Source organism: Phalangium opilio, unplaced genomic scaffold (genome assembly GCF_054372755.1).
Source record: "Phalangium opilio isolate 3A_F unplaced genomic scaffold, DU_Popi_V2 ptg000009l_1, whole genome shotgun sequence".
Taxonomy (NCBI): domain Eukaryota; kingdom Metazoa; phylum Arthropoda; class Arachnida; order Opiliones; family Phalangiidae; genus Phalangium; species Phalangium opilio.
In genome coordinates, this window is record NW_028324146.1 from 3,293,344 (window position 1) to 3,435,139 (window position 141,796).

Genomic DNA, 141,796 nt, shown 5'->3' on the forward strand with positions numbered 1-141,796 from the left:
GACATGGCGAGCTCATATCCGGCGCCACCAGCACGTCGATGAGAAGCGCTACCAGTGCCAGGAATGCCAAAAATGTTTCGGCAAAAAATCAACTCTGACGAACCACGCTAGGACTTCTTCTGGATTTTACACTTACATGGAATTGTTTGAGTGTATTTTGTATTTAGCAATGATGATAGAAATTTTTGATCGCGTTGAAATTTTGAAAGCAGATCTACAAAAATCTAATCTATGTGTTATTGAATCTTATGGGAAGATAGAAGCTGTTGCCGACGTTTTGAAATGTACTCGAGATTCAAAATTCGAAGAAATTTGGCGGAAGAGCAACTGGCTGAAATGAACGAGCTCCACAATTCCCACGTCAGCGAAAAATTCCTAAACGCATCGACCAATGTAGGAGCGAAAATCTTATATTCAAAAACCCTCAAGATTTTTCCGAAAATCTTACTTTGAAGTGTACGACCAAGTACTCGTGTCATTAAAAAGTCGATTCGACAACGATTCCGCTCACTTCTTTAAATCGTTGGAACGATTCACCTTGGGACAACTCACAGATATTCAAAATATTACAAACTTTTATAAGGATGAATTTGACGAAGAAAGACTGCTCAGTGATAGAGACATGTTTTTGCAACTTTTCAAAAGGCAAAATGAGGAGACCAAAAATACCAGAGTTTGTACGCTTTGTTGGGATTCCTGGATCATCTTGTTCGAATGAACAAAGTTTTTCAGTCTCACGCAGACTAAAGACTTACCTAAGATCGACAATGAGTCAAGTTCGTCTGAACAACATCGCGATATTGCACGTTTATAACAATCTTACTGATGAACTTGATTTGGAAAAATTGTTAAATAGGTTCACTTCCAAAAATGAAAACCGCACTGCAGTTTTTGCATTGCGCGAATAGAATTAAAATTTTTAACAAAATTATAAAAGATCTTTTTCTCAATTACTTCACATACTACTAATTATTATTATTATTTTTATATTGTATATTATGTAAGATAACACATTTTCAGAAATCAGTAGTACACAAAGTACCTACCCGGGATTAACACGATCCGCCGGACCTGAAAGACTTGCGCCTTTGAAAAGACATTAATTTATGCCAGATGTGCCCATTCTAATAAAACCGAAATTAATATTTCAAGTAATCTTGATACACTTAACAAATTTTATATGTAAAAATTAATAAATGTCTTTTTGTCTAAAAATTATTTTATTTTTTCAATATACACACATTAGTTTTAAACAAGTGTTTTTTGTCTAGCGCGGAGAGCGAACGTGTCTGGACACGTATTATTTTGTAAGGACCCCATTTGCTTAGTCGGGGGTGTTGTTAAGGAACCTAGACGAATGGGCTTCATTCTAATAAAACCGACATGATGTAACCTTGACACACTTAAAGAAATTTAGTTCTAGCTTGAGTTACCATCAGGCCTCATTCATGGAATTGTTGAATAGACGGGAACATAAGTCTAGACACGTATTATTTTTGATTCGTCTTGGGGTGCAATTGAGGGGCCGCGACTAATCCAACCAATCGCGTTACTAGGTCAAGTTTGAGTTTATTTTTTAGGGAGGGGTCGGTTCTAGTTCTAGTGTGAGTTTAGTTTTCTGGAGGGGGTGTGGGTCGGTTATAGTTTGAGTTTAGGTTTTAGGGAGGGGGTGGGGGTCGGTTATAGTTTGAGTTGCCATCTGGCCTCTTTCAGGGGGCAATTGTTCAATAGACGAACGGGTCTTGGCGAAGAATTTAAACCTTTGGTAGGGGGGGTTGTTATATTGTTATATGCTTTGTTCGAGTTCTATAAGCAGTTTGGAAAACCGTTGGACGTCATAACCCAGTATGAACGTCGAAGCGAAAAGACGTGTAAGTTTCTATCACTGGAAAGCGCCGTATACAAACCCTAGAGATCTAGCTAGCGACGGATTTTTTAATTTATATACATTTGGTAACGATACCGTCGAGTGTTATTTTTGTCACGGTATATTAAAAGATTGGAAACCTCGGGATGCTGTTCACGAAGAACACAAGCGTCATTTCCCTAGTAGTCAATTCAACTGTTGACTCCCAACAAATAACGTGCCAATCGAAGACAAAGGTCACGACGTTCCACCCCACGCCAGATCTGATTATATAGAGTTTCGTGTTCCAAAGACTGTAATTCAAAAGGCGGTTTTGGATACCTTCATCAATGAAATATTCAAGGATCCCAAGAACCGTGATATGCTGAATACAGCATGAATTCGGAAAAAGCCTGTTTAAAAACTTTCCAATCGTGGACGTCACCGAACTAGTACAAGGCGGGTTTTATTTAGTACGAGCCGAAGAGACACTTAGATGCTTTTTCTGTCACGGTACGCTTCAAGTATGGACAACCTCGGAATTGGTAAACGAAAAACAGACTGCCCATTCATTCTCGGACAACAGACGCTCAATGTACCTAACGAATCTTCAGTATACGTTACTTCGGAAAACTCGGACTATAACTTCCTTATCAAGAAAACGACTCGAGACGAAGCTTTGCATAAAAGACTTACAATGGTGAAAAAAAGTTTATTTTTGTCTTTTAACCGTAATATATATATAATACCCTACGAGGATCGTTTTAACTTTGTTATATCGATAAATTGCATTTTAACGAACGAGTTTTGACAACCAACACACGAAGTCTCCGCTATTTAATTTATTTCCCTTGTGAGGAGATACGCCAACGTTTGTTGGGCTTCAAAGTCCTCCGTCAATTTAGGTGGGAAAAATATGAATGTATAGTTGGAATTAAATATTTTAAATAATTCCATTCGTCAGGGGTCATCATTATCCCGGTTATATTACACGATTTTTTTTTCTGACGCGTTATAGCAACATTATGTTCAACACCCACGTTTAAAACAGTTAACCACGCTCCATCGTTATTATGGTCCAACAGTGGGTATATTAATTGAGCGGGTGTCAAAAGTAAATTGTTATGACCTCTAAATGATTTAGAAAGTCTGATATTTTCTTTCGCTTCATAAAATTTCGCGATGTGTGCGTCGGTCAAAACTACACCATCATGTGTTGGTAGCCATCTTCCGATTTCGGACGAATAACGGAAAGAGCGTATGTTTAAGAACATATTTCCATTGTTGTTTTGTCTGGAAATAGTAGCGTATTTGACCAAAGTTCCATCTTTCTTTCTATATGTTGATCCTAATGGTGCTTTAAACAATATGTCAAAGCCACTTTTATTGTCATGAAACACGCGATCGGCTACGTCTATGTTGTAAAAATCGGCGCTGTAATTGGACGTCAAATCATTAACACTATAAAAAGCTATATAAATATAACAGATTATTCGGTAAAATGAAAAAAACATCCAATTACCAAATTAGAGGCTCTTGAGCCCTTTTGGGTGATGTTAACGCGTTGAATAATTGTAGAAGACTGAAAGCTTTTAATATCAGCCTTCACTTTTATGTCCTCCAGAGTTATACTGGACTAGTTCTATACGATTTCACTTCCTAATGTCTAGTTTCACGATTTCACTTCCTAATGTCTAGTTTCTTTTTTCTTAAATTATTTTTAAAACTCGGACCTAGCTTCGAATTCATAGTAGAAATAAGCTGTTTAAATCTCGCAACATCGTATAAGAAATAGTTTATTCTATTCTCACGCTCAATATTATAAATCACGGGTATATTGTCGAAACGAACTTTTTTCATTATCAATAAACGTTGAAATATGATGAGGGGGTGGGTCTCGGGATTAATCGTTGAGGGTGAGTTAATAATGTATATTATTTCCTCGGGTTTTCAATGTATATCGGAATTTTTACGATCGGTCATACGTGATCTATCGTGGAAAACACCGATTATGTGTATATACTATATTAAAATATCTCATTTGACCACGTACGATAGTAGTTCAAAGTGAGATTATTAACTAGTGATTTCACGTCGTAAAATAGTTATCTTTCCCCATCATGACTAAAATACCTCGGTAAGGATTAAGTAAGCGTATTAAGCGAGTTAGATTTTTTCCAAATTAAATTATGCTATTTCCGCAACTTTTCTAAAGCGCAATCAAATAATTCATAAAAAAATCGGATTTAACTTTGAATCTGTAGTGGAAATAAGTTCCTTAAATTTTTACACATCGTGTTAGAAATATTTCTATTTTCACGTTCAATATTATTGTCGAAACGTTTTCTCGCTTTATTAAACACCAAAATGTGTCGGATTAATAGTTGTGGGTGAGTTAATAATGGATAGTTACCGCTTTCCACCGTGACTAAAATACCTCGATAAGGATTAAGTAAACGTCTCATGTTGTAGGTGGGTTTTGAATTATTTCAGATTTTGTATATTATATACTAAACTATTTCCCCCATTCTTGCTATAAAGTATAAAAAGCATCGGTCCTTCCTTTAAGAACCATCATTCTCTAATAAGATTCGAAACTTAAAAGACCAATAAGCAAAAAATGGCGGGCAGTCTGCAAGTTGAAAATGAAACCAAGGCAATAGTGAGATACACGGCCACCCTAGGCCCAATATCGGGGAGAGCAGATCCAGGAAATTTCACGATCCGAGATTTGGAGGTAGGAACTGATCAATAACATTCATTTATATTATAAATTTAAAATCGTGACTAAGTTTCTTTTGTCTTAGTTGTTGGTGCGGTCCATTCATATCGGATTTGTTGTTAAATTCGATCTGAAACCGGAAATTTCCTCCGTCGACGTTTCCCTATCCTACCACCCGAACATGGATCGATTGCGAAGTAAAATAGGAGGAGGGGTAAGCTTCATCCATGTATGTTTTATCTCTCTCCGTCATTTAATTAGATGGTTAGACCTATTTCATGTTTCCTCTATTTCTTCATTAGGTGAGGAAACTCGAGACATTCATCTTGTTACATGAGCGAGCTAGAGCCCTCCTGTTTCGAGACTTTTTCGAGGTCAAGGAAGTCAGCCAAGAGAATAAAAAAACTTTTTACTGAATTATGAAAAATGTAGTTTCCGAAATAAATTTTTTATTAAATTCCATGTTAAACCTTTCTTTACAACATGTGCCCCTATTTTTACATCATATAAAATACACCAACCCTAATACACAGGACACTTCCCATTTTTTCGGTTCTAAAATAATGTATGTAATGTATTTAATTTTAAGTGGTTCGTAGAGACACTTTATGATTTAAGATTTAAATTTACTTAAATAAATATGAATTATGAAAAGGAAATCGCAACATGATAGTCCTGATAATATTTGAATGCGTAATATATATCATTTTCCTGTTGAGCCGAAACCATTCACACCTCTATCAGTCATTTCGAGAGACTTGAACGAAGAAAATTAGGTTATGCTCTGATTTTTAAATCGTTTTCGAAAATACATAGTTTAACACTTTTACCTCACGTACTACCAAAACGGGAGACACAATAACTTCACAAATTAGTTGAGCAATACGATCTCCCTTCTTACGATGATTAAACAAGATAACCCCAACATTACCGGTATAATCCCGATCTATAACTCCGCCTCTGACAGCAATTTGCTTTTTTAACGCCAAGCCTGAGCGTTCAGCTTAAAAATCGTATAAAACTTTAAAAATTATGCTCTTTTTTAGGAAGATAGCGTGACAACATACCAATACGAGCGTAGCAATTAATAGGAGCACGTATTTGAAGATCTGTTTCTATCAAAATAGTTGATTGAGGAGGAATTTCATAATTTCGAGGAGAATACAAATCGAGTCCGGCTGAATTAGCAGACCCTCTAGTTGGAATAATTGCGTTTTGGGAAAGCTTAACAACTTCTAGAGTGTTCATGTCGACGTTTGTAGCGCAAATAAAAATTTTCTCACGTGCGATTTTTCTTTCCGATACTTAAATTATTTTGAGAAACCGAACGTGACCCGACATAAAATACCTAGCTCATCCTTTTTTACGACAAAAGAGCGTCCCCCGATCGTTACGTCATACAACCCCCCCATAGGGGTGTCAGTTAATGGGTACCCTACGGGGTGCTTCCATAGGGTTCCAATGGAGTTCCAGCGGGGGTGGGTTCCATAGGGTTCTACTCATAACATGGGGTTCCCGTAGGGCGCTGGTACCCCATGGGGTTCCTCATAGGGTTTCACTCATAACATGGGGTTCCTTCCTATAGGGCTCGGGTACAACATGGGGTTCGCCATAGGGTTCCACTCATAACATGGGGTTCCCATAGGGCTCCGGTACCCCGTGGGGTTCCCATAGGGTTCCACTCATAACATGGGGTTCCCGTAGGGCTCTGGTACCCATGGGGTTCCCCATAGGGTTCCCCCGTAACATGGGGTTCCCATAGGGTTCCGGGGTGGAACCCTATGGGGTTTAACATGGGGAGACAAGTGGAACCCTATGGAGTTTAACAAAGGGGCGCGGTGTCCCAGACCCCCCTTTTTTTCACTACTAATATGGACTCGGGCATCATGTTACACTCCTTTTAAAATGTCTGAACTCTTTCCAAAAGTAGGAAATTGAAGTCAGTCAAGTTACTGACGAATCTCTCGCTTTTTCTAATCATTGCATAACTAACTGACCTCGTACCAGCCGTTGTCCACCTGTACAAAGTTCACATAATGTCTCTCGGCCAACGATTCGCCTTTGTGAATAATTACTCCTTTACTTTTAAAAAGCATCTTGTTTTCAAAGTGACATTTTTTCTTCGAAACTTTATCTTGGTTTTTTAGTGGAAGATTGAAAAATGTTGCTTTCAACAATATTTTCCGAATTTTGTTCAACTAGACATTTGGGGCATTTGGTAACGTTTCGCGACCTTGACAAAAAGTCTTTAGCGTGTTCGAGTAATCCGTTTGCATACGGAGGATAAATTGTAAGACTTAACAAATTCTCTTAACTCGGGCACTTATAAGAGTAATCCGTTTGCATATGGACGATAAATTGAAAGATTTAACCAATTCTCATAACTTGGGCTATTAGAAAAGCATGTTACTTTATCATTGTTAGCAAAACCTTTCAATATACAAAATCTGATGGCTTTTTCATTTTTTCTTCGGTATTTCTTGCGCCATTTCATCACATCTCTTATCCTCGCCTTTGTTTCGACTGTTATTTCCAAAAGAGGCAGATACGGCCTATAGTTTTTGCAAAACCTGTTATACTCCAAATGCCTCGTCCACCCGCCGTAATTTAAGTTGGATCGTAGTCCGGCTAAGGGCGTCACTCTCGATAAAGCAACGTACGCGGTACGCCATGCCCGTTAAAAATAAATTCGGACTCAAATCCATAATGGCGCATTTTAAACTCATGCCTTGGCTTTTGTGTAACTTAACAGCGTACGCCAGAGTGACGGGGAACTGGGAGCGCTTAACGTAAATGTTTTCCATGAGCAAATATTTTATGCTAAATTTCTCGTCGTTGTTACTCAGTTCATGATCGACTCCAAGAAAAATACTAGTGTAGTTTCGCATTTCGTCCTTCTTGAATCCAGTTTCGAAGCCCATCGTACCATTTACAACGCCCCTTTCAAAACTGTTATTTTTTCTGACCATAGTGCACCAGCCAACGGAAAGAACTGACCTGCTCTTCAAAACCGCCCATTTTGGATGGTTCATTGAGCCTTTATTAATTTTTTTGTCATAGTCAGCGAGTTTATCCTGACAAGGAGTGCTTCAACTTTCTCGATGCATTTCATAGTTGAATTTTTCACACATGGCTAATTTAGGCATCAAACAAATTAGGTGAAACCTTTTATTGCACAGCTTAATGAAAAGCTCCATAGCCACATCGGTGTATTTTCCTAAAGCAACCAATCTACTGTCCAAGGTTGCAACATCAGTGTCGGAAATATTTTCAATTCTAACTCTGCTTAGAATGTCGACATAACTTTTATCGTTGGCTTGTATAAATTTTTGTGTAAGTTAATTGTATTTAAGAAACTTCCAATTATCATTTCCTCCGATGCAATTGGAAAAATTGTCCCAAAGAAAGGATAGAAACAACGCTACCAAATGGTTGGTTCATTTCCCAAAATGCGTTCAGCCTCTAGTGAACGTTGAGTTAGTAGCACTGATTAAACCAAAGAAATTTCATCAATTAGCTTTAAATTTCCCAAACTTTCTTTCATAATGCTCATATTAACAGAGAACTCAGGGAATGGCATTTGGCGATACGAGCATGATCTACCGACAACATTCATTTCATAAACATTTAACACCACCAAACCCGTTGTTGAGGAAATGGCGACGCTAGCACCATTTTGAAAACGTCGGCTTACAGTGTTGGCGAATGTCAACAAGAAAAGATTTGCCAGCGCCACCCGTTACCGACAAAAAAGGGCATTATGTTTGCGAATTTTTCTAGCTCTTGGGAGAAGTGATCCATGTGATCATAAACCCTCCTTTGGACCGAGTTTAGTAACGGCACATTGTCAACAATAGCTTCGAAATTCATTTTAATGGCAGCTTCACGTCAGCCATGGTATTTTCAGTTTCGATAACCAAGCAAAAGTTTCAAATCCCCAAGACGCTAAAAGCAAATTAAGATTTCGAATTCCCCAGATGCTCGCCGAAACCAAGCAAAGGTGTCAAATCCCCCAGGTGCTTGCCGAAACCAAGCAAAGGTTTCAAATCCCCCAGATGCTTGCCGAAACCAAGCAAAGGTTTCAAATCCCCAGATACTGGCCGAAACCAAGCAAAGGTTTCAAATCCCCCAGATGCTGGCCGTAACCAAGCAAATTAAGGTTTCAAATTCCCCTAGATGCTGCCCAAAACCAAGCAAAGGTTTCAAATCCCCCAGATGCTGGCCGAAACCAAGCAAAGGTTTCAAATCCCCCAGATGCTGACCGAAACCAAGCAAAGGTTTCAAATCCCCCAGATGCTGACCGAAACCAAGCAAAGGTTTGAAATCCCCCAGATGCTGACCGAAACCAAGCAAAGGTTTCAAATCCCCCAGATGCTGGCCGAAAAAAGCAAAGGTTTCAAATCCCCCAGATGCTTGTCGAAACCGAGCAAAGGTTTCAAATCCCCCAGATGCTTGTCGAAACCAAGCAAAGGTATCAAATCCCCCAGATGCTTGCCGAAACCAAGCAAAGGTATCAAATCCCCCAGATGCTTGCCGAAACCAAGCAAAGGTTTCAAATCCCCAGATGCTGGCCGAAACCAAGCAAAGGTTTCAAATCCCCCAGATGCTGGCCGAAACCAAGCAAAGGTTTCAAATCCCCCGGATGCTTGTCGAAACCAAGCAAATTAAGGTTTCAAATCCCCCAGATGCTTGCCGAAACCAAGCAAAGGTTTCAAATCCCCAGATGCTGGCCGAAACTTAGCAAAGGTTTCAAATCCCCCAGATGCTGGCCGAAACCAAGCAAAGGTTTCAAATCCCCCAGATGCTGGCCGAAACCAAGCAAAGGTTTCAAATCCCCCAGATGCTGGCCGAAACCAAGCAAAGGTTTCAAATCCCCCAGATGCTGGCCGAAACCAAGCAAAGGTTTCAAATCCCCCAGATGCTTGTCGTAACCAAGCAAATTAAGGTTTCAAATCCCCCAGATGCTTGTCGTAACCAAGCAAATTAAGGTTTCAAATCCCCCAGATGCTTGTCGAAACCAAGCAAAGGTTTCAAATCCCCCAGATGCTGGCCGAAACCAAGCAAAGGTTTCAAATCCCCCAGATGCTGACCGAAACCAAGCAAAGGTTTCAAATCCCCCAGATGCTGGCCGAAACCAAGCAAAGGTTTCAAATCCCCCAGATGCTGACCGAAACCAAGCAAAGGTTTCAAATCCCCCAGATGCTTGTCGAAACCAAGCAAATTAAGGTTTCAAATCCCCCAGATGCTTGTCGAAACCAAGCAAATTAAGGTTTCAAATCCCCAGATGCTGGCCGAAACCAAGCAAAGGTTTCAAATCCCACAGATGCTTGCCGAAACCAAGCAAAGATTTCAAATCCCCCAGATGCTTGCCGAAACCAAGCAAAGATTTCAAATCCCCCAGATGCTTGCCGAAACCAAGCAAAGATTTCAAATCCCCCAGATGCTTGCCGAAACCAAGCAAATTAAGGTTTCAAATCCCCCAGATGCTTGTCGAAACCAAGCAAAGATTTCAAATCCCCAAAAGATGCTTGTCGAAACCAAGCAAAGGTTTCAATTTCCCAGATGCATTTCGAAACAAGAGAAAGGTTTCAAGTTATATTTAGCATACAACAGTGCGTTATGGCTTATATGCGACACACCCCAACATGGGACGTCATAGAAAAATTTTAAAAATATTTAAAATTATATAGCCGGGTTCTACTTGATTTCGAAAGATCGAAGGTTTCCTTTAACAATCTATTTGAACTTAAACAGGATTCCGTACCGTCACTAAAATTGTTCCGAGAGCGCATTAAGGCTTCTCAGAGAAGTCCGCACTTCTCTCGGAACTTCATACGCTAGATTTTATTCAATTTAAATAACTGAACATCACGTAAAGTCTTCCCTAATTTCTACTGTAAAGGGACGCGTCCTCACTTTGGAAAGATCTATCGGTAATGGCGGCGTGTCGGCGTCGTCGGCGACTTGAGAAAACGTGAGAGCTGAGAGGGAACCTTTCTTCTCTGAGAGATGTTTCCAACATGCAGGGGCTTTATAAAAGGGATAAGACACTCAACCTAGAAAGTGCATTAGACTTCAATAGACTAAGCACCACTCTTGTGCCTTTCAAAAATATATGTGCTTTTCTAAATGATTCAATGAAAGAAATGGTAGTGTCTTTTATTCGCATTAAAGTCTAAATAATGACTTTAGTTATTTTTCTTATATTACTCTCTCCTTCAAGCCTGGAGCACCACTAAACCTCAATAATAATGCACAGCCATCCTTGAGCCGACTATACCAAAAAAAAAAAAAGGTGGGGGGAGGGGTAGTCGGTTTGTCTGCTAGTACCCGTAAGACACGCCTTTTATAGCGATTTCCACTGACTGCTCGCGGAGCGCTCCCATGGAGCCATATAAATGGGAGAAGTAGCTCTCGGCTTCGTTAAAGACTGTTTTTGCTAAATCAGGGTCTCCTATATTTATTGCTCCATGGGAGCGCTCCGAGAGCAGTCAGTGGAATTCGCTATTAAACCTTTCAATGTTAGGATACCTCAAATAATGGTGAGGAGTGAGGACTAGCCTAGGCGTAATTAAAATTTGGTAACCAGGAGCATTGGCGTTTGAATTCACGTAAGAATGTTTGTAGGAGTTTTACGTTATTGCAAATAGGGTCAGTATGCATAACTGTGGACACTTTTTGCATAACCTTGAATAACTTCCGTTGCTTATATGTTAGACTCAAAATTAAAAAAGCAATGGAGAGAAGCATTCTTAAGACACATTCTCACAAGTTTTCAACTTTTTAAATGGAATACATTTTTCACAAAGTAGAGTTCCCCGAAGGCCGAATTCGTGCTCAACTTTGGACACTTCTATGTAACTTTGGACGCCCCCTTCCTAACTTTGGACACCCCTTCCTAACTTTGGACAGCGAAAAAAGGGTGACTTGGGGACGCATTAGGCGAATCACAATTTCAAAAGTAAAAATATAGGCTTAGGCCGACCTAGACGTATGCCTAAAATATATAAAAAATCAGAAATTTCTTTAAAACAAACTTTATTAAATATTATTATTAACATAAGTTAATTAACTTATGTTATTAATGATCCGAATCGAACCGAAACGCGGGGTCGGCGCGGAGAGAATCGCGCCGTCTGCTCTAGCCTTTAATTTTGGCGCGCTGTTTGCCGCGTAACAATTTTAACAAACTGAGGACGTGTCCCTTATTGTTTTAAACTCTAAAAAAGGCTAATATCGCGAGTTAATTAGTGTTAACAAACGGAGAAATCGGCCAGCATGAAAGTGTCCAAAGTTAGAAATTTGCCCAGGTGTTTTTAAAGCTGAATATTTCGTCGAATTTCCCGCGTAAGACAGTGTATAAAATACGGATTATGAAGCCAAAAAGTTGCTCTTTCGAATGGTTTCTAGTTTGTTCAGGTATGATTTCTCTAATTTTCGTCAAACCTTATTTCCCGGGACCAAAGGGTTGACCCCCGTCAAATTTGGCCGTAATTTAAATGGACGAGTTTGGGGAGTGGGCTAATTTGGCTCGTAACGTAGTCGGATGTTATTCTACGACTTTGAAGTATTTTTTTCTAAATTCCTCACATTCTAAGCTTTAAAATAAGCTATTTCATTATCAATTTGATGCATCCAGTAATTAAATATGATTTTTATAATAAAAGTGTCTAAAGTTGCAGCTGTCCAAAGTTAGGCACGCTGACCCTATAATAAGATAAATTATCCCTAGCTGCACTGTAAGAAAATATGAACTAAAGAATTGAAGGTATTGCTCGATCAGACTATAGTGGTCATGACTATTGGTTCAATAGAGAACCTAATGTTATTCATTTAATGTGTATTTAATTTTCGGCTCATTCTGAACCATTAATAATTCTCCATAAGAGGACACGTCCCAAATAGGGACCTGGCAGTACTACGTCATGCAACGTCAGGCTACCTTCCATTAGTGCTAAAAAACATACCAGGAGGAGGGGCTTATATAGCTTTCATTCTGTTAAAAAAACCCAACCAACACTGGTTTCTGACTAATTAGACAAGGGGGAGCTTAAAAAATGGTGAAATAATTTCAAACCCACCGCCAGGTGGTCTACAACCTTGAAAATTTCAAAGTTTTTCAGAATAGAGTGATGGTTTGGTTAGTTAGGTAAAGTAAAATCGTACCCCCAATTTTAATCATCTTTAACCCTAACAATGATAATGGAGTAGATGCCAATGTTGCAGATTGGTGTCTATGTGGTATAGATGAAGACTTGTGCATGGTGGTGTTGTTAGAAGACAATCAGTACAGATTGGTGTCTAAGTGGGATAGTCAATAACTAATGTATGGATGATGAATTAGGGGATGAAGGTGAAAGGGTTGTTGATGATTGATGCTTAAGTGAGATAGATAACCAGGGTTCGTACGGAATCTGGATAAGTCAGGGATATGGAAAATAGGGGGAAAATTCTGGGATTTAAAAAAAATTCCTAAAAAAATGAGGGATATGTCAGGGATTTCGTTTGGTATATCAAACCATGCTTCGAGTCATGCTATACAGGGTGTTTGTGAAAGGTCCATCAATAATGAAAGGGCGTATTTATTGGGCCATTTTGAGTCGAAAATGTTCTATGACATTTTTCCGTCCGGGCCACTGTTTTCAAGTTATGATTGGAGTAATTTACGGATGACCCCTTAAATTTAATTTAGAAATTGAAAGACAGCGCTAATTTAATGAAGGGGTCATCCCTAAAATATTCAAATCATAACTCGAAAACCGTGGCTCGGACGGCTAAATGTCATAGAACATTTTCGACTCAAAATGGCCCAATAAATACGCCCTTTCATTATTGATGGACTTTTCACAAACACCCTGTATATGAGCCAGGTGTGTAAAGTGGGCTCTGGTAAAAAACTTAAAATGGTCAGGGATAACCTGGAAAAGTCAGGGATTTTGAATGTAAAAATATCGTACATAATGTTTGTGAACTGCGAACGTAATCCTGTAATTGGGAATTAACACGTTTTCTCCGATTTGGCAACAGCGAACGCGGTGACAGACACAAGAACACACACACAGAAAGACAGGCACGTCTAATATAATACAGAGAGGTAAAAAACTGGTGGAATTACTTTAAAGGGACTCCAAAGAAGGCACCAGCGATTGGATAGAGCTAGGCTTATTTATACTATGGACTTACACATGTAATAAACTTATGCGTGGACATGAAAGGCGTGTTTCAATCTGTGCTATTATACTGAAAAGGTTTCAGAGCGGGTAATCTATTTAATAATTTATCCACTCTAAAAATTGAAACCTTTTTTGAGTGGCGTGGTTTATTTTGAAACCTACCTTTTCGGGAATTAGCATTCAATCTCGCGAAAAACAAGAACTAGGTGTCCAGTACCACACCCTGTGGAGTCTGTGCTGTCATGTTTTATGTGACATATTTCTAATAATTTTAACCACTCGCCATTGCCTTCTTTTAGTCCCTTTTTAATGGACTTGTGACAGTCACTTCACGCATCACTTAAGTTTAAAACTGGAATTTCACTTTTGCCACGTGTTTATAAAGTTGTTAAACACTTTATTTTTCAATTTATGTGCACTTACCAAAACCATAACAAAACACTCGAAAATTACATGGAAAAGCTATTGTCACTTGCTGACTCTAAGACCCGAAGCAACAGTGTAGCAGATATGCCTTCCTCCTCTCTTAGCTTAAACTTCAGTGCAGTGTTGTTATAGTCTGTCAAACGAAAGAAGAGCCCTGAGAAATTTGTCCAAATTGGTGTCGCCACCATCGACCCCATAGTACTTTATCAACTTGTTTTGTTTTGTCAATAGTCGTCTGTAATATAGTCTGTTATAAGCAGATGGGCTTAATCGCAATAGAACCAATACATTTTACAATATATATATTAATATTATCATTAATTACCTTATTTTAATTTATTTTTACGTTAATTTCCACTAAAATCGCCTATTTCAGATTAGTCGTGTCGCAAAATGACGTCCGCTAAGAAAACTTTTAAGAAAATCATTCTGGATAAAGTCTTTAAATGCAAACACTGCAGTTTTGCTACAAAATGGAAACAAACTTTTAAAACTCACTCTTACCAACATTCGAAAACACTGAAATTCAAATGTGATGAGTGCGATTTTGCGTGCATTTTTCCCCAGTCGTTTAAAACGCACAAACTAAAACATTTGGGCGAAAGGCCGTACGAATGCGCTAAGTGCGGGAACAGATTCTTCACCGATGGCGCGTTGGACAGCCACATTAAAGTGCGTCACGAGAAAAAGAGATTCAAATGCAACAAATGCGAATACGTCGCCGCGACGTCATTCTTATTAAAACATCACAGTTCAATTCATACAGGCGAGAAGCCGCATATTTGTAAAACTTGCAATGCAAGTTTCCGACAAAAAGGACATCTAAACGTGCACTTACAAACTCACAAAGGCAAACTTGACTACGAGTGTGAAAATTGTCATATGACATTTGCCACGCGAAGTACACTGTACCACCACAAAAAAACCCATCTTGCGGATAAACCATTTAAGTGTGACATCTGCCAAAAGGGATTCTTACAGAGTAACAAGTTAAAGTACCACTTATTGACTCATGAGGGGAAGGGAAGGTTCAAGTGCAAACATTGCACTTTCCAGACAAATTATGATAACGCTATTAAATATCATAAGTTAGTTCACACTGGCAAACTTCCGTACAAATGCGAGCATTGCGAATTTGCTTGCCGAGACAAGGGTAATTTGAAGAAACACGTCGTGACTCACAGTGACGAGAAACCTTTTAAGTGCGATTTTTGCGAGTTTGCGTCGAAATGGAAGGAGTCTTTAAAATCTCACCTTTCTAAACTCCATTCTGACGAATCTAATAAAACTAATAGCAAAACTGAACGAAAGATAGTGGATCGATCTAGAGCGAAAAGAAAACGGGTCGTTTCCAATATTGACGAGTTGAAATCAATTCGAAAAATTGCGAAAACAGACAAAAAGAGCGATAAACGTACTTCAAAGAATAGTTCTTTGATTTTATCCGGTAAAAATGTACCAAGTCAGCGCAATTCGGAGTCCGATCCTGACGAACCCGCAAGTGCAAATTTAACCGATGGAAGAGTTACGCGAGGTAACCCCAAATATGACGACAAACCAGGACATTCTGAATCAGATCCAGACGAACCTAATGATACTTTAGAAAACACGCCATATGGTTCCTCAAAAGTTGATGGTTTTGTTAGGAAATCAAAAGAACAAATAACGAAGTCGACTATCTCAACCAAAAGAAACGTGTTAAAATCGGTCCAAATGACTTTATCCAGCATGTGGAGTTTCAAGTGCAAGTTTAATTGCGGCTATCTTACCAGAAAATCTGATGAATTGAAGGAACACGAAAACAAATGTCCTCAAAATTGCAGCCAAAATTCATGTAAAGATGACTCCAGTATGGAAAGGAGCAGAGTTAAAGTAGAAAACGAAATTAGCAGTATTAATTTGAATAACTCAATGGATGACTTCAGCAATAATGGTTCAGAATTATCTGACGCGGTTGACCACAATCGTAATTTTGTATGTGCTAGAAAGTGTTCGATTATTATAAAGAGACTTGAAGAATTGGGAAACTACCATGGGTGCCATTATATCAGATTGAAAGAACCACCTTACCTATACGAAGTTTTTAAAGTTAATTTGAATCCTGTCATTTAATATTTTATGGTTTGTTATTACGGGAATGAAAACATAAAACTACCTCATATATAAAAAGAAAATTAAAATAAACATATAACTTGCCATTAAGTAGTTTTGGTGAAAAGGTCAATAAACTTCAACGTAAATGCATAGTGAAACATTTCGGAAACTATATCGAGTACCATAAAAAGAAACTTGAAAAGTTCAAGTTTCACATCCAAACAAATATATACAGCCTTTCTTCAAGCTTATGAAGTGTTCATGGTACGTATGCTACCCTAATTCACACGTCACTTTTGTCCTATCGCTCGCAACATTTATCATATCTCATGCTTCATGGCGCTCGATGTATTCTGTGAAGCGTTTAATTTATCGACGAAATTCGCTTCTGTTTTGATTTTTAATATCGTTTGAGTATATTTTTATGCATGTTTTTCGCAGAGAAATTGTATTTGTTGGCACACACATTACGACCAAAGGTTTATTGTGCACCCAAGCTTTTTAGATCACAAAGAGTCCGCCAGATGCAACGCTATGCAGAAAGGTCGGTGAAAGTCACTTTTTTAACTTCTCCATCTCTTCACATTCAATTTATGAATTAAATTCGCTGAAGTGTGTACATATTGAGTTTTAAACATAGCCCAGGTCGTCAACTAAAACGTCTGCGTTTTTATTGGTGATCACATCGAAGTTTATGAACAATTTCTTTCCTTCGATGGTTAAATAACAAATTATTTTCATATCGTGAATTTTATCTCGGTATTCTATATATAACATTTTAATTTCATATTTTAAATAAAAAGCATTGTACCGGCGTAAGCGAATTTATTTACCTTTATCTATTCTTATTTTAGATTTTTAACCTTTGCAAGCACCTAATGTTTATATCTTTTAGAAGAAATGAAGCCCTTTTAGACTTTTATGCAGCTGTTAAATCATGTTGTACTATTTCGAAATAAAATTTTATTTTTGAAAAAATTTTGCTGGTAATTTTGTTGTGTTGCCATCGGAAGTTCATGCCCTTCGGTAAAACAAAGAATTTTTGAATAAATTATGCTAAATATTTTGTTATTTTGTTGCAAAATAATGGTTCTACCCACATATGGTACGACTTTCCTCGGTAAAAACTAAAAAGGCAACTTAGTAATAATTGCGCATTTGCTCTCTACTCCCAGATTTAAATTAAATTCCTAATTCCCAAATTTCTTTCCCCACGAAAATTCACTGGATTTTTTACAATACAATCAGTGCTTATAGCAAGTTTCAACTTCAGTTCGAAGAAATGCCACTAGATGCTCCCAAAGCTGAGAGGTGGAGTTGATTGGCTCACTAAACTTAGCAAAGGCTAGTTTTAGCTCCGCCCCATTTACGAGTTCAGGAAAATTATTGTGTTGAAGATAAGCCAGCATGTTTGGGTAGCCACAGGAGCCAACATTTGTCTTATAGCAAAGCGCGGGTCCAGTGGGTCCCCTACAAGGCGACTTTCCCCCCTGTACTCCAGTTTTGGCTTGGCAAAGGCTAGTGGGCGGGATTTATAAGTGCACTTATCAATCCCGCCCATAAATGTCTCCTGCCTTCGCCAAGCCAAAACTGGAGTTCGTAAGGAAAGTCAACTTGTAGGGGATCCGATGGCGCTTCCCCTATATAGAAGACATTTTATAAAAGCCCCATATTATTCTCTATAACTTAATATTTAATCCTATGAAACGGAATTAAATATTCTAGATGTTAGATACCACTCGAGAAACAACCCAATAATTTGAAACTAAGGCATATTTAATTAGAGTCACCGAACTTTCTAAAAAATATAGATTTTTGGCATTATCCATATTGGGAGCTGGGACCAGTCGGCTTGCTTGGACGGGAGCAAGCTGTCCGGTCGGTGGAGCACAGGGTGAGAAATAAGGATTTTTTTGAAACTGGACATTGGGCCAGCGACGCCTTTGCCCTGGAATAAATAAACTGGTCCATGACCACTGACCAGGGCGCGTCGTCTGCTAAACTGAAGAAGTGGATAATTACAATATATTGGCTAATGTCTGGACTCTGGAAACCCTTCAATTTTCTTAGTGGTCCAGTGGTCCACTGACCCCCTTTCGATTTAATTTTTAAACTGGTCATTTGCCCTGGGCCACCGCCTTATTTCCCACGCTGGTGGAGCAGCTTGCGACGCCGATCGAGTGATCGAGTGGGCTATGCACTGTCTGAGAAGTGAGAATCCTGTCACAACTCACACAAGAGTTTTTTGACAGCGAATAGCCGAATAGAATACTTTTAATTTGGAAGTTGCGTATATATTATTTAACTCCATGAATAGAAGTGAATTTTAGAAGTACGAATTCTTCAGGAAGCTACTGAATTAACTTGTTACTATAAATACAAAGTTCTATTCATCTTGATATTTCAATGTATACGTAATGAAGTTCTAAGCCTTAGCCACCCTGGGTTTCTGAATTTCAACCAGAAACCAGAATCACTGGCCACATAGCAACTTGGCCTCAAATATTACCGCTGTTTAAACCTTCACCTTGGCTCTGAATTTCAGCAGCTTGAAAATGGCCGATCGGCGTGCGGAGTTGGAGAGGAAAAAGGCAAAACTTGCCCAGATAAGAGAAGAAAAAGAACGGAAGAAACGAGAACTAGAAGCCAAAAAGGTGCGTACATAGACTAATGGCACCCCATGTTATTTCCCCATAGAGCTTAATACAGTCGAAGGCAGAGGACTGCCATTACCCTATAGAAATAAAACGTGATGTTTAATTGTTCTTTAGTTAGTTGAAGATTCTTCTGGTGGAAGTAGTTTCAAAATTAAAACTGAAAAAATTGATCCAGATGACCTACTTATGTCAGTTGGCATTCACACATTATCAGGTATGTTGTGACTGTCTTTATAGTGAAAAAAGGGTGATACAAGGTAGAGGGACTAGCAGGGTTCATACAAACCGGGAAAACCTGGAAAAATCAGGGAAATAAATAGTTGACAAAAACTTCATGGAAAATTCAGGGAAATTTAGAATTTTTAGTAAAATTCAGGGAAATCAGGGAAATTTGCGTCAAACAGGGGCCTAGTAATTAAGCAAAATGTTAGCGAATATTCCCTCCATAGGATTAACATTATACCCAACCTTGGAGGCTCATAACTCTGGTTATACTAGAGATACGGGGATGTCCTTTGAGTATGTTATAGTCCTCTTTATCCCCCATCTAACCATACTAAAAACGTACGGCTACGACAAACGGGGGCGGAGTAATTAAGCAAAACGTAAACAAACACACCCTCCATAGGATTAACATTACACTATACTTTGGAGGCTCATAACTCTGGTTCTACTAGAGATACAAGGATGTCCTTTGATTATGTTATAGTCATATTTGTCCCCCCCTCCCACCCTCCTTCGTTAACATTTGCTCCAAAAACCTGGAAATCTCAGGGAAGTATATGGGGAAAATCATGGAAATCTCAGGGAAATTTGTTTCCCAAAAGTTGTATGAACCCTGATTCTAGGCAATACAAAAATACATCACACAATCTTCCACTTATGCTTGAAAACAAAATAAAATTAATTAACGTGTTTGCAATTTGATTCACGTTTTAAGGTCCTCCTAGTTTAAATCAGTCGAATAGCACTCCTCCACCGGATACAAGTTTATCGCCTGATACCAGTTTAATTGCCAATGCAGCAGCCTTGTCTAAAGCTTTGAAGTAAGTAGTTAAGTTAAGCCTATTTTTTTAACTAAAAATGTTTTGCCTAAAATATTTTAATGCTAGAAATGGCTTTCCCCTTTAAAGGGAGGGTGAAGTAGAAAATAAAGTGATTTTTTATCGATTTTTCTACTAATTATAAGACCAGTCTGCATAGTCAAACATTCAGCAAATACCAGTTCCGAATGATTTTAAAATTCAAATTAGGTTCAGATTTTAAGGATAATTTTAAAGAAGCCCCTCCGGCCAATCGCGTAACGTCCTGCCTTTTTATTAACAAAATTCTCGTGGCACGTTCCATGTTGAATGAAATTTATCACGAGATTTGATAAAATTTGAGCGCGATGTGATAATCGTGGCGCGAGACATGGAGCGTGCCACGATAATTTTGTTAACAAAAAGGCAGGGCGTTACGCTATTGGTCGGAGGGGCTTCTTTAAAATTATCCTTTAAATCGGAACCTAATTTGAATTTTAAAATCATTCGGAACTGGTATTTCCTGAATGTTTGACTGTGCAGACTGGTCTTATAATTAGTAGAAGAATCGATAAAAAGTCACTTGATTTTTTACTTCACCCTCCCTTTAATTACAATTAATTTAATTTAATTTAATATAATTAATTTTTTTTAGGAAAGTGAAGTTGAGCGTTGTGAATGTTCACCAAACCAATATTCCACCAAAGGAAAATGTGACTTACAATAAACAAACTCAAACAACGGGAGCTAATGCCGACAGAGAAGGTAAATGTGTTCATTCCCTTTGACAGGCAAACATCCTTGTGCCACGATTGTACATTTACGTCAACTGTTTCAAAGATAACAGTCGGTTTATGTGATATTTCTATATTACTTGTCAAATAGACCAAACCATAAATTTGAGCAATTCTGCAAGTGCTTTGATCACAGAGCGTTTATAAAAAACTCCTTAAATATGTTTCTAACAGGAACAAATCAGGAGTGAAATTTAAAATTGTCAGGTAAATCAGGGAATTTCGTAGATTGGTCAGATGTGATCTAATATATTAACAGGGTTCATACTAACCTGGAAATTGGTTTAGAGGAAAAAGATCAGGGAAATATCAGGGAAAATTTAAATTACTTCGAAAATTCAGGGAAATTGGTTTAGAGGAAAAAGATCAGGGAAATATCAGGGAAAATTTAAATTACTTCGAAAATTCAGGGAAATTGGTTTAGAGGAAAAAGATCAGGGAAATATCAGGGAAAATAAAACTACTTCGAAAATTCAGGGAAATTACATAAAGTGAAACAAACACACTTCAAGGGACCCATAATCTAACAAGAAAATAGATATTATTTGTGTCAGTGGAGAGAAATATATTTCTTTGGCGTGTGGAATTTCGTATGTTGGTCCCTCTAAAGCATCATTCGTCTGTTATAACCTAGCAAAGAGTGGTAAACATATGCTGATGTAGGCATAGTCTGGTAACCCTTTTGAAATTATACCACTCGTCCAATGTATAAATACACCTGGAAATATCAGGGAAATTGACTTTGGAAATTTTGTATGAACCCTGATTTATTAGTTCACTGTAATAGTCATTTTTAAACATAACATTCTGACTTTTAGACAAATAAAAGGTGAGAAATTGGTTAGTGAAAATGACTTTAGACAGGGTTTGTACAGAACCTGGATAAGTCTGGGATTTGGAAAATGGGGGAATAAGTCAGGGATTTAAGGTTTCTTTCCTAAAAAGTCAGGGATTTCGTTTCCTATATAAAAGCATGCTTCGGGCAATGCTCAATATGGGCCAGGTGTAATTATGAAGTGGACTCTGGTCAGGGATAAGCTGGAAACGTCAGGGATTTTCAGTATAAAAATTTCGTCCAGACCCTCTTAGACAATGTAGAACTCTTGAGATGAAATATCAAGGGCTACTATGTAATTTCAAACCCATTTTGGCGGTGAGGGAGGAGCTACACTGCCTATTAAAGGATTTAATGTTTATAGTTTGGTCTTTTGAAAGTAATTCTGGAAAATACACTAATGAACCTAGTTAAGTAGAAATAAGAATTTGTAATGGGTTGTTTGAAGTATTACATTGTTACCAGAATATAATTCAAGATGGCTCTAAGGTCGCGCCATCTACAGCGTGATATCAGAAGCTAATAACCATTCCCTTTGATTTGTTTAGGCCTTTTGTTTTGTAATGGGCGAAAAACTATGCTGAATATACAATAGAAAAAACCTTTTAATTTAAATGTTATTTCTATTAAAAATTTTTATTCAAGTTAGGCTTCCTAAAATGCGGGAAAATGACAAATTAATAATATTAAAAATTGGCCAGTGATTGGTCTAGATTTTTCTAACATTTGAGTGTTTTTTAGAGAAGTGGAGAAAGGTTTATAGAAAATAGTACCATTGATAAAGAATGCGCGTGAGGAAATTAGTTTTCACTCTACCGGATAGGCAACTCCCTATCTCGGGCGACAGCTTATTCTGTATATACTCTGTTATCGCTTCGGTTGTCAGCACGCTCAAAGCTGTTTCTCTATGGAACGTAGCTTTGTACGTGCTGTCAAGAGACAAAAAACTTCAGGATCTTCAGGATTTAAAATATCAGCGAGTTTTTTAGCTCGAGTGCACGGACCTCTAGGCTTTAGTTTTAAATACGTGCTGTAGGCAATTTCACACGTATTTGAAATTAAGGCCTAGAGGTCCGTGCATGCACTCGAGCTAAAAAACTGGCGGATGTTTTAAATCCTGAAGATCCTGAAGTTTTTCGTCTCTTGACAGCACGTATAAAGCTACGGTACATAGAAACCTAGCTTTGCGCGAGCTGACAACCGATGTTGTAACAGAGTATATACGGAATAAGCTGTCGCCCGAGATAGGGAGTGGCCTATCCTGTAGAGTGAAAACAAATTTCCTCACGCGCATTCTTTATCCATGGTTTCAATGAGGTAACCAAACAAGAATAGTATAATAAGCATAGACCACCTAAGGCCAAAAAATCTATTGTTTAAAACGACGTAGCTTAAACCACCTGTGATTGGGCGAGAGGTCGACTTGAATCGTCTGCTACGTTAATAAGTTGGCAACCACGTATAACAGTGGGAAACTGAGGCCTTTTGTTATAATAATGTATACTTTTGAAAATACCCTCAATTAGTAAAGCAAACTGAACCAAAGTCATTATGTTCAAACGTTGAATATATTTTTTTGAGTTATATTTTCGAAATGCATTGTTAACTGCGGTAATAATTAATATAAAATACTAAATCCTATGGAAAGGTTATTAGCTTCTGGCTTCTGAAGAAGTAGTATAATATTTGTCTGGCACCACTGTAGTTCCTTGAATTATTGTGTTGTTTATAAGTTTGCAAAGAATTTTAAGTGAAGGTAAGAACAAGTGTTGAAATTTCTTAAGTCCATACGCAACTTTAAATTTTATTGGTTGAAAGTGTCAACAGTAGGCGACATCTTAATGATCCGTGTTTTCAATTGTTTTTCTACGTTTTGCGATTTGAAGGAAAAGTTCAGGTAACATAACATTACACCTTAAAATAACGGCCTTTTTCTAAATATAAAAGCAAAAATATTAAAAAAATAAGTTATATCTTACTACAAAATAATTAGTATTTGCGAAACCGGTATCGTTACCGTTTTAAGTTCGTAAATTATCCGAAAGAGGGCGCCCATTACCTTAAGCAAGTAGTCCACTTAGCCTTGTGAAACCGTATCGTTAACGTAACGTCGCGTATCCAAATACGAACAGAACGCCATCTGATAACGTTTCTTAAACGACGCTTTCGGACTTAGGTAATGGGCGGCCTCTTTCGGATGATTTACGAACTTTAAACGGTAACGATACAGTTTCGCAAGGCTAAGTGGACTACTTGCTTAAGTCCGAAAGCAGAGTTTAAGAAACGTTATCAGATGGCGTTCTGTTCGTATTTGGATATGTGACGTTACGTTAACGATACGGTTTTACAAGGCTTAATGGACTACTTGCTTTAGTCTTAAAATCGAGGAGTTCTGCGCCGACCGCCATTGCTCTAGTGGCGTCTGCTAAATCGAATCTCTTACCCCTACGAGATTGGTTTAATTATCACAGGCTGAGAGAGGTAAGAGGTTCTGGCTAGCAGACGCCACTAAACCGATGGCGGATGGCGCAGTAGTCCTCGTTTTTAAGACTAATTAAATGCTTTGTAAAAAGAGCTCATGTATTTTTTTAATGTTTTTTCCTTTTATATTTAGAAAAAGGCCGTTCATTTAAGGTATAATGTTACGTTACCTGAACTTTTCCTTTAAGAGTTAAGTTTGTAAATTAGTTCAGAATAAGTAGTATTCAGAACCATTCATAGATGGCTCGGCGAGCAATTTATTTTATTTAAAATATAACGGTTTTGACTTGCTGCCTTGCTGGCCGACTACTTGTTCAGGGTTCATACAAACCTGGAAAACCGGGAAAACCTGGAAAAATCAGGGAAATAAATGGTTTACAAAAACCTCAGGGAAAATTCAGGGAAATTTTAAATTTTTAGTAAAATTTAGGGAAATTTTGAATATTTAGTAAAATTCAGGGAAATCAGGGAATTTTACGTCAAGCAGGGGCCGAGTAATTAAGCAAAATGTTCATAAACATACCCTCCATTGGATTAACATTACACTATACTTTGGAGGCTCGTAACTCTGGTTCTACCTGAGATATGGGGATGCCCTTGGATTATGTAATAGTCCTATTTGCCCCCCCCCCCTCCTTCGTTAACATTTGCTCCATAGGATACTCCATATAGGGGAAAAACCTGGAAAATTCAGGGAAGTATATGGGGAAAACTTGGAAATCTCAGGGAAATTTGTTTTCCAAAAGTTGTATGAACCCTGTTGTTTCTCGAGTTCCAAATTCGGGGAAATTTTAAATAGTAGTCCGGTCCTCCCATAGATGGCGCGGTGAGAATTAATTTTCTGAAATGGATTAATCTTTAGAAAGACCAAAAGTATAAATATGGAGCATAATGAGGATGTAACAATTTTTTAATGTATTTTACATTTTTAAAAAGTTCATATTTAAAAATTAAGTTCAAAACAGAACAAGTGTTAGGTGTTACTAATAAGTGTTTGAACCAATAAAATTAATTGTTGTGTATGGACCTTTTTTTTAGCTTAGTTTGTGTATTCCTTAAAAGGGTTGGCTTATTTAATTGACAATGTACAAGAGCTACAATTTCTTTTTATTCTTTATTTATTTATTCATTTATTTATTTTTAATTTGTTTGATCGATTATTTTCGCATTTAAAACTGGCTTAGTTTAAAAATTTAACGTAATTGAGCTTGAGCTGAAAAATGCACTGTTTAATTAAGGATATTTATGAAAAACTTGAGGGGGACAATTTGCTCGCACTTGGTAGTAATGTATTATGATTCGGAAGGATGTTCTGTGTGAACACGACACAGTCCCATCCACGGTTAGCATGATCATGTTTTGATTATTATATTAAGGCACAATTCCCTGTTCTTGGCATTATTTTATCAAGTTTGATAGTTGTATCGAGGTCGTTTATTTCATTCTAGATTTTTGAATGAAATTGCAAGCGTTTTTGCGCAAATGCACGATTTTTTATAAACACTCCGTTGAAATTCTCGGGAGAATGAATGAACATCCAAATTTGGTTACTTTTATATCAGTTGAAAGAAAAATTTGAAGTAACATAAGTTGAGGCAATACTTGCCGAGAAACCAATGCACAGGGGAGAGGCCGCCATATTGGGAGAGTTGAATCCCTAGCGCCAAGAGGCGACACCAGATGGAGCTCTCGTTCGAAACACGTGGGAGGCTAGTCGACTCACACTGTCGCTTGCAATGAGATAGAATATATGTATTAAACCTAGAGTCACAATTCAAATCGGCTTACCGCGTAACACATTGTTTTTATCAAGCAAGGTTATCAAAACATAACAGCGCCATCTGTAAGCCTCTAACGGAACTAGTTACAACTTTTACTTATTGCCTATTTGCCATCAGAAACATTGATATGATTTTTATTTCATCTATTTATTAGATTAAAAAGGACTAGAGTTTTTATTATTTAACTGGCGTATTTTATTTAATACGTTTAAAAAACTATGTTGACAGCTTGTTACGCGGATTATAGCAGCAGACGGTAATAAAAAAAGTTCTTCAAGTGATTAATAGGTGGCGCCACCCGTATTTGATAAAGATTCATGCTCGACCACCAAAAGTGTATCGTCGATCTCGAGGTCCATGTGCACGTTGTGACTCTAGGTTTAATACATATATTCTATCTCATAGGGAGCTTTCAGATGGGATAGTAGTACGTCACACCCTCCCAAGTCTTACCGCAGCTGTTCTGGTAGCCATATTGGGTGGTCTCAGATTTATTCCTGCTTTAAACCCACCAATATGGCAGCGTAAATTATGTCACGAGACTCAGCTCCTCCTCCAACTGAAAGCTCTCTATTGGCTTGGAGCGAGGGTACTATCCTAATATGGTGGTTCGGCCCCTCTGCTTTTTACTTAGCCAATGGCATTACATGAATTGTCTACGTGGTATATTTAAACGACGTCAAGTCTTTATCTCTTTCTCTCTAGTTTCGTTGGTTGACCGACACCGACCAATCATGACTCTAGTTTAATACCACATTTTTTGTTTTGTTCCTCGCCAACGAAAATAATGAATTTGACTTTTCAGGCATTAGGCATTACTTTTAGTTCTTGTCTTGTAGTGCAAAGCTTGACTGTAGATATATTTTAATTAGTCTGCGTACTTGCGTTTGTTTTTAACCTATAGTTGCAGTAATTAGTTATTTCGGTGGGTTAATTAGAGGTGACGTAAATCACACGTCGCCAGCACTCAACTTTCTTCCTTAAGTTTTGTTATTTCTATCGTCTTTTTTGAAAGTGGGTTTAAGGAACTGGGATTTGGGCAGTTGTTGACGTAAAAAACATAAGTGCACGTGGTGTGCGGGTACAAAAAGCAGTTTGGCCAAGGCAGAACTAAGTATGAAGTCTTTAGTGTCGTCTCAAAGCTAAGTGAGGCGGTATTCCTCACTCATCAAATGCCACGTGCAGTAGTAGATATTTAAAGCAAAGCGCGGGTCCAATGGATTCCCTACAAGTTGACTTTCCTTACTAACTCCAGTTTTGGCTTGGCGAAGGCAGGAGACATTAGTGGGCGGGATTTATAAGTACACTTATAAATCACGCCCACTAGCCTTCGCCAAAGTCAACTTATAGGGGATCCACTGGACCCGCGCTTTGCTTTAAATTACATTTGTTTTCTAGCCAGTAAAATTCAGGCTCTGTTTAAAAAATATGTAAACCTAGGTGCCTCCCCCAGCTGACGAGTGCAGTCGAGCACCTAGCGTGGATCTTTAGTTAGTTATTCTTATTCGCTATAAATGGTTCTGAACTGTTCTATATTATTTGTGCTGATTGAAAAAAGCGCGGGTCACGTGGTTCCACTACAAGTTGACTCTCCTTACCAACTCCAGTTTTAGCTTGGCGAAGGCAGGAAGGAGGCATTTGCATTTATAAATCCCGCCCACTGACCTTCGCCAAGCCAAAAATGGATTTCGTAAGGAAAGTCAACTTGTAGGCGAACCACGTGATCCGCGTTTTGCTTTAAACCATTCAGGACTAGCTGGCCAATAGAACTTTCTCAGTTGTGACGTCAGTGACTGCCTAGGTAAAACGTCATGGGCTTACCCTTGGCAATGGGCGGCCATGTTTGGTACCGCTTTGGTTTTATGGGCAAATAACATGGGTGACGTCACACTAAGGCTTCTGAGATAGCTCTATACCTTAGCCATACGTCATTGGTTACGCCCGACAAGAGTCATCCGTTTGTTTCCATAGTTTATTCATATTTTTTCTCTACAATGCTAAACGTTATTGTACATTTTCGCGTATTAAAAATAGGTTAAATTATAATTATCATCAAATTTAATGAACTATCTTTACCTTAATATAATTGTGTTTGAACGTGATTATAGACAAATTATTACCATTACCGAAAAGGTAACATAGTGATTTTTCGTATCATTTTCAAGTACACGCACGCAATGTTGTTCAATTATATTTACGCTTGGGTTAGATATTGACGCGCATGGAATGCTTCCTCTGATAATTTCTGGGATATTTTGGGAATTTTTCAGTTTCTTGCTCATTTGTTTGGTGTCTTATGGTGGTGTTAAAGTGAGAATGAAATGGCCAGCCAGACAATTTTTAATCGATTTATTTTGACTAATAAAGAAACGTGAAAACTTATAATGTTATCCTCGAATTTTATGTAAACTTTCCAAGCTTCAAAAGTTGGCACGCTAATCTAACAATCATTTTCATATTAGGAACTTTAACCAATTGCAGCAAGAAGTTATATCTAGTATCTCAGAGAGAAGGTATAAATTCGCCAGATTTCCAGCTTTATCTCCAGTCCAAACGTAGGTCCGGAGTTAATCCCCGCCTCCAAATTACAACCAGCTTCTCATTGGTTCTTGAAAACTCACGTCAGCGCGACGACGCGAGTGACGAAAATTAAGTATTTTCCGTCTGAGGAGAGGCGAAATAGCCCGGCCTCCTTTTACGTCCCCCCCTTGTATTTTGAAAGGGGGACTGGGACTATGGTGCGCGAATACTTAGGCATCTTTATACCTTCTCCCTAATAAACTAGATATCGCTTCTTGATTGCAGCAGGTGCTGTTCCTGAAAACCAAATGGCACTTTATGTCGCGATCGCTAATTGGTTGAAAGTGTTTAGAATGTCAACTTTTGAAACTTCAATTATAATTTATATAAAATTAGGTGTTCGTAATGATTTTGATGCTATTTCGTTAGTCAAGAGTCGATTAGAAATAGTTTTACAGTCATTTAAAGGAACTGCAAAGAAGGCATCGGCGGGTGGGTAAAAATGATTTGAAATACGTCACAGACATCACGTGATGCCCAGATACAAAGACTCCTCATGGAGTGGATCTGGACATCTATTTAGTCCTTGTTTTTTGGCGAGATTACAGCGCCAATTCCATGAAGTGGTAGTTTTCGAAATGAAAACTAATCTTCTTTGAACCACCCACGACTCTCCTCGGTCACGTGCCTCTGACGTAATTCGAATAAATTTTACCCACCCGCCAATGCCCACTTTACAGTCCCTTTAATTTTTTCTTTAACGAAAGCCGCTTGCGTCATCGTATATTGGAAATATATTTAAAATATTTCCTTTTCTAGCTTTGACTTAGATTAATATACATTTAAAATGATTGCTTATAATAAACCCCAACCTGCCCTTCTAAAAGGTTCTTTGGCTTCCTCTCCGAAGGACAATGGACATGTCTGGAGGACCAGAAAAGGTTTGTGTCACAGCACCCTTTTTCTATTGCCTCTCTCTCTTAATTGCTCTATCGATTACTTTAATCATGTCTAACATGTTGTTATTTACTGGCTAGAAAATTTCTAATAAGGTTTTATTTTTGACGACTGTTGTTGGCCAGTGTCGTCTGCTGTTTGTTTAAACGGATAATGAAATGGTCAAAGAAACATTCTATTTTTTAATTTGGTTGTAGCCTAGGTTCCCAATACGTAGAAATACATGTAAAACATTGTGTTAGATTAGATTTAACACGTACGCCAACTTTGAAAATTTATGTGTAATTAATGGAAAGTTACTTAGATTTTGTTAATGTTTTACGATACCTTGTTTGATCAATCTAAAGGCCTTTTTAGACGATACATTTTTTGATCATTTTTTTAATTTGCTGATTCAACTTGTCCAACTTCTGTTCACACGACCCAACTAGTTTACTCAACTCAAGTTGACTCATCTAAATGAGTCTAAAATTTGTATCGTCTCAAAAGACCTTAAATCGATTAGAAAATGGTTATCTGACCATTTCATTATGGACTAAAAATTGTAAACTGTTTCCCATCCCTCTCGTTTTCAGTTTAAGACATTAAGAACAATAATTTATAAGGGAATACAAAATAAATTGAAAACTTATGTGTCTAAAGGCTCTTTCAGACGATCCAACTTTTTGACTCAGCTCGATGGGTCAAAAAGTTGTTTAAACTTGTCCAACTTTTGAAGGGAAAAGTGAAATAAATCCTTCCTATTCACACGACTTAAATGGAACTTTTTAAGCGCCACCTACCTTGGCACTTACGAAATAACCGGCAAAAAAGGCTTTTTTTTTGTAATTCATTTTGATTGGCTGAAGAAATGAAATTAAAAAGTTGAGTCAGCAAAAATTGGATCAATGATCCAACTTTTCCTAGCCAACTTTTTTGCTGACTCAACTCATCCAGCGTCTTTTGACACGATCCAACTAGTTTATTCAACTCGAGTTGACCCATCAAGCTGAGTCAAAAAGTTGGATCGTCTGAAAGAGCCTTTAGTTATCAACGAAAATTGCAGAATGGATATTTTTCTCGCTTACCCAATTTTTTAATGCTTTTATTCAAGCTAATGTAAGCCCTTGCTTAACTACTAGCTGGCTCATTTACTCGTGCACTTTACGTGCTTTGGGCTTTACGCGACGTCTCGGCTGTGGTTTAGTTTTTAGAAGCAAATGCCTCTAGATGCCCCCATAGTCGGGGGTGGAGTTATCTGGCCCCTAAGCTTAGTAAAGGCTAGGTTTTAGCTCCGCCCTCATGTACAAGTTCCGATTGGATGGGTTCCTGCTTTTGGCTTGGGGAATATTTGTGTGTAGATAACGAGTATATTAGGGGCGCCACAGGAGCCAACATTTGCTTTAATTTCCATTGCATTCTGACGTATGTAGGCTTTGAATAATGGGGCTAACAAGTGAAACGCTTCAGATTAAGCTTGGAAATTTTTCTTTTACATGTCCGCTTATACCTTAGGGACGTTAGATTTTACAGACGTAACTTGAATAACGTACCCACGTCGTGAATGTGATAATGGTTCAGAATAGATTTTGTATTAATTATAGTGATTATGTTAGTGAAATTATTCAAAAAATATGATTAAACATGGATATTCAAGTAAAGAATATTTTCAAACTAGTTTAAAACGTTTATAAGGACTGGTTATGTGATAAACTAATTGTTAGTCGTGTTTTAACTGTCATATTTTGATGTAGAACGATATAACTTCTTGAGATGTATCTTCAAATACTTCGATTGTAACCGCGCGCATGCATTTACATACTATTTATCTGTAAATAGTACCAGAAACGCGCGAAGTACATTACAGTTCAAAGGTCAATGACCAATGTTGAGACTGAGATTTTTAACGACGTCATATTGATAAAATCATGCCAAAGATTAAGGGACTCTATTAAAACATCACATTTCATTTATAACTGCTCTGTTTAGAATATGCTTCAAAAAAATACGATCACGTTAGATGATTTAGATTTTTCGGCTCAAGCTATAGCTTCCAATCTTCAAATTAGTTTCTTGAACTAAGCCATAACGTGCATGATGTTCCCATAGAAAAATTATCATGTTTCAATTTACTTTTCCAGGGTTCATACAAACCTGGAAAACAGGGAAAACCTGGAATAATCAGGGAAATAAATAGTTGACAAAAACCTCAGGGAAAACTCAGGGAAATTTATAATTTTTACTAAAATTCAGGGAAATCAGGGAAATTTGCGTCAAACAGGGCCGAGTAATTAAGCAAAATGTTCGTAACCATACCCTCCATAGGATTAACATTACACTAAACTTTGGAGGCTCATAACTGTGGTTCTACTAGAGATACGGGGATGTCCTTTGAGTATGTAATAGTCCTATTTCCCCCCCCCCACTACTTCGTTACCTTTGCTCCATAGGATACTCCATATAGGGGAAAAACCTGGAAATCTCAGGGAAGTATATGGGGGGAAAACCTGGAAATCTCAGGGAAATTTGTTTTCCAAAAGTTGTATGAACCCTGTTTTCAATGTTAATAATTATTTTAAAGCAATCCTCTTATATATGTAATGGGAGTTTTGTTCCCTGAGCTTGTTTACCAGATGGCACTAGTTACGTACGTATGCGGATGTGAACGCCTCCCAGAATTCTTCGCGATTCGGTAGGGGGCGTGGCAAATGCTGACGTGTTTCGGAATTTATTGAACATGTTTTCTCATTTGTTTTTTGTGTGAGAATTAGCTTATATTTTGAATATACTGAGGGCGGCTAAATCGTACGACCCCACTGAAACTCTGAGAACGCGGATCTCATTGCTGATGAAGCATGGTTGAATTAGGTTATAGATAAGATTTCTGCTTCATCTGTTTCTCCTACAAGCGGGCACATACGAGCGGTTTTTACCACAAATTTTAATTTCTTCTACTGTCTTTAAAGGACGGCTTTCTAGAGGTCATTACACAGGGTTCATACAAACCTGGAAAACCTGGAAAAATCAGGGAAATAAATAGTAGACGAAAACCTCAGGGAAAATTCAAGGAAATTATCGAATTTTTAGTAAAATTCAGGGAAATTTGCGTGAAACAGAGGCCGAGTAATTAAGCAAAATGTTCATAAACATACCCTCCATAGGATTAACATTACACTAAACTTTGGAGGCCAATAACTCTGGTTATATTAGAGATACGGGGATGTCCTTTGAGTATGTTATAGTCCTGTTTGCCCCCCCCTCCTTCGTTAATATTTGCTCCATAGGATACTCCATACACGGGAAATTCCTGGAAAATTCAGGGAAGTATATTGGGAAAAACATGGAAAATGGAAATCTCAGGGAAATTTGTTTTCCAAAAGTTGTATGAACCCTGTTGACAAATATACCGTTTATTTTTTTTAAAAATTATCTCGTTATAAGGTTTTTTTTTACTTTATTGTACGATGGTAGGTGGCGCGGGAAGATTTGTTCTCCCAGGATAATCGCGTTGACTGCATGTTAGCTCAGCTGTAATGCTCGTATCTAAACAGATAAAAACTGATTTGCCGAATGATAATTAAGTCGGTATAATGAATTAAAGTAATTAAAACTTTCCACTTACGTGAAGATAAAGTATTTTGAAACATGGAATTTGAATCTATTTTTTTCTTTATAAATGCTCCGAAGACACTTAACACGTATAGACTTGAATTTTCGTTTTTGAAATAACTTTGATCTCATTGTCATTATTTCTTTTGTGCTCCGCTCGCCTTCTGTAAATAAAAGCTCACCCTCTGGATTATTATGGTAAGTTAATAAATAGAAGACGTTCTACAATAATAAGTAATGGTGTCTGATATCTAACGCCATCTATGAGACAAATTATTAAGTTTTAACTTACTATTCATTTCAAATGTTAACTGAAATACGGGCTCGTATCAGAGCGTTAAGAAATTTATACTGTGAAATTTTTCGACTAACATTGACAATAAATTGAGTCACTGTGCCCAGTATGATGTTTAAGACAATTCCCTCTTGATTCTTTGGTCGCTCTACTTTAGTATTATCGAGGGGTCGGACGTTTAGGAGAAAGTGTACGGGATTTCGAAATCCAATTTGATTTCTTCGGATTTCGTTTGATTTCGTCGGATTTTGTTTGATTTCAGAATTCGATAAAATCCAATGGATTTCATCGGATTTTGCTATTTTTACCGTGATTTCGACGGATTTTGCGATATTTCCCGTGATTTCGACGGATTTTGCGATATTTCCCTTGATTTCGTTGGATTTTGAGGTTTTTCGCGTGATTTCCTCGGATTTTGAGATTTTTCCCCATGATTTCGTCGGATTTTGGATTACGTGATTTCTTTGTTGATTTTGTGATTTTTTTTTTACTGATTTTTTTTTTCTTTACTGATTTTGTGATTTTTTTTTACTGATTTTATGATTTCTTTACTGATTTTGTGATTTCGTTGCTGATTTCGGATTTTTTATTTGATTTCGAAATCAGCATTGATTTCGGATTTCTTAAATTGGATTTCGCGGGTAGCGTACGGGATTTCATGAATGACCGACCCCTCGAGTATTATCGTATTACTGTCACCGAATATTATATTTTTCGTTCTTGGTGACCATATAGTTCAAAGTGCAAACCGTGTAAATGTAATTTGGTAAGCTGATTTTGACGAAAAAAGAATTTCACATGGTAGTTGGAAAAAATCAGACACCATTGCATTAATGTAATCCCTGCATAATGTTCTATCAAACACATGGTTCCTTGCATTTGCATTTCTCAATTTAGATTTGATTAGACGCGCAAAACTGTATATCATAAACATTGCTCTTAGCTTAATAGCCTAAAATATGTGAATCGATGATATTAAGCACTTTTGAACAAGCTTAAATTTTCAACTTTAATTTACTGTGGTTTTAAGTTTTATATTTGCGAGGAAATATGCGGAATATTTTTAGTTGTTTTACGATGAATTGTAGCTTTCAAAAATGTTCCTTAGAATACCAAGAACGTATTGAGGATACTATAAGAACATTGAACTAAGGTAATTCTGGCGCCATGAAGTTATACTTTCTGTAATATTAGGGAGCGCGAGCCTGTTTTTGGAAAACGTAACTGGCGCCTTCTACTGGCTACCTCCATTTTTAAATTAAGGTGAAGCTTTGACTTTGTAGCTGAGAGATGGCGCTAGAAACGTATTTTAAGGCGTTACCTATAACAGAGGCGTTAACATGTGGGAGGAGCCTATTTAAGGGATTGCCCATTATTTAATAAATGTTCCAAGGTGACCTTTTAACCTCAAGATGGCGCTAGAATCGGATAACTAAGGCGGTTTAGTTCATGACATCAGAAGCCAATGTGACGTTTCGATGTTCTTAACTTCTTATATATTATAGTTACGTATAAGATTAAATATAGTTTTATGAATGTTGAAGCGCATTTTGTGCTTGCGAATTTTTATTAGTAGCGATGTGGTTTATGGTGTTTAGTTTATATTTAGGGTGTGTTAATTAAGAATTGATTGGTAACAGTATATTTCTTGTTAATGCTGCTTTCTTAAGTGATTCACTGGGATGAAGGTAGGTAGAAGTTTCAAAATTCATATGGCTCTCATTTCACCCTTGCTTTCGCTTTTAGTAAATTATAACGAGTTAGTTACAATTAGCTATAATAACTAATAGCAATCCTGCAGTACATTAGAAAGAATAATTAGAAATTGTACTAGCTCTTAGTGCGTTTGTATTTATTATAGTAAATTATAAAATTTATATTATGGTGTATCTCTCATAATGATCGAATAACTTAGGTTCTCAATCCGAATGTCAGCTATTTTACTAGTCGTCGAAACTACCTACCTCTTAAATAATCTTATAAGTGTTAATTTGTCTGCCAATTAATTTAATTGGTGCCCTTTAACTACTGTTTTGTTTGTATCTAAATGATATTCATACCTTTTTAATTAGTACAGCAAACTATATTTTTGGTACCCTAATTACACGCCTAATATTCTTACTTGTGTACAGTTGAAGGCATATTTACCTACAATGGTCAAAGTGGTCCGATTATTTGATGTGCTTGAACAGGATATTGAGATTTAATATTTCTTTGTTCCTCTGAAAAACGGTCAAAATTTGTTCCAGGAAACTATGTACCATATTAACCCTTGGAGTTTATATCTGTTGGCCTTGCTCTGACTCGGCAACGGCCCTGTTCACATATAGCATAAGTTCCTAAGATATGTTTCATAAGTTACTGAGAGCTTGTCATGAAGTGACGTAGGTCATAGATTCTCGTAAAGCCACCCCCCTTGAGGGGCGGTCAAAGGCTTATGACGATGGACTGCAACGCCTAGTATAGTCAGTTCTCGCTTCCGTCGTTCTAGAACAAGCTTTCAGTAAGTCTCTAGCATTACGAAGTATAGGTATTGTCATACCATAAGTTTATAAGATATGTTCCATAAGTATGACACTTCCTATACTTCGTAATGCTAGAGACTTACAGCTCGAGCTAGTTCGAGAACGACACGAGAATTGACTACACTCGGTTTTGCAGTCCATCTCCCTATTTAGTCTGTACTAAGCCTTTGACAGCGCCTCACCAGGCGTCGCTTTACGAGAATCTATGACGTTTCACCTACGTCACAAACTTATGGAAGATACTTATGGATTATTTCTTATAAACTTCTGATACAGTGTTATACAAATAGTTTCGGTTAGCTTACCTTCCTAACTAAAAAAACCATTCCTTGAGAACTAGAACTCTAGATGCCGTGAGTTGGCTAGTGAGGGGCATTTTACAAATTATAAACAAGTGATGGTAGAAACCTCTACGGAAATAACACTTGAAGTAAGCTATAAAAATGGTATTGCATCGATAAGCTACCATATGGTCTGTGATGCTCAATTTTATAATGGTTAAACATTGCTGGTCTGAGGTCCAGCGACAAAAACTTGCACTTCTGAGACCCTTTGGTTATTTCTAGTTTTACCAAGAATATCAATCTTCAGTACTATTTTTTGTTAGTACATTTTTCAGTCACAACGATGAAGTTCTCTAAATATAGATGATATTTGAATTAAATTAGTTAAAATTACAGGAAGTTAAAAAAAGTTAAAAGGTGTTTTAAAAGGAGAATGAAATCTCCAGACAACCATGATTTTAATAGATTTAGCCTAAAAAAAAAAGAACATCAAACATACGTTAATTTTGTGTAATTTTGAAGGTTTAAAAAGTTGACACACTTGAGCCTTTAATCCTGATTTTATAAGGAAAAACTGTCATTCAAAGATAGTAAAAACTAAATGATAAGGGAAGAAAATGGAATGAATGAAGTCCCAGGTATTGAAATTTTTGAGCTTGAAGGCATCGTAAAAGTAGCAATGGTTTTTTAAAAATTACTTATCGCATGAATCGATATAACCAGAAGTAAAATAAGGGGCTAGAAGTGAAGAGCTCTAGCATTGGTAGTAGATCCTGGCACTAGTGAAGAAATTAGAGGATTTTATGCCGCTTCCATCGCGCCTACACTACTGAGAAAAAAATTGGTCGAGTTCCAAAAACATTTCCTATCCCCCCCCTCCCCTCAACCTAAAGCCGCGGAACACGGACGCGGGTGCTTGAATCTAGTTCAGCCGTCTACCGCCGCGAGCGTCTCACGTTTTGGAGGGAAAATTCAGAAACCGCTACCAGAGGGCCAACAGTTGGTGTGTTATCAAGAATATTCACTTTCGCCAAGTGAAGAATTTGGTTACCTCAGTACTTCTAGTCTCATCTTACTTCTGATATAACTTGTATAGATTCATGCTTATCGTGATTTTTTTCACCAAACTTAGTGTTAAATTATGTTTTCTTAATGATTTTGATGTTCTTTTATAAAGTCTATATCGAATAAAAGGAACTGTCTTTCTTAAGTGATCGACAAGGATAATTTGAAATATTTGGGAAAAAGACGACGTGACCATTTTGACCAGCAATTTATGCCAATACGATCCCTTGTCCTGGCAATTAACCACATTGGTTTTACGACGTATAAATTTAGTTTGCTGTACCTACGTGTGCTATTATAGGTTATAAAAACCATAAAATACCCATATTTTGCCTTTGCTTTTGAACTTGCATTTCTCATGTTTTCTCTTGGACTGAAAAGACGATGGTCACTTTGTTTTTCCTAACACTATAGAATGGGATGATGAATTTCAAGGTAGGTAGTCAGCTATCCACAATCTTTTTCGCTTCTCAAATCTTTTGTTTAGCCCTAACCGCTATTACTATATCTATTTTCCACGGTACATAAGTCAAACCGTAGAAGAAACGTTAACACTCGGTTTATTCAATAGCTTAAGACACCATGAAAGATATTTTCGTTTAGGTTTGTATTTGTTAAGTGGCGTTTGAAGGGTATCTAAAGATTCGATGAGTTTATATCGTCGTTGGACCTAAATGGGTCAATTGTTCTGTTCGGGTGACGTTAATGCATCAAGTGTGGTGCAGCGCATTATCTAATCCCGTACAGTCTCCAAGGCTTAACGCGCAAAGATGTCATGGGGAAAATGACATCTATAGAGCTATTTCAGAGGGGGTAATGGCTACGTCACCAATGCTATTTGCCCATAGAGAAACCCTCACAAAATGGCCGCCCTCTACACTCAAAGGCAAGCCCAATTTTCGTAGCAGACGAAATTTTTCCCCCACTGAAATAGCTCTATACTTCTTTTTCGCGTGATATATTCAGGCATACGTCATTCGCAATCAGGATAAAGAAAATTGCATTTTTTGTAGCTCAATAAATTAGATTCGCTTAAGTTACCAATCCAGAGCCTAGTTTTTATCCTTGGTGTTGATCCTGATTAGTTTGTGAATGTACAATTACCACGTGTTTGAACCAAAGATTTGGTTCTACACGAAAGTACCTTAAATACTCTTATTTACCTTGAGATGTATAGCTATGTATTTTTGATTCGTATGTGATTTTGAACCTAAGTAATTCATCAGAAACGAAGTTTGTCGTAGTAGTTAATCGTTTGACTTGAATGTACAACTCTTTCTTTCTTTCTCGAGCACAGCATCGTCTAAAATTCTTTTCGTTATTCTATTCTATTTCGATTCAAATTTTCTATAGAAGTAAATCAAATTGTGGTCAATATATTGCGTATCTCTCGGAATTTTACTGCTTGATTGTCGTTTGTTCGTTTAATGTAACACAACATGTTCAAGATACCGCAAAAACGTCGAAACAATTGATCATGCTGTCGTTTCCAAGTACTTTATCAAAGTGTAGCTAACCGAGCACTTATAATTGTGTTCGGCACCCTCAAAATGATCAGAAACAATGAAATTTGTTTGTCGGCGAAAGGTTATTGGTTAGTAAAAAATATCAAAACTTTTTGAATTAAGCAGTCTTCATTTCGATGTAAAGAATGATTAAGGCACGTGAAGTTTAGGTTGGGGTAATTCTTTGTGCTGTTTCACATTGGGACAACAAATTCGATTTTTCTAAAATGTTTTTACAAAGTTTGTCTGTTGTTTCTGGCTATTTTGGGAGTGATGAGTACAAATAAAATCTTTTATCTTTAATTTAAGAAAGTGCCCGGTAAACTGCACTAGTCTGTAATTTTTCTATGTTAGTGGAGCCTATTCTGAAAATTTACGGCTAAATGTTGCGTAAAGGGTAAATGTTTGACCTTTTAACAGCGCGATGTCGCTAGAACAATTTTCTGTCAGGGCGCAATACGTTCATGTGGTATCTTGAAACTATTCTGTTCTTACTCTAATAGTCTGCAGTGACCTAACGAATTACTATAAAAAGCCTTGGTTCCTAATGTCACACCCACGTGAACAATTGAGAAAAGCAAGACAATGGCGTGTACCAGGTTCGCAACCGATATTATACTAGCTGCAGGACACTGGTGACGAATCACGTGGTTCAAAATATGTCGATTACTTTATTATCTATTCACTCGTCAAACCATATGCGTACTGTCACAATCACGTGGGTGTGATGCTGTTAGTTGTTCCGTTAAAGGGGCTAACCGGCGCTGTTGGGGTGAAGTCCGTCCTTAGTTCAGGGGGGAAAACACCCAGCTCTTTGGCCATAAGGAATGGCGCCACCGTCGCGGTGAGCGGGTAAGCAATATGCAAACCAACAGTTTGACCCCCCCCTTTCACCCCAACAGCTCCGGCCAGCCCCTTTAATGGATCTGTAAATAAGGCATCGGCGATCTTTGAATTTTCACCCCTTCATAAAATTCCTGTTGCATTTCACTCGTACGCAGTAGGTCCATGTTGAGTATCCATTAACTTATTGGTTTAACCTAATCGGAGCGCTGTAAATTTCCATTATTGTTAAATTCTTTTTGAAGAGGTGTAAAAAAGTTGCTTTGTTGTACTCATATTTCCCAGTCAATTTTTCAAGGTATTTCTGGATTACCATTGCATTGCTTAACGCGAGTCTCAGCTGTGGTTTAGTTGAAAGAAATACCACTAATACACCCTTTCGACGAGAAAAGGAGGGTAGGCAACCCTTCGTATCGGGAGGTACAAGGGGGTTACTCCAGGGCCGTGTTTGCGCACTCTCAGATCCAAAATGCCTACAGCGCAGGCGCTAAAAAGCGAGATGGAAGGCAGAGTTTTACCCCCGCGCCTTTCCCTCTTACACTCGTCGAAGGGCTAGTGGATAGTGGGCTATGGCTTAGAAAAGGCTAGTTGTAGCTCTGTACTCGTGAACGAACGAATTCTGATTGGTTCCTTGCCTTTGGCTTGGTATAATTGTAGTGTTGAAGATTAGCCAGCATGTTAGGGGGGGGCAAACTGGAGCCGTTGTTTGCTTTAACCCTAGTAGAATATGTGAAGCTTGTTGCTTAGTTATTTCTATTGCTATATAATTCCGAGTGAAAGTCGAGATGCACAGTCAGGGAGCAAAACTTTAATATCGACCATTAACAGTTTTGGTGAGACTTAGTTATATATATAGCGAATCCCTGGCTAAATCGCACGGTATTGTGAATGCTTCGAAATTGAATTATTTGAAGTGAACTTTTACAATTTTCATCAAAAGTTGCTAGTGGCCTAATGCCAGTTGGAGCTTTTTTTGACCAGCTAGCAGTGGTTTCAACATCTCGCGTAGCTTAATTTGAGGCACGATCATAACGGCTCGCGCATCCGTTTGCATACCCAAACGCTGGCCAATAAGCCCTTTTCTACTGCGCCGATGCAATGGCGTTAGCGTCCATCAACGCGATCGGGAGGGTACTCACGACCCCTCCAGAATACCCCATTAAAGCGAGTCTTGGCTGTGGTTTATTTTAAACAAATGCCACTAGATGCTCCCATAATCCAGGGGTATAGTTGACTGTCTCGCTAAGCTTAGCAAAGGCTAGTTTTAGCTCCGCCCTCGACGTTAACGAGTTCTGATTGGATCCTACGTTTGGTAACAGGAATTGGTGTGTTGAAGATAAGCCTGCATGTTTGAGGCGCTACACTGTGTAGTTCCTATATACCCACTCGGATCATATTGTAATAATCATAAGAGGATTGAATGGGAAACTCATGGTTTTTTTGCGCAGTGGTGCCTTTCGCTGATAGAAACACTTCCACCCTTTGTAATAACACGAGAAAATGTTTAGGAAATATTCAGAGTGGTTAGTGTAAAGTGCTTATGTCTGCTCCTTAATACGCAAATTTCAAATTGGTATCTTAAAAAAAATTGTTTTTATTTGTTATGTAAAAATGAACTGTTCAAAAACTTCGAACCGCTGAAAATTTCACTTTGTCCCAAAAATTTACCATAAAGACATCGTCTAGAGAATATACCGAACAAGGATACGAAATAATAATAGAAATCTATTTAAATGTATCGACTTTGTTCCGTTAGAAAGTTTTTTTTACATTTCTGTTTGCCATTTTTGAAGATGGTGACGGATTTGAAAAACCTTCCTTAAAGGGCTCCACCAGAGGCTTGCGGGGTCTGTGCAAACGGCAGACTTCCTTTAACCTCTTCCAAAGGTACCGCGCCCGCAAGCCGCCGGTGGAGCCCTTTAATGCGTAAGCTTTGAAAGGATTGTGGGGTGGGCGTTGATTATAAGTCAGTCAGAAATTCTGCTGAAATGAACAAACTTTTAATTAAGAGTGTGATAAGCTTTCATCTATCAAATGCTTTTAAACCATACACATTCACAGTACAAATTAATGCTTTTGCTGGTATTTATAATTATTTATAATTTTTCTTATCACATGCCATCCATTTCCATTTTGTTGGCGCTTGTTTTATTGGTTTATTATTTTTCTCTTGCCTTGCACCTCTGCTCACCTCAACACGTAAATTAGTTCTGACCTATGGTGATGTGCCAGTGGACGAAGATGGAGAGGGATCCTCTTTGCCATCGTTGGACGCCGCTGCCGCCAATAAGGTGCCCGGATTGCCCAACATGGAAATGGTTCTTCCAGCTGCCGCGCAAATCATGGCTCCTAATGGGACTGTCGCTGCCCAGGAAAAAGAAGAGAAAAGTAAGTGTTAGACGAATTAATTGTAATCAGGGATAGATTTAATTTTAGAAGTAGGAATGGAGAACAGAGTAGTCTGGGCGCGCATCAAAGTCCCGGACCCCCTTCTACGGGATGGAGGGGTATGAAAAAAGAGGCGGGTTATAGCGTCAGAGGTAAAAAGGAATTACGTGTTTTTCGCCGTCCCCGTCATGCAGCAACGTCATCAATACGTAGTTTGAGTGAGCCAATAAGATAATTTAAACTTTTCGTTACGTGTTATAGGGAGGGGCTCTATACTGGGCTATGAGTCGGACTGAAGTAAATACTGAGCGTTCTCCATTCCTGCTTCTAAAATTAAATCTATCCCTGTTGTAATAGACGATTTTCCTTTTCGGGGTTAATTGCCAGAGTACCTTTAAGAACCTGCTGGAAAAGTAGGGGATTATATAAATGAGTGTGAAATGTCGGGTCTTTTTGAAAGTCACGTCAAATTATGTTAGATTTGGAAAAAATTGTGTGAACGTCACAGAAAGTCAGGGATTTTAAAAATGGGCTTGAAACGTCGGGTAAGATTACCCATTTTGAAAATTGGTAAACTAATTGTTAAAGACTGGTTGAAATTCCTACAAAAAATCTGGTCAGGGATAACGTGGAAAGTCAGGAAATTTTTTACTGTGGGTGAATTATCAGGGAAAATAATTTAACATATTTGATTCGTAATTTTCTCCAAATAGTTGCAAAAGAGCTAAGCGAAGAAGAAAAAATGCAAGTTATGATGAGTTCAGAATTCCATACATTCATCGATAGAACTTCACGAGTTATCGAGAGAGCCCTATACGAAGACATTGACATTTGTGTTGACTACACTGGTGGTGGTGAGGAGCAAGACAGGTGAGTCAAGAAATTAACCAGATATAGGAGTAGAACTAAGAATTCCGTGAAGAAAAATCTCGTTTCTTTTATGGCAAATATAATTTTGAACGTCAAGGGGTATTATTCATCTGAGAATTTAGTTCTAAATAATATTTAAATGGCTTCTCCACCATCTCCTACATATGTTGTTCAAATTTATCAGTTTACAATTAACTGCTTAATTTTTAGTGAGGACAAGAGTGGCATCAAGGTTTCACTAAATCGTTATTTCTTTGATGATCACTGGTCGAAAAACCGTACTGTAACCAGTTTCGATTGGTCATCTCAGGTTTGTAAAATAAAAGGATATTAAAGGAACTGTAAATTAGGCATCTGTGAGTGGCTGAACATGATTTGAAATGCGTCATAGGCACGTGACTGAGCTGGGAAAGTCGTGGTTCAAAGAAACTTAGTTCGTTTTATTTCGAAATCTAGCGCTGCAATCTTGTGAGAAAAAAAAAGTACTAGTTATCCAGTTGCACTCTATGAAGTCTTTGTATCTTGGCGTCACGTGGTGCCTGTGACGTATATCGAATAATCTTTTACCTCCCGCCGATGCCTCATTACAGTACCTTTAAATGATGGTTATATAGTAATTTAACGCGGTGAATTTCAAATTTTAGTTCCCTGAGCTGCTTGTTGCATCTTACAACAATAATGAAGATTCACCTCATGATCCTGACGGAGTTTGTTTGGTTTGGAACATGAAATTCAAGAAAACCACTCCGGAATATGTTTTCCATTGTCAAGTTAGTATTGTTTATTTAAGTTAAAGGAAAGTGGCAAGCTATTATTCGAAAGATTGTATAAGGTAATGAATACTTAAAATTGGGAGATATGAGCAATTAAGGTTTATTACTGGACCCTACATGTCAGTCTTCTTAATTTGCGAAGATTATGACCCAGGGCTGTAAACCATTGGACGAATCCGTCTGGTGGTACTAGTCGTCCAATAGGGGGTTTTATGGCCATCTGACACAGTGTTGTTCTGAGTAGTACAATTCTACTTTTTAAAGTTTTCAGTTTGAGAAGTAAGATTTGATGTTTGAAAGTACATTTTCAAAGTCCATTTTTTAACATTAGCTTCTATGGGAAAAAAATTACGCCGCTAGATGGCGCCAAAAGCCTTTCGTTGAGGGGGACGGAAATTTTAACACCCCTAAGAGGGGAAAGGCAAGTTTTCAAAAATCCTCCCATTGAGGTAGTACGTTTTACTATTGAGGAAAGTACGAATTCCCAAAAATCAAAGGAACAACACTGATTATTCTGACATTATGTAACCTAAAGGCCTGTCCAGACTGACACATTTTGCGAGTTCGCATCTTCGCTTTGCTTGTTTGAAAGATCGCGCTACTGTCCACATTGGGTTTTCGCTACTTTGCGTCCTCACCTCGCGAAGATACAAATTTCTTGCGACTAGGCCAAGAATTTCGCGCCTTCGCGAGAAAAGCACCAATCACAGACGAGAGGAAGGCAGGGGCAATTAGTTTCGTTTTTCTCTTTGGACAACGTCGATGGAGAAGGGCAGATGGCGCAATGATTGCTCAAACTTTATTGGCTCTCAGAATGGGATAAGCAAAATTTTTGCGTGTATCTGAACAGAAGTGCAAATGTTTTTCGTGATCTGTTGCGAAGATGCGAATAGACGAAGGCGCGAACACGCGAGCGCGAACTCAATGTGGACAAAGCTTTAGGGTCCACTGTCTTAATTGCTTGTATCTTCTGTAATATCGTTAATGGAGGATACGTGGTTACTATTTGAAATATTCATTATTTCACACGTTTTTTCGATTGAAAAAGAAATAATCTTAGCCTGAAATTTTTATTTATTTATAATTGGAGATATACTTATGATGAGAAATATTTTACCTCAAACAGTCTCCAGTTATGTCATGCTGCTTTGCGAAGTTTCATCCCAATTTGATTATTGGTGGAACATATTCTGGTCAAATTGTACTTTGGGACAATCGAAGTAATAAGAGAACGCCAGTTCAAAGAAGTCCCCTCTCCGCTTCGGCCCACACTGTAATGTTTTCTCTAATATTTTTCATATAATACTGATTGTTTATTTGATTAAAATGTTGTTTTAGCATCCTATCTATTGTGTAAAAGTTGTTGGAACTCAAAATGCTCACAATTTAGTAAGCATTTCTACTGATGGGAAATTTTGCACGTGGAGTCTTGATATGCTGTCTTCACCTCAGGTATGTCAATAAACAAACAGTGTCGAAATTTCCGTGTGCGTGAATTATTGTTTTGGAAGGGTGATTAGGAGAGCCTAGGGGACCTATATTTCCTCTGAAATCCTATATATTGTAAACCTATCCTATATTCACACATATATAATTTCATCGAATTCCCTATAAAATCTTATATTTACTTATGTAACTTCTCAATCTACTCTAACAAGTCCACTGCATTTAAATTCAAAAGTTCCATATTTACAGTATTCATTATATAACCAATTTTTTTGTGTTACAAAACTAAAAAATTACTCCCTCATACTAAAACATAAAAATACGGCTGTAGTAACATTGCAAACAAAGCCTGCAGTTGGCATTTTAAAATAGCTTTTTAATGCATGAGCTATTTTAACCACAAAATTTTCAATGTTCCTATAGAGTAGTGTCGCGAGTAGACGGTGTATCCCTCCGTCTAGGCGCGCTTTTGTAAGCGGGGATACTGTACGCGCCTGGTAGGGGGGATGACACTGATCTAAGAGATAGAAGGATATGACGTTAGCATACGTAGAACTGACAATATTGATACCAAAATTTGTCAAAGACAAACTGATGCCGTTGCCACTAGATGGCATTGTTTAGTGATCGCGAGTAATTTTTAGACGGATGTTTATGTCGCGCAGTTCAGACTGTGTCAAAATGGCGCCATCTATCTGATTATTCTCGCATTCCTGTTCTTTCAAACGTTTTACTAGCCGTCTCTTTTCCTTAGAGGGTTAAACTTTCCCAGTACTGCTAACAGGGTTCATAAAAAACCTCGAAAACAGGGAAAACCTGGAAAAAGATATTTATAATATTTAGTAAAATTTGTGAGGTTTGAGTAAGTTTTCTCCATAATCGTTGCTTCAACTATATAAAAACCAAGCTCGTTGTTATAACTCTGCATATGGGAAAAAAATCTGGAAAACTCAGGGAAATACGTAGGAAAAAAAACCTGAAGAACTCAGGGAAATCGGCTTTCCTAAAGTTATATGAAACTTGTGCTAAAATATTGTCTTAACTATTCCTTTTTTTTTTTTTGGATTTAGGACACTATGGAGCTGAGTCAGCACAAGCAATCAAAGGCAGTTGCCGTTACATCCCTCTCTTACCCTTATGGTGATTTCAACAATTTCATTGTTGGATCGGAAGAAGGCTTCATATATAACGCTTGCCGTCATGGAACCAGAGCTGGGATTATGGAGGCTTTTGAAGGACATCAGGGACCTATTACCGGTTTAGACTGCGCGCCTGGTGGCCAAGGGTCCCATGATTTCTCCCATCTGTTTCTCACCTCCTCCATTGATTGGACTGTCAAACTGTGGAGCATGAAGGTTAGTTCACAAAAATTTTAGTTCATTCTGGATGCTTTCTGTGTAAATATGCCTAGTGGTCGGCGTTTGGACAAGATAATCCACAGAATTTTGATTAATCAGTTATCCATGGATAATAATCAGATAATTATTCGTGATTACATTGCATTAATCATAGACTTCCCGTGGATAATTTCAAATTATGGATAAAGATAAAACAAACAGATATTATCCAATCCAAATGCTGACCACTAAATATGCCTTATCAGTAGAAAATACATGTGATACGGCGATTCTTTAAGTTGTTGCGATGATACTTTTATTAGTCAGAGGATCTTGTGTTATATTCTTATGGCCATAAGTTTATAAGATATGTTACACCTATTTATACAAACATTGTGAACATTTCAGGAGAGCAAGCCATTATATTCTTTTGAAGACAATGGAGATTACGTGTATGATGTTCAGTGGTCACCTATTCATCCAGCTTTGTTTGCTTGCGTTGATGGAATGGGTCGACTTGATTTGTGGAATTTAAATAGTGATACCGAAGTGAGTTTAAATTAAGTAATTTAATTTAATTGAAACTTCACACCCATATATTAACATTTAACTTTATTACTGTAGCTTCCCACTGTCAGCACTATTATTGATGGGAATCCAGCTTTGAATAGAGTTATTTGGACACCTTCTGGACATCAAATTGTTGTAGGCGATGATATGGGAAAAATATGGGTCTATGATGTTGGAGAAGTAAGTTTACATCTTTAATGGGGAATTATATGGCCAGACAACTATTAAAAGGAGAGTTTAAATTAAAATCAAGAGATTTTTTATCGATTCTTCTACTAATTATAGAGACACAGTAGTACAGAAGAAACCCCTCCTAACTAACGTCATAGCCCTGTTTGTCCAATCAGCTTTAGTCCCCTACTAGTTTTCCACTTAATAAATTCTCCACCATGTAAATGCCTTCTTCAAGTCCAGTCTTTTGCTGTTTCACTATAAGACCAGTCTATAAAATTCCTGTGGCAAAATGGAGCTATCTCAGAAGCTTTGGTGTGACGTGACCCATACTATTTGCACATAGAACCAAAGCGGTACCAAATATGGCCGTCCACTACCAAAGCTAAGCGTTTTAACTAGGCACTGACGTCACAACTGAGATAGCTGTATTATCACATCTCGCCCAATTTTAAGGAAATTTCGTTCTAAATTTCATAAGACGTGGAGCGTGCCATGGGAATTTTGTTAACAAGAAGGCAGGGCGTTACACGATTGGTGGGAGGAGCTAATTTCAAATTGTTTCACTATGCAGATAGGTAGAAAAATCGATAAAACACTTGAATTTCCTTTTCACCCTCCCTTTAAATAAAACATCAAAATCATTACGCCTAGCACTCCAATATTTGGAGCTTCGAAAATTAATATGATATTGACATTATTTTTTAGTGATTTTCTTATTTTATAAATCTAAATTATTGTTGCCTGGCCACTTCTGTCTCCCTTTAATTGTGACTGCCATGTCACGTAACACGAAAAGATGCACTTTTGATATAAATGCAAATAATAATGTGATATTTTAGCAACTCGCGAGTCCCAGAGCTGATGAATGGTCTCAATTTAACCAAACTCTACATGAATTGAGGAACAATCAAACTGACCAGGATTTGGATATAATGTCGTCATTCTCAATGGGAACACCCATTCGTTAACCTGTGGTTCTAAAGGATTGTACAAAGTCCTGAATAAGTTAAATTATATAAATTATTATAATCAGTAACAGTAACGCCATCTTTATTTCGAAAATCTGTAACCTTTAAAATTAAATATGATGTATAAATAAGAAGAGTGACCAATTAAAATGCTTAACCTAAAATTATTTTGTGTCTTGCCATGAGGCCTTTACGAAACGTTTTCTGGGCTTGGCGCATATTAATAAGCGCATTGGTTATTGTTGTGATATCAGGTAAGGCCTTTTTTTAAGTTAAGTTCAGGTACCATAACATTATACCTTAATAGAACGGCCTATTCCTAAAATATAAAAGGAATAATATTAAAAAATAAATGGTCTCTTATCACAAAATAATTAGCATTTTAATTAATCCTAAAAACGAGGACTCATTGCCGCCATTGGTTTAGTGGGGTCTGCTAGCCAGAACCTATTGGCAATGATATTGTCGCGTCAGAGGGTCTCAAAAGGAGATGGCATCTGCGGGTTTATAAAAACTCTTTGAAATATGTCAGAGGCCCGACCAAGGATAGGCAGAGTTCAAAGAAACTTACTATTGGTTCGTTTTATTACGAAACTACCACTTGGAGATGTTGGGTCTTTGTATCTTTCCGTTTGCGAGTCCATCCTGGAAAACGGCGGAAAGATTTTGAAAATTCTTTATTACTGTCGTCGGCTATTAGACAAGTAGAACAAGTTGTATAAGCTTTCCTAGAAGGTTAAGTTGTGCCCATCTCTTCTCTGTCATATCATAAATGTCATCAACTATACCACTATATTCTCTATGATTAAATGGCAAAATCTAAGTCTCGTCTGAGGCAGCACGTCATCTATATATTTTTCGAGTCTGTATGTAACATTTTTCGAGTCTTTAACGAATATTTTTCGAGAATTTATCGAATTTTTTCCACCATTTATCAGTGTTTTTAACACAGTATTTATCGAGTATTATTACAACTAGTAATTAGTAAAACTTATAAAATCATATCGATATTCGATAGAATTACCCCATACAATCGTGTACTCTTCCATGCAACTACCAGGAACCTTTGTTACTAGGCTAAAAGTCTCAGGAAAATGAATATTTACTCACAAAGGTAAAGTCAATGGCGACCCTGACTTTAAAGACGGATGCTAGAAACAATGCAAATATTTAAAACTGGTATTAGTGTCAATAAATCGTCTAAGCGAAACCAAAAAAATCAATATTTGGTTTTTGCTCAAGGGGTTCATCACCGCGTATGATGTAAGCACATTCAAAATATTACAGAAGAGTTTTAACTTTCGTTTAAAAGAGCGTATAAAACATTGAATATTTCAAAGTGGGTCCATCTATCCATCAACAACATTAAAGTCAAGTAATAGAGCTATTTCAGAAGCCTTAGAGGGACTTCACATATGCTATTTGCCCATATAACCAAAGCGGTACCAAATATGGCCGCCCCACTGCCAAAGCTAGTCCCGTGACGTTTTACCTGGGCACTGACGTCACAACTGAGATAGTTCTATTAAGTTTTCTCTCTGGGAAATTCTATTGGATGACTAGTACAAACTGATGGATTAAACCAATAGAGCCATTTCAGTTCGCGGGGGAAAGGATAGTTTTTGGGGCGGGATTTCACTAGCTCCCGCCCAGGCACCACTTTGTCAGGGAAATTTAACATCGTGTTCTTCTACGGCCCTCACGGCGGGAGGGTGAAAATGAGCACTGTTTATTGGAGGCAAACCCGTGACGTTTCCCCACCTTCAACTGAAACAGCTCTATAGGGTTTTATAGCCCCCTTTTCGTTATCTTCCCAGAGAAAACTTTTACGTGGTTCTAATTTCCAAGAAGAAATTCTAGTCGAACATTTTCTTTAAATTCACCCTTTGACCATCTTACCCCTCGAGCCTTTTGTTGAAATGTACATTTGCAGAAATGAGTTATTGATTCAAAATCAATGCCATGCAATACTATAGAATCCGCGTAAACAATTGTCGCCGCTCATTGTTTTATATCACAATACTGACGACTTTCTTGAGTAAAAGCGAATTTCGGACGCTTCTTTAATGAGAATTAATGTGTGAAAACAGGACTCTCACTGTAGCTGCCGTTAACGTAAGGACTTTAAATCGTATTGTTTCAACCACAAAGTATGATTTAAAACACTTCTATTTCCAAAGCACATTGCATTTAGATTTCATACAAACGATGGTAAAACGGACCATATTGGGAGGGACGTCAATATTTTGAACTTTCTGTCGGGAGTATTACATTTCAAGTAATTAACTTAAAAATAATACACTTATATCTTACTGCAATTAATGGTGTTACGGTTTTTGTATTGATATCCAATCGAAAGTTTAATGAAAACCTATTTGAGTTTTAACATTTATCACGTAACAACAATCAGTATGAACCTCCCCTTTTCCATAATGTTTAATATTCGCTAGTGTTTCCGAATAAAATATGATCAGACAAAGTCAATTAATAGTTATGAACCAAGAAATTTGATGGTTTCCCGGAATATCCCGATTCCTTTTTCACGCTAAAATCCCTATCTTTAGCATGCTAACAAAGTTTATTTAAGCATTAAAAATTATTTGCGCCAACTAATAGGTTTAAACTCCAAGAAGTGGTGTAGTTTTACATTTGCCCACAACTTTCTATAACATTGAAATAAAGCTTTCTCAAGAAATTAGCATTAATTACGGCAATGGGAAAGTGGCAGTTACTTATGGTTTACCTTCTATTAAAATATTTAGGTATGAAATTGTCACTCCGCGAGATTGCCTGTGGGGAGTATGCAATAAACACACTAATCACTGCACCGGACTTGTTGGTATGGTCGCTCGAAAGGTATAGTTACCTTGAATATGAATATGATTTAGCAAGAATTAACTCCCGATAATGGCTTAGGAAGCGGATATTGGTATATCAACGGTTACTCGAACGGTGGATCGAGCAAAATTCGTCGATTTCTCATATCCGTATTATCAGGATGCTGTGACTTTCGTTACCAAAGCTCCCACTTCACTCGGAGTCAACAACAGCAAGTTTGCAACTCATCCATTGCAAATTCAAGTATAATATTCTACTTGACATTCATTGAAACCATCACTCACAACTCCTTAGTGGTTTGCAGTAAAAACTTGTAGCAGAGAATAAGTCCAATAACAACTGACTTCGGATCATTTTGTTTCTTAATTAAATCAGAAATTTATAATCCCCTCTGAAGTTTACATACCCCGAGCTGGGCACTTGCGATGAATTTTTGTATTGATACAACATCAGCGTGTTATGATGAATTTTCAAGCCCTGTCCGTCGAAAATCAAAATCCGCTAGCATCTTTCCGATGAGAATAGTTAGAGAAATTGTGACAAAAATCCTTGCACTAAAGTGAATTTTGATTAGCTATGGTGACGTTATAACTCGTTCAACCCCTCGATCTAACCTCTTGAGTTCAGAAGGGGAAACACTATCCAACCCCACGTGTTCTAGAATCACTCTAAATACGATGCATTTTTTCTTTCAAGGCCTGGATACTAACAATGTGTTTGTTGATCGCAATAATTGTTAGCTTGAAACTTGTTACTTGGTCTTGGGATGAAAAAAATACTTTATGGGATATAGTAAAATTAACTTTACGACAAGGTGAGAAAATTAGAATAACTAGATTCAAAGTTTTATATAGAGAAATTATAATAGCCAATTCAAATAGGTTTGGAAAACCCAATTCATTCGACGACAAAGGTGCTTTTTGCAATCACATTTTTATTTTTTGGAACTGTGGAAAAATTGTACGAATGCCACTTAACTTCGGCGACAAGCTTCATTGCCACGGCTGTACCAATTGATACCTTTGCACAAATGGCGGAATTAATCCAATATCAAGATTACGTTGTCAGTGCTGTAGCAGAAAGCTCTTTGCAACACGATATCACGGTAAAGGATAAGCTTTAATTTCTCAGTTTCCTCATACCATCTCTATAGACAAAATATAATTTTCCAAAACTTTACAGTATAGTTTCGTTCAGCGTGGAAAGTTACGGGATTCGTTATTAATAATCTTTCTCAGTATCTTCTACTTTAGAGAGTAACGACCCTACTCAATCTAGGCTTCCTAGACATAGCGGTAGTATTAGGTTAGGTTTGGTTATTGGAACCCCAATAGTATTAGATCAGGTATGGTTAGGTTTGGACCGTTTGGTTATTTGAACTCCAATAGTATTTGGTCAGTTTAGGTTAGGTTTGGTTATGTTAACCTCAATAGTAGAATAGCGGTTGCTATTATGCAACTGTTGATACAAAGTACACCCCGTTAAAACCACCCTTTTATTTTTCAAAGAATTCTGACATCGAGTATTTCAAGTTATTTGCTAACTCGTCGAAGAAACCTGGTTACCAATTACCAAAAACGATACCAGAAGGCTTCAATCGCGTTTTACAAGAAAATTACGCTTTGATTGAAACTAAAACCGAGTTGCAACTGAACATGGAATTTTCGCTCAACATGTTTCATTTAGCTAGTGAAAATTTGTACGTTGATCACAATTCGATCGCTTTTCATAAGTCGTTTCCGTGCACAGATCGGATCAACAAATGGTACATTTCTATTGACACTTTATCCACTGCTTTTAGGTGTTGAAGTTCATTATTTAATGTTTCCTGCTTTGTTTTCAGGTTGAATCTATTAACGTGTTTTGGATTGATTCAAAAATGGAATGACGATGATTCAAGGGTGTTTTCAAAAAATTACAAAGAATCGGGAATCGAAGGAATCATTCTTAATTATATAAAACTTGACGATCTGAAATTTGTATTTTACGGCTTAGCAATTGCTGGATGGGGCTGCGCAGGAGCAATGCTGGTCATGCATACTGCTCTACGACAAGTCAGCAAAATGAGACTACGCAAAAATTGCGTCGTTGCGTTGAAATTCGGATGGAAATAGATATTGGAATATTTTTAAATTTTAAAACTTAATTTTTTTCTGTGAGCTTGTCTTAACTGAGAGAATAATTTTAATGATCAAGTTAACTTAGAAGAAATGACACTCGTATGTCCGTATACCATTAATGCTAAAGTAGGCTTTTCTACAGTAGAGTTATTAAAGGGATGTATAAATGTCAAAATTCATGAACTATATTTTGAAGTAGCAAAGATAGCATTATCTGGGCAATGTCACGTGACTGTAAGTGTAGATCGACTCCACGGATAGATGCCCATTCCTAATGCACTGATAATAATACGAAATCAACGCATACCTAGTAGCGCCCTGTTTGACCCCACCCAAACATAACGGTTTGTACATCCAGAATTCACAAAACGATTTACTCCCATTTAACCCAAACCGTTTCTCCCAATTCCCATTTCTCCCAATCCCATTTGACCCAACACTATGTCTTTTCCCCCAATTTCTTTTGTCCCAATTCAGCATAAAACATATGTTAATAAGTTCAAAGAGAATTTTTTTGTTTTATTAACAATGATATGTTTTACATATTCAGTAGGATAATGTTTAGGAAAAGGTGGCAGCTAACTATTAGGAGAATATTTTGGAAAAGGTGGCAGCTAATTAATAGGAGAATATTTAGAAAAAGGTGGCAGCTAATTAATATGAGAATATTTAGAAAAAGGTGGCAACTAATTAATAGGAGAATATTTTGGAAAAGGTGGCAACGAATTAAAGGAACCATTGTTTTGGAAAAGGTGGCAACGAATTAAAGGAACCATTGTTTTGGAAAAGGTGACAGCTAACTATTAGGAAAATATTTTGGAAAAGGTGGCAGCTAATTAGTAGGAGAATTTATTTATTTATTTATTTATTGGAGGGATAGGGTTGCTAAGCCAAATTGACTTATGTGCAACCCCCCAAAAGCATTAAAGTACATCAAACGAACCGAAAAATATTAAATTCAGGCGTTGTTGAATGTTTTGGAAAAGGTGGCAGCTAATTAATAGGAGAATATTTAGGAAAAGGCGGCAGCTAATTAATAGGAGAATATTTAGGAAAAGGCGGCAACTAATTAATAGGAGAATATTTAGGAAAAGGCGGCAACTAATTAATAGGAGAATACTTTGGAAAAGGTGGCAATTAACTAATTAATAGGAGAATATTTTGGAAAAGGTGGCAACTAATTAATAGGAGAATATTTTGGAAAAGGTGGCAACTAATTAATAGGAGAATATTTTGGAAAAGGTGGCAACTAATTAATAGGAGAATATTTTGGAAAAGGTGGCAACTAATTAATAGGAGAATATTTTGGAAAAGGTGGCAACTAATTAATAGGAGAATATTTTGGAAAAGGTGGCAACTAATTAATAGGAGAATATTTTGGAAAAGGTGGCAACTAATTAATAGGAGAATATTTTGGAAAAGGTGGCAACTAATTAATAGGAGAATATTTTGGAAAAGGTGGCAACTAATGATTAGGAGAATATTTTGGAAAAGGTGGCAACTAATTAATAGGATAATAACCTAACCTAACCTAACGTTTTGAAAGCAACCATTTGCAGCATAAAATCTTAGACGAAACTATTCGATTGGGAGAAATGAGAATTGAATAGTTTGGGATAAAAATTCCGATTGGGAAATATAAGATTGGGAGAACTGGGAATCGGAAAGTTTGGGATAAAAATGTATTTTGGGAAACACAGAATTGGGAGAAATGGGACCATACCATTTGGCGACGTTTATTACCGTTTATTAATATACATGTTGGAGCTATATATTATTTTTCTTATGATGTTATTATATCAATTTTCATGGTCTAGTTGATGTTTCGGATTTCATGTAGATTTATGGTGTCAGATAAAAGGATTTCGTGGGAATTATAGGATCGAGAATAACTCGAGCCTAAAATACTCGCCAACTATTCCCATTGTTTAGAATTAAAAGTATTTGGACCAAAACAACGTCAGTTAATTTGACTTTACGAAACATTGATTGTGGGCTCAATAAGCAACTAGCACGCTAACCTAATTTCGTAGGAAACAAGAAGTTTTGTGATAACGTTTATTGTATGTACTGTGTGTGTATTAGCGTAAATCTAAAGACAACCAGTTCATAATGTTACACCTCATAGATATATTTATAAATGTTCGGATTGATTTTAAATAGAAAATTCCCCATCGTGCCAACAATAATTCAATAGCTCGGGTGTACTAATTAGGCCCAAAAATTGTACTGAAACAGACTTAGACTATTTAGGTCCAAATCTTGGGCGGAAAAAGTACTTATAAGGTGATAGGATGTTTAAGCCCAAAATTAAGGGATAAATAGTTTACCAAATCATTCAGACTATTTAAGCTCAAAATTTGGACTTAAAAACTAGGATTTTTGGAGGCTAGTAATTTAGGTCAAAAACTACCTCTGTAGCAATTTTCAAATGTTCTAGGTTAAACCCTAAAATTTCTGTGCGTAATCAGTTTCGTTTGAATTCTTGACTTTAGATTTGTCTTTTGCCACACTCAATTGATCAATTTATTTATTGCATTATAACAATAGGTGATATTGTAAAGTCCATTTTTTTGCTCAACATGTTAACTTCGTTTCTCTAATTTTTTGCTAACTTTTCCCAATATTTTGCTGCTAACTTTTCCCTTATTCTTTGCAACTAAACAACGAAATTATATTTAGCGAAAATTATCGAATTTTATAGGACCAATGGGTTCTCGCTTGATTTTACGTGACTCTTTGAAAATGCAAATTTATGATTCAAAAGATGGTAAATTTTTATTAAACTTCTATGTATACAAGGAAAAAATAGCTATATTCTTATTATTTTAATTGAATAAATTTTGAAAAAATACATTTCTGTTTACAAAGTTTTACATTTAAAAGTGGTCCCATGTTTCCAGGAATGCTTTTGAGCTGTATTATATTGCTATTATGTTTTCCTTAAAATTTTGGTCTTTCAGATTCCAGCTTAGAGTAGTCCAGATTTGGCGAGAAAAACTAAAGAATTGATTGAAATCATGAATTTTATCTTAACATTTAATTCAAGCGACTCTTAGAGAGAAGTTTGATTTTGGAGTAGCATAGTTGGGGCCGTCTGTAGCTTTTTAAAAGTATGCTACTCCACAATCAAACTTTCCTTTACTAAGCTCTTTACTTTGTACTGTTTCTTTTCATAAGCTTGCCACGGTTCAGGGTTTGAACCTCTGCTCCATCTAGTGAAGAAAGATTAACTTAAAAATTGTTTTATTTTATGGCACCAAAAATAACATCAACTAGTACTAAGATCAAGAATAAATATTCTGAAATGACTCGATAACCATTTTTTTAAATCGAATTAGGTTAAGAAATGAAGATAAAAAGTGATTAAAAACCATTAAAAAAACATAATTATACTCCAGGAACTTCAATTTAAAGTATCGAAATAGGCTTAGCAATACCGTTGGGTATAAGATTAGGCTTAAATCGAAGCGTTATTTCACCTTCTAGGTGACAGGGAAATAAGTTACTAACATCAACTTTGGGTAGCCCCAAATTTTAGAGATTTTGTTTTGAGGGGACAAAATTATTATGGTATTTATAAATAATAAAAAAAGACGTGTTTAAAATCTCATGTTCTGAATGAGTCTTGCCCTTTAAAATTGTAACACTTGCTTGGATAGTTTATTGTTAAGTTTTCTTAATGATCTAAAGGTCCTTTTATTAACATAAACCAATTTAAAAATGTCTATCTGGCCATTTCATTCCCACTTTAACAAGTAATACTTACGAAGCATCAGGGCACTTGATGGCTAATCTAGCCAAGTACACCGTAGAGAAAGCAACTCCGCCTCCAACAATGACTAGCAATGGTACTAACTGAAAGTGTAAAAAATTATATTAATTATACTTTTTGTAAACCAATTTCTCTGACATTTCCAGGTTCTTTCCCAAGTGCAAGACCACCTAATAGCTCCAAGAGTGGTTTGTTAAGTGTAGCAACACCTTCAGAACAAACTTAATTACTCAAGCCTCGGAAATTTTCCCTGAGTTTTACTAAGAATAAAAGATTTCCCTGCGCATCCCCATCAAATCACGTTTCTTCGTTTCTTATAATTACACTAAAATAGTCTTTCATTTATTTTCAACTATTTTGGCCCAGTTCAGTTTAGGTTAGCATAGTATGCCTGAAAACCAGGACAAAACATTGATGAAAATCAAACCAAGATTATTTAAGACTATATACGCTAGGGTCCAAAATAGTTTCTAGATTTTTGCCCCTTATTCTAGGCCAAAATAGCGATTCTTTCATTGGAGGCTGGTAAGACACGCAAACTGGGCCAAAATAGACAGCCAATATAGGGAAATGGCAGTAAGGGATAAACCCCTCCCACCAAACGTCAGACCTCCGTTGACCCAATCATATTAACTCCCCCACTAGCCTTCTACTTAATAAAATCCTCCACAGTGTAGACGTATATGGGAGGAGATATCTGAAGCCCCGCCCCTTATGCTGTTTCCCTATATATAGACAGCAATTAATATGTTGTATTAACATGGTATTAATATTTCACAATTAATTCTCAGCTACAGATCCAACGAGGTAGTTTTGATATAGTTTATAGCTTAAAGTTTAGTCATAAAACCATAAAATCCGATGGGGTAATTGGGGTTATACTAATTAAAAGAAGATACCTTATCTTTAAGCAGGCTGTTAAAGGACCCCCCCCCCATAAAAAGGGGAAAACAATATTGCTCAGTTAGCTGAAAATTAACACATGGGAGCAGCCACTAAGGAAATTGAATAGTTTATTTCCCACAAGTATGAAATGCTAGTGCTAGAGGTGAATTTGATAATGTCAGGATTAACCAAATCACAAATAGAGAAATCATTAGAGTATTTCCTTTCATAAGCCTTGGTTGAAAAAAAAAAAGGATATTGTTTATTCTTACGGCTTTATGCTTCCTCAAGCTCTGAAGTGTCAATCCTTGCATTACCATTTTGAAATGCTTTACGAAAACTCGAGACGAGAAAAGTTGAAATATTTATAATGAAGTAAATTCTTAGGATAATTGAAAGCAAATTAATAATTGCAAGAAGAAATTGGGAATGAAATGAATACCTAATCAAGGTCTAAGCAGGGATTTATAGCGTCTTATCCCAGCCAGATATGGATATGACACCAGTTTGGAGTTCAGAACTTCAGATCTCAAAGTTCCTGATTCTGAACTACTGTTTAATGCCGATTTGCCTAGGTTTCAAGGTTTCTTTATTGCCGTATAAGAAAAAATACACCCTATAATATCAGGGCGGCTCCCTCATAAGGGGAGCGCAGCAATCAAAATTAAAAATAATAAATGTATGAGCATAGCCCACTCGATCACGACGCAAGCTGCTCGCACTACGCTGTGCTCTTTAAGGAGCCGCCCTGTTTCAAAAGGGTGTATATATATATATACGGCATCAATAAACCTGTAAACCCTGTAAACCTGGAACATGCTTTGCCAAAGTGTGAGCCACTGTATCAAAGAGGAGGGCTATTTTAGTGGTGCCTTATTCTCTGGAGGTGCAATGTACTAACTACTTTTTCATGTCTTATCCCTTTTGTTTAACCACTGCTTCGAGAACCGTTACTCAGCAATCTACAAGATTATTGTCTACAAAATCAAAGAGTGCATCAAGGCGTTGGCTGAGGCTTGAACAAGTTCTTTGTTTACTTATGAAAAGTAAAAGTTAGGGAAGGTTATAATTCAAATCTAGTTATTCAAATTAATTAAAATTTAAGGTATGAAGTTCCGGGAGAAGTGCGGACTTCTCTGAGAAGCCTTAATGCGCTTCCGGAACGTAAATAAAGCTTTCTTAGTAAAAATGTGGAAGTTTAGTTAGTCGAAATAATACTATGGTGGTAGTCTTCACTCTATTGCCGAATTATGTATAAACATTCCAACTGCCATTACAAACAAGCGGGGTCTTTCTTACCTAGAAGGTAATTTGTGGAAGGGGAACCAAGCGGCCAAGCCCAGTAATGTTTGTTTTAGATTTTTAAGAATCTCGGATTTGAAACCCATTTTTCGACTTTAAAGATATGTAGGAATTGAAAACCTGTTATTTTTGGGACTGCCAAATATTTGGGAGGCGAAACCTTTTTTTTCGACTTAGAAATATTTAGGATTTAAAACCCGGTTTTTTTTGGGACTGGGCAATATCTTGGATATGAAACCTGTTATTGTTTTGGGGGAACTGGGAAATATGTGATTTGAAAGGACTTTTTTTTTTCTTAACTGTGAAATATCTGTGATTTGAAACTTTTTTTCCTAACTGGAAATATCTGGGATTGGAAGATCAGTTTTTTTTCTTGACTGGAAATATCTGGGATTGGAAGACCAGTTTTTTTTCTTGACTGGAAATATCTGGGATTGGAAAAACAGTTTTTTTTCTTCACTGGACATATCTGCGTTTGGAAAGTCAGTTTTTTTCTTGACTGGAAATATCTGCGATTGGAAAGTCAGTTTTTTTCTTCACTGGAAATAACTGCGATTAGAAAACCGTTCTTTTTCTTGACTGGAAATAACTGCGATTAGAAAACCATTCTTTTTCTTGACTGGAAATAACTGCGATTAGAAAACCATTCTTTTTTTGACTGGAAATAACTGCGATTAGAAAACCATTCTTTTTCTTGACTGGAAATAACTGCGATTAGAAAACCATTCTTTTTCTTGACTGGAAATAACTGCGATTAGAAAACCATTCTTTTTCTTGACTGGAAATAACTGCGATTAGAAAACCATTCTTTTTCTTGACTGGAAATAACTGCGATTAGAAAACCATTCTTTTTCTTGACTGGAAATAACTGCGATTAGAAAACCATTCTTTTTCTTGACTGGAAATAACTGCGATTAGAAAACCATTCTTTTTCTTGACTGGAAATAACTGCGATTAGAAAACCATTCTTTTTCTTGACTGGAAATAACTGCGATTAGAAAACCATTCTTTTTCTTGACTGGAAATAACTGCGATTAGAAAACCATTCTTTTTCTTGACTGGAAATAACTGCGATTAGAAAACCATTCTTTTTCTTGACTGGAAATAACTGCGATTAGAAAACCATTCTTTTTCTTGACTGGAAACATCTGGGATTGGAAAACCATTTTTTCTTGACTGGAAACATCTGGGAATGGAAAACCATTTTTTTCTTGACTGGAAATATCTGGGATTGGAAAACCAGTTTTTTTTTCTTGACTGGAAATATCTGGGATTGGAGAACCATTTTTTTTCTTGACTGGAAATATCTGGGATTCGAGAACCATTTTTTTTCATGACTGGAAATATCTGGGATTGGAGAACCATTTTTTTTCTTGACTGGAAATATCTGGGATTGGAGAACCATTTTTTTCTTGACTGGAAATATCTGGGATTGGAGAACCATTTTTTTTCTTGACTGGAAATATCTGGGATTGGAGAACCATTTTTTTCTTGACTGGAAATATCTGGGATTGGAGAACCATTTTTTTTCTTGACTGGAAATATCTGGGATTGGAGAACCATTTTTTTTCTTGACTGGAAATATCTGGGATTGGAGAACCATTTTTTTTCTTGACTGGAAATATCTGGGATTGGAGAACCATTTTTTTTCTTGACTGGAAATATCTGGGATTGGAGAACCATTTTTTTTCTTGACTGGAAATATCTGGGATTGGAGAACCATTTTTTTCTTGACTGGAAATATCTGCCATTGGAAAATCAGGTTTTTTTCTTGACTGGAAATAACTGCGATTAGAAAACCATTCTTTTTCTTGACTGGAAATAACTGCGATTAGAAAACCGTTCTTTTTCTTGACTGGAAATAACTGCGATTAGAAAACCATTCTTTTTCTTGACTGGAAATAACTGCGATTAGAAAACCGTTCTTTTTCTTGACTGGAAATAACTGCGATTAGAAAACCGTTCTTTTTCTTGACTGGAAATAACTGCGATTAGAAAACCATTCTTTTTCTTGACTGGAAATAACTGCGATTAGAAAACCATTCTTTTTCTTGACTGGAAATAACTGCGATTAGAAAACCATTCTTTTTCTTGACTGGAAATAACTGCGATTAGAAAACCATTCTTTTTCTTGACTGGAAATAACTGCGATTAGAAAACCATTCTTTTTCTTGACTGGAAATAACTGCGATTAGAAAACCATTCTTTTTCTTGACTGGAAATAACTGCGATTAGAAAACCATTCTTTTTCTTGACTGGAAACATCTGGGATTGGAAAACCATTTTTTCTTGACTGGAAACATCTGGGAATGGAAAACCATTTTTTTCTTGACTGGAAATATCTGGGATTGGAAAACCAGTTTTTTTTTTCTTGACTGGAAATATCTGGGATTGGAGAACCATTTTTTTTCTTGACTGGAAATATCTGGGATTGGAGAACCATTTTTTTTCTTGACTGGAAATATCTGGGATTGGAGAACCATTTTTTTCTTGACTGGAAATATCTGCCATTGGAAAATCAGGTTTTTTTCTTGACTGGAAATAACTGCGATTAGAAAACCATTCTTTTTCTTGACTGGAAATAACTGCGATTAGAAAACCATTCTTTTTCTTGACTGGAAATAACTGCGATTAGAAAACCATTCTTTTTCTTGACTGGAAATAACTGCGATTAGAAAACCATTCTTTTTCTTGACTGGAAATAACTGCGATTAGAAAACCATTCTTTTTCTTGACTGGAAATAACTGCGATTAGAAAACCATTCTTTTTCTTGACTGGAAACATCTGGGATTGGAAAACCATTTTTTCTTGACTGGAAACATCTGGGAATGGAAAACCATTTTTTTCTTGACTGGAAATATCTGGGATTGGAAAACCAGTTTTTTTTTGACTGGAAATATCTGGGATTGGAGAACCATTTTTTTCTTGACTGGAAATATCTGGGATTGGAGAACCATTTTTTTTCTTGACTGGAAATATCTGGGATTGGAGAACCATTTTTTTCTTGACTGGAAATATCTGCCATTGGAAAATCAGGTTTTTTTCTTGACTGGAAATAACTGCGATTAGAAAACCATTCTTTTTCTTGACTGGAAATAACTGCGATTAGAAAACCATTCTTTTTCTTGACTGGAAATAACTGCGATTAGAAAACCATTCTTTTTCTTGACTGGAAATAACTGCGATTAGAAAACCATTCTTTTTCTTGACTGGAAATAACTGCGATTAGAAAACCATTCTTCTTCTTGACTGGAAATAACTGCGATTAGAAAACCATTCTTTTTCTTGACTGGAAATAACTGCGATTAGAAAACCATTCTTTTACTTGACTGGAAGTAACTGCGATTAGAAAACCAGTCTTTTTCCTGACTGGAAATATCTGGGATTGAAAAACCAGTTTTTTTTTCTTGAATGGAAACATCTGGGATTGGAAAACCATTTTTTTCTTGACTGGAAATATCTGGGAATGGAAAACCATTTTTTTCTTGACTGGAAATATCTGGGATTGGAAAACCAATTTTTTTTTCTTGACTGGAAATATCTGGGATTGGAAAACCAGTTTTTTTTTCTTGACTGGAAATATCTGGGATTGGAGAACCATTTTTTTCTTGACTGGAAATATCTGGCATTGGAAAACCTGTTTTTTCTTTCTTGACTGGGAATATCTGGGATTGGAAAACCGGTTTTTTTTCCTTGACTGGAAATATCTCCCATTGGAAAATCAGTTTTTTCTTGTCTGGAAATATCTGAAATTGGAAAATCAGGTTTTTTTCTTGTCTGGAAATATCTGCGATTGGAAAATCAGTCTTTTTCTGATTCTCGGATACGAAAAAGCTACCGCATGTATAGGCCCGCTAATTTGAATAATCACATTCCGGACCAATTATTCGTCTATTTAAATATCGCTAGCTATCAGATTGTGGGCGATCATTAGGTTCCCTTACTGCGTATCGTTTCAGTCGACGCCTCAAAGCCGAACGGGACCTAAATATTTCAAACCTTTACCAGTCCTCATAACGTACCAGTTGGTAAAAATTACTTTGATATCCTTGAAGTTAATATAAGGAATAGTTTGGGGGCACCGGCGCCATTTGAATACGGGAGCTTAACGGTTAAACTGTAATCGCGCGCTCTCGTTGTTACCCGAAAATACACGACTACGCAGTTAAATTCATTAAATATATTTATTATAACATTAATCCGGTTAATTTATATTTACAATCCGTTAGTTAACATTATTATACATTACAATTCAGTTAGATAATATTAAACAAGTAAATAAAGTTAATTTAATATAACAAGAATATGAACTGATCTTCATGCCGGTAATCCTCCAACTGCCCAGATTCCCGGGCTACGTTTGATTATATTCCCTCGGGCCTCCGGGGATCAGCCAATCCCGGCTCTCGAGCAGACGACAGGTCCAAGGTACAGTTCTCCGGGAATGGGCGCCGTCTAGCGGGGATCCCTGGTGTTACTTTAGGTTCCTCCATCTGGCGGTGATCCCTAGTAACGGGCTCCCCGTTACATCCTCCCCCTCTGCAAGGAACAAGCAGAGGCCCCGGGTGAAAGGGAATCAGCAGTGAAACGCCGCTGGGAGTGTCTGCAAAAGAATTAATGGGAAGGGAAACCCACTACCCAGGACCAGGGAATCAAGTCAACGACACGGGTGAACCACAGGCAAGGAGTTAAAGAAAAACATATTTATTAAACGGATATGTCCACGGTGGGAAAGGGGTACAAAACGGCGATCAAGAAAACAAATAATCATAAATGTGTAGTTTTATTTTTTTTTTGTGTGGGGAAGTGGAAAATAATACGGGTAACACAGTTAGTCATCCGACAAGAATACAAAATAATAAAGTCCGAAAGGACGCCGGGTATGGGTAGCCCATCAGCTTATGGGGACAAACCCACAGAATATCTAAGAAAAGAAGGTTAATCTATGCAACCTATACCGGGTGACGGAACAAGTCCTGGGAGGTGGCCCAGATCATAGAGGCTACTACTGCAACCGGTAGACTTTTGGCATCCGCTATTCGTTGTATAACGACAAAGGCCAATCCGGGGGGATGGAACCGCCCTCGTCGGTTCCCGGGTGGTTGCGAACATTGGAGCCCCTGATTGGGCCAATAGGCGATCAAGTGGTATGTCGCGAAGGAACCGAATCATATAATGTGGCTCCATTGCGGGGGATAGAGCCAAGAACAGCCGGGGAAAACGGGATAGGAACTTCTCGGCTGCTTCGTAACCGCCCGAGAAATTCAAGAGGACAATCGAGTGTCCTCGAGGAAGCATCTCGGTTAGGATCCGGTAGCATGTTTTATGAGCCTCCAAGGCCTGACGTCCGTCACGGCATTGTATCAACACTGGGTACCCATAATCTTTTGCGAACTGGAGTTGGCGCCGGAAGGCTTGGATTTGAGTTTCCGGGGGACATAAATCGATATGGCGTGAAAAGTCCAATCCAATAGCGCCTACCGCGCGTACCTTGGAAAACGCCAAAGCCATAAGGAGATTTTGCTCAATCCTTCTATCTTGTAGATATGCGTTGGCATAGAGAGGGGGAACTCCTACCGCGCCCAAGACACCTTGGTTAGAAAAAGCGGAACGCATGTAGTCTAAGTTCAGTTCGTCTGGTATGGCCCCGAAGTGGGAAATGCATCCCATGAAACCGGCGGGGAACCGTTCCGGTAGATTTTTAACATGGAGAGAGAACCCAGCTATGTCCGTACCCGTGCGGGACACATAGCAGGGGAGGGAGCAAAAAACGTCAATATAACGCGGGGGGGAGGGGGGTCTCGTAAACCCATGGCGGAGCTGCTGGCATTGTTTTGTATTATACGGGTTGTGGCGTCAATTGATGTAGAGAGGTCTAAGCCAGTCATCTGACTTGCCAGAGGATTAGCTATGATAGCAACCGCCATCGGATCTTCAGGGGGTGTGTGCAATGATGGGGAACTGGTTGGTCCCTCCGTCAATGAGGGGTTCACATCCATTATAGGTTGTTCGTTTATTCTTTCTTCGTCCTCGTCCCCACTAGACGATATGTCCATGGATCCAAATAGCTCCCAAAAAGTCGGGGTGATATCCGCCATAGTCTGAAAAGTAGAGGGAAACTGTAGCTTCTACCAGTCGCTTTTCGTTCACGATGTTCATGCTAAACTTTCGTCTGCAAAAATATAAACCAGACGCAAAAAACCGACCGCAATATGACTGGGCTGGTGTTACCATAGAGCATGTCGGACGATCTCAAACGGAGGATACGCGAACGGCTGGGGTTTCATGCTAAAGTTACGCATGCCTAATAGGCGGGCTTGGTCCCGATGGGTACCGAGAAAAGCCGCAATTTGTTTGTATGATCGCAATTTTTCTTTTATTGGTTCAGGTGTGTAATAATACACGTCCCCAATTCGACCTCCGGTATCCTTTCTCAAAACTATTTCCCTTTTCCACCCATACCGAAAGGGAGCCATCAACACATTGTCCTCATCCTCCGGGTCAATCTCCGGCACCGGGGCCTTTTGACTACCACGTTTCCGCCTACCCTCACCGGAAGGTCCTGCCACCGCTAGGTCGACCCCTTCCTGTTCCTGTTCCTGATCTCGAACCCGGCGTCGGAGGTTATATTCCCGCCGTGGTGTCGGGGTGGGAACTAAGTCATGTACTACCGAAAAGCTATAATTCGGATCGGGTATATCCGGGTTTACATCTATCGATGTTGGTGGCCCATCACCGGTCCCTGCAGCCTGGCTTTGACGGGGCCGGAAGTCATATACTCTAACGGGTACCGTATCCCAGACATTCTCCTGTCCTTCCCGGGAATCGGCCTCGTCAAACGACCTTTCATCTTGCGTGACAACCATCTCAAGTCCCTGTTCCTCATCTGGGTCTACGCCGTTCTCCATTTCCTGTGTTACCGGTGGGATTTCTATCTCTGTGGCTTCCTGGGTCTCAAGGACCACAGAGTTCAACAGGAGTTTCAACTGATTGATATGCCAAGTACCGGCTAAAGCACCTGACTCCAAATCCATGATAACATAGGAAACTGGTGATATCTTTTCGACTACCCTATAGGGACCCTCCCAAGCCGGAGCTAACTTAGCCGCAGCGTTGGATAAGCTATGTCCTGCTTTCCATACTAACTGCCCCACTTCTAGTTCCCCATCGGAATAGTTCCGGTCATAAAAGCGTTTTTGTTTGGCACTGGCTTGCTCATTCATTTCCTGGGCAAAGTCAATGGATAACTGCCATTCCCTGAGTGGCCCATCCTCATAACCCCTAATCTCTCCTTCTATGTCTTCGGGTATCCCGGCAAAGGTACGTTCATCCCACGGTAACGTAGGCTCATAACCATGATGTAAATAAAAAGGGGATGAACCAGTGGAAGTATGTATGGCACTGTTAATGGCCAACTGAATAAGGGGCAAGCTTTCGTCCCACTTCGTATGGACATTCCCGGCATAAATACTCATGAGTTCGCCTATGACCCTATTTGCCCTTTCTGTCATATTTGCCTGGGGGTGGTATGGAGATGTGAATTTTAAGTGGATTTTTAACATTCGGCATAAGTGCTTCCATAATACCGATATGAACTGGGGCCCATTATCCGATAATAAGGCTGTCATCGTTCCATGACGTGAAACATACTGTAGTAAAATTTTACATAGTATAGGAGCGGTAACGCTTCGTGCCGGAAATATTTCGACATACTTGGTAAAATAATCTACCATTACCACTAAGAACCTATTCTGGGATTTCGTTACTGGCAATGGACCCATAATATCAATCCCTACTAAATCACCGGGATGGATTTTATGAGAGGTAATCATTAAACCTGGTTTCTTAGTATTCCTACTCTTATATCTCTGACAAGTTTCACATCTCCGGACATAATCTTGAACCAGGGAATACAACTTCGGATGGTAGTATTTAGCTTGCACCCGTTTATACGTAGCGGTGCGACCTCTATGACCCGATAAAGGGTGGTCATGATAGGCTTGACATATCCGTGGCACTATCGAGGTTGGAACAACTACCTTCTCTGGCTGAAAACCCTGGGCTATCCGGTATAACATATCCTCCTTTAATCTGTACAATTTTGACGCCTTACCAGTTTCTAAGTCCTGTCTAATAGACTGCCAGTACGGATCACTAGCCTGTGCTAACTTAATGTCGGCCTTAGTTGCTACATCTAACGGGAGACCTAATGCTACTGGGTTACAAGATACCACATTGACCCGGACTTCCTGTTCTTCAGGACCGGGCGACTGATCTGTGTCGTCCGTTTCTAAAACCTTTGGACTGACCGTGTCCAAATCTGATACCGGGCATCGAGACAAGGCATCGGCAACCATGTTTTCCCTACCGAATTTATGCAAGATTTCGAATGGCATAAATTCCTGGAGCTCCAAGGCCCACCGCATGAGCCGACTTTTCTTATCTTTCAAGCGCAGTAACCAGCATAACGCCCTGTGATCCGATAAGACAGCAAATTCCCGACCCTCTATATAGTGGCGAAATTTTCGGACGGCTTCTACAACCGCTAATGCTTCCTGCTCAGGGGTACTATATTTCAATTCCGAAGGTCTTAAGAGACGACTGGTATATGCTAGGGGGACTTCTACTTCCCCTTGGATCTGGGTTAACATACCCCCGATACCGATGCCACTAGCATCCGTGGTGACAATGAATTTTCCATCCGGGGTTGGGGCCTGTAGCATAGCTGCATCCGCTATAGCCTGTTTTAAACCTTGATACGATTGTTCCTCATTATCTCCCCATCGCCATCGCTGGTGTTTTCGTTTTAATTGATTAAGAGAGGCCGTAAGATCCGCGAAATGGGGAATAAACCGGGAATGAAACCCACACATTCCCAGGAAGGAAGACACCTGTTTTATGGTTCGTGGTCTGGGAAAGTTCCGAATCGCTTCTACTTTCTCAGGATCAATTTGTACCCCTTGTGCGCTTACAACGTAGCCGAGTACCGAGACCTTAGAAACTCCGAAGCTCGATTTTCTTAAATTAAGTGTTAAACCGGCGTGTTTCAGCTGCGAAAACACATACCGAAGAGCTTCCAGGTGATTCACCCAGCTGGCGTTAGCGATAACAATGTCATCCAGGTATACTCCAACTCCAAATCGTCTTGCATACTTCAAAACCTTATTCATTAACCGGGAAAAGGTGGAAGGGGCATTCTTTAACCCGAAGGGCATTACTAGCCATTCAAATTTCCCTTCCCTTGTGACAAATGCCGTTTTCTCAATATCATCCGGGTGCATCTCTACCTGCCAGTAACCGGACTTTAGATCAAGCTTAGTAATATATTTGGGCTTTCCCATGGAATCTATGATATCTTCGATGCGTGGCACTGGATAGGGATCGTCTACCGTAACACTATTTAACCGGGTAACATCTATACACATTCGTTTTTCTGTTGTATTTTTCTTACCCACCACTATAGTAGGGGACGCCCATGGACTATCCGAAGGCCTGATTAACCCCTGTTGCAACAAGTCCTTGACCTGAGTGTTTATTTCTTCATTGGCCACCCGGCTATGGTTATATGGTTGGCGATGAATAGGGACAGTTCCTGGTTTTAACTTAATACGATGTCGCAATAGGTGAGTTCTACCTGGACGACCGGAAAACAGAGACGAAAATTCTTGACAGATGCTGATTAAGTCCCCCATTTCCCGTTCCGTCAAGGTACCCATGTTTAACTGGGACACATCAACTGTCCCAGTGTCAAGTTCTCGGTTTTGAGTAAACCAGGGCGCATGATCTCTCAAATAAATGAGGGGGAGACTATACCCGCAATACCGGAATTCGTTGCGTTCATGGTCGATGCTAGCTCGCAGCTCGTCCAAGAGGTCCATTCCCAGAATAATTGGGAATTCTATATCTTTCAGAACGTGAAAGCGCACCGGTATTGTACCCATTTGTCTCCCCAAATCTATTTCCAAGTCAATATAACCTACAGAAGTCGTAGTTATTCCCTTTTTTATACCCTTGACCATCTTTGACTGAGGAACCATCAATGAAATAACGCCCAGTTTATATAAGAAGTCCCAGGCAACAATACTGAGATCAGCCCCACTATCCAGAAAGGCTATACAGGGTTTACATGCAATCTGAATTGCTATTCCCTTAAGTCGACTGTTGTTAACCTGATCCCCCGTGACGGAATTAAAATGAATCGGGTCTTGTGTATTCCGGCGCACATCCTGAGACCCCTCCAGGATGTGTCCTAAGCGTTTCCCTGACCTGGTGCCGGACCTTGCGGGGCAGCAGGTGGTAGCGCTGGTAAATTGACTGGCCGAGGTGGGGTACCCGCAGATCTAGGACAATCCCGACGGAGATGGCCAAAGCTACCACACCGATAGCAAGCCTGGGATAGTGGTGGTCTATTCGGGCCACTCGTCTGTCCGGTATTACTGCCCGTGGTCCCAGTAGGACCGGAAAAACGCACCCGTGGGCCAGGACTTGAAGGATATCCCCCTGTTGCACCCTGGGCATACCTTCGGTCTAAACCACTCTGAATACGGCTAAATTCTTGCTGCACCTGAGTCAGTGTAGGACATAAACCTACCGGTAACAGCAAGGTGATCTCTGGTAAAACATTAGTAATTAAAATCTCGACTAATTCACATCCTGCAATAGGATCCAATAGGGTCTCGTTTAACTGCATGACTCGTCTACGAAATGAATGTAGGTTTTCACCCATACCTTGTTTTAAACTATAGAGGGCGACCCTGATTTCCCTATCTCTGCGGGAGGACAAATATTCTTGGGTGAATTGTTGAAGGAAATATCCCCAGTCCCCGGGGCGACTAGTATGACGGCTAAGATTTTTCCACCAGCTAAGGGCATCCTCCTTTAAGGATAAGGGTATAAATAATGCTATGTCCTGAACTGTAAACCTATGATACTGAATAAACATTTCCATTTGACATAAATACTCCTTGGGATCCTCCCGACCCGAAAAACTAGGCAACAGTATGGCTGGTCCCAGAACCGGGTTATAACGCGTGCCACTGGCTGGGGTGGCCACTATCTGCACCGGGGTAGTGGGATTCACCGGCGGGGGTGTAGTAGTTCCAATTACTCGGGGTGGCGTTAGTGGCTGATTGGCCACCGGAACATGCTGAGCTAGGGGAGCAGGGGGTGAGGGATTAACCCCCATAGTCCTATAAGTTACCCGAGGTGGTGTTTGAGGCGGATTAACCACCGGAACATGCTGAATTAGAGAAGCAGGGGGTGAGGGGTTAACACCTGTAGTCCTATAAATAACCCGAGGTGGTGTTTGCGGCGGGTTAACCACCGGCACATGCTGAACTAGGGCAGCCGGGGGCGAGGGGTTAACACCAGTAGTCCTATAAATAACCCGAGGTGGTGTTTGCGGCGGGTTAACCACCGGCACATGCTGAACTAGGGCAGCAGGGGGTGAAGTATTGGTTCCGATAACCCTACGCATTGTAAAACGGGATGCTTGTGGAGAGCGGTTTACAGGAGCATTCTGAGCTGGAGAAGTCGGGGGAGAGGGATTGGCCCCCATCGTCCTATGAGTCACTGGAGGTGGTGTTTGAGGTGGATTGACCACCGGAATATGCTGAGGTCGAAGAACAGGACCCCTACCCGAGCTATTACCGGATGCTACCATGCGAGGGGCTAAAACCTGTCTCTGATGCAAGGGCGACGAGGTTCTCAGTACCGGGATACTTGGCGGACGGGGTACCCTTAAAGGGGATAAAGGTGTAACTCCCCTAGGTAGCTCCTGATGTGGCTCACCCGTCCCTAGGTCCTCACGAAAATGACCTACGCGGGCCCGAATTCTTTCGGCTTCAATTCTAGCCCAGTTTTGCCAGGCTTTACGCTGTTGAATATCGATGGCATCTACCTCGGATGGTCGTAAGACACTACCCGACCTGGATAATATACTGGAAGTTGCCCTATGAGGAGGTAATGAGCCGTTAAGGTCCTGATTTTGTAGATCACAATCCTTGAGGAACCGGTCCATCAGGTCAAAAGAGCCGGGACGCGCTTGCACCTGACACCCAACGCTAGGGTTTAATATTAAGGGTATGGGAGGCCCAGTCTGTTTAATATTGCCCGCTGGCAGCTGGGGATTAATACTCTGACGAAAACGAGGTGGAGGGATGTTAAATCCATGTAAAGGGGTATGTCGGTCATATCCCACGGTCACACTAATTTCCCGGCATACTAAATAACCCACATATCCCAAAGTCACTATAACCGCAAATGGGATAAAATAAGGGAGAATTAATTGATCCAAAATAAAATAAAGCCCCATTTTGGATTCCGAAAGATAAAGGCCACTTAAATGAATTAATAAAACTTAACGGACAAAAGGTCCAAGGCCCAAGTTGGCGGCCCCTGGAGATAGGCTAAACCTAAGCGCAATGACTCAGCCCGTAATAATAGTGACCGAGGCTTAGGGTAAATAGTTAACGGAATCACTGTCCGTTTATCCAAAATCGTCCTTAAGTAAGAATTAAATCCATCGCCTTACCGGAAAATTGTTGATCAGTCAATAAGGTAATTCAGGAAAATAATAACGATAAACTAGTCTTCGTAGTTAAAAAAAAAATCTTACTACAAGAGATACAATTCGTACGGCGGTCAACGTGGAATGACTTCCGACAGATAAAGCAGATTCCGTCACAAGGAGAAATTTAAGCCCCGCCCTATCACGCGGTCCCACGAGAAAGAGAGAGAGAGACCACTGGGGAAGCCTACACAACCCCTTGGCTCACGCTTACCGGGGCAAACATACGGAGTATACAAAAACCGAGTAACGAAATACGTAAAATTTGACTTATCGTTCGTAGAGTCCTGGTTGGCCGTGCTGGTAGCGTGTCCCCGATGTCTGCGGAACACTCCCGAAGATCCCCCCAGGCCGGATCAGGGGCTCACTGTAGGGTGTTCCAATCCCACGTTGTGCAGAAGGAACACACTAAGATGCACATCAGCCCACAAGCCCAGTAGTATACCAATAAGTTCACTCGGTGAAAAGACGTCCGTATAAAACGCAAGTCCGTATTAAACACAAAATCCGGGAGATAAAGGCGCGAAATTCAAAAAGTTATGTCCTCACTCGGGGCACCAATTGTAATCGCGCGCTCTCGTTGTTACCCGAAAATACACGACTACGCAGTTAAATTCATTTAATATATTTATTATAACATTAATCCGGTTAATTTATATTTACAATCCGTTAGTTAACATTATTATACATTACAATTCAGTTAGATAATACTAAACAAGTAAATAAAGTAATTTAATATAACAAGAATATGAACTGATCTTCATGCCGGTAATCCTCCAACTGCCCAGATTCCCGGGCTACGTTTGATTATATCCCCTCGGGCCTCCGGTGATCGGCCAATCCCGGCTCTCGAGCAGACGACAAGTCCAAAGTACAGTATTCTGGGAGTTGGCGCCGTCTAACGGGGATCCCTGGGATTAGTGTAACTTGCTCCATCTGGTGGTGAACCCTGGTAACGGGCTCCCCGTTACAGTATGTCGCTTGCAGTTGAGCCACTTCCGCCCACGGTCTTTATATTGACGAGGAGTTTTTAGCACCCGTTTCTGCAAAGGACGATGAGGTCGTTAAAATAGAAATAGAGAAAATGGAAAGAGAAGCGCAACTCTTTGCAGGGGCTTAGCGAAGGGCTTATGGTTGGGAGGGGAGAGGTCTAGTCTTTGTCAACTCAAAATGAAAACTTGCCAACTTCTTATAGGTTAAAACAAAACAAAACCGAAAAATGGATAAAGTTTATGAAGAAAAAGAATATGCATATATGAACTGTTTATTGGAGATGATCTTTGAAGAAAAATTACTATTCCAAGTACTGTGCTTAGATGTTAATTAATTTTCTTGAAAAATTTAAACATGAAACGATTTTTATTCATCAGGGAAAAATTACGCACACGAGAGATTTTGATGAAACAGATCCAAGGCATTTATTCCAAAGCATAAGCATGATAGAAAAGCCGTCTAACGAAGAACTTTTGGAAAAACATCAAGATTTTAAAGAAATCTTAAAATGTTCAGTCTTTTAGTATTGAAAATAAACCTCAATATCCCTCAATTATTCTTCCTCTTATAAATCCCTTGTACACCCCATCAGGTGATTGAAAAGCTTGCCTGATGTGCAAAACGCAACAAGAAGGTATTATGATTCGATTGCCAGCCCCCAACCTTCCATAATCCATGAGGGTGTAATTCTTATACGCATGGTGCCTATTAAATTATACTAGTTAAAAGCAATTTATGGAGTGTAATAAACGATGCTTAAATGAGATTACCTGAAGTTATTGTTTGATGCAACTAACCCTCTCCGAATTGCAGCTTCATTTCTGAACCTCATGCTTATAGTCAAAATTGTTGATATAAACAAACTAGAGCAAACATTGCTCTAGTAGTAGTAAAAATCTCCTGCCTGCAGCACACGTTTTCCACCGCAAGCGGCATCTCACGACAATTACCGCAAATACATCTTTTCGGTGGGAGGGATGAGGGGTAATGTTGATTGGGCTCTTGATCTTTTATTCTGTCCCACACAAATGGCGTTTCTTTGTCCTTATTTGCTTCAACTATAGAATAATAATTAAAATACTAATTTATAGAAACAAAATAAAATACCTACTGTCACATTTTTCATAAATTATTGACAAAGCTTCTGGGAATTTCGGTCCGACTTCCAAAACAAACCTTTCCGTTTCATGGCTGGCGTTTTTAGCACCAACCTAATTTTTTTATTTAATAATTAACTTAACCTTAAACTAAACGTGGTCAGGAAGGCATATATTCATTTTAAAAGGGAGCTTCAAATTAGGTTATTTCTAGCTTTATCTCCCTTCCACAGGAAGGTCCCATTTTAGCCCCCCCCTTGGTATAACATGTCGAGATGCAATGGGAACGGGACTATGACGACGTCGACCATGGGAATTTGTGGTATCTCGAAGACTCGAAAGAAGGGACTTAGTGTTTCAACACACTTATTGACATTAGAGCTTAAAAACGACGTTAGCTTGTCGAGGACCATTTTAAATTATTTTCGAAAAAATTGGTGTAAGGTTAAGGTCGAAGCATTGGACCTGTTGTGGTCGAGCTTTAATGGAGCCACTCGACGTCGATGGTGCTTGATGAAATCACTTTCGGCATTTATGTCTAGTTTTCCAGCAAAAATGATTGCGCTTTCGATGAGATTATTTTGATTTTCCGTGTTTGTTGATATTTCGTCTAAAGATTTGAGACTGCATTTAATAAGTATAGTAACGTCAATGTTCAAATCGGTGGATTCTAAGGCCTCAGTTAAGAGCTTCATTTTTCTTAAGATTGTTTTCATGAACATTAATGACAGAATGAAATCGAAGCTCATCATTCTCTTGTAAAATCCCAAAGCTTTAGGTTTTGTTTTCGCATCGAAACTTCGATGTCGAAATTTCCTTTAGGACGTCACTTATGGGTTCAAATGAAGTTGAAACCGCTTCAACGCTTTCGCCACGTGCAGTCCAACGAGTTTTTGATAAATTTCTTAATTTTATAGAGTTTTCAATTTCATCTAATTTGATTTTAAGTGGTTCGAAGCGCTTAGTGCTTGATGTGAAGAAAACGTACAGTTCTTCCAGTATGTTGAATATGTCTGCTATTATTGGACTTGCCTTGCGGCTATGTTCTACTGCGGTGTTAGTTCTGTGTGCCTGACAAGGAATGTAAGGTACCTTGTGTCCAACTAAATGTGATACGTTTTCTTAAGCACCATTGAATTCTCCTGACATTGCGCTAGAAAAATCATAGGACTGAAATGCTAGACAATTTACACTTACTCCTCGAGTTACTAAACTCGACAAAATATCTTGAGCTGTGCCCAATCCCGTTTTTTTCTTGGCTACTTTTGCTTCCAACAACCGCTCTCTTGAAACACCATTTTCACTGACACTTCTCACTACAACGGAGAGACAAGGCTAGAGACTCTCTACCCTTGTCCGACAACGCCGCCATACTAGCGAACACCTGTCCTTGCAAGTGGCAACGATAGGCGGGATGGCATTGACTGATTACGCGTTGTATCTTTTGCGCCTCCGTTACCGCTCCTCCAAGACGACTGTAATACTCAGATATACAGTGTATATACTGGGTTAACGGCTCGTCTGTACCTTGAGTCCTCAGCTCAAGTTCCCGATGAAGACAAGTTTCGTAGTCCGTCGCCAAAAATAATTTTTTGAATTTCGTTTTGAACTCAGCCAAACTATTGAACGGCTCCGCAAATGAAAACCACCTGCGGGCATGTTCAGTTAGCGCCAGTGGAAGTACTCGAGTAAGAATATCGTTATCTGTATAACCAGTACGTCTTGATATCTCGATAACGCTTCAAGAAAATCATTCGGAGACAACGGGTCGCGCGGCCCAGAATAAGATGGCAGTTCAGCCGTCGCCCTGACCGTCGGTCCTTGCCTCGCCCCAGCCAAAGCTCGCGTGATCGCATCAGCTATCTGCTGAGCCGGATCAACCATCCTTGCAAGAGAACGAGAACGCAAGTCCAAATTGCCGTCAAAGGAATGAATTGGCTAGGCCAATTCAACTACACCGCTCACTAATTATAGACTGGAGTACTACTAACTATTCACACGTATTCAACGTGCCCCACGTTGGGCGCCAGATGTAAGGTCTACTTTTAATACCCCTTAAATACAGTAAACCTTACCAATAGTTAAAAAGTAATTGTCAAAAGTAAATATTAAAGTCACCGACAACCATAGTGTGTACCGTCGGATCGTATTTTTTAAAAAAAGACTAAGGTAAATTCGTTTAACACCAGTTGCAATCTAGCTCTAGGCGATTTGTATAACAATAATACCGCAGTCCGCAATGTTTTCCCCTTCCAATTTACAATCAAAGCATATTCGCTCGAAGCGAACTATGGTTGATGACTGTCCATTTGGAAGCCTTCCGTAAGTGACCGTTCAATCCAAAGACTGTTTCGTCACATTACTATTTCGTCGATCCATTGACCGTCTTTTGGAGGCGTCAACCGGTGAGAATATTCTCCCGCAGTTCTGATATCCAGCAATGGCATCTTAAAGGGCAATGCGCCTGTTTTTTTTTCGCGCGAGTTGACGTCATTGTTCACTAGATGGCCATAGTGGCGACATTTAGCTCATAATCGTCATTATATATCTCTCGCCTAATTCTCATGACCATAACCAACACTGCTGGCTCAAGGCACAGTAGCTCAAAAATTGGGCGGCGCCCAATGCATAAATTTTGATAGCCGCAGCAGACATTTTCAACGGCTGTGGGCATTTCTCTGCAATACACCTAAAAATAAATTCATTCAAAATTTACAACGGCCTTACGAGTTTCTAAACCGGGCTCTCACGAATGAGGGGTGATCTTATTGGTTCGCTTAGAAATGCGCAGAGGCAGAATTTTAGTGTCAGAATGTTTTCAGCCAATGAAAAAATGTTACCTTTGAGTTTGTATTTCTGTTCACTAGATGGCGCTTGCTTCATTTTCAATCTGCCCCTTAACGGGCGTATATATACGGCCAGCTTGTTTATTTTATTTTTAGGTCTATTCCCACAAACACGCCAGTCTCTAGTTGTGGCTACAGGACTATGAGGTTCAATTGACCCTGAAATGCAAACTTCCTTTTCCTGTTCGGGGACCTCATTAAAGGCTGTGTTGTGTGGGGAGTTTATGTTTATGTGTGGCGTTGTCATGTGTTGTATGGTACTAGGCACTTTAAACGCCTCAAAAACTGATCCGCATGTCTCGGCTTCACGATGGATAACTTTTGAATGGAAAGGTTTGTTTTGTTTATTATCATTGTCATTCACTGAATATCAAGAGGTGTGGGGGTCTAGACTAGAGGATAGAAAATCAATTTCTGCGGAAAATGAACGGACCAATCCATTTAGTACTTCCAGAATAACGCCTCCATGTTAGTTATTTTATTTTGCCGCGAGATTCAACGCCACACGGACCCCGAGTTCAGTATATGTGGGGTTGGGGTTGCCTCTAGCCAAAGAGGAGAGAGAGAAGGATGTAAATAAACGCGCTTTATAAAGTCCGCTGGAAAATAGGGGCGGGGGGTGGAGTAAAAACAATTTTCAGTACGTTTAGTTTTAGGACGTCTATCCTTTGCACATGGGGGTAGATTTACCACCGTTCTCACGACGCATGGATCACCGCAACCTATTCTGATTATCTCATCTCTCTCTCCTCTTTCATCTATCGGTGTCTCTTGGCGCGAATCGAAAAAAAAAAATGCGGTTTCTTGCCTCCCATGTCGATTCGCACCCAGGTGGAAAGTACCGAGGTGCTAATCACTCTCAGATTTCCTGTACCCCGATTACGGATTACACGTAATCATATTAGCATTGTCAAGGGTAGGGCATTTAAAGATTGCGCGTAATCCCTTTAGTACAGTTAAACAAAATTATATAGTATATCTATATAATTTTGCTTCAAGTTACAGAGTTGTACATACACCGATTAGGCTGAGTGGCTGGCCCTTCAAAAAGTACCATGTAATATCTTTTAAATCAACCACTGTAAGTCTGTCAACCTCCTCCCCGTTCATTATCTTCCAAAAAAAAAAAAAAAAAAAACACCAACGTGCAGGAAGAATAAGAGTTTATCGCATTATAGGAAGGGCCGACCAAATAATCTGAAAATATTCCAGGTAATAAACATCCCGTAAAATGTGCTTGTATATCATGGCTCGATCTGTATGCGCGCTTTTTACTGGGACTCTTCTATATGCGATACATCTCGGAGTGTCGCTGAGCCAGAACAAAAGCAAATTTTTTTAGTTTTTCGATATCCATCGTGTTAATTTCATCCTTTATAGAAAAACGATAGTTTTGACCATCACTTTAGTAACATATACGATCTGTGTAGTTATCTTATACAATATCGTAATGGTGTAAAAAACGTATTTACCCATAGCATCTCATTCCTCGTGCGAAGTTTTTGTTTCGTCTCTTCCTCCCTATATTCTAAATTATCCAATGCCGTGGTTATTTTTTTATCACGTGAAACTATTTGTTTCACTTTTTTGTTTTTTTAGCTGGCGACTCATCATCTGTTGCCGATTTTTTACTTTTTTTCTATAATATAATATATATGCCAAGATTATAGACTTGATCTTATAAACTGATTATACGCCTATGTACTCACCGACTGGACGGTTTCCTTGGTAACTTGTATTTCATCACTGCTAGTTTTCGAACTATCATTGATTATAACGGAACCATTAAAACTAATATTTTGGAACTGTAATGTTTTTCCCCCGACAATACCACAAGTGCATAAATTCGTGCAATCTTTCCCGTTTTTTTTGCACTTGCACCTGCTAGATTGGCAAACTGACCGGCAAACGCAAAAATCAGCCCATGGCTCTACGTTTTCTAGTGTGCAATTCGACATTTTCACTACTGAGCAGAGCTCTACGCTTTTCCAAAGTGAACTGAGTAAACTAGTAAAGTAAAAAAAATTCAGCTACAGTCCCCACCACCGCGCCTTTAAAGGAAACGTGTAGCTTGGCTGGTTATATTTGGCGGGGTAAAGGCGCGTTATGACCAAAACCGAGGGCCATTCACTCGTTGTAATCGGAACACGCAGTACTTTAAACGAGCTCTACTGTATAGCGTACTAAAATCACTACACAACTCGTAAGAGGTGTAAGGTGAATCTGAGTGTTTAGCTCCTTGCTGAAACTTTCCATAAAATTCTTACAAAAAAACCTTCGCTCACCAATTACGGGGAAAAAATAAGATCAACCCAGGGATTAACCCTTTTGGACCACCAACCTCTAGAAATACATTCGAAACGTTTCGGATTTTGTGTATCACGCCTAATCCTCAGGGAGCTTTTTTATTTTGGAGGGATATTTTCAATTTCAGAGGGAATTGAGGGAATAGGAAAAGCTGAGGCGTAGGAATGCGTAGTGTAAAATATCATAGGAAAGAAAGTAGTGCCCTTCAATTCCGGCAATAAAACCCTGGTCAGAAATCGTAAAATAAAACTCGTCCCCAGACTCTCCTCTTTGACATACCACTCTCCTGTCTCGTGAAACAATTTCAATGGGAGGTGTTTTATTCCTAGACTCTGGGCTATGGAAAAACATGGTCATGAGAGCAATGTTGACACAAAGAGTTGCGCTTCTCTTTCCATTATCTGCATTTCTATTTTAACGATTTCATCGTCCTTTGGAGGATCGGGAGCTACTAAATTGCCGTCAATATAAAGCACTCGTCTAAACCAGCCATGCAAGTGCAATGTCCAGAATTGATTGTTCCCTCTTTGCTAACAATTGCCCTTGGCTCAAGTAGTTTTTCTCGAAGGCGCTGAGATAGTGTTCGTACGGGGTAAAAATTTTATCGGGGTCGGGGTCGGGGGCAGGTTATCCCCGAAAAAAACAAGTCGGGGTCGGGGTAAGACATCGCATGCTGAAAAATTTTGGAAAAATGATAAAAAAAATCGTTAAATTTCTGGGTGTTTGGAAAGAAGCTTTATTAATATACAAATTCGAACTGTAAAAAAGCCCAATAAATTCCGACTTTCCGAGCTACGCAGCTACGATTCCCACGAAAGACCACTGCCATTACAAAAGACGGGGGAGGGCCGCCGATCTACGAGAGGAAGGATGGTGAACTTTGGAATTTTGGTGACTGTTTTTACTGTATTTTGTTTGTTGTTAGTTACCCCCTTGCCCTTTTTTTTCATAAAGGAGAAGTGGAGCACTTATTTGAGACGAATGAGATGATTGTTTTTGGCGCAGGACAAAAAATAATTTGCTAAAAATAACCTAACCAAAATCTAACCCCGAAAAAAACCCCGACTACATTTTACATGTTAGGTACCGGGATCGGGGTCGGGGGAAAAAGTCGGGGATCCCCGGTTTTCGGGGTCGGGGTCGGGGTCCCCGTACGAACACTAGCTGAGAATGCATAACCTAAGAAACATGAAAATTAATTAAAACAGACCAAAAGAAAATTCATAATTATGGTTGAACTCACTTGGCATTTAATCAAAACCACACTTCCGTCTTTGTCATTAAACGTTTTTACGCCTACGTTCCTATTAAACCCACAAACGAACTGATCATAAGCCTCGAGGGCTTTGTAAGTTTTCAACAATTTATGGGTAAATGGTGATTCACCAGAAATTAAATACATTTATACATCTGGGAAAGCAACAGGTGGTGAAATTCTGCACTATTTTGACCATTCAAATAAGTGAAATCCTTTTTCATAAGAAGATAAGGTACAATATTGTTAATTAAATTTATCTTTTCTCTGTATCTTTTCTGAACTTCTTCATTTAAACTCTCATAACTTAACTTGCCCGACTTTGCATTCAAAGTAGCGACCTCCACCATCACGCCGCTCCACAAAGATTTGTAGCACTGCTTTAAGAGATGTCGCTACCGTACTCTTAAACTATGACGTAGGTCGATTTTTTTTAGTCTGTAAGTGCTGACTTCCTATAGCGGCGAATGACAAACATCATGGGACGACCCCATTACATTTACGCCCTAAGCGATTATGAGAACTACTATTTAAACCACGCTGGTATCGGATCCATGCCTGTCTATCGGGGTGTTCCTGTGCAAAGAGGGTATGGATTAGGGAACATACTGGTTTCGGCCTTTCGGAGCGCCATGCCCCTTTTTAAACGTGGTGTTCAGTTTCTTGAAAGAAAATTTCTCGATACCGGAGCGAAAGTCGTGACGAACGTTGCTAGTGGTATTCCAATTAAAAAGTCTCTAGTGACTAGATCGAAGAGCGCCGGCAAAGAAACCTTGTTGTCAGCTGCGGATGTGGTTAGGGAGATGACAGGATCCGGAATTAAAAAGAGGCGTAGGGTGCATTGCAAAGTCACTCGGATTAAAGCTAAGAAGAGGAAAACATCGTGTCGTTCATATTCCGATATATTTTCCTAAAGCCCAAGAATATGGCGCTGATGCATCCTAACTCTAGTGGCTGCGTCAATTCTTTTGCATAGTCTCTTTCCCGAAGTGCATTTATTTTTAAACGAGAAATCGCCGTGTAAGTTCAACGATTTTGCGAATAACAAGGGTTTCTTGAAGAGAGCTAAATTCGCCCAAAAAGGAACTATAGATATGATTGGTGCTCTTCATTTAGACATTTTCCAACAACCTCGCTACCTTTTGAACTTGGTGGATTTAAAATTTGTTGCCCAATACCGAATTTTGTTTGCATTCTGACGTAAAATGTAAACTGAACATTAAAGCGGCATCGTTATATTTGAGGAAAGTCAAATTGATACCTGAAATCCCGCTTGCACACGCGGTGTTACAAATGTCGAGAGCGAAATATCCAATTACCCGCACGGAAGTTACTTCGTTTTCGATCCCAAAGGGCAACATGAGCGTCGTGCAGAATCGTTTATTTAATCGACAGAGACCGAATAGAGTCGTCATAGGGATGGTCGAACAAAGAGCGTTTTTGGGTGATCTAGAATTGTCACCATATAATTTCCAACCCTTTGATGTGAATCACATTGGTTTGTTCGTCGACGGTAGTAGCGTACCACATAAACCGCTGACGCCTAACTTTACGGAACATAGCTACATCCAATCGTACGCTAATTTATTTCTTCAAACGGTTCAGTGGAATATTGACTAAGGAAATCAAATAAGTCGCGACGATTACCCCGGGGGAAACTGTCTTTTTGAATTACTCAATTGGGATGGGAGCCTTACACGCGCACCACCAACCAGTGGCATGTAGGTTATTATATCGACTTGGAAAAACAAGATACGGTCTATGGTCCAGCCACTACCCATATCTTGAAATTAGTCCATTGCCTTCGTAATCTGCTTGCCACAGGTTTCAATTTGAGAAGGAATAATCTCCGGCTGTAGAGTAATTTGGTTCTTGCTGCGGAAAAAGGGTAGCGTTTCAACTTCCTCGCCGTCGTTGAGCTCACCCGTATATCTAGTTTGAATAAAGACATTCCATTTTATACCACGTTTCTTAATTAAACGGTTTTCTAAGTATTTAGTTAAGGCAGATGTAATATTAGCTAATATAACTTCACTGTCCGATTGCGTAGTTTTAGGAGTATAGCGTGAGCTTAAAATTGCATCATCGAGAACGGAAAGTTCATCGACATTAACGAGGAGTGGGGGTCAATCCTCTTCTCTAGGTTGTGAGAAACTAGTTGAAGGTAAAGGATCATTATTCGTTTGAGGAGTGATGGATTCCACTAAAGTAGTCGCGTGAATACGCGAATGTCGTTGCAATCCAAATTTTCGCTTAAAACAGTTGCCGCAGACTTGGCAGACGAATTCTTTGTTACCGTGCACTTCGCGAATATGTCTGTTTAAATTGTGCTGGAAACTAAAATTTCTTCCACAGAAAGTACACGAGTACATTTTAATAGCCTGATCTTTATTTGCGACTAACAATATGTACGGTCTGAATCAGCTTATATATACATTGAGGGGATAATTTTCCGTAGTTCTAACCCCCCCCGTCCCGGTCTGAGTAATATGAGACGGATATTAAAAGTATGTAATTATGTATTAGTGTAAATGAGACTAACAAACACATATTGATATATTATTTTTATTATTATTATTATTTCAGGCTTCAAACATGGCTTTATTTATCATTTAATTTAATAACGCTTCGTCTACTATATTTTGCAAAGCGATTAGATTCTCCAGTGCATCAGAGAATTCCACTCTCTTCGGTTTCTTCATATTTGTTTTTTTTTCCGTGGTGGTGCTTTCGCTTCTCCGCAAGTTGAGGTGGTGAAGGTGTCGTTATAGATATTGCAGTGGAAGATGATGGTGTAGATGAAAGCGGGACTGACGCTGCTATTGGGATAGTGGATGAAAGGGGCAGAGTGTATCAAGTTGACCCACGAGTCTTCTTCTTCTGAGATACTCCGGTCTACTTTCTCAACCTTGAAAGTTAATAAAAATTTATAATTCAATTTTTAAACCAAAAATAAAAGGCCTAGAAAAGTACCCGTATCAGTTGATTCATTTCACCAAGCTTTCGTCGAATGTTAGCAATGTTTGAATGATAGCACAGGTGCACGTCAATCTTGTTGTTTAATGGATTAGGGCGAAAATCCACCCATAACCCATTATGGGTTTTGCGGACCGTCACCTCGAAAAGCCGAAAGTCGAATACCGGCAAATCCGGACGCCCGGGAATGGGACCTAAAGTCGCCGTGTACCGAATTACGGAAACAGTAACATTTTTATTTAACTGAGAGCTAGAGCTGTCTGTGGTTATTATTCTCTCTAAAGATTGATGAATATAATTTTAGTTACCGTAAGGTCGGTATATATAATATCTTAAATAAGGGGTGGGGGTCGCAATTCCTGGAATATTCAAAACATTCAAAACGATTTCGCTTCTATAGATTTTTCGGGTCTTAGTAATTTCCCTGATCAATCAGGAGACGGGGAGAGGGGAGCAGTTATGACTCCGATAGATTCTCTACCTCACTGTGAAATTACGGATCAAAGGGTTCAAATGTACCCTCGGTTTAATCTTTCTGGTCTCGAAATCACGTTAAGAATAACCAATAACTTGGTTGAGGGCTTAGCCAATATTGTCCAATCTCCATCTGATATGATACAGATAACGGCTGAAAGTTTAAGCTTGCCAAACAGGGGCGAGATATCACTCTCATTTCGTAGAGCTGATCAATTGGACCCTAATCTGTTTTAGATGAGATAGAATCAGTTTTATACGGCGATGAATTTGAAAGATTTTTTGACGGACCCATAGTCTTAAAATTTCATGTGGTAAGGATTCCTGTTGAAGGATTTGGTCGAGCTGCTCCCAAAGGAGTGCAGTCATTTGATATCTTTTCTCGCGATTCCCGAGGAATTATCAGGATCGTGAACAATGATAATTTATGTCTCGCTCGCGCTCTAGTCGTAGCTATAGCTCACGAACAACATAAGAAAAACCCGACTAATATCACGTTTAAAAACAAATTTAAGTCAATTTCTTACACGCGAGCGGATCGAGGTGATACGACTTCTCAACGAGATGCCGCTTTAGAACTTTGCCGAAGGCTGAATTAGCGCAATATAGTATATAAATATATATTTTTAAAAATAATTTGCCCGAGTTGATTTTGGGGGAGATCGACATTGATGACAATAGACCTCGTTTGGTATTAATTAACCAAAACAGACATTGCAACGCCGTCACATCCTTAAGACCCTTATTTGGAATGGACCATTTTGCGAAAATTTTCTGGTAGGATGTAGAAACAAGCGAGATCATAGTTGAAACCTTTATTGTTACAATAGTTTACGAGATCAAACTTGTACGGGACCCGACCGGGCGTATGATAAATGTCTCAAGGTTTTCAAAGGAGATGAATGCTTTAATTACCATAAACAAAATGGCGTAGACTGGAATGGTATTTGCGAACAACTATTTCACTGCAAGCATTGTTTCACGCAAATAAATTTATTTAAACGTAAAAATCAACCACACAATCGTGGCGAAACTTATTGCTCCGTTTATAGTAAATACACTCCCAGTCCATACTATTGTTACGTTCAGGTAATTTAAGAAAAACCTCCTAAAGTTCGCCAAGCGAAGAAACGGAAAGTTGTTCCGGAAATGTTGTATATATTCTACGATTTCGAAGCTATTCAGATATTAGAATCAGGGGAAAAAAGGGGGCTTTGGTTCATCAGCTTATTCTCTGCGTATCAGAGATGGTTTGTGAAGATTGTATTGATGTACAAGAGGCAGTTTACGTTTGTGAAAATGCGGATCATTTGGACCAAGGCAGAGATTTTTTGAAGGGGCAAAGCCGGTCTCGAATTTTTTAGCTTTTCTAAGAGCGTTGGCTGCCATTAAAAGGGTAATTTTATTAGCACACAACGCTTCGGGATATGATAATCAGTTTCTACTACGCGAGATGATGGCTCTGGGCGAAGAATTTAAACCTAACTGTATAATTAACGGCACTAAAATTATAAATTTAACTGTCTTTAATTTAAATTTCCTTGACTCTTTCAATTTTATCTCCGCACCACTCTCTAAATTCGCCGACACTTTTGGCTTACAAGATGCTTCAAAGGGTCTTTCTCTTATTTTTTATTTAACGTTGTTAAGGATCACGTCTTCGATCTTCATAATGAATTACAAACAAATTATGTCTTACAAGACCAAATGCCTATACCCGAGGCTTATGGTTCGCAAAATTCAACCTCCAAAAATCTCAATGAGTTTATGGCGTGGTACTACGATAAGCAAATTGAGGAGAAAAAAGGCTTTATTTTTCTGGAGGAATTAAAGTTTTATTGCGTCAAGGATGTCGTGATATTAAAGTTAGGTTGTTTAGCTTTTAGAAAAAGTTTCTTGGACATTGCCCAGGTGGAACCTTTTCAGGTGGCCTGTACTATAGCCGGTTTGTGTAGATGGGTATACAGGAGACACTTTATGGATAAAGATTCTATAGGCATTATTACGCATAACCTCTATAGGATGATTGATAATCAGGTTATCCTGATATTCTCACGAGAACGGCGTATACATACAGTCTGCTTTTAATGGCGCGGAAGCCAAAGTTTTGAAAATGAAAGTGGACGGTCTGTATTAAAAAGATGTTCTAGAGTTTAACGGGTGTTACTTCCATGGTTGTCCCAAATGCTACAAAGTCAACCGCAACCAATCTTTACAAGGTGATCCTGATCAAACCTTGAACACCTTGTACGTCAGAACGATTCGAGAAAGCAAGCTTTAAAGTAATAACGAAGTGGGAATGCGATTGGGCTAAAGATAAAACCGATATTCCGGCTATTGGTGTTTTTTTTGGAAGCAGAAAATATTAAAGAAAAAGTTCGAGAGCCCTTAAACCCTCGCGAAGCCTTTTTTGGTGGAAGGACGTCGGTACTTAAACTAAACCATAAAGTTTCCGGTAGCGAAAAAATGCATTACGTTGACGTAACGAGTCAATCCTTTCGTCAACAAGAGAAAGAAGCTGCCAGTCGGACACCTTGAAATTTTACTGGATAATATTCCTGACGTTATCGCATTTGACGGTTTCCTCAAATGCGAAGTTCTTCCGAATAAAACACTATTCCATCCCGTATTGCCCACAAGGCTAAATAATAAACTAGTTTTCACACTTTGCGGGAGTGCGCCTTGAAACGTATCCAAGTAGGCTGCTACCATTCTGACGAAGAGCGAAAACTAGTCGGCACTTGGGTGATTGATGAACTTCGTGCCGCTGTAAATCGGGGTTATGTTATCTTAAAAATATAGAGGCCTGGAAATACAAGGTGAGACAATATATCCTCGAAACTGGCGAAGCTGGCTGGTTTTCAAAGTACGTTGATTCGTTCCTTCTTCATAAACAGACGGCTAGTGGTTACCCCTCCGATTGCGTTACCCCCGAGGAACGTGACAATTATATTAAAAATTTTAAAATTAGAGAGGGTGTACTTTCAAACCCAGCCAAGATTAAAAGAAACTTAGGGTTGCGTAGCGTAGCAAAACTCGCCTTGAATAGTCTTTGGGGTAAATTCGGGGAAAGAGTCAAACCAACCAAAACGGAAATTATCAAAGAACCTCGTAGACTTTACGAACTCTTAAGTAACCCAGATGTTGAAGTAAAAAGCGTTTTGACCATCAATCAAGAAACGCTACAAGTCAAATGGGTTCCTACGACTGAAGCCAACGTTGTTTTGAAGCTTACCAACGTCTCCATAGCTTGCTATACAACGACTATGGCTAGACTATGTTTATTAGAATATCTGGAAATGGTGGGGGATAAATGCTATTAGAATGACACTGATTCCCTTATCTACGTGTCCGCTCTGGGAATACCGCTAATAGAAACTGGTAACTTTCTGGGAGAAATGACCAACGAATTGGAAGGTTACGGTAAAAATGCCTACATAATACCTTTGTCAGTGGCGGATGCAAAAACTACAGCTTTTGGGTAACCGATCCTCACTCTGGCAATAGGTTCAATACAAACGAGGTCAAAGGGTGTCGCCTTAATGTCTCTAACGAGAAACTAGTCTATCACGAAACTTTAAAAGGATTACTGGGCGTCGATTTAGAGTCTAAATTTTAGACAAACCCCTTTTACCCATAACCGTTACAATTCCGAGACACATAACTAGACTTCCAAACCACACGCTTGTCTCTATAGACACTCACAAAGTTTATTGAGCCACGGTCGATAAAATCCGTATACTAGCAAAAACGGACTTATGTACTAAGAACGTGGGATCATAGCTTTAGCCTCTGGTACCATCCTCGCATACTTCATTGAGAAACTTCGTCTGCTTATATTTTGACTCCGCCCACAAATTCTGTATATAGGCCTAGCCATGTCATTCTTATCTCTATTTTCGTGGTTAAATATTTTTTTCCGAAATTGCGCCAGTGGCAAAAAAGCAAAGTGGAAAACAATGCGATATAACTACCAATTTAGTGGAAATAAGTTTTAAAGTTAAGAATATAAATAATTCATGTTTCTTTTTTTAAGTATCTAGTTTTTCTTTCTTTGTAAATTTAACCACGGAAATAGAGATAAAAATTGCATTTTCAATCTCTAGAAGTCGCGATATACAGAATTTGTGGGTGGAGTCAAAATATAAGCAGACGACGTTTCTCAATAAAGTATGCGAGGATGGGTAGTGAATTTGCTACCTTCAACGTTCTTCTCACATAAATCCGTTTTTGATACTAGATAATTTCAAAACAGTCCCCTATGGTTACCAACGCCAAAGTTAATTTATTCATTTATTTATTTATTGACTAATTTAAAACTTATTTATTGACTAATTTAAAACTTATTTATTGACTAATTTAAAATTTATTTATTGACTAATTTATTTAAAAGTTTATTTACCAATTCAAAATTCATTTTAGTGTATATTGAAATATTGTATATTTAAAAGTTTGTTTTTAAAATAAAAAAACAAATTAAATAGATTTTGTTTTTTTTTCGCGCGCTTTCCTACCAGGCACGTTTTTCGCGTTGCGCGTTTCTACCCCTACCGCGTTTGTTTTCCGCGACACGCGAGAAGAAGAGGATGATGCGCGTACCTATATTAACGCGTGACTGCTTAAAGTTGAATTTATTTAAGATTGAGAACTCGGAGAACATTGATTCCCTTTTATCATCCGTGTACCATAACGGTAAATGGGCCAAGTGGTGCAGGGAAAACATTTCTTTGCGCAAGAATCATTAAAAATCATCGGGAAATGTTTGAACCCAATATAGATGAAATTATTTTCTATTATTCTGAATATCAACCATTTTACGACAGGTTGAAAGGATTGGTAGTCTTTAAGGAAGGTTTGCCGGATATGAACGAGTACGACGGTTCTCGAAATTGCCTTCTAGTATTAGACGATTTAATTGATCAGAACAAATCAGGCTCGATAGGTTCAATTCGAGACTTTTGCCAGGGAGAAGAAATGCATTATTCAAATCAAAAATAACGATCGGCTATGTCTCCCTCGTGCTCTAATTTTAGCTAGGTTACACCGGGAGCATACAATGCATCCATCCCCTTGACAAAAGCCTCGAGGCAGATTTCAAAGCCCTATGTCGTCCCGATATTAAGAAAAAGGCAGGAAGATGGCGGAGGAATTAGCCGTGTCGGCGGAAATACCATTGGACGAATGCGCGGGGGCGGGTGCTCTACCTTGATTTCAATCGTACTTGGCTGATTACCTGGTCACAGTATTTACAGTTAGAGCAAACGTCCCCAACCGTATTCTCGGTGAACCCAATTTCATTCCCGGTACCGATGGTTATCCAAAGCCACGGCTGTACCTTTTTAACTATCAAAATAATTTTGACGTCATCACCAAACCTAAGCCTCTCTTCCATTTCGAATATTTCTGCGAGAGCTGCCTTGTGGGATATAACAACTTAGACATTAACCACGCTTGCAACAAGTATTGTTATTCCTGTCAAAGGGCCGAAGATTGCGAGGGGGGAGAAATTAGATGCGGGACCTGCCATCGCGACTTTAGGGGGCAAGAATGCTTTGACGCCCATACGGCTAGTGGAAGCAAAACCCTATCCGTCTGTCAAAGGGTTACTAAATGCCTTCGCGCAACTAAATGCCTCCATTGCGCGAAAACAATAGATATGGGGAAACGCAAGTCACCTCACACTTGCGGGGAAGTTTATTGCGTTGTCTGTACTAAATTCAACCCACACCCCCACTATTGTTTCATGCAGGTTACTGACTCTAAAGCCCACCCTGCCTCTAAAAAAGCTAAGACCAAACCTTCGGTTACTATCTTTTATGATCTCGAATGTGTTCAAAATACCCCAGACCCTTCAAACCCTAATTCTTTCCTACACACTCCTATCTTATGTATTTCTCAAAAAATCTGTGATCAATGCACTCTCGAGAAATCCGATCAATTTAATTGCTCCACCTGCGGCCCTCGAGAACGGGTGTTTCTCGGGAATGATCCTGTTCTGGATTTTTTGAATTATCTTCAAGAATTCCATAATTCTCCCAAAATAACTGTCATTGCCAATTACAATTTCTGTACGTTGACACCAGTTAGCGACGACATTTGCGTTGCTAAATGTTATATCAACGAGATTGACCCAATTAATAAAAATGTCAGTGTTCCGATCGCAGCGTACACCACTGCCATGGCTAGGATTAAGCTTTTTTCCTACCTCGAGCGTTTGGGAGAGTCGGTTTTATATACAGACACTGATTCGATACTGTACGTTTACACACCAGGGGGCGTCGAAATCGAAACTGGGAATTTCCTCGGTGAAATGACCAATGAGCTTGAGAAGTACGGACCCCAGGCCTACCTACATCGAAGAATATGCGAGTGGTGGATGTAAGAACTACGCATACCGAGTTGTGAACCCTGATACTGGATCGACAGCCGTCGAGATGAAGGTTAAGGGGTTCCGACTTAACCATACCACCAAAGATTTGGTTAACATGGATTGGTTAATGGGGCTTATAGGCATTTACGAACCGCCGGCGGAACCAATCCAAGTACCAATCCCCAAGCAAATACGCCGAAAGGCTGATCACACTGTTATGTGTTGGAAACACTTTGGCTGCATTGGCTTTCATCGTCGAAGTGGTACTGTATGCAGTGAGACTTTGCACGATTGATCAAAAATAGGTACGTAGCTATTTAAGTCCTTAAATTTATAGTCTTAAGAGGAATAAATATAGTAATTTCTATTCCTACTGCAGTATCATAAATTGCGGAAGAAGTTTTACGTAAAATCACCCATATCAAACTTCGAAACTTTTTTAAGATCCTCAAGATAGACTCACGTTTATTTAAATGATATCAGCTTTGATAGAATTAAACAAATCGCTTTCAATTATCGAAAATTAGGCTCCTGCATTTATGATAACGCAAGCCTATTAATTTTCGACGTCTAAATTTCGGGCTGCAACCAAGGAAATATTTTTGCAATTAAATGAACCGTACTATGTTCATTAACTTATTTATTAATTTTTAACATCTATAAAATATAATTTGACCCATTATGTAATATTGTATCGCTCTTACAATCTCCGTGATAGCATTGTTTTAGTGTCATCGCAAAAAAGGAATTTTATTCTCGTCAATGACAAACGAATACGTGAGCCTGATATAATGCTTTTTACTGTATTTTTAATTCCCGTGAATAGCACTCGGGGTCGTTTCGGTCGAACACCGCTCCAGTAAGAAGGTAAATTCTCTATTGAGAAAAATCAATTTACTTTGCAATATATTTTCGGAAATATTTTTTTATTTAACCATTTAAAAATTGCCTTGCTTAGCATAAGAATATACAAAATTTTCCACCATCGCGCTTACTGCATAAACTCTAGCTGCTCATTTTTATGATATATATGTAATACATGAATGAAAGGTATTTTTTCGAGTAATCTAAACAATTCTACGAGTAAAATTTTAACATTAAAATGTCACCTTAGAATAAATTTTGCAGTGGATATTTCCTTACAAAGTATGCTATAGGTCATTATAACCGTCAAAATGTAATTTCTTATACTCTTAATTAATTCATGATAAAATTCTATATTAGAAGAGGTACTGTTAATTATTATTGCATATCTTGATGTGTTCACCTACAATGGCATAGCGAATTTTAAATTAAATTTTCTTCATCCGTTAAATAACATCTAAATTAGCTAAGATATTAAACCGTTGCAATTGGTTTATTTTATATTACTCGGTAAAGTTGAAGAATACACTACTTATTTATTATCGACAAATGAAATATCGTTTAATTTCAAAATAAACGGAATGAAAAATAAAATTTAAAATAATTATTGATGTTTGTATCTTTAAATATAATCTCACCTATGACTTCATTTTGCCCCCAAGAAAATGTCACATTTTAACAAGAAACTGTTTTTCAACTTAATCGAAACGCGTCTGTTCAGGATGATTATTTTTAGCATAGTTCTTTAATTAGAATAGTTAATTGGTTAGCCGTGCCATTTTCTGCTTAATAATATAATAAAGAACATGTAGCTATTTATAAAAATGTTTCAGTTATTAAAGTGTACAAGAATATTTTTGAACCCTTATAAATTTCTTCACAGGCTAATTTTTCCTCTCCGAGTGACGATGACGTCAAGGAAAGGTATTACACTGGACTGTTTGTCCGTGTGTCTGATACGGTCGGAGTTAGCAAATCGAAGCAAACCTATTAGCAATATTCAGACTGTATTCGCAGTTCACAATGAGCAATAATAATAATAATAGGCTTTTATTGAAGCAACCTTTAAGAGGCGAAGTCTTATTTACAAAGGTTTCAAGGTTTCAAGGTTTCTTTATTGCCGTATAAGAAAAAATACACCCTTTAATATCAGGGCGGCTCCCTCATAAGGGGAGCGCAGCAATCAAAAATAATAAATGTAAAATAAGAAATTTGTTCTTCCTCGTCCTTCCCTTCTCTCTCTCTCTCTCTCTCTCTTTTTTTTTAGGAACATTTGAACATTTACAATAAAAAGTAAAAGAGCAGAAAATATTTCGAGGTACAATATTAGACTAGTTTACAACGTTAGTTTAAAAAATTATGAATTATGAAATAGCACTTGGGACTTGCCTAGCTTATCACAGTTCTAAAAATATCACACATCCCACAACGCGAAGAACTAGTTCTGACTTAAAAACAGTGCTATTGACAAGAACATTGTACTAGTTAGGGATATACACTAGAGTCTAAGCTCACCGGGATTCGAGGTAGTAGGAATAGGAACTATGGTTTCCCGGCTAGTAGTAGTAGTATTAGGAGGAGTCGTCCCTTTACGCCGCCATTTGGACGTTGAACTATGCCACCTGGCCAAGATATGCTTTAGGGGCTTTGGGTCCCAACCTACAATAGGGACGAGGCCTGATAATACCGGAAAGGGTTGGTCCCTAGTGAGGTCGCGCCAAATGCTCGCTTCCACATCCTGGTTGAAAATGGGACAATGGCGAATGATATGAGTTGGGTCTTCCACCTCATGCCCACATAAACGGCAACCACGATGCACCCCAGGAATCAACTCGGCCAGACGAGAGCCACAAAGCAAGGAACCCGTTCGAAGTTGAAATAAAAGGCCAGCGGACCAAGTACCATCATAACAGGATTCAGGGCTCGGGTGTTCCTTGTGGGCACCATAAACGGCCAAACTCTGCTTTTGTTTCACTTGGGCCCGCCATATCATTGTTCGCGCCTCTTCCACCTCTTTCGTGACGCAGCTACACCACTCATCATAGCTAGAACACCTGCCGCGCTTTGTCGCAATGCTAAATCGACGATCCAAGCACGTGATCCTTCTTGACCACCTACTGGAGTACCCGTTGCATCTTAGGAAATTGAACATCTGTTTAGCAATTCGATCATCCGGTAAGAACCGCAGCCAACCAAGGTATTTTATTTTGCTTCGCGCCTCACGGGCCTCCATCGAGGACCAGCCTACTTCACCCATAACCGCGGCCTTCGCCGCAAAAGCCCCAGCCTGCAATATGTCCTTCCCTACTTCGTATTGGACGCGGTCCAGGAGCAACATTGTGCTAGGAGAAAACGCCAGAACTTCGTTGCAGTGTGTTAAAGCTGGAACCCCCACAGCTTTCCAGAGAGTACGGCCCACAGAATACCGGTTGTAAGAACCCGAGGCGAAATTACGGACCATCCATCGCAGACGATTACTCTTGGTCCTTATCCGAGACTCCATAGCGCTTAAAATATGGTCACCCTGATTACTGATCAGGACCCCAAGGTAAGTGTATTCCGACACAGTGGCCATATCCTTATCATGTAACAAAAAACGGCAGTCGGGCTGGTCACCAAATCTAAGTATGTTTGATTTCTCAAGTCCAAATTTCAAACCATGCTGCTGCGCGAAGGTCGTACATATATCAAGGAGACTTTGCAGGCTAATGGCGGAATTAGCACATAGAACGATGTCATCGGCATAGAACAAACAAGATACCCGCATTGGTGGGCCATCCATAACTTTGCCCTTCAAGACGGCACCACATTCTGTGGACTCCAAACTGGCAGCCAGACTATCAATGAAGATAATGAAAAGTAGCGGGGATAGCGGGCAACCCTGTCGCAAGCCTATCTGACTTGGAATACTGTTCGATGATATGTCCCCCAACTTATATGTATAGTTGCAGTCAACGTATAAGGCAGCCACATCGTCAACAAAACCCTCCGGGATTCCTTTACGTTTCAAACACTGCCACAGCCTGTCCCGATGTACACTATCGTAGGCCTTCGTCAAATCCAGAAATCCCAGGTCAAGGTTTATTTTCTCGAGTTTAGATAGTTCTATGAGGTGGGTTAGTACGAATAGATGGTCCGCCATCCTACGTCCTTTGCGAAAACCTCCCTGGGCCTCACTCAACAGGTGGAGCCTCTCTAAGAAAGAACTCAGTTTATCTCGTAGGAGAGAGGTATAGACCTTGTAAAGTATCGACGTGACCGCAATTGGGCGGTAGGCATTCAGGTGCGTTTCGTCTTTGCCCTTCCCTTTATAGATTAAGGATACCCTCGCGGTATGCCAGTCATGCGGAATATCTCTAGTAAGTTTGATCTTGTTCAGAAGTGCGCAAAGATGCAGTCGGGCCCCTGGGCCGAGCGCCTTGATACACTCAGCGGGGACGCCGTCACTTCCTGCCGCCTTGCCTGACTGTAAGCGGAGTAGAACCCCCTTCAGATCCTCAATTGTGAAATTGGCTTGCAACTCAGGGTCGACGTCCAAGCGGTTGGACCCAGCGGACCCCCCAACGGTATTCGTAACGCGTAACGCGTGCCGCGGGTGAGGGGACTGTATGAACCTGCTCCTCGCCTTGTGCAAAGCCGAGAAGTTCTTTTTCAGTTTCCGCCATGAAATGAGCCATACGATGGGCGACGTCCCTGGGGTTGTATAAGATCGACCCCGAAGCGTCCTTGATCCCCTTGAACTTGCTTGTGGCGTTGTGTGAAGAACGTAGTTTTTTGAAGTATTTCCAGAACTTCTTACCCTTGGTCTTTCCGTCCTTAACAATTTCATGTTCCATCCTGGCGTTAGCTCTCCGGATCTTCAACGCGATAAGGGTTTTGGCTGATTTCTTCAAATTTAAGTAGGAGATCCATTTGGACCGAATGACAGCCGTGGGCTCAGATCGCTTCACAGCAAGGCGATGTTCGCGGTTTGCCGCCCTACGTTGGCGAATAGCGTTGCTAACCTCAGGATCCCACCATTTTTTGGGCGTAAACCCATTACGTAGTTTAGTAGGTACAGTGCGTCGTTGCAATGTAAGTGACATAGCTTGGTGGATATCAGCCACAAATAAATCATAAGACTCCCAGCCCGTGATAGCATGGCTTTCCATTTCTCTATAGAAGGCTCCAAGGCTCTCCTCATCATCAAGCTTCCAAAAAAACTTATGGTTGGGACCAGTGTCGGCCCGTGGTGCAGGGGGTGGAAAGTGGGTACCGATAAACTCAACGGTGATAAGGTTGTGATCACTATCAATATTGAGGCGCCCCGAATCGTCAATTTTCAAACAGGATATACGCTCCACAAGAACGTCGCAGCATAACACGTAATCTATCGTGGAAGCTGAACACGGGCCTTGCCAAGTAGAAGTGCCCTCACAGATGGGGAGACAGTTGCAAATATGTAGTGCATTTCGTTCAACAAATCCGTTGAGGAGTTTCCCATTAACATCCTCCGTGCCAAACTCGGCAATATGCCCATTAAAGTCACCCATTATACAAATGGAGTTTCCTTTCGCTTTTTCGTCCAGGCCATCTTTTTGGAGACAATCAAAGATACGTGAGTTCCACCCCTGAATAGATTGAGCTGTACCCGTTGCGCAGTATACAACCGCAAAGCTTATACCAGGGTAATCCTCGCATTGGAACCACATATGCTCCTGACAGCATTTGGTCAGCACCACCGAACTCGACTTGCGAGAGATAACGCCCAGGCCGCCACCCTTTTTTTCTTTTTGGACTCTATTCAACCCAATCCATTGAAACCCCTCAGGTAAAGTGGGTTCCTCACCATTTCTGAGGTGAGTTTCAGCTACAGCCAGAAATGAAATATCTTCTGAGGTCAATAATTTCCCAAGTTCCGCCCATTTCTGTTCGGACCGACCTCCCCGGATATTCAGGAAGCCAAAACGAACTTGATCCTTTGACTACGCCGCTTCCCCCTCTTGTTTGTCTTTCGCTTTTGGCGCCTTTTGTGTACTTGGACGTGAGAGACAGACATACCCTGACATGAAGCATCTGGTGCCGGATACATACCTCGAGAGACAGCTTCGCCCAGAGGTCTAGATGGCACCGGTGTTAGGGGCGCACTTTGGGCCCAAGAGGGCAAAAAATCATGCATTTCCACGGAATAAAGTGGATTATATTTATTTACACTATATACAGAGTCTAAAACAGCGCCCGCTTCCCTGGAAACAGGCATCATTGCGAGTTTTTTGCCTGGCCATCCCCTGGCGGGTTAGCCACATTCTGGTCGCCCTTTCCCGGACGCCTACGCTGTCCACCACCTACAGTGCGTGAACGGTACCAATACCACATTCGCTCCTGGATAGATCTGTCTGGCTTCAACACTATTTGACGGGTTAGCTCGTTATCATTCTTTTTTAATAACTTTGCCTGCTTTAGGACAAGGGTTTTCATTTGGGTAGAGGCACAGGTGATTTTAATTGGTCTCTTGCGCAGTTCTTTGTTTCGTCCAAAACGTTCACAGCTAAGCACTTGCACAGGAGGGTCCTCCCCCAGTTCTAAATTTTTACGGAGCCAATCCTCCGCCCGTTTAGGACATTCCAATTCAGTAGTGCTGCAGCTAAAAGCGATAATATTGGTATTTGGAGGACCGGCTGCATGGGGCATAGCCCCCTCAGCAGCTTCAGCCTGGACTTTCATAGACTGCATGTCAGTCTGTAAGGCAGCTAACTGTTCCTGAAGAGTCTCATTGACACTTGCCTGGGCGGCACTCGCCTCCCTCAGCTCCTCCAATTGATCGGAAACAAATGCATCCCTGGCATCCAGGCGTTTGTTTAGACGCATTTCTAGTTTTTCAAATCCAGCATCCAGCTTAGAGTCTAACGTTTTATTGTACCTCACCAAGCCGTCTATTTTGGCCATCACATTATCCTGGTAATCACTCAATTTCAGCTCCAGGGAATTCATTAAAGACTCTAAAGTGAAACCTTCCTTAATGTTGGCAGCGGACGAGCTTAGAACAATTTGGGAATTCCCATTATCGGCCAAAGCCCTTGCACGACAGTAGAGGGGGTGGTAGTAATACCACCCTTAGCTTTTGACAGAACTACGGCGTTATTACAGGTGCTAGCCATAGCACATGAGGGACACCTCCAAGTCGATCTGGCTAAGCGTGCGACACTTGCCGGCTTGATCTTAAGGCATTCTGCATGGAACCACTGAGTACAGTCATGACACTGGATCCAGGTATTCGCTTTGCCCGAGCAGAGTTCACTAGGGGTATCTTCAGCCCCACACTTTCCACATACATCAGCCATAGTCAAAACAAAACTAATACGACGAATAATAACCAAAAAATCAGTTTATGGATTAACCACGAAGAAACCCTACAGCCAAAAGTTGGCGCCTTTAGCTCTGGGTTCCCACAGAGCCGCACTTCCAAACGAGTGGCTGCTACTCAGCTAAGCCTCGGTTAACGTACGCATAAAATCTTAACTCCTTTAATTACGAGCAAACCCGACTTCAAAAATCGCACAAACACTGAGAGACGATTCTCAATACATTCCCGATAAAAAATACATTTGGGGAAACTATTTTACCTCGAAATTGCTTTCTAAAAAGGGTAATTTCGATGGAGAAAACCGTTAACGTTTAAACACCGTCGTAGGTCTCACTTTCAGCATCACAAAGGTGACTTCTACTCCATTATCATCCTTAGGATTAAGAAGTAACTCGGCGATCGGCTACGGGAAACGTCTAGCCTCACAATGGTAGGGCTTTCACCAAAGGTTCACGCAATTGCGCTATTTCATATCATTTACTGTAAATCATTCGCCTTATATACCCCAAATTTTCAAAAATTTTGAAAAGGTGTTCGCTAGAAGTCAAACGTTAACAATAGCTATGTTTAAATTGATTTTAGGAATAACGTTTATTAAAACCACTTAACTAGAATTAGGGTAAATTACTGACGATTTAAATAATTAATGTCAATTATACTTATTAAATTATTAAAGAAAAATCTCTTAATTGGGTTGATAGCCCTCCTCTCGACTTGGAGAGGTTTAATTTGGTTTCCCAACTTGTTATAATCTACTCCAGTACTTCTCATTGAATATTTAGGAACTATAGTTATTATTCGTTTCCTTTTTCTTTTTCACTCAACCGACTTTATCTTTTAATTTGCGCCGAACAGCGAACACCATAGCATTGCTTGATTGCTATTCGTATGTACGTGCTGGAATTAATTAGAAATTTCATGAAGTAAAAGAAATGAGTAATCATCAGTGGGAGTAGCGACGTTGTAATTATGCTCAGAATGGCTTATATATTGCGTAAGGTTAAGTAGATAAAGTTTTATTTAAGATTGAAATTTAAAATTTAGTTCAGTTTACCTGATACTTCTTGATAGAAGCTGTTAACAATTATTATATTGCATGCAGAGAAGCATGCGCATGTTTCCACGCCGCCGTTAGTATAGGGCGCTGTAGGTTAGCTGTGGCATAGGGGCTAGCCACCACCCCTCTATGCATTGTAAAGGGATCCACCTGTAAATAAGCCACAGGCTTAGTGTGGAAATCCCTTCGTAGACAAAAGCTTAGATTATTATTATCATTAAAATTAATTTGTGTAAAATATGACTCTAGATGGAGCCTGAAAGCACAAATAGAAAATCTTGTTTTAAGTCTTCGTGTACCATTTGAAATTATTCTCTTGGAAAAAATGTACAGATGAGAAATCGTTCCTCATTGCGCCTTCTATTTTTCCTCCTTGGAATAATTATTTCTGAAAATCAATTAAAACTTGTTGTAAAAAGAAAAGAGACAAATGAGCGCAACCGTTACCGTCTACTCCTAAGTTCCATTTCATGTACCAGTTTCGAAACTTTCACCGCGTCGGGACTTAACGGTTAGCGCAGTGCCGAATTTGTGCTACGTTTGTAAACTGGATAAGTATTGTAGGAAAAAATCAGTTTTGTGAAAATTTTGACTAGTATTAACATTATCGCGAACCGAACAAGTAACATTTAATTCGGAGTAAAATTCGAGGAACTGAAATGAAGTGGTAAGTCACTCCGGGTAATCTTCTATATATATTCGGCTGAGGCCAATTGATACGATTGGTAAGGAATGTTGAAGAATGGGAATTTTATTTGTTCTTTAAAATATGGAATTGGGCGTAATGTTAAATCTAATGGAACTAAATTTATTACAAATTTTATACAGGGAATGGGAAGAATGTTCCTCTTACATTTTGATTATAAATTGTTTTGGGAACCAGGACAATGCTTACTGATAATATTCTTTATCTGTTTTTACTGATTAAAGAATGTCAAATCACTAATAAATCTCACAAAAAGAGATCAGTTACTAAAATTGATAATCTGTTTTGTTTACGATACAAAATTAGTAACTATTACTTTGACCCAAAAAGTATATACTATTAATCACTCTTAACTGCAAAATCAAGCCTCTAACATCCAAAAAATACCGCCTATTATGTTAAAAAATATGAAGTTTTGGATTGTGTGTAACTAAAACAAAATATGTCATAATGCTTATATGTATGGTGGAATTAGCTGACTCGCAAAACCGTGGCTGATTTTATCGATTGAGTCGCTCAATGGCGGAATTGTACGTGGTTTGAAAACGAAAGTGAAGCATTTGTATAGTAGGGTACCAAGTAATCATACGTTAAATATGAAATTTCCGTTACCAGTATTTAACTAGGCCTATATCATTAAAAGTAAACAATGACCCAAACGAAGCTATAAAAAATACTATTTAGTATATAAAACCAAAAAACACGGCGAAAAAAGAAAATACATTGATTATGCCGAGTCAAAGTCAAGATAAACAAGTATTTGCGACTTGAATGAGAAATGTTTAGCCCTAGCCGAGAAAATGTCAAGAAATAAATTATCTATGGTTGAACACGTTCCATGTTCATAGCCCAATTATTTTTTTTAACAAGAGCGGCCGAAAACGTGCTCATAATAACATAATCGTGTATACTATGAGCTTTCATTGAATCCGATATTTCTAGTAACAAGCTAATTGGTTTTAAAACTTTAGCGAAAACAGCCCGCTTTTTTAACGAGTTTTAACTGGTTGTGTAACCGTGAAGTATTAGGAAACGTTGGAACTTTTTTTATTTAATTAAGTGGACACAGGGTCAGTAGACCCCAAAGCATTTCATTTTTAAACTGGTCCGGCTAATTTTTAAAGTAAACATTTGTCCAGGGCCATCGTCTTATTTCTCAGGAGCTTCCTCCTGAAGGGGGTTTTTCATAGACTTCTGCTAGAAAAATAAATGGAAAAAATCGGTAATTTTTTCGAAACTTTTCCAGGTACTTTGGCAACCCTGAAGGAATGAAATGATTTAGTGTTTCAAAAAACGACATCGATAGTGGTGGCTTTGTATGCAGAAAACGAAGTTCATTAGAAACAGTGACATTTTGGGAAATTTTCCTAAAATTTAACGCACAAAACATTGTTCTCTTATCTTTACTTTTCGAAATTTTCACGCAAGGAATTGCCTTGGAGTATAAAATGCCTCGTGAATTAGAGCAAAAGGTACAGAATTTATTCCGGGAAGCATATTTAAAACTCAAATTAGTTAAGTTTGATTCATAAGTAAATTTGCTAAATATACTAAATACGGATTTTATTAAAACATCGGTGAACAGCAACAATTTTTTGAAGCACTATTTTTCAAATTATCTAAGATTTAATCATGGAGGAAAATGATGAAGCTCCAGTTTTTAAGATGGCAGTCCTTGAGGTATTCACGAAAGGCAAATAGAATTAACAGAAAGTGAGAAAACGGTGTCGAGGAAAGCCTATACCGTAGCTAAGTGTCACCTTCTCTGTAGCTTGTTTTCTCGATCAATCAGTGCTCTACATTGGGAGTGCGGTAAATATAATTATTCGTTGGCTTAGAGGTAACGAGTATCAAATGTCACCTACACTCTCATTATCCCTCACTTTCTGTCAATTCTATTTATCTTTGTTGTTTGTAAAACACCAAATTAGTAAAGTTCCAATGAAGATCTCTCAATTTATTATCTTGATTTTCCAGGAAGCAAAGGAAATGCTCACCTCTGAAGCCTTACTATACGAAGAAGTTAAAAATTACTTTGGTTCAATTCTTAAAATAAAGTAAGAATCAATTTCAAAACATATCTCTAGAAATAGAATTCTTTATTACTGGAATTAGGGGCTGAAATGCCGAATTTTATCAATTTCCATACAAATTTCTTTATAAAAAGGGGAAACCAAAAGGTGTTACTGTTAATAATTAGTGTACAGTAGTGGTCGGCGTTTGGACAAGATAATCCACAGAATTATGGTTAATCAGTTATTCATGAATAATAATCAGATAATTTCTCGTGATTACATTGCATTAACCATAGACTTCCCGTGGATAATTTCAAATTATGAATAAAGATAAAACAAACAGATATTATCCAATCCAAATGCCGACCACTAGTGTACAGGAACCCAGATCTTAGATCCAATGTTGAAACGCATTGCTGGTGGCAAAGACATCGTTTTTCTTCCCTGATATTGGAAAACATCCTGATTGGTTGACACATTACATTTAAAAATAAAGGGCAAACAATTTGTCGAAACCAAGACGTTTTATGTTTCTAAGCTTGTTGGGAACTTCCCACTAATGGGAGTTTATTCATTGGCGTGTTCCAATTTCATTCACTATTAATTTGTTTAAGACTGATAAGAGTGTTAATCGTAAATAAATTGTTTATTTCAGGGTGGAAATCGAACCACATTCATCTGCAGAATTCGATGAACTTGTTAACTACACGGAAGTACCATGGGTATGATCATAATAGTATAGTGGATAAGTATCGGTCTGCAGTTGGGCATATATAATTGGTATTCCCCGTACTTGGCGACAAGTTTCTAGGCTCTCCCAAATGCTAAGTTACCCACGTAAAGCCCGGGCTCGGGCAATAACCCCTTGATTGAGAGAAGAGAATTAGTTCGCTTTGGGACTCCAGCGGGCTTGCTAGCTGCCAACCTGTCCATTAATAACTAAACTCTCCTAGTTTCTAAATAAAGTTCTTATTAATTGTTTCAAAAATGATAGTTGCGAATCGTTCAGAAATCAACGGGTGAAAACTCGATCACTTAAACCAAAGTGCGCCCTAATTAACTAAACTTCACCACACCAATTTATCCATATAATTTTCAAAATTTGATCTGGCCGTTTTAATATGGTATCAGGGATAGATTTAATTTTAGAAGTAGGAATGGAGAACAGAGTAATCTGGGCGCGCGTCAAAGTCCCGGACTTCCTTCCACGGGACGGAGGGGTATGAAAGAAGAGACGGGTCAAGTGAAAGGGAACTACGTATTTTTCGCCGTCCTCGTCAGCAACGTCATCAAGATTTAGTTTAAGTGAGCCAATGAGATAATTTAAACTTTTCGTTACGTGTTGGAGGGAGGGACTCTATACTGAGTCTGACTGAAGTAAATACTAACCGTTCTCCGTTCCAACTTCTAAAATTAAATATATCCCTGATGATATGAATAAATTTTGAATTCATTTAAAGGAAGCCGACATTCTAGTATTGGACTTGCAGCAATCAATTTTCAAAACTTACGGGGGCGAAGGCATGGCTGTTCCAGCATTCGTTTGGGATTTCAGCTCGTCTGTCATGTTTAGCGCCGCTCCCATGGAGACTGTCAAGGCAGCAGACGCTCTATTTCACGTAGAAAACTATGTAAGCATATATATTCGAGCCAAGTTGATACTTTAAAACTCACTTAAATCTAGCCATAAGCGCACATTCCACTTGCAGAAGACTAGAGAGGCTCTGATTGGAAATGTATAATTTCGTGTCCTAGTTGTCCCATAAAAATCGAGTTGACCTATTGGGATTATCGATTTTATACCGTTAGGTGTCCATCGATGAGAAAGTTGGAATAATGGGGAGAAACTAAAATTGAAGAGCATGCGCTTATGGCTACAAATCTAAAGAATACATTGATAATTTTGCGTATGTTTTCTAATATTTTGCAGGTATATTTTTTAGGTTTTACAACAGTATGTCTCGTATCGATCTTTAACGTTGCTCGCCCTCTGTTAGTTCAAAACAGAAGATATAAATTGATTAAACTCAGCAAAAGCCTGCTATCTTCCATGTGGAATACTATATTTATCCTATTAGCGCAAGGTTGGTTTTCATATTCTTATGTAATGAATTCTTAATAACACCGAATGATGGTAGTGTGGTTTGGTATGATAAGCATTTTTTTAAAGTTTTTGAATAAATCTCGCATTCAGTTCACGATACTCAAAAAAGCTTATCCAAACACGAGAACGAGCTTGCCGAATCCTCAAAGGGATAATGTAATAACTGCTCAAAACATTGTTTTAATTATTAAGTTATTAAAATAATGTGAAAATCATTAACAAAACTTTGGAAACGTTAACACAACGTAAAATATTAGCATCATAAGTGTGAGACTCTTTTTGACTTTCATAAATGTTGATCATTACAGTATCACTTTACGAAATTATAGGTATTTCACGAGATTTGAATTGAAGGATCCTTTCCCTTATAAAAACTTTTTAACAACTTAACTTGTTACCACGCACAAGGCTTGACCACCTTGTTTTTCATCCAGCACGAAAATTGTACAAATAGCCTTGTACGTTCTAACGTCTAAAATTGACTCGGTACAGCAAAAAATGTTTATACTTAACAAATAAAATAACATACTTATATTTAAATGTTTAGGACTAAACTTTTCAAAAGTCACACCCTGAATACTTACTTGTTAAGTTAAAAGCATTCCGAAACGTAACTTCGCTGTAGTTTTTAGTTACTGTAAGGGAACCAGCAAGAAAAACCCCTTGCTTTTTCTTTGAGAAAAATAGCGAAAAACTGTTTCTCGTTTCTCGATTAATATTGCAGGGTCTCAATCGGCTTTGTAGAATATATATAAATATTAACTAGGATTAGTATCTGTTGGTTCTTACGATGACATGATTCATGTTGATAATATCGTTTTAGTCGTGTAATATCACTTGAAGATTTTATTTGGTATTTTAAAGTTTTTATGAACAGTAGCTAGTTCGTACAAGTTTTTATCTTGTAATATTTCACAATGTAAGACGCATTTTTACGCAGACTAGGAGTTATTATAAATTTGCTCGAGTTATTTAATCTAATCGTTATTAATTTCATTCTAGCATATCAACAAATTCCAAAAAGCTTCTCTACTCGTCTCATTCTTATACTTTGGTTGATTGCCGCCAAATTTTTCTTAATATTTTTATCTTGTATAACAAATTCAGACTTCACTGTCGTCACACACGATACCATTGAGACTTTGCACGATTTACAAAAACATCCCCGTGCAGTTATAAAAATTCCACAGCCTTCGTATGAAAAAGTATTTATAGAAGAACGTGTAAGTACACAGGATACAGGGTGGTAACAGATTAAAATCAATACAACATACATGAAGCATTTATAATGTATATTTATACGTGATTTCAGAAGAAAATAGGGGTGATTTCAGTTAAAGTATGTGAAGTTAAAACAAAAAATATTTTAATCTTGCATTTTAGGCGCAACTACGAGACGAATATAAGTTTATTCAGGACAAAATCGCGAATTCTGATAATGCAGAATATTTTGCCGTTGCGGAATTTTTCGACAGTGAATTTTACCAAATCAAGGAAAACGATGTTTTCATTTTCAATTACCATTTTCTGGAAGTAATTGCCGGACAATTTCTACAAGAATCATACTACGACCTAAAAAAGATTTACATATCGAAGGCGGTTCAAGAGGAGTATATGAGTTGGCCAATTGGCTCGAATGCTGCCAAAAATAAAACTTTACTTGACCTCGTCAATAAAGGGTGAGATTGTGGCTTTTAAGTTATGGCCAGTATCTTCTTTAAATGTTAGCCAAGAATAGAATCAGCGGCGGGCTTCTATATATTTAATAACTTAAAGCACAGATCACCTAACCATGGACAGGCAACTGAATAGGGAGTTAGGTTTCCGTAGAGCAACGCCTGGCACTGTGGCGCCGGGTGTCGCAAGTTTATCAACAAAACCTTGTAAAATAGTACTAGTTTGCGATAAATTTCGTTCGGTAAACGCGTGAGGGCGAGTGCAACGCAAAGCCATTTGTTAACTTGGGGTTTAATACGGCTTTGACAGTCCATGCTGAGGTGGTCTGAGCTTAAAGGAAAGGTAGTTGCTGACAATTGAATATGATGTTGGCTATAGAAGAGTTTTACCAAGAAATATCTACTAATATATTGCGTGGCTAGAATTGTTTTTTTTTTTTTAATTTAGACCTATAAGATCAACAGTGAACTCGGGTTCTTTAAAACCTGTGCCAGTGCGACGCGAAAGAAGAAAATTACGTCCTATCGGTAGCTCTGATTTTCACGCGAGGCTCAATAGTCCCCGTCTAATTTCTCATTCCCTGTCTCTCATGAGAAGTATTGGAAATAATATTTTTAAACTTGTCTCTGGAACCAGTGAAACTTTGCATCTACAAAAATTAACAGCTTAGGACCAATGAACCTGCCCTTAATTTTTTAAACTGTCCCTCCGCTAAATTTATTTGTCGTGAGATTCGTCGATATTACGTAGGTCCACAAAATTAAATGTTCAAATATTATTTCCATATTGACACCGTAAATTAAAAAATCAGGCGCATTTTAATATCACACAAATTTTCACTTAATGTTAAATAGTTTAACAGCTGCTACCTAGCAATTTTTCCATTGCAAACAGTCTTAGACGATTTCCTTTGGATTTACTAACTACTACTGTACAGTGCGCGACGACCTATCAAATCTATGCCTTCTTATTACTTGAAGATACGGCTCGATGAGGCTAACAATTACCCTTTTCAATTTGTTATCCATCACAAAATGTCTGGAATTTGAAATAACTGCTCATAACGCTAAATAATGCATAACATTTTTTTGTTCTAGATTCATGACCATGTTTGAAACAAAATGGCTCCGATTTGTGCATCTCAAAACCCGACATATAATGGACGTAGTAAAATGGAAACCGGCAGATACAAGGGACACACATTCTGTGATAAACATATCGCAATTATACGCCATTACAAAAATATTCATCTATTTGTACGCAATATGCGTTTTTGCTTTGTGTAGTGAGCTCGTGATTCGTCTAGCATGTAAATGCGGTATTCGAGCCTCTTCCAAGAATAAAAGGAAGAACATCAATTTGCGCAAACACTTAAATTCAGCTTGGATGACTAGACGATAAGTTATTAGTGGTGTATCCAAAAGATAAGCGGTTCACTTGGTAATATTGCAGGGTTCATACAACTTTTGAAAAAAAAAATTTCCCTGAGATTTCAAGGTTTTTCCCCATACACTTCCCTGAATTTTCCAGGTTTTTCCCCTATATGGAGTATCCTATGGAGCAAATGTTAACGAAAGAGGGGAAGGGGCAAAAATAGGACAATTACATAATCAAAGGGCATCCACGTATCTCTAGAAGAACCAGAGTTATGAGCCTCCAAAGTATAGTGTAATGTTAACCCTATGGAAGGAATGTTCACGAACATTTTTCTTAATTACTCGGGCCCTATTTGACGCAAATTTCCCTGATTTCCCTGAATTTCACAAAAAATTAATTTCCCTGAATTTTCCCTGAGGTTTTTGTCAACTATTTATTTCCCTGATTTTTCCAGGTTTTCCAGGTTTGTATGAACCCTGTATTGCTATAAACATTATAAGGCACATTTCATTTGCAACATAAACACGCAGAAAATTGTCCGTCACTTGTACCTTTCCATTACTTTCAAATTTTAAAACAATCAAAGCGAATGTCTTAAAATCAGGATCATCCCAATCTGTTTTATTATGAAATCAATGTTAATTCCAGTAGATGATGGAGTTAGAAGCTATATAATTTGTAGTTCGCTGATCGAATGGCAAATAATCGAGTGACAACAGGCTATACCAATGGCTACGTTCATCAAAATCTAAGTTACCCTTTCTATATCAATTTCTGGTACTTGTGTAGAAAATTTGTCGTTTATTTGTCTTAAAAATTGAAATAAAATGTTGCTGTAAAAACGATACACGAAAAAACTTAAGTTTTGGGGGTTTATCTATGATTGTCAGTCTAAGATGTTTTTCTAATAGAAATAGAAGTCTTTTTTATCTATTTGTAACAAATTTATACCAGAGGTCAAGGGTGATTCGTTGTGTGAGTTGAAGTGAAAGCCTTTGTAACCGAAAATAATTTACTCTCGAATTGTACGCGGACCCAAATGGTCACAAGTTTTAGCTCGCTCCAAAAGAGCCCAAGTATAAGCTACAAATTAGTAAATGTAATTTAATTTGTTTAAACCAGATTTACAATTAAATCAGTTATCCTTGTTTTTAAAAATCATAGATTTTATTTGACTTCAACTATAATTAATGAATTTTTCAGTCGTTTCCAAAAGTTCATGAAAATGACTTTACTAATTCCACATCACCAGGAAAATCTGAAGAATATGTCCCAGGTTTTGTTTATTAGGCAATTATTAATTAATTGAAGATATGAAGGTATATAAGTACCCCCTTAATGTTTTGACGATTAAACTGAACATCACCTAACCAAATGTGATGCACATGGCGATTATGTAAGACGGATATTACTTACTTTATCCATTTTATCCACACTTTTACCTAAATGCGACTCATCAATTGTTCTAAGGATTATCTTGTTCTACGACACGTCGTAAGTGCTGTTAGCATGTTTTTTCATAATGCTCTACTAAATTTTTTTTATTCCTTAGTGATACACTCCTGATGTAAACGGTTTCAACGTTAGTTTTGGACGACAACAGCTGTTTCCTAATACAGACGTATGCGTATAGGTAAAAGTGATATTCGTAAATGTGTCTAGATCGATGCAAAAATTCGGTTTATTAAGCTCTCACGGTATAGAAGTAATTAATCTATTAAAATTTAAAGAGCTATTTTAATTTCAAACTGAACATGGAATATTGCTTAAACAACGTAAACTACAGCCACTCAATTTTTGAAATCAAACCGGAGCCATGTTTTCATTTAACAAAACTATCATTAAACCAATTTTTTACTGGGATAATTACTTGATCCATTATTGATGTTTTAATCAGGTTTGACTCTAGTTTTTCAAAGGTAATGAAGTAAGCTCGATATAGTCTGAAATTTTATGTTTGATGGTCGGTCAATCAGTCAGTTACTTTGATTTGAGATAATTTGATAAATTACAGGTTAAAACGTGTAATTTGGTGGTAAAAGTAGATCCAGTAAGTGAAATTTCAGACTTCTACATTTACACTCCTCTATGCATAGTATAAGAGACCCGCCATTAACAAAAGGCAAGAGGCTTCGAGTGGGTTTCCCTTCACCAACCTTAGTGAGCTTGACTTCTTTCTAGTGTTCAAGCCTGTCTCCTGCAGGCAAGAGAGGTAAAAGTTAAGACGGAGATAAACATTAGGTACTTTTAGAGCCGTTTTAATTTTCACTGGTTTATTTTATACAAGCCAGCATCAAGACGAGAGAAATTTTTTGGTGCTTTTAGAATATTTTGTTGGACGTATTTCCTTCATACAGGGCAGAATCAATTAGTAGGAAAACTTTTAGGGGTTTTAAGTTTTTTCTAATCATTGTCGGGGTTCCAAGAACCCCTTGACGAATTTAAAAATTCTTCCTCCCCCCGGAAGTAGGATAAAAAGTTTCAAAGGAAAAATTGGTTGACGTCAAATTATTATTTGGTTTCTGGATTTTTATATCAAAATTTTATGAAACTTCATTTGAAATGGGTATATTTCGCGATCAAAGTTTTCATGTCATCATAGCTAAATCTGGTAGAAAATTGATTAGTCTTTTTGTTTGTAGATATAATATTTTTCATTTCAAGTACGAGATAGAATATATAACTAAAAGCTAAATGGTAAAATTTCCAATAAATTCGAATGGTAATTTAAAATTTGATAATGTCTAGATTTGCACATGTAGGGGCTAACTGTGCGATATATTTTTAGGTGGATAGAGAAATGGAAATTCACTGACGAAAAATATGAATACCAGCTTAAAAGAAATAAAAAACTAAAAGCATTCCCGTGTTTCATCAACGTGATCTATATTTCACCTTCACCTGGTTGAGCTCTCGTTATAGAATTCATTTGAATTTCACGTTTTCCAATATATAATTTTGCATGTGACTAGAGAAATGGAAATTCGCTGTCTAATAATATAAATCCCACCTTCAAAAACTGAAAGCATTCCCGTGTTTCATCAACGTGATCTATATTTCACCTTCACCTGGTTGAGCTCTCGATATGAAATTTATTCGAATTTCAGGTTTTTTCAATATATAGTTTTGCATGTGACTAGAGAAATGGAAATTCGCTGTTTAATAATATAAATTCCACCTTCAAAAACTGAAAGCATTCCCGTGTTTCATCAACGTGATCTATATTTCACCTTCAAAAACTGAAAGCATTCCCGTGTTTCATCAACGTGACCTATATTTCACCTTCAACTGATTCAGCTCTCGATATGAAATTCATTCGGATTTGAGGTTTTTCCGACATATAGTTTTGCATGTGACTAGAGAAATGGAAATTCGCTGTCTAAAAATATGAATTTCATCTGGAACGAACCTACGTCAACATGACCTAGTTTAGCTCTCCTAAACAACTTCAAGGGTATATTTGAAAGGGGAACGAAGCGGGGGGCAACCGTAACTTCCCTAGTGCTAAAACTCTTCTATCACTAGTTGATCGACACACGTACTTCAGTCAGTATATATTGAGGAGGTGACGAGACATATATCACGTTAAACCTTCAACACTGAGCCTCGTCGAACTTCACGGACATCTTCTAAAGGTAAGCTATGCCCCGGGAACACTAGTATGAGAGGCGGGGGGCGGATATGCTTTTATGAGTCTGACTGTGACTTTCAATGGTCTTGGTGGATGAAGATTAGTAAGTTGATGATGATGCTTGAGCGGCTATGAATCTTGGGTCACTTTAACTTGCACCTGATCTGGGTGGGCGGCTAAGCTTCTTTAGTGACTTTTACTTGCACTGGGTCCAGATGGATGAAGACCTCTAAGATGCTGATGTTTGGGCGGCTATGCTTCTTGGGTGACTTTTACTTGCGCTGGGTCCGGGTAAATGAAGATCAGTAATATGATGATGCGAGGGCGTCTTCACTTTGTGGGCAACTAATGTGCGTTTTTAGTGGTCAATGTTTGCACTAGTTTATTGGTGCAAATTATGCTACCCTTCTCTCTCATATTTCATGTGCCTCAGTGATTGTGAAAGGTGATGGCGTTGTATGACATTGGTAAACATGGTCCGAGAGCCGGGTAACATGTCCCGGTTGCACATCACCGTCAGAAATTGGCGACACTTCTCTATGTATCTTTAATACACACCTATGGATAATGTCAGAACCAGGTTACCCAATGAGATTTTAGTGCGAGAGCTAGAATAGACGTAAACTTTAATTGGTAAAGCCATTTGTTAATGATACATTTTAATTCTTGAATAGATTTCATTGCGAAGCAATTCTGATCTTAGGACGAAATGAACGGATTCACTGCTTGCGTTGTTCTTGGTTTCACCGTCATCATAGTATTCCAAGTATCTGCTCAAGGACCAGGTATAGCTTTATATATTTACTGTATGAGGTTAGCTCATTCGCGAATGAAACATGGCGTTCCATGACAAGGCTTGTGTTAATTCATACTATGAAAACTTTACAATTATCGCAAATCGTGTTTGTAATAGTATAAGCGTATCATGAATGCATCTATAAAGTTGTCGAGCTTTTTAATTAGTAAATCGACTTGTCACAGTCAAAAGTTATACTTAAACGTTAGAGACCTTGTCTTCAGTGAATTTTAAAATCCCACCAATTAATTAATCCCTTGCATGCACTACTTGCGACGTTCAGATTAGTTTCAAACGATTTATAAGATCCTAATAAAATTCCTGACATCGGCGTTGGTGTTTCAGAGGGTAACATTTACCCTCGAAAACTACTTTATTAAAAGCAATTTAAATTTTACAGGCCAAACTCCACCAACATGTACTGCGTGAGTATAATTTATAATTTAGGCACTGGTCAGATAAAACCGAGTGCCACATCGAAAGGACAACGAAACGATTATTTTCTCGTTTGATTCCCATACATAACCTCTAATTGAAGCCAATCGTAGCGGTAACGTTTCTGTGTGGGCCTATACATTTTCCTCCATGATATCCACTACAATCTGGCTTTGCTGGGTAATTTAGCTACTTGTGTATCTAATTAAAAATAGAAAAACTTAAGAACTTTAAGTCAATTAAAGTGCGTGCTATACCGTCAGAACTGAAATTTGAACCCAAAACAATCGTAAGGGTTGTGTGAATCAAAAGCTTTGGTGTGTCTTCATTATAAAAATATATTTTTTAATTTTTTTAAAGCGATTAACATTATAGCAGTAGAATCATAAGAAATCACTTAAGTTAATTTTTTACCTTCCCGTTAAAGTATATAATCTTCACCAAGGATGTTTTTATACAGTATGGGTACAACTGGAAAATTGCAGCTCGGATTAATTTGTCTACTCGACTCTGTTCAACAATCCGGGTCAAAGGATGGGAAAAATGTTAATAAAACTGTGGCAGATCTTCAAGCTTTGCTAACTTCATCTCCAGAAGATTTCAATGCAAATTTAATATCCACTCTGATCGAAGCTTTGCGGCTTTTGGGGAGCATTCAAAGAGTTTAATAATTGTTATAAAAATAAAATATAGAAGAATATTTCAAATTTCTTTGTTTCTCTGTAACAATTGAAAAGCCATTTTTAAAACTCCATTAACGGCCATTCTCAAAAAACAAAATTATTTTATTAATTATATATTCTGCTTACCGTTCATACTAAACATGAAAACTGTTTACGAAGTTTAGAGATCACTTTAATTAATAGTTAGCGCAAGTGAATATTTACTTTCTTCAGTAGCTCTTTAAACTTGAATGCACTATCTTGTCAAATATATTCCACGGCCCCGTTATTTCAATCAAAAATTATCCGTTATAAACGTATGTTGGCGGAGCCATTGCCAACTGTACAAGTTCATCGTGAACTAACCAAACGACAAACTTTCGCCGAAACTGTTTATCATCATCGCTTCTCTAGGCTGGTAAGTACAACTGGAAAATTAAAGGCTCAGCTTTAAGCGAGATTCATATTTTAAAAGTGTTTTCCCAAAAACGTTTGAAAATATCTTTTTAACTTCGATACTAAGCACGGGTAGTTTATTTTGTGTCGTAAGGTGATAGGGTCAGTGTGGAGAGACGTTGGGGGGGGGGCTGGGTAGATACTAATTTTATGCGGGAGCTTGGAGTAAGCAATTTGGGCCTTTTGTAAAAATTGGGTATCGGTAAAAAATGAGGGGACCAAATTGGTGAACAATAGTCAAGGGGGAGGGACTTTTGCCTCGAAGTTAGCGCTTCCTAAAGCACCAGAGTGTTACTGATTTCAATATGTTTCTTTCTTTTTGGTGTTCTGGATAATATTTGTGTTGGTAAGATCAGATCTAAGTCAACCTTAGCATTTATTAATAGTTCATAAAAATTGTTACAAGTTCTATCCTAAGCAGTCGTCTAGCGAGCGAGAGACGCGCGAGAGTCTGTGCTAGGGCTGTATATAAGCATGCATGAAAACTGGACAGCCAAAATGAAAGGGCTGGACGGAAGCTATAGCACCGAAACATCTTCCCTTTTTTTCTTGAACACCAAAAACCCATAAAATAATACAAATAAAAAATAAAAAACCATACAAAAAATAAACAAATCACGCATGATTACATGACAAAGTCCTTGAGGCGTGCAGGGAGACGTGGCTGGCGACGGGGACGGGAGGCCAAACTGGGAGGAGTGCCAGGCCGTGGCGGAACTGGATTGAGGGAAGCTGTGGTGGAAGGAGACGGGGTTGAAGACGACGGCGAGGGAGAAAACGGGCGAGGTGGAGTAGAGGGAGGGAGAGGAACCTGGCGCAGAGGGAGACGGCGCCGCCGGATGGGAGGAACGACAACGAAAGGTGGCGGGCTGGAGCCGCGGGGACGGAGGTTGGTCATGATGGGTGGAAGGCGTAACTCCTGAGAAACTGCATCGAAGGGCGTAGAAGCGGGAAGTAAAACAATCCTGTTGCGGCGGTAAGTGCGGTCTCCAATCCGCACCAAGTACGAGCGTTCTGCCACTTGACCTATGATGAGGCCCTTGGACCAGGTCGGATTCTTGCTAGACGGAGGCGGCTTGACCCAAACGGGATCACCTTGTGTAAGAGTTGAAAGCTAGCGTGTGCGTTGGTCGTAGGTCAGCTTAGTCGTCTGCCGTTTGTCGTGGAGGGTAGCGGTGACGTTTCTGACGACCTGCGGTTTGAGATGTGGTTTAGCCATGGGCAGTTGGGATCTGGTCTGACGGGACATCAGTCGTTGTGCGGGTGACGCGTGGACGGCTTCAGTGGGCGTGTTGCGCCATTCGAGCAGGGCAAGGTAGAAATCTTACTGGGTGTGTTCGAGTTTTTTGAGGAGAGTCTTTGCGACTTTGATTGCAGACTCAGACTCGATGAAGCTACGAAGAGCTGTGAGATTTTCGGGAGGCTTCATCTCCACTACCGCGTTGATTTTCGCTGGATCAGGTTTGACGCCTTCCGCGTAAAGTATATGGCCAATGTAGGTGACTTCCGGGAGGCGCAGGCGCAGCTTGGCTTTATTCAACCTTAAATTCTTTGCACGAGCTCTGTCTAGTAGCCGGATCAGATTTTTGTCGTGATTACGAGGTGTCTAATCCATGGTATCGCCATATCCTAAAACGAGAATGTCATCGTATATGTCTTCAACAACTCCAGGGAGACCTTCCAAGAGTTCGTGCTGGCGCCTCTGAAACTCCTCGGGAGCCGTGAATAGGCCAAACGGCATTCGTAGCCACTTATACCGACCGAAAGGCGTCCAGAATGTGGTCAGCTGGCTGCTTTCCGAATCCAACTTGACATGCCAAAATCCATCCTTGGCATCAAGGACGGAAAACACTTTGGCATTGTTTAATCGTGGGAATATTTCCTCGATGGTAGGAAGCGGATAGTTCGGCCGCTCTAGAGCGCTGTTTAGATCCTTCGGATCAAGACAAATCCTGATCCCTGTCCGGCGAACAGCAACCATGCTGGAGATCCATGGAGTTGGTAGGGTCACCTTTTCAAGGACCCCGCGAGAGACCAGGTCAGCGATGTGGGTTTGTAGTTCCTCGCGCAAGGCTACGGGGACCTTGCGCGGACGGTGCTGGACTGGGGCAATAGTGGGATCGACTTCAAGATGACAATCGCGTCCAAGCATCCCAGACCTTCGAATACATCCGCGTACTCCTTGAGAATGGGATCTTTATTAAGATCATGGACCGTAGGACTCGAGTCCACCTGGATAGACATTAAACCCAGGACAATACAGCTGACAGCGCAATGTGTAACGTTGCCGCAGGTCCGCCACAGTCAGATTAACAAACCATTGTTTACCTTTGCCATTTACCAGTGAGATGTCCTCGATAGTATAGATGGAATCGTAGGAAGACTCAGCGTAATTGGCATCTGCTAGATGGTGGAGTTTGGCATTCTTTTTAGACTTGGTCGTGGCCCTCTGCCGACAGAATTTGGCAAAGTGATTCTGGGTGCGAAATTTGGAGCACGTAGCACCATAGGCGGGACACATGGTTCGTTCCACAAAAATAACAAGGTTTTCTGAGTATCAGTGCAGAGGATGGAGTATTGCGTTGCTGGGAGCGGTGAGATTTAGCGGCAGTGGCAGCGAAAGGCATATTAGCGGTCTTGCCCCATGTGTCGGCGTGTTTTGGACCGCGTGAATATCCGGGGGAACGTCAGATTTATTTATAGGAGTACGTAACTGCTGGTCGGCAAGTTCGTTTGTGCGGCAGATGTCGATAGCAGTGGTGAGTGTAAGATTTGACTCTCGTATTAGCTTGGACTGCGTCTGGGAGTTGTTGGTGCCCAAAACGATGCGATCCCTGATAAAAGTATCAAGGAGAGCACCAAATGAGCATGCCCGAGAGAGGGTGCGCAGTCTATGTACATACTGATCTATGGTTTCGTCTGTATTTTGATTTGCAGAGTAGAACAAAAACCTTTCGTAGATGACGTTTGTTTGTGGTTCAAAATGAGCGCTTAGGGCTGTGAGAAGCCCTGTGGTTGTGGCAGATTGCACTGGGGTGAGAGGCAAAGTCTGGTAGATTTGGAAGCAATCTTTACCCATGACCGAGAGGAGAGTAGCCACGAGCCACTCTCACAGGATCCGTCTGGTGATCCAGTCCTGTAGCGATTTCGAAGTTAAGCCATTGTGAATGAAAAAACTTCCAAGGTTTAGCCACTTTTCCAGGCGTAGTATCAACGGGAGTAGGAGGCGGTATAGATGCGGCAATCACTGACGGTAAGGGTGCGGCTCCTTGCGCCATGCCTTTAGTTGGCAACGCCCTAGTAGAAACCCGGAGTGCGCGAGCGCGGGAGATGAAGACCGAGGCTTAGTTCCGCACGCGTGTGAGGACGTTTGTCCGCGTTTGTCGAATACGTTAAGTTGTGTAACACCTAACTCACCCCATTTCTGGCACCATGTTTCTTTCTTTTTGGTGTTCTGGATAATATTAGTGTTAGTAAGATCAGATCTAAGTCAATCTTAGCATTTAGTAATAGTTCATAAACATTGTTACAAGTTCTATCCTAAGCACTAAGCAGCCGTTTAGCGAGCTGTATATAAGCATGCATGAAAACTGGACAGCCAAAATGAAAGGGCTGGACCATGAACGCTGGATCTCTAAAGGGACCGGAAAACGCCCGCCTTCCACTGTACAAACCGAGTCCTCTCTAGCATAGCGTCGGGGGAAGGGATGGGGGTTGTGAATTTGGGAACACTCAAGGCCATTCGGTCTTTTGTGATTCTGAATAAACCTATTGAAAAGAAATTTAAACGACCTTGGCCGTACCCGTTTTTTTTATTTATTTTTTTACAAAGCAAACGTGCTATAGAGAAAAATCTATTCCGTTTACCAGTCCCTTTAGAGATCCAGCGTTCATGGCTGGACGAAAGCTATAGCACCGAAACACAATAGACCATTCCATTCATTACGGATACGGACGAGAAGCATACACCATAGGTGGCGGTGGAGCCCGCCTTGATGCGTTATTTCCCTCGCGTCAAGAAACACCGTCAGATGCAGCGCATTTTCGCTACCTAGCCTAACTTGTGTGGTGAACAACGTCGTCTGGCGTTGCCTCTTGGCACGAGGGAAATGACCTAAGAGGGCGTCATCCCGCCTGTGTGTTTTTTCTTTTCAAGTAATTAATGGAAAGGTCTGAAGAACTTAATTTCATCAGGAGTAAGATAAGACTAGAAGTAAAGAGCTCTAGCGTTGGTAGTAGATCTTGACACTTGACGACAAATTTGAGGATTTTATGCCGCTTCCATCGCGCCTACACTAGAGAGGTTAAAATTGGTCGAGTTCCAAAACATTTCCTACCCCCGTCCCTCTCAACCTAAAGCCGCGGAACACGGACGCGGGTGCTTGAATCTAGTTCGGCCGTCTGCCGCCGCGAGTTTTCACGTTTTGGAGGGAAAATTCAGAAACCGCTACCAGAGGGCCAACCGTTGGTGTGTTATCAAGAACATTCACTTTCACTAAGAGAAGAATTTGGTTAGCTCAGTACTTCTAGTCTCATCTTACTTCTGATTTCATGTATGATTATGCCTAAGTAAAATGAAATCGTGATTTCTGGAGTTTGATTGGTCAAGGGAATTTTTCGAAATCAAGAACAAAACTTGGCGCTTGAAAGAAATAGTCCAAGCACACAACGTTAAATTCTCCTTTGGTTGAACAGCTACGGTCTAAAGGACATCCCGGTCATTTACCTCGGGGCAAGCAATTAATCATAAAAACATTACAATCAGTATCCCGTCATATTTTCGTTACCTAATCTCAGAAACAATACTGGAAATAATGATTATTTTCTAATTCGTTCTAAGTAACACCTGGCTGGAAATACAGGTGACGTCACAGGCATAAAGGTCAGTACTCATTGCAAAGGAATCGTGAAACAATTTTTTCTAGTTGTTAACTGATAAACCCTTGCTAATCACGATGCATAATTAATAGTTAAATTGAATTTCCCCAATAGACCCATTTCCAAAGTAAAATAGAATCTGGTATTTGAGCACCTTGTTTTCATAAGACGGAGCATCCGGTTTGTGAACTACAAAGACAGCAGCTTGAAGGAGAGAGTAGTTATAGCATTGTTTCTGTACCCCCACCAAGAAGTTATATCTAGTATCTCAGAGATACTGATATAACTTCTTGCCCCCACCTACGGCACCATAGTCCACCCAGCATCCTCAGCGGTTAGGTAGGGTCGTACAGAACGAAATTGTAAAGGACGCTCACTCTATCTTAAAATAGAAGCTACTTCTCATACAAATAAAATAGAAGCTACTTCTCATACAAATAAAAAAGAAGCTACTTCTCATACAAATAAAATGATGCTACGCGGCAGCACTTAGCAATGACCTACAGTCATAATTTCCAATACATCTCACCTGAGCGAGTCACCTCCCTTATCCCTGGCAGCAGGTATGACTTCTAACATTAAGTATCCCTATCTAAAGCCCTTGGATTAACATACCACCGGATGTTATACCTTTATCAAGCAAATGGTACTGCACACTAGCTCCTATTGTAAAAGGTTCTATTGCGTTACTAAACTAGTTTCAGATATAATTAGTTTTTAATTACGAAGAAAGTCAATCAAAGAGCTGAACCTCGTCGTTTTCTCGGGGTTTCAAGATGGCCTTGACCAAAATGTTGTTATTATTGGCGATAACTTTAATTAAAACAGGTTAATTGTATTAAAAACGAAACTTTGTTAACGCTACTTTGTTAATTATCCCTTTAAATCGCGCTCCATTGTATTGTCATATTTATCCCTTCCCCTAAAAAGTGATTCACCTCGACAATCTAGCGCTGATCCAAAACCGTTCGTACTCATTATTTCCCTGGAGTCTAGACAGGTTAGTACAACTACAACGTAAAGCGGAATCGCGTTGAAAAACGTGAACATTCATATCTCTGTAGAGCTTGGAATTATTTATTCACGTTATTTTACCTTTACCCGTACTTGAGAGTTATCCACTGAAGTTTTTTGTTAAAATTAATTCTAAGCGACAACTTTATTTTATAACTAATCACAAGTAAAAATAGAAGAGAGTATTATAGTCTTTTCTATTTTCGCCTTTTTAAAAAGGTTTTGGACTCGAGAGCATTCACATTTACAAATATTCAATTCTTTACATAAGATGATGTCGTTCAACCGCGTCTTTGTTATTCTGATGTTGGTCAAGCTGAGCTGCTGCTTGGAAGGGAGATACCGTGAGTATATTTAACTCGAATATCACATCAAATTTCAAATTTCTATTCATAAAACCTTCATAGACAAAATTGGCATATAATATTTCCATAAATATCTATACAAAAATGTATATATCGGCAAAACGTGTTACGTATTTGTTAAAGCGGGTTTAACACGGCTTTGCCTGTCCGTGGTTAGGTGGTCTGAGGTTGAACGCGGCAAATATACATTTATCCCAACATGGAAAACTTTGGGAAACACTGCAAAGTGTATTGGAAACATTACCGCGTTGGTTATTATTTACATTAAGTTTACTTTAACTCAGGTTGTAGCGAGGAAAGTGGGAAACTCTGTACAAATGAGACGCTGAAATGCCCGCTGGAAACGGACGTGGAATGTATCAAGGGCAGTGAAGTGAAACCAGCAACCCCAGTGACCTTTTACTGTCTTTGTGTTTGCAAAGACAGTAGATATTGCAAGGATTTCCAATGTCCCGATGAAAATAAACCTTACCCCTATTGCAGCGTAAACGATCACGACCAGAAATCGACTAAACTAGACAAGAAATTAATCAACGATGGATTCTGCTCCTGTAGGTCACAGAAATAGTACTTTACCCCTGCACTGCCCGGCTTTCCCCTATAACTGATGATATACAATAACCCTTCATATTTCCAGTTAATGTTAAATATCTTGTACTGTTAGAACACTATTTATATTGATTTAAAGCACTCCACTAGTAGTGTTAGAGTATAGAGTACACTACGACCGTTTGAGATGATGCGTACAATAATAGACAGTGTGTACATTCGTAATAAATATTATATGGCTTTTGACTTGATCGTGTTAAGTTAGGACGATGGAAAATTGATGTATTTTGAAATAAACTGGTATGTGGTAAAAGTGTTTGCAAGTATTTATTTGAAGTTGATTAGAAAAGGGAATCCTTTCATGTTCGAATTTCATGTACTTTAGGCTTGGAGGACAGAGATCAATTGGATTAGTAATGTTCCTGGTCTAAAATGTGCACCAAACAAAGTCTCCCATAGTGCCTCGCGCACGCCCCTACCCTTTAGCAAGGGGATTGTTAATCGCTGCCGAGTAGCGCCATTTAAAAATGGAAGCTAGTTTTCTCGAATTAGCTTCCATTTATAAAACATAGAGAGACACATCCCCACGCACACACACCCTCACATACACCCTCACACCCCCCCACACACAGGGCATTGTCGACGTTTTTTGTACCCTACTATCCTACCGAAACACCGAGGATGCTGGGAAGATTTCAGTATCGTGGAGGGGGTACATAGGCTACGTTACAGGTATATGGAGGTTTCTACTCTACCTCACCAATTTTCTCCCAGTTTTAGGAATAAATTCAATCCCGTTGCGAATCGTGACTTCTGAAGTCAGCCAATTTATTTAATAGTATCGCGGTATTATGAAATCAGGACCAAATCGAACTTTGGGAAACTTTGGGGTTTTAAAGAAATAGTCCAATCACCAGTAGGCCTAATTTAGTTTCCAACTAGGATATGATAGTACTGTAATATTTACAGCTGCCTAGCGAACGAAATTCAACGCTGAATGATGATGATAGTTGTACAAAAATCACGTTGTAATAAGCATTTTGTAACCTTCATATGAAACCAGCTAACACGCGATGTTACAAATTGCCTTTACATTGAATGTCACGTTTCAAAAGCAAATTTTTATTTGCGTAATACACTGAAACAAACATCTTTTCAAAATATATATATAGTAATTTAAAATGAAAAGAGTATAAATACTATTCAAAGTCATGACATCGAGAACTAATAAGTTTTAATTGCTATATAATTAAACTGTCTTGTTCTTATTCAGTACCATACATTAACGTGAGAAAACAATTTCGAAAAATATATCAATCTTTTCTTCCATTTATTTATTATTATTTTTAATGTGAAATAGTTTTAGGGAGAATTATTATTTAGCTTTTGTTGCAAGAGATGGCTCGATTTTATATAATATGAATTATAACTTTACTTTTGTTAAAATTTTAAAAAAAATTACGCATAGTTCTTTAAAAACATCCTAATAGTTTTTTGTTACAATAGGAAAAGTTATTTGCAGTAATAAGTACACTAATCAAAACAATAGAGCTTTAAATTTTTCGTCACCCATTTAGTGGCTATTATTAAAATAAATAGTTATTACATAAACTTGTGCTATAAAAATTATCAAACCTCTTTTGTTCGTTTAAAGTAAGTTAATAACTAGTTGGCTTGAAAAGTATGTTTTATAAAGTTTTGAATTAACTTGGTCTCAGATTGTTTCAAACTCTGCAATAAAAAGTTTAAATGACACTCTTTTTAGAGTAGCACCGTGTGGTAAAGGTGTGAAACTGTAACAAAATCACACTAGATAATAATAATAATAATCTAGCTTTATTTCGTGTCCATAACACCCAATGGGCTATATTTCAATGGGTCATGATTTCAATGCATAGAGAGGTGGTGGCTAGCCCCTATGTCACAGCTAACCGACAGCGCCCTAACTAACTATTACCACTAACCTCGGCAAGTTTTGATGGAAAGGAGAAACCGGGTAAGACCGCGGATGGAAACTCCTTTAACAAGTGGGGAGAGAACTTGCAAACTCTACGCAAAAGGGTTTGTTCCCAGGTAATACACCCTATCTACAGAATTTAACGCTAAAATACGCCTTTTATTGCAGTATTTCAAACTTCAATAGCCAAACTTCACGCCATTTGATGATTATTAGACAGTTTAAGAACACCTATTAGACAGATTAAGAACACCTTTTAAAAGTATTGTTCTTAAAAGGTGTAAGAAAAAGCTCAATAAGGTGTAATGAATGTGTGGATGGAAAATATTTTTTTAGATGTAAAGTGTTAAAAATGTGCCATTGAACACTTAATCACACATTTTTTTAAGAGTGTGTTTCCACAAAAAATTATTTGGTCTCCTGTCGTAGACGTGCTACAACCGCTAAATAATATATAATCATCGGATTTGGTTACATTATCATCTTTACATATCACTGGTTTTTCCCTCCTTAAGTCTCTATAATTTGAGAAGCTGTTTTCCAACGCTTTGTGCAATCTGATTTAAATAATAAAAGTTGTTATGTTCTTAATTTCTGAGCTATTAATTTTGAATTTAAAACGTGCGGGCCACGACATTTTACTAATTTGGCTCTGCATGAAGCTGAAGACGTTGGCGACCCTTGCTCTAAATTTAACAACACTCACATCTAACAATTTATTTTCTTAAATTAGATTTTATTTTATTACGTTTAGAAGGTTCTTTGAATATACTACTTTGATCGAAAGTAGAGTGGCTAGTTAATGAATTAATATGTTTAATACGTTTAGAAGGTTCTTTGAATATACTACTTTGATCGAAAGTAGAGTGGCTAGTTAATGAATTAATATGTTTAATACGACACTAAATGTTAATACGCTTAATACTATCAGGAAAGGAGCTGGCGTTGTCCATCAGGACATTTTCTTACTTTTTGGGCAGCCATTTTGAAAGATGTCGGAATGTTTTATGTTAAAAATAAATAACCGAAGCTATTTTATGAGAATGTAATTTTTTTATATAAAAAATGCTTGATTTGTTGTCAAAAAAGTTTGATTTGTATTTTTATACCAATTAAATGTTTTAAATAGTCACAAATATCGCTATTCAATGAAGAAAACACCAATATCAATGTAATTTATGCCGGTTTCTGCTTGTAATTTTTTCTCACTGATTCTACTTTATTTATAAGCCACCAACACGCGCAGTAACCCCATCTGGCTTCAATTTAAGGACAGTGTTTAATAATATGTTTTATTCTTTTCGCAGGGTTTTTATCCGAGGTGAGGAAAGATGTCGCTATAAATGTGTAAGCTTTCATCGAATATTGTCGTTCTGACTTACCGCCCTTTTCAAGTAAAACCGTAACGACATTAATAAGACATTCTATCAAATACGTTAATGACTTTGTTGGTTGAAAATGAAATTTGATTATCCTCAGGACCGGATTAAGCCATTTTGCATCTGAGGTCCGAGATAGTAAGCACCTCATTAAGCCGAGGGAAAAAGGAACGGCAAATGTTGATTTTTTTAACATCGGTACTAAATCTTCTACATTACTGGAAACCTTATTTTAAAAAAATCATTCTATGAAGTATTTTCATCAACAAATTGTAATAAATATTTTGTCCTATTCAAGCGTGAGAGGCGGTTCCATATCTACAGTTCACGCTGTAGACCATCAATTCAAGAGCTTAGACTCTTCGTTCCGCGTGTATATTGTTGAAAGCGAGTCGTATCTGACCCAGCATTACCAAAAAGGAAACCGCCATTGCAGAGATGTACACAACAAATATGACGCCAACATCACCAAGAGATGTTTTCTAAAACGACAAACTTTGCTTTGTATTCAGGTATCTTGAGCAGCCCCTTTTGTTCATGAGAGTGCTGGCTCTGATATCATGTCCAGTCTCCCAAAAGTTCAATATTCTGTCGAGTACGGAAAATGTCAGCAAATGATTTTACCAATGACACTGTCTTTTACCTTAGATTGATCAATTCTTTCAATGTAGTCGAAGCCGTCGTGGACACTGGATAAGCGTTGTTATACGAAAAGAAATTTTCCCTACCGTAATGCAACAGTTTTTTCGCTTTGTAGGCACGACGACAGAAGTATTCAAAATGATGAAGGGAGCCAAAGTAGACGGCGTTCCCTTGATTGAAAACGACGTCGTTGTCTTTATGACTTCGGTTGAATTTCACGAACCTTCTATTGTATTCTAACACAATGTCACTACGGGTAACCTAATTAGAAGGAAAATTACGTCAAAAAATAAGAAGGGGAAGTTGAATGAGAACCTGCGGGTTTTTTTATTAAATCACGTAGAAAGTAATTTCTCCTATATCATAATCGAAGAAGTTGGATGAGAAAATATTACCTCTCCGAGTCGAAAGGAGAGCTACCTACAAACTTATTTACCTAGATATGATATTATTGCTTTTTATTGATAAGCAATTGCAGAAAATAAAATTAATTAATTTTTAAAGCCTTATTTAAAGAATAGAAAATATACAGTAAAGAAGGCGAAATTTTTCAACCAATAAGGATATGTCTTGCTCAGAAGGCAATCAGCCAATGGGGAGAGTCAGGAAATGAAGAGCATACTTTTTAGCGAGATATTCCATCAATCAACTGTCTACTCCTCAACTATAATATGTATAATACTATGAATTATCAATCCTCCGTGGTCCACTATTGTTGACTTATTGAAAATTTAGCGGAAAAAAAATTTCAACCTTGGCATCCTTGACTATGACTGACTCTCCCCTATCTATTGTCAGTCCTATATTAAACCCATTATATTATACCATCAAATGATGGTTGTAGGGTCCTTCTTGCTTTACAACAATGCGCATGTTGGGATATTTGAATATATCGTCGAAGGTATTTATGTTGCGATCAATGGCCACAGTCAATTTGGTCGACAGGTTGGCTTTGAAGACTTCCATCAAAATGAAACAGCCGACTAAGTCGGTGGCCAAAATAACCTTTTTGGCAGTTTCGTATCTATTCCCCAAGTTGTCGGAGACCCTGACAAGAAAACGGCGTAGTCTCGGCACAAATCGGTTGGCAATCGTCAAGAAATTGAATAAGAAAAGAAATAGAATGATAATCATCCACACCTTCGAAAGACAGCGGCTTTTGTAGAAGAAATCTCCTAAAGATGAAAATATATACGCACCTTCGGCAGAAAGACTTCAATGATTGCACTCAGTGATATTTGGTATTCGGCTTCTTGCAAATAAGACAACATGTTATGTTCTTGAAGGGAAACCGAGTGGCTAAAAGTTCGATTCATCATTAGAAGCTGATCTAACTCATATTCGCCAACAATAAGATTATAAATATAAACATCTCCATCCTAAAACGTCATAAGCAACAAATGAATTTGTATTTTTCCGCATTTAGGAACAGTTCTAGTCCGAATTAATCTTACCCCGTCACGTACATGAGCGCTGGGAATGTACGTTATGTTAATTCTGTCAAAAATATTCAACATTTATCTTAAACGCAAGAAAGCTGGAAACCTAATCAAAATTTACCCATCTTTCGGATAGCATAAGAATTCCTTTATTATTCTATTTCCAGGGGGGTAACCTTTCAGTTTAAACGTTTTTTTCACAGCGTCATAAAATTTCTAAAACGAGACTCTCAATTAATTTTGAAACTCATATCGCCAAAAAAGGTAAAGACATCGTCACGAGTACAACGAGATTTCCGATTTCACAGATACAGATAACGATATTTTTTCACCATGCCCTATTGCTTTAACAATTTTAATGTAAACTCCTCCGCTGGATTATGAAGGGTCTAATCTCAACTCGAATTTATTTTGTATATTCTCCGAGAAAAACGTAACAACATCCCCGAAACATTTGTATGTCACCGTATAAGAAGTGGATCATATGATTTCCAGTGACAGTCTGGGGGAACACCTCTAAAAGCAATCTGAATAGGCTACTACTAATCCAGAAAAGGGCCATAAGAACAATAACAAATGCTGAATACCTAGCCCAGGTATGTTATCGATTGGGCGTGTTATCAAAACAGCATTGTCCAAAACGGCTTTTTCATAAACGCGTTTGCCATTATAGCCATTTCTCGTTTTAGCGCATTTTGATTACAGCGTTTATATCTTGAGCGTACGAAAGTACGCCTTTTCCAAAATATTGTTGTTTATCTTGATTAACTTCCCAAAATAATATGCCTTTTCCAAAAAATTATATTTTATATTTACTTCCGATATAACATTACTCCTTTTTGCATAATATTGTTCTTTGTCCTATAATAGATATTTCCCTCCCTATCAATCACAGTTTGGGCGGAAACAGCAACCGCTGTTTTGGGAAATAGCGCTGTATTGAGAAACGCGGAAACAGCAACCGCGGTTTTGCTTGTACGCGGTTTTGCAAACCGCTGTTTTAGGAACCGCTTTATTCCAAAACGCTCTTTTGAAAACCGCTCAACTACCCGTGAACCCCTAGCCCATACGTCGCCAATTTTCAAAAACCTCAATATTCTCACAATCTTCCACACCTATGACTATTGTATGCTAGTATACATTTTCGATCCCTGGGAACACTAATCTACAACCCCTTTGAACAAAGCAAACTCTCCCGGTACTTTACAAGGAACAATTACATACTACAAGTACCCCAAGCCCGTACATCCATAAAATTGAACTCAATCTTCTGTAAAGGTACCAACTTATATAACATGCTAAACCCCCCAAATTCTATTAGTCTAGCGCAATTTAAAGCCTTAGCGAAAGCCTCGATACTGAATAATTAGCTTATTATACTGTAACACCATTAATTATTGTTCTATCTTTTAATATATTATTATACTTTATGTACTATGTTATATACTATATATATTGTTATTAATTATTGTTAATTAATAATTAGTGTATTGTATACTATATTATATACTATATACATTGTTATTATTTATTATTGTTCTATCTTTTATTATGTATAAATATTTATACTAATTTGTTCTAACGGCAACCATCTAAATTATGCATTCTAAGCAAACGCAGGCATAAAAGCCGATAACGGCTTAGCCGACAATTAATAAATGTAAAAAATAACCAAGAAGAAATAAAAATATTATTATTATTATTTACTTATGACCGTATTGAATTATGAGTGATTATTCCGCGAAACTAAACCAGAATCTGTTGGACGCGAGCTCTTTTCTAATTAGGAAAATATTCTCCGTCTAGTTTCTAGCTCCACGGAGCCTATCAATCTGCGTTGTTCGAAACATTATATATAACTTTAAAACACGGCACCTATAACTTAGCTTATCGTAGGTTTGCCTAATTCCCGCCAAAGCATATACTCACTCTGCCCACCACAATTCTAAAGGTCTCGTTCATGATGTGTTCCGAAGTTCCTTCACTGAAACAAACGTAGCGGATGATAGAAGCCAATTAAAGAAAATTAAACTAGATGACCAATTAAAGATAATTAAACTAGGTTACCAAAGAAATAAAATTTAACTAGTTTACTAATTAAAAAAATTAATCTAGTTTACCAATGAAATATAAACCCGAATATCTATTAGAGATTATTAAACGAGATTGCCAATTAAAGGTAATTAAACAAAATTACCATTTAAAGGTAATTAAACTAGATTACCATTTAAAGGTAATTAAACTAAATTACCATTTAAAGGTAATTAAACTAGATTACAATTAATGGTACTTAAACTAGATTAACCATTAAAGAAAATTAAATAATATTACCCATCAAAGATAATTAAACTATATTAGTATTTAAAGATAGTTAAACTATATTACTATTTAAAGATAGTTAAACTATATTACTATTTAAAGATAGTTAAACTATATTACTATTTAAAGATAATTAAACTAGATTACCAATTAAAGATAAACTAGATTACAAATTAAACGTAGTTAAACTAGATTACAAATTAAAAGTAATTAAACTAGATTACAAATTAAAAGTTATTAAACTACATTACAAATTAAAGGTAATTAAACTAGATTACAAATTAAAAGGTAATTAAACTAGATTACAAATTAAAGGTAATTAAACTAGATTACAAATTAAAGGTAATTAAACTAGATTACAAATTAAAGGTAATTATAAAGCTAGCTAGCTATTTGGACCAAGTCATCTTGCGACTTATTGCCATTTATCTAACGCCTTTACATTGCATAGAGGGGTGGTGGCTAGCCCCTATGCCACAGCTAACCGACAGCGCCCTATACTAACTATTACCGTTAACCTCTGCAAGTTTTGATTAATCTAGATTACAAATTAAAGGTAATTAAACTAGATTACAAATTAAAGGTAATTAAACTAGATTACAAATTAAAGGTAATTAAACTAGATTACAAATTAAAGGTAATTAAACTAGATTACAAATTAAAGGTAATTAAACTAGATTACAAATTAAAGGTAATTAAACTAGATTACAAATTAAAGGTAATTAAACTAGATTACTAATAAAAGGTAATTAAACTAGATTACTAATTAAAGGTAATTAAACTAGATTACTAATTTAAGATAATTGAACTTCCTTCTTTATTAAGATTTCAGATACTTCTAGATACTAACAGTTCCCGATAAATAATATAATTGAACAATGAATCGCATCCTGGTGCCGGAACTGCAAACTCAAATTGACTTGAAACCCCCCAAAATTATAATGAACAGACCTTGAAAATGAGCAGTGAAGATTGATTTCTTTAAAATTCAAACTATGTATTGACCGTGATTATAAGAAAACGGACGTGTCTCGTTTTGATAGGCGACCTAACCAGTGACGAAGTGGAGATTAACGATTTACGGCCGGATTCCGAGTAGCAAACTTACGTAAAATGTGTAATCTCACTAATAGGTCATTTTCAGAACCATTACTACGCATATATATTAAACAAATGAGCTCTTTGTTTACCCGGAAGAGACAAATCGTCATGTTTTAAAGAATAATTTTCACTATCTTGATTAGAAATGGGCTTCATTACAGTAATATATATATTTTCATATTCCTACAGATTTTAGCAGAAGTGAGATGAGACTAGAAGTGAAGGGCTCTAGCATTGGTAATAGATCCTGGCACTAGTGAACAAATTTGAGGATTTTATGCCGCTTCAATCGCGCCTACACTAAAGAGAAAAAAATTGGTCGAGTTCCAAAAAAATTTCTTACCCCCTTCCCCTCAACCTAAAGCGGCGGAACACGGACGAGGGTGCTTGAATCTAGTTCGGCCGTCTACCGCCACGAGCGTCTCACGTTTTGGAGGGGAAATTCTGAAACCGCCACCAGAGGGCCAACCGTTGGTGTGTTATCAAGAATATTCACTTTTGCCAAGTGAAGAATTTGGTTAGCTCAGTACTTCTAGTCTCATCTCACTTCTGATATTAGTAATACCAGTCGACCGTTACTATGCATACATATTCACTAAATGAGCACTTTGTCTACCCAAGAGAGATATAGTGATCTTGATTGGAAATGAGCTTCTTTACATCAAATGCATATTCTCATTTCCTTCAGATTTAAGTAATATTAGCGGGAGTTTCTTACATTACTAAGAGCAATACTTTATATATACTGTGACCGGCGTTGGCGATGAAAATATTCCCTAGGCTCCAATTTTAGCCACATCGTAGTATACGATAGGCTCTTAGTTTGGCCCGAGCCGTAGTAGCTGTAGTAGTAATAATAATAATAATAATAATAGAGGCTTTTAATAGGATCAGTCTACAAGTCGTTAGACTTGTTTACATAGCAGTCCGTTTTAAATTAAAATATGTAGAGATAAAACAATATGTCATTTATTATTTTAGTTTTGGGTCTTTTGATTTTAAATGTTTAATGACTAGGTTTCTGAATTCCCTGGATGATTTAACCAGTTTGAGTTCGGTTGGCAATCTGTTCCATGCTGTGATGCCATTAAATTTAGTACTTTTGTGACGAAACTTGTTCGCAGATATGCCTCTTGGTAAAACTACTTGGTAGTAGTAGTAGTAGTAGTGGTATAGTGGCCGGGGTTGTCTCTTTCGTTATCGTTAGATTTTAGCTTAAAAGGTTATGCGATAGTACCTCAACCCATCCATAGGGGTAACTGAGCTCGGTTAGAGATTTTCTTTTAATTAAAATTATTCTTGGTCGCAGCCGGGATCCGAAACCGGGTCGTACGCAGCAGTACGACACGCTACCACTGAACCACGAAGGCTTCGAAGAAATAGCGAGTTTTCTTCCTTTAATTTATTTCTGAAGGGTCGGGAATGAGGAAGGGCCCTATTTATTTGTGGGGTCGGATACTTCTGTCTTTTGGTCTTTATATTTCTTTTCTTTTTATTTATTTGCTAATTAAATAGATAACGATGTGGCTACTATTAAGGCCCAGCCCTTGGGCCATCTTGTTTAATTCACATGATGTTGGAAATTGTGTTCGTCAACAGAATCATATCGTGCAAAAGAGTCCTGGCTCACAAAGATAAGCACGTCAGCAGTGTAGCGCACTCCTGTAAGCCCAGCATTTGGGTGGCAAAGTTTTAGGTAGCACGATTTAGTCAGATTTCAAGAAATAATTCCAAAAATCAAAGTGAAACGAGCGTTGAAGGTGCTATTCCCAGACCCGAGAAACGAATGAGTCGGAGTCATTTTTAGCAGACTTTGATTTCCCGTGGAAAATTCAATTTTTGATGAAATTTCTGTCTTTAAAATTTGTTAAATTTGTTTAATAGTGAGTTATTCTAATGGTTTTACGTATATTAATACCCTTGATATATTAAAAAAAAAGTTTTTTTCTGCTTAAATCATATTAAACAAAAAATAATAAATTTTGTATTTCCCGTGCTCTAATAAACCTTTTCAACGTAAAAAGAGGGTTAGGCAACCCTCAGTATCGGGACATATAAGGGGGTTGATGCATTGCCATCTCTGCGCACTCTTATGATACAAAAAGACTAAGGCGCAGGCGCCAAGAGGTGAGATGGAAGGCAGAGTATTACCCATAGATATATATACGGGTCTAGATACACTTCCCCTCTGTTAGGCCCTTTAAAAAATGCGGAGGTGAGAACTAGCAGTCGACGCTTTACGGCGGGGGAATTCGATCCAAACGCCACATATTGAGAGTTTCAAGAAACAAAAAAACGAAAAATTCGAATATGAAAAGAGCGGGGAATTCAAATTAGGCTTAACTTTTCAAATAGCTTTACGTATTTTTGATCTCCTTTATACGTGTAATTATGTTCTTAAGTGAAATAAATAGTTTTTATGTAAAAGAAGTAGTGTTTTTAATGAAATGTTAGTGAAATAAGGCATTAAAGATGGTTAACAGTTGAAAGGACAGGCTATTAGACACAAACTTTCAAAACTGGTTTTATTTCAAGGGCAATAAAAACTACATAACCTTGTTAACTAGTCTAATTAATTAAATAAATGTAACAAACTAAGATGAAGAAGACTTGATTCACTAGAACAATGATTTTAAGCCTTCGACAAAAAAATCAACTATTTTTGGTTTGAAGCAACAGGTTTTTATTTACAAAATGATTTACTTACGAACAGAATAAGAGGACCTCCCCTTCAGATTACGAAATAGTTTTACTTTGAACAAACATTCGCTTAAATCTCTTTAAATATCAGCTGTTATTGCAAAGCATCAGCACGCCCGCTGGCAAAAGTTATTTATCCAATTTTTTAGCTTTCAAAGCTCAGCGATAGATGGCGCACTAGGTATCTTCCCCCGGGAAAATCGCGTCGACTGCTAGCTGTCATCTCCGTATTTTATCCGATTCAGTAGGGTATCTAGACCCGTATATATATCTATGGTATTACCCCAGTGTCTTTCCTTCTTAGTTACATCGAAATGGTCTATTAATTGAAACTGTTATTTTAAGTGATATATTTAGTGCAATCTACCAAGTTTTCATTCGCGTAGAGATAACGTGCATCACACATCGCCTAAGCCCTGAATAGTTTCTCACTTACTGTTATTTTAATTTGCTATTGTTAAAATGTAGCGTTTAATAAGCATAATCACATATTTCTTCTTAAATGAACAATGATTTCTATATCTAAATTAAGCGTTGTATCTTTTCAGGGGCGTACCTGTAATTTAAGTTATCTATTAATTTATCAAACAACATTTGACTAACTGATAAAAGTGAACCAGAAAATAAGAATATAATCACAAGCTGTAATATCGTATACACGGTAAGCCAATAATTATATACTCCTTCAGAGACGATTCTTTCATTAGAAACTAGCTTAATTGTTTAAAAATGGGCTAACTCCTTTTTGTTTGCATTTCAAAAGTGCGTTCAGCCGCATATACCGTAAAGTTAGCTTATGTATGTTTATAGGTAACCGTATTTTCATAATGAACACTGAAAACACCTTTCCACGTGAAATATTCAATCGCGAATCCTAATTAACCCAGTCCCAGATTCTACTGGGTTAGTTTGCTTAGATTTTTAAATTTTATTATAGAGGTATCGTATAAATTTACAATTCTATACCAGGGATAGATTTACTTTTGGTCTGGCGTCGCTAGGCCTTTTTTGGGGGCTATTGTTGAAGTTTCCAATCAAGTAGCAAACTACACGACAGTTTATAAAAAAAAGGAACGCAAACGTTTATTCAAAACTCGAAAAACATGACAGACTAAAAGAATATCAGATAACATTGGGTTATATAGTGGAAATAAAAAACAATAGCAGCTTTCAATTAATGATCATAAAAAACCTACATAACACTAATCATAAGAAATAAGTCTACATCAGTTAATCTTCAACACTCGTCCTTGATGTTGACTTCTTCGTAGGTACGCAAATTAAATTGCCTGCACAAGCGGGCAAAGACTTCGTTGCTCAAAGGTTTGGTCAGGATATCCGCAAGCTGATCTCTGCTCGGAACATACGCAACTTCTATTCTTCCATCTTGAACCAATTCACGTATATAAAATTGACGAATGCTAATATGTTTCGTGCGTCTATGAAACTCGGGGTTCCGTATCAGCTTGATGGTTCCGACATTGTCGATACGCAGAATTGGCACGTCTTTTTGGTCTTTGTTACCGAGGGCAGCTCTGATGCCTTTGATCCAAATTATGTCCTTGGCAGCTTCCGTCGCTGCAACTAGCTCGGCTTCTGTTGTGGACAGTGCGACTGATTGTTGTTTACGGCTGGCCCATGTAACCGGTGCTGATCCAAGTAAACAAAGGATTCCTGATGTTGAACGACGAGTTTTATCGCATCCGCCATAGTCAGCGTCACTATGAAGATGGTTTTGAGCCACGGTACTTAAGAAAATACGGACTGTATCGAATCGTGCAACGGGTGCGAACGTCTCTTCGTAATCGATGCCCTCCCGTTGCTTGTAGCCCTTAGCAACAAGCCGTGCTTTAAACTTAGCGACCATACCATCTTCGTTGTACTTGGTACGAAAGACCCAGCGATTTCCGATAACTTTCTGACCAGGCGGAGGATAAACCACTTCGTAAACCTCGTGATTTTTCATAGATGTCAATTCAGCATTAATTGCCTTGAGCCATTGTTCCTGGTTTCCAGTTGATCGGGCTTCTTCTATCGTCGTAGGTACTGCGTCGCAAATCAGCAAGGCTTTTTCTCTAGGAGGACAGAAATCGCACGGTAGCACTCTCTTTATTTTTTCTCTATCTCGAAGTATACGTCCAGCTGCTGGTTCTTCTTTTGACGCAGAGGGAAGGATTCTATCCAAAGTTTCGGGTGGGGCATCTTGCTCGTCCTTGCATGCGATATCATCTAGTTCTTGACTGACCTCGGGCGTGTGCTCGTCCTGGCTCGATACGTTTGCAGGACCACACACCATGGGATCAATAACATACTTCTCAGGAGTGAATTTAACATCTCGTGACCGCAACACATCATTTAGTTCTGGAACATAAATGCGATATCCATCAGCGTTATCTTCGTAGCCGACTAGGAATCCCTTATAAGCTTTCTTGGCCAATTTCTTTCGTTTCTCTTTCGGTATATGCACAAAGCATTCAGTTCCGAACACTCGAAAGTGTTTGATCGACGGGTTTGGTTTGTTGGTCCATAGCTCGTAGGGGGTTTTTCCAGGTACACGCGTTGGCGCAGTACGATTCAAAATATAGACAGCTGTGTTTACTGCTTCTGCCCATAGCTTTGGAGGCAAGTTTGACTTATTATGCATCATAGCCCGTACGGATTCCATGATCGTACGATTTTCTCGTTCTGCAAGACCATTTTGTTCCGGCGTATAAGGCATTGAAGTACGGTGATTCAGTCCAACTTGCTTTGTCCAACTTTGGAATTCTTTATTTATGTATTCGGTCCGTAAGTAATTCCTTTACATTGTGACCGTAGTTCTGACAGATGGCTAGATACTCCTTGAAACATTGGACAACTTCTGATTTCTTCTCAAGGAAGTACGTCACTCGTAGACCGGAAAATTCGTCCTTAAAAAGTAGGTAATAACGTTTTCCCTTCATCGATGGCGTGGATGCCGGTCCCCAGAGGTCCGAGTGTATTCTATCACCGGGTTTTTCTGCCTTGTCCAAGCGCATACCAAATCCGCTGCGTGACATCTTGCCATAAATGCAACCTTCGCATAGCTGATCTGTCTTCTGGCCAGTTATGTCATAGCCGAGTGTTTTCAATGTTTTAGCAACATGACGTATATCTTGATGTCCCAGTCGCTCGTGCCATATCTGAAGATCTACTCGCCTCTCATCAGCCGCAAGATGCGCTGCCTTAATTGGTGATTCAACGGCAACGTCGAGACGAAATAAGCTTTCTACCTTTCCCGGTAAACAAAGTACTGTTTTTCCTTTGACGTTTTCGTAGATTCCGCACGTGGTGGCCGTTGCCATAAATTTCAGATTCGAATTATACTTGAACGCGCTCTTCAACGAGAAAACATTGCAGGCAAAGTCGCTGATATACCAGACATTATGAATGAGTTCCCGGTGTAATGTCTTGCCGATCCAAAAAGAAATTTCTATATCACCTTCGCCTTCTGCCAACATCTGTGCTTTGTTTCCGACTTGAAGAGCCTCCGGTGTCTCGAACTTCCGGAACCGTTGAAACTTCGAGAAGTCGTTCGTTATATGTTGAGTGGCTCCAGAATCAAAATACCACACTTCTCTCGACGTTGAAGTCGCAACCAAGCTGTTTGCCGTGATGAAACCTCCACCAAACGAGCTTGAAGGCCTTCCACTACCCTTTCTTGGGTTCGGGCATTCCTTTGAGATATGTCCAAATTCGTTGCAATTGTAGCATCTTGGTCTGTATCGTCGATTACTTCGTTTCTTCACTTGTTTTGCAGGATGGTCCCCAGACATATTTATCGTGTTACTTTGTCTAGTTCGCAAAGCTACCAATCCAGAGGACTCGTCGAAAACATCACCATCACGAGTCGCTCGTCCAAGGAGTAGTCTCTCAAGTTCGGCAACGGTTTGTTTTTCATCTGGCAAAGTGTCCCACAGCATGCTAAATTCACGATACTCATCCTGCGGTAATGATTCGAAGACGCAGGCAATCAGGATACATTCATCGAAGGATACATCTTTCTCTTTCTTTCCTGTCGTCAGAATGTCTGCCCAAAGTGAACGCAATTGAGCAAGGTGCGTGGCCATGTCCGTATCCGTCGCTTTCTTCGCTCTCATTAGCTGAGCAAGATGTTTCCGTAGACGATTCGACGATTTCTGCTCGAAGATTTCAAGGAGCTTCTCCCACATTTCCTTGGGCGTATCACAGTTGGTAACCATGTTCTGGACTTTGACTGTCATGGCTGACCAGATGATAGTTCGCGCCGTGCTGAAAGCAACTCGGTATTTCTTCTTCTTTATCGTGTATGCAGTCTGGGCTTCTGCGTCTGACGCACCGCTTGCCGTTGTTGGTTCAGTCCACTCGCCAGTGATGATTTCGTAAACATCACGCATCGTGAGTACATCGACAATTTGCCTCTTCCAACTTCGCCAGTTTTCCGGACCAGACAGTTTATCAAGCTCGTACCTCGGAATACCATCCATGATTTTGCGTCAACCGGACCCGGAACCAATTGTTAGTCACTACTTGATTAAACGTATCAGCAGAGTTAAAACGTGGCGCAGTGGAAGCGTGCTGGGCCCATAACCTGTTGAAGTTTCCAATCAAGTAGCAAACTACACGACAGTTTATAAAAAAAAGGAACGCAAACGTTTATTCAAAACTCGAAAAACATGACAGACTAAAAGAATATCAGATAACATTGGGTTATATAGTGGAAATAAAAAACAATAGCAGCTTTCAATTAATGATCATAAAAAACCTACATAACACTAATCATAAGAAATAAGTCTACATCAGTTAATCTTCAACAGCTATAGCCCCCCAAATTCCGAACTTAGGCCCCACAAAATAATCCGTAAACCCTACCAAAAAATTGCTGTTACCAACCTAAAATTCAGGAGCAATTTGTAAAAAAATTTCAATATCAAACAGAAAAATTTTGAAGAAAAAACAGATGGAGACAAGTAAAATGTTTCACGTTCTTGCGATGGGAGTCCCAATAGTGTGGACTAAAAGCTAACCAAAACTAAAAATTAACCTAAGACGAGTGAAAATCCTTCATAATCGGTTCCGTAGTCTTTATCTATAAAAGGTTGTATATCTTTAAAATACGAATAATTTTACGTTGACACAAATTTACGGATAGTTTTAAAGGTCTATACACATTTTCCAATGAACCCATTATGCAATTTTTAGCTACATCGTAGTATACGATAGGCTCTTAGTTTGACCCGAGCCGTAGTAGCTGTAGTAGTAGTGGCTGGGGTTGTCGCTTTCGTTATCGTCAGATTTTAGCTTAAATGGAACTCGATAGTACCTCAACCCACCAATAGTGGTAGCTGAGCTCAGTGGTCGGACACTTCTGATTTTTTTAGGGTCTTTGAATTTTTTTCGTTTTATTTATGTGCTAATTAAATAGATAACGATGTGGCTACTATTAAGTCCCAACCCCTGGGCCATCTTGTTTATATTAAGCTCTTAAAATAACTTTAAAATAGTTTGCCCATATTTAGCCCCCCCAAATTTCAAACCCTAGCGACGCTACTGAATTAGCTTTGGAAGTAGGAATGGAGAACAGAGTAATCTGGGCGCGCGTCAAAGTCCCGGACCCCCTTCCACGGGACGGAGGGGTATGAAAGAAGAGGCGGGTCATAGCGACAGAGGTAAAAAGGAATTACGTAACTTTCGCCGTGCCCGTCATCAAAACGTAGTTTAAGTTAGCCAATAAGATAATTTTAACTTTTCGTTGCGTGTTGGAGGGAGCGGCTCTTTACTGGGCTATGAGTCGGACTGAAGTAAATACTAACCGTTGTCCATTCCTACTTCTAAAATTACATCTATCCCTGTCTATACAAATTTCTCTAGAAGTTATGATCTAGTAACCCAAACGTTAATGCGTCTAAATTCCAAGTCCAACATCCGAAAAGATCCACAATCATGGTCTCCTGTATCCGATGGAAAGAAATACAGAATGCAAACAGATCTTCTAGACTTATAGGAATCATCTGTTATAACCTCCACCGAAGCCTCTCTCAACTCGGCGTTGGAGATTATTTTAATTGTGGCTGCGACCACAGGCCGCTCATGCGGAATTTTAGAATAATTCTGCAAAAAGATTCGCTAGCTAAAAGGGGCGTCTTAATTTTTGTAAGAGCCAGTGGGCACTGTGGGCTAAGCAAATATGACGTGGAAAACATCATTCTGGTAAAAATTAGATATAGGCAGAGGCTAGTAAATGTTTTTTAAATCGAATATTACTGGGATATAGTTATGGTGACATCAATACCCTTTTAAAAATGTCCCCTTTCTAGTCTCATCAGCTATTGGTTTTAGAAGTGGAAAGATTGTCACCTCCCAAGTAAACCTCATTTCCTTCCCCTGCTTACACACATACTTAAACCTGTATAATCACATCCTTGCCGAGGTTCACTGACCCACTCGCATTGAAACCCTCCAAAAAAAAAGAAAAGTGGAAAGATTTTTAAGCTCCAAAAGGGAGCTTTCGGAAAATTCTCATCGCCAATAAGTTCATATGATATGTTCCATAAGTTTGTCTCTGGTTACTGAAAGCTTGTTATGAAGTGACGTAGGTGAAACGTCATAGGCTCTCGTAAAGCGACGCCTGGTGAGGCGCTGTCAAAAGGCTTAGTATTGCAGAATAAATTTGAAGATGGGCTGCAAAACTCTCGCGTCGCTCTCGAACTAGCATTACGAAATATAGAAAGTGTCATACTTATGGAACATATCTTATAAACTTTTGCTCTTAGTAACTCCCAGGCGTTATTCCCTTACAAAATAACCCTTGCAGAATGCGAATTTATAAATTTAGTTATACCTTATTTTTTTATGACTAACTCTCAATTAACCAATTCCATATCCAGGGATAAGCGTTAAAATACTACCCTACTTGGAATCGTTAAGTGCACAATCCAATTGAAAAATTTCCCAGTTTAATGGAGGATACAAATAAACAGCGCGAAACTCGCGGAAAAGGAAAACATGAGACAAAAAGCAAAGAAGAAAATGAAGAACTGGGGGTGGAGAAAAAACAAACTTATTACACCGAAATAAGCACCCGGAACAGAAACTGCGGAAAAAATGCAGGTTGCCAAATCTTCAACTGCGGGCCAGCGTCAAATGAATTGTCGAATGGAAACATCCGAATAAAATCGATTAATCAAAACAATGGAAATCAATCGGGTACTCAAATCTTCGGCTTTTGGCCTCCGTCAAATACAGCGTCGAACAGCAAAAGCCAAATACAATCGAGTAGTCAAAAATATGGGAAACCATCGTCGACTAAATAAGAAATTGAACGTGAAGAAAGTGCAATGCGAGGACGCGGCGCATGGATTGCAGAAACAATGAAGGAGTTCGTAGGCCAAACTTTGCCAATCAAATGATTTTAAATCGATTATTCTATTAATAATTACTGTTCAAGATTTGTCTTCCAGGTAACCAAATTTATATGACAAGCACTATATTGGGTGAAATTTTCTCGAAGATGCCATAAACACGGCACGTGATGAGTTAAACATGACGCGCGACATAAACTGTATCATGGAAGACAGGGTGCAACGTGATTACTTGGAAATGCAATTATCATTAAATTAATCATTAAATCTAATTCTATTCATTAAAACTATTGAAAGATATGCCCTGTTTTTTTTATTTCGCTATGTAGATAGCCGGTGTAATTAGAAGAAGATAAGATAAAAATCACTTGTTACGTTATACAAAACAACGAATTATGTAGCTTTTCTTTATCTGCTAAAATGTATACATGTTCTTCATAAAACCATAATTTATTTTTCAATTATTAAAAAGTTTTAACTCAGATTACAAATTGTAGCTAACAAAGTAAGTACGTCGGGAGTGTCACAGTGGGGCGCACTTCTGTAAGCCAAGAAATTGTTGCAAAATGAAGTTAGGCTTTGCGAGCTAAAATCACAACTTTGAATATTGATTAAAAAGGGAGTGGAACATTTGTATAGTCCATCTATAGGATAGTGTGGAGTAACATCCGTATATAGAAGAATTCAGTCTTAGACATTACCGTCGTGGGCATACTTCTACACATTTCGTACCCTTCTACTGAGTAAAGGTACAAACGTTTTTAGATTGAAGGCTGTTGAAATTGTCTAATAATTCTAAACAAGCTGGTTTCTCAGTTTCAAGTCGTACTCTTCATGGTTGGATATTTCCTTGTTTTAGGGGCCAATGTTTGGGGGAGGGGCCAATGTTTGGGGGAAGGGCCATATGTCCGTAACCAAATGTTGTACACCCCATGTTCTTTGATACTTTCCACTCAGTTGAGCACAATAAATACGCTCCTTCATTATTGATGGACTTTTCAAAAACACCCTGTATAAAAGGTTCATGTGTCATACCGCATGTTTCGTCTTAAGACGACAAAGTACTGGTCAAACACCAGACTCTATTTTGCAACCAAATTTTCGAAATGGTTTATTACAACTAAAATGTATGGTTTTTGCAAAACTACATTCAATTTCCTAAGTGAAGACATAGTTGACGAATCTTATCAATAGATAGAGGAAAAACTAACAACATATTTTCTTAATGAGTTCCTCAACGAAAACTACTTTTCGGTTATGCTCCTCAAAAAAACAAGGAGTTTTATACCCGTAACTCTACTTTGTGGTTATACATGTATAACCGGTTTAATAACCCGGGGACAAACCCTTTCGCGTAGAGTTTGCAAGTTCTCTCCTACACTTTCTCCACTTATTAAAAAAGATTTTTTTCCGTAGTGTTACCCGGATTCTCATTACCGTAAAAATTTGCTAAGGTTAACGGTAATAGTTAGTATAGGGCGCTGTCGGTTAACTGCCAACCCCTCTAAGTTACCCTCCTGTAAATAAACCATAGACTTAGTTAGTGCGGACATTCCTTCCTAGATGAAACTTAGATTATTATTACTAACCAAAAAATTAAAAAACATATGAATATACCAATAGAATTCTCGGTTGGATTTTCCCAGACACTATACAGGTTTCGCTCTACATGTACTCGTACGTGCCACTATTAAAACCGCACGCAACTATATTGCTTCGTCATTAAATGGGATATTTTACCTTTAAAGAAACAGTGGTGTTGACGAAGTGAAGCATTTCTGCTTAATATTCGTTGACAACTGGGCATTAATTTAGCGTTTTTACCTAAAGTAAGAGTTCCTATTTTAATATTTTTCGTTCACTTTCATTCTGAGGCTATAAAGTTCAGAACGAGACGGAAAAACGTGATCAAAATGTGTCCTCGTCTTCAGAAATGGATTCCAACCCTTTCACTCGGTATTCAGTCTCCAAGAATCCCGAATAATTTCCTCCATCTTAAAGGAATAGTATAGTACAAATAGTCATTAAATTTTTAAATCCAAACCAAGACAATAGTGGTTCCTTATACTGTATATTCAAGCCGGCAAATACTGTGGCGTGAGGACGCAACATGCTGTATAGAGCCAGTGAGTGAAACGAGGGGTGGGTGATGCGCCAGTTTTATTTGTCTTATGAGTAATATTTTCGATTCACAAAAAACAATATTTCTAACTTATTAGCTAAATGTTTCACTATTTTAGGTATTTAAAATTATCTATACCTTATTGCAATCGAAACTAAACGTTATTATCCATTTATGCTAACCTTGAGTTGTCATTAAAAATTTTATTTCACTTAATTTTTACCCTACCCTCTTCTCCAAATCCAATTCCAATCAAATGATATCATTTATATTAGAAACACATGATAATCTAAATATATCAAATTAGAGTTAACAAATTAAACAGTGACGTACATCTAAAGCCATTTCGCGTGAGGTTAAGCTTATCGAATTTCGTCAATAAACACAAAAGATATAGCTATCTGCTGTTAATCAGGAAAAAATATGTTTTCTAATCCCTTGTTACATTGTAATACAAACAAGTAACTTCTAGGTTTAACTACCTGTGATGATTTACTATTAAAACGAAGCTTCAGATCAAAGTGAATTCATTTGGGAAAATGGAACGAACCGATGTACTTTTCGACGTCTGCGTAGTCGGGGCTGGTCTGGTTGGATCAGCGGCCGCTCGACATTGCTCGATCAATTCAGGGCTGAATGTTTTGATTATTGGACCGGATGAACCCAAAGTAAGTATACATTTTGAACAATAGAGCTGGGAGTCTTCATTTTTAAGTACACCTAGGATGCCGAATCAAAACTTTAAATCCCATAAAGCATAAGTTTATAAGATATGTTCCATAAATATGACACTTCGTAATGCTAGAGACTTACAGCTCGAGCTACTTCGAGAACGACAAGCGAGAATTTCAGACTACACTCGGTTAGTTTTGTAGTCCATCTTCCTATTTAGTCTACCCTAAGCCTTTGATAGCGCCTCACCAGTCGTCACTTTACGAGAATCTATGACGTTGCACCTACGTTGCTTCATGACAAGCTCTCAGTAAACAGAGACGAACTTATGGAACACATCTTGTGAACGTATTCTAATACAGAGACGAACTTATGGAACACATCTTATGAACGTATTCTAAAAGTATACAATTTGATTTCGAGAATGTTTTTCGTCGTCCTTCTGCACAGTATACTAAGGGAAAGTATAGCGAACCAAATTACTTATACCAAGTTTGCACTAAGAAATTTATGAGCATCAAGAACCAAAATATTCTAAAGCTTAGTTCCCACTTGACCAAAAACACGACCGAAACACTGAATGAGTACCTCTGCTTTAAAAATATTTCCGCAGAACGCGACCGAAACTGCTTTCGGTTGGACAGAATTGGTGTTTTATTTTTACGCAAAGGCCGACGTAAAATTATAGGGATAACAAATCGAAATTACTTTGGTTTATAGTAGGGGAAATTTGTTTATGCCCAGATTTAAGTCTCGTTTTCGATTCTCGAGTTGCCATTCATGTTGTGAACTTTTGAGTTAAAATTATCTGACAGACAATTGATTTGATCGCGAGTCGCCATTAACACGTCACCCGCGTGTGCATGTAGTACACGTGTGATTTACAATCGGTAGTTACTTTCAGTCAAGTAGCATCATAACTTAACGCCTCAAATTCCCGCAATGTTGAACTATTTTTGTGGGAGAGAGGGTAAAGATAACACGCTATATCAGAGCTCTGAAAGGTCGACAATATAATTTAGAAAGAAAGCGCGACTTGGCTTCGTAATATCACTGAAAGTTCCGGTAACATAACATTATACCTTAATAGAACGGCCTTTTTCTAAATATAAAAGGAAATATATAAAAAAAGAAATTAATGATCTCTTATTTGAAAATCATTAGCATTTAATTAGTCATAAAAACGAGGACTACTGCGCCGCCATTGGTTTAGTGGCGTCTATTAAATCGAACCACTTACCCCTACGGCAGTGTTTGGATTCTGATAGGCTGAGAGAGGTAAGGGTAAGAGAGGTTCGATTTAGCAGACTAAACCAATGGCGCACAGTAGTACTCGTTTTTAAGATTAATTAAATGCTTTATTTTGTAATAAGAGACCATTTTTAAAATTTTTCCTTCTATATTTAGATAAAGGTCATTCTTTTAAGGTGTA

General features: G+C 38.5%; 10 protein-coding genes and 3 long non-coding RNA genes across 41 annotated transcripts in view; 8 read left to right on the forward strand and 5 right to left on the reverse strand.

Moving 5' to 3' along the window:
• Positions 1-1,201: 1,201 nt before the first annotated feature.
• LOC149713203 (deoxyuridine 5'-triphosphate nucleotidohydrolase-like) lies at positions 1,202-6,623 on the reverse strand. Of its 2 annotated transcripts, XR_016370914.1 has the most exons (4): positions 5,636-6,623; positions 5,399-5,571; positions 5,199-5,325; positions 1,202-5,123 (listed from the first exon to the last, which is right to left on the reverse strand). XR_016370914.1 is itself a non-coding variant. In XM_089847173.1 (3 exons), the coding sequence occupies exons 1-3, from the start codon at positions 5,814-5,816 to the stop codon at positions 5,272-5,274; spliced, it is 408 nt and encodes a 135-aa protein (XP_089703299.1). In that variant the 5' UTR covers positions 5,817-6,623; the 3' UTR covers positions 1,202-5,271. The 2 variants fall into 2 exon arrangements, 1 of the variants encoding a protein (XP_089703299.1); XM_089847173.1 differs by having other exon boundaries at positions 1,202-5,325.
• A 4,326-nt stretch (positions 6,624-10,949) lies between these two features.
• Positions 10,950-16,365, forward strand: LOC149713204 (uncharacterized). Of its 8 annotated transcripts, XM_089847133.1 has the most exons (4): positions 10,950-11,179; positions 12,301-12,336; positions 12,607-13,662; positions 14,544-16,365. In XM_089847133.1, exon 4 carries the CDS (start codon positions 14,561-14,563, stop codon positions 16,277-16,279), a length of 1,719 nt encoding a protein of 572 aa, XP_089703259.1. In that variant the 5' UTR covers positions 10,950-11,179; positions 12,301-12,336; positions 12,607-13,662; positions 14,544-14,560; the 3' UTR covers positions 16,280-16,365. The 8 variants fall into 8 exon arrangements, with proteins under 8 accessions (XP_089703259.1, XP_089703262.1, XP_089703270.1 ...); XM_089847136.1 differs by lacking the exon at positions 12,607-13,662 and having other exon boundaries at positions 10,950-11,215; positions 12,277-12,336; XM_089847144.1 differs by lacking the exon at positions 12,607-13,662.
• LOC149713205 (uncharacterized) lies at positions 14,812-18,154 on the reverse strand. Of its 2 annotated transcripts, XR_016370916.1 has the most exons (3): positions 17,998-18,154; positions 17,362-17,901; positions 14,812-17,282 (listed from the first exon to the last, which is right to left on the reverse strand). It is a non-coding gene; the product is annotated as an uncharacterized LOC149713205 (long non-coding RNA). The 2 variants fall into 2 exon arrangements; XR_016370915.1 differs by having other exon boundaries at positions 17,362-18,154.
• Positions 18,155-18,468: 314 nt separating this feature from the next.
• Positions 18,469-48,103, forward strand: LOC149713206 (cytoplasmic dynein 1 intermediate chain 1-like). Of its 5 annotated transcripts, none has more exons than XM_089847090.1 (15): positions 18,469-18,915; positions 19,033-19,132; positions 19,859-19,964; positions 20,596-20,705; positions 29,239-29,292; positions 41,622-41,801; positions 42,515-42,671; positions 42,882-42,981; positions 43,316-43,441; positions 44,571-44,717; positions 44,783-44,896; positions 45,961-46,245; positions 46,636-46,776; positions 46,852-46,977; positions 47,811-48,103. In XM_089847090.1, exons 1-15 carry the CDS (start codon positions 18,817-18,819, stop codon positions 47,937-47,939), a joined length of 1,974 nt encoding a protein of 657 aa, XP_089703216.1. In that variant the 5' UTR covers positions 18,469-18,816; the 3' UTR covers positions 47,940-48,103. The 5 variants fall into 5 exon arrangements, with proteins under 5 accessions (XP_089703216.1, XP_089703220.1, XP_089703227.1 ...); XM_089847094.1 differs by lacking the exon at positions 29,239-29,292 and adding an exon at positions 37,447-37,500; XM_089847101.1 differs by lacking the exon at positions 29,239-29,292 and adding an exon at positions 37,480-37,500.
• A 2,169-nt stretch (positions 48,104-50,272) lies between these two features.
• Positions 50,273-51,044, reverse strand: LOC149713207 (uncharacterized). Its single transcript, XR_016370920.1, has 2 exons — positions 50,806-51,044; positions 50,273-50,729 (listed from the first exon to the last, which is right to left on the reverse strand). It is a non-coding gene; the product is annotated as an uncharacterized LOC149713207 (long non-coding RNA).
• A 365-nt stretch (positions 51,045-51,409) lies between these two features.
• Positions 51,410-54,142, forward strand: LOC149713208 (uncharacterized). 3 transcript variants are annotated; one of them, XR_016370919.1, is made up of 6 exons: positions 51,410-51,591; positions 51,659-51,882; positions 52,286-52,542; positions 52,621-53,241; positions 53,448-53,540; positions 53,613-54,141. XR_016370919.1 is itself a non-coding variant. In XM_089847191.1 (4 exons), exons 1-4 carry the CDS (start codon positions 51,489-51,491, stop codon positions 52,889-52,891), a joined length of 855 nt encoding a protein of 284 aa, XP_089703317.1. In that variant the 5' UTR covers positions 51,410-51,488; the 3' UTR covers positions 52,892-54,142. The 3 variants fall into 3 exon arrangements, 1 of the variants encoding a protein (XP_089703317.1); XR_016370918.1 differs by having other exon boundaries at positions 52,621-53,612; positions 53,650-54,142; XM_089847191.1 differs by having other exon boundaries at positions 52,621-54,142.
• Positions 54,143-55,649: 1,507 nt separating this feature from the next.
• Positions 55,650-58,113, reverse strand: ND-MLRQ (NADH dehydrogenase (ubiquinone) MLRQ subunit). 2 transcript variants are annotated; one of them, XM_089847366.1, is made up of 5 exons: positions 58,000-58,113; positions 57,830-57,939; positions 56,667-56,755; positions 56,055-56,112; positions 55,650-55,897 (listed from the first exon to the last, which is right to left on the reverse strand). In XM_089847366.1, exons 2-5 carry the CDS (start codon positions 57,875-57,877, stop codon positions 55,841-55,843), a joined length of 252 nt encoding a protein of 83 aa, XP_089703492.1. In that variant the 5' UTR covers positions 57,878-57,939; positions 58,000-58,113; the 3' UTR covers positions 55,650-55,840. The 2 variants fall into 2 exon arrangements, with proteins under 2 accessions (XP_089703492.1, XP_089703483.1); XM_089847357.1 differs by lacking the exon at positions 58,000-58,113 and having other exon boundaries at positions 57,830-57,993.
• A 14,655-nt stretch (positions 58,114-72,768) lies between these two features.
• On the reverse strand, positions 72,769-73,317 carry LOC149713210 (uncharacterized). Its single transcript, XR_016370948.1, has 2 exons — positions 73,192-73,317; positions 72,769-73,126 (listed from the first exon to the last, which is right to left on the reverse strand). It is a non-coding gene; the product is annotated as an uncharacterized LOC149713210 (long non-coding RNA).
• Positions 73,318-78,100: 4,783 nt separating this feature from the next.
• On the forward strand, positions 78,101-91,674 carry LOC149713211 (uncharacterized). Of its 3 annotated transcripts, none has more exons than XR_016370929.1 (3): positions 78,101-89,754; positions 89,887-90,051; positions 90,126-91,674. XR_016370929.1 is itself a non-coding variant. In XM_089847267.1 (3 exons), exons 2-3 carry the CDS (start codon positions 89,033-89,035, stop codon positions 89,951-89,953), a joined length of 789 nt encoding a protein of 262 aa, XP_089703393.1. In that variant the 5' UTR covers positions 78,101-86,195; positions 86,274-89,032; the 3' UTR covers positions 89,954-91,674. The 3 variants fall into 3 exon arrangements, 2 of the variants coding, with proteins under 2 accessions (XP_089703393.1, XP_089703385.1); XM_089847267.1 differs by having other exon boundaries at positions 78,101-86,195; positions 86,274-89,754; positions 89,887-91,674; XM_089847259.1 differs by having other exon boundaries at positions 89,887-91,674.
• Positions 91,675-93,050: 1,376 nt separating this feature from the next.
• On the forward strand, positions 93,051-105,922 carry LOC149713212 (uncharacterized). Of its 5 annotated transcripts, none has more exons than XM_089847220.1 (10): positions 93,051-93,158; positions 93,255-100,188; positions 100,302-100,396; positions 100,694-100,773; positions 101,387-101,453; positions 102,192-102,362; positions 102,662-102,815; positions 103,838-104,058; positions 104,219-104,514; positions 105,610-105,922. In XM_089847220.1, the coding sequence occupies exons 3-10, from the start codon at positions 100,349-100,351 to the stop codon at positions 105,911-105,913; spliced, it is 1,341 nt and encodes a 446-aa protein (XP_089703346.1). In that variant the 5' UTR covers positions 93,051-93,158; positions 93,255-100,188; positions 100,302-100,348; the 3' UTR covers positions 105,914-105,922. The 5 variants fall into 5 exon arrangements, with proteins under 5 accessions (XP_089703346.1, XP_089703339.1, XP_089703356.1 ...); XM_089847213.1 differs by lacking the exon at positions 93,051-93,158 and having other exon boundaries at positions 93,293-94,389; positions 94,458-100,188; XM_089847230.1 differs by lacking the exon at positions 93,051-93,158 and having other exon boundaries at positions 93,293-100,188; positions 100,341-100,396.
• Positions 105,923-107,190: 1,268 nt separating this feature from the next.
• LOC149713213 (uncharacterized) lies at positions 107,191-111,707 on the forward strand. 6 transcript variants are annotated; one of them, XM_089847344.1, is made up of 8 exons: positions 107,191-107,383; positions 107,442-108,455; positions 108,532-108,611; positions 108,678-110,100; positions 110,195-110,305; positions 110,717-110,741; positions 110,855-110,931; positions 111,212-111,707. In XM_089847344.1, exons 4-7 carry the CDS (start codon positions 110,081-110,083, stop codon positions 110,903-110,905), a joined length of 207 nt encoding a protein of 68 aa, XP_089703470.1. In that variant the 5' UTR covers positions 107,191-107,383; positions 107,442-108,455; positions 108,532-108,611; positions 108,678-110,080; the 3' UTR covers positions 110,906-110,931; positions 111,212-111,707. The 6 variants fall into 6 exon arrangements, with proteins under 6 accessions (XP_089703470.1, XP_089703434.1, XP_089703461.1 ...); XM_089847308.1 differs by lacking the exon at positions 110,855-110,931 and having other exon boundaries at positions 108,678-110,119; XM_089847335.1 differs by having other exon boundaries at positions 110,855-111,707.
• Positions 111,701-118,990, forward strand: LOC149713214 (uncharacterized). 2 transcript variants are annotated; one of them, XM_089847285.1, is made up of 3 exons: positions 111,701-114,628; positions 114,807-118,105; positions 118,411-118,990. In XM_089847285.1, exons 2-3 carry the CDS (start codon positions 118,033-118,035, stop codon positions 118,692-118,694), a joined length of 357 nt encoding a protein of 118 aa, XP_089703411.1. In that variant the 5' UTR covers positions 111,701-114,628; positions 114,807-118,032; the 3' UTR covers positions 118,695-118,990. The 2 variants fall into 2 exon arrangements, with proteins under 2 accessions (XP_089703411.1, XP_089703405.1); XM_089847279.1 differs by having other exon boundaries at positions 111,701-118,105.
• A 10,510-nt stretch (positions 118,991-129,500) lies between these two features.
• LOC149713215 (uncharacterized) overlaps positions 129,501-141,796 on the forward strand; it is a 17,743-nt gene continuing 5,447 nt past the window's right edge. The window contains exons 1-3 of the mRNA XM_089847383.1: positions 129,501-130,873; positions 137,097-137,587; positions 137,657-140,360. Coding sequence (XP_089703509.1) covers positions 140,232-140,360 — 129 coding nt within the window. The 5' untranslated portion in view covers positions 129,501-130,873; positions 137,097-137,587; positions 137,657-140,231. The remainder of the gene's footprint in view (positions 130,874-137,096; positions 137,588-137,656; positions 140,361-141,796) is intronic.

Coding starts and splice junctions, on each gene's coding strand:
- LOC149713204 (XM_089847136.1), top strand. CDS start 14,561: ATGACGTCCGCTAAGAAAACTTTTAAGAAAATCATTCTGGATAAAGTC.
- LOC149713208 (XM_089847191.1), top strand. CDS start 51,489: ATGTGTTTGTTGATCGCAATAATTGTTAGCTTGAAACTTGTTACTTGG. Junction 51,592..51,658: donor AAAATTAACTTTACGACAAG/GTGAGAAAATTA, acceptor CAATTCAAATAG/GTTTGGAAAACCCAATTCAT. Junction 51,883..52,285: donor CTTTGCAACACGATATCACG/GTAAAGGATAAG, acceptor TATTTTTCAAAG/AATTCTGACATCGAGTATTT.
- LOC149713206 (XM_089847090.1), top strand. CDS start 18,817: ATGGCCGATCGGCGTGCGGAGTTGGAGAGGAAAAAGGCAAAACTTGCC. Junction 20,706..29,238: donor AGCTAATGCCGACAGAGAAG/GTAAATGTGTTC, acceptor CCCTTCTAAAAG/GTTCTTTGGCTTCCTCTCCG. Junction 41,802..42,514: donor CCAGGAAAAAGAAGAGAAAA/GTAAGTGTTAGA, acceptor TTCTCCAAATAG/TTGCAAAAGAGCTAAGCGAA.
- LOC149713213 (XM_089847298.1), top strand. CDS start 110,230: ATGAACGGATTCACTGCTTGCGTTGTTCTTGGTTTCACCGTCATCATA. Junction 110,306..110,716: donor AGTATCTGCTCAAGGACCAG/GTATAGCTTTAT, acceptor TAAATTTTACAG/GCCAAACTCCACCAACATGT. Junction 110,742..111,211: donor ACTCCACCAACATGTACTGC/GTGAGTATAATT, acceptor GTTTTTATACAG/TATGGGTACAACTGGAAAAT.
- LOC149713203 (XM_089847173.1), bottom strand. CDS start 5,816: ATGAACACTCTAGAAGTTGTTAAGCTTTCCCAAAACGCAATTATTCCA. Junction 5,572..5,635: donor TAATTGCTACGCTCGTATTG/GTATGTTGTCAC, acceptor ACGATTTTTAAG/CTGAACGCTCAGGCTTGGCG. Junction 5,326..5,398: donor CCGTTTTGGTAGTACGTGAG/GTAAAAGTGTTA, acceptor TCTTCGTTCAAG/TCTCTCGAAATGACTGATAG.
- ND-MLRQ (XM_089847366.1), bottom strand. CDS start 57,877: ATGGTAATGCAAGGATTGACACTTCAGAGCTTGAGGAAGCATAAAGCC. Junction 56,756..57,829: donor GCTTGAGGAAGCATAAAGCC/GTAAGAATAAAC, acceptor TTACACTTTCAG/TTAGTACCATTGCTAGTCAT. Junction 56,113..56,666: donor ATCAAGTGCCCTGATGCTTC/GTAAGTATTACT, acceptor TTTCTTCACTAG/ATGGAGCAGAGGTTCAAACC.
- LOC149713211 (XM_089847259.1), top strand. CDS start 89,033: ATGGGGAAACGCAAGTCACCTCACACTTGCGGGGAAGTTTATTGCGTT. Junction 89,755..89,886: donor AGAATATGCGAGTGGTGGAT/GTAAGAACTACG, acceptor TGGGGCTTATAG/GCATTTACGAACCGCCGGCG.
- LOC149713214 (XM_089847279.1), top strand. CDS start 118,033: ATGATGTCGTTCAACCGCGTCTTTGTTATTCTGATGTTGGTCAAGCTG. Junction 118,106..118,410: donor CTGCTTGGAAGGGAGATACC/GTGAGTATATTT, acceptor ACTTTAACTCAG/GTTGTAGCGAGGAAAGTGGG.
- LOC149713212 (XM_089847220.1), top strand. CDS start 100,349: ATGGAGGAAAATGATGAAGCTCCAGTTTTTAAGATGGCAGTCCTTGAG. Junction 101,454..102,191: donor ACTACACGGAAGTACCATGG/GTATGATCATAA, acceptor ATTCATTTAAAG/GAAGCCGACATTCTAGTATT. Junction 104,059..104,218: donor AAGTATTTATAGAAGAACGT/GTAAGTACACAG, acceptor CTTGCATTTTAG/GCGCAACTACGAGACGAATA.